The sequence below is a fragment of the Corylus avellana genome, chromosome 4 (assembly GCF_965113065.1).
Source record: "Corylus avellana chromosome 4, dhCorAvel1.hap1.2, whole genome shotgun sequence".
In the NCBI taxonomy this organism is placed as follows: Eukaryota; Viridiplantae; Streptophyta; class Magnoliopsida; order Fagales; family Betulaceae; genus Corylus; species Corylus avellana.
In genome coordinates this window covers 16,542,166-16,668,595 of record NC_142493.1, presented here as the reverse complement: position 1 = coordinate 16,668,595, position 126,430 = coordinate 16,542,166, and the positions used below count along the sequence as shown (strand labels likewise).

The window sequence follows — 126,430 nt, the reverse complement described above, 5'->3', positions numbered from 1 at the left end:
AACAAAGTCAAAGTGGGCAAGTGGCAAGTCACTCACCAATCACCATTCACCAACAAAAGGCAACAATTAGCAAAAAAGACAAACTTCTTGAAACTTCCTATAATCCTATTCAGTATTCAAATAAAAAAACTGCACTGACCTCGTGCTGGCGACAATGGTGAGGCAGACTTTTTTCTCTCTTGCAGTTTCACTTTTGCTTATGCTTTAAAGTTTAAGCCTTTTCAAATGCTTGAGACCGCGAGAGAAAATGAGAGTTTTGCAGAAGCTAGAAGGTCACGCACACGCACTCACGCCGCTCACCAGACTCCAGTCGGCAGTCAGCCAGTCATCACACACCGACACACGAGTCACACGACTTTGGCCTTTGGGCTTCACCTCTTCACAGCCTTCACGCCTTCACCAGTTCACCGCTTCAGTTTACCAAAAAATCAGAATCTGATTTTTTGAGTAGAGATAAAGAGTTGCTGAGTTGCAGTCTTGCAGAATGCAGATATACATTGGCAGAAAAATAAACAAGCTTACAACTTACAAGCATCTTCAATCTTCCAACTTCCAACTTCCAAGCTTTAATTTTTTGTCAAATGGATGATGGATCTAAGATTGTAAGAGAGATCCGCGGCTCAGTCACAAACTCACAGACTCACACGGTGCACACTTCCATTCTAGAGACAGTAGAGTGGTTTTGAAAGGTGAAGAGAGATGAGAGAACTGAGAAGGCTTCTCTGAGAAGCTTTTGTTTTCAAGACGGAAAGGTCGATTTTGTGCTTTTTGTTCTAATGCCAGGCTGCCAGCAGAGGTAAGTTTGACGTGATGCAACAAAAAAGCTTAAAACTCCAAATTAATTTTAGTTCTGCAAGTTAGAAACGAACCAAAGAAAGACTATCTATCGTTTAAGGCAAATAGAAAGATTTAATTTTAGTTGGGGTGAAATTAAAAAAAAAAAATTAAAGAGGATAAAAATATTATTTTGGGGGGACGAATTTATAAATTTGGGGGGACAAATTTTTTAATTTAAGAGACAAATTTATAAAATATATATATATTTAAAGAAAAATTTTAAAAAATGAATGTCCCCCCACTTCAACACGTCGTTCCGCCCCTGAATCTGTGCGAGTGCTTCAATGCCTACATTTTGAAGGCGCGTGACCTTCCAATAATATCCATGCTGGAAATGATACGGAAGAAGTTGATGAAGAGATATCAGACAAAAAGGGATGGTATCAGAACCATGACTGGTAGGCTTTATCTAAGAGTGGTTGGAAAATTGGATGAAATTGGACAGAGATTGATGGGCATTGCTACAACACATATGCTGGGGCTGGGTTGTATGAAGTCACACACAATAACAAGCAGTATGTTATGAATTTGGTGAGAAGAACTTGTACACAATGGGACTTAACAAGAATCACATGTGCACATGCAATGTCTCCAATTTGTTTTTGTTTTTTTTTGTTTTTTAATGTAGACCCTGAAGATTATGTAAATGAATGATATACTGTTAAGATGTACAAAAAAATGTACGATGAGATTGTTTATCCAATGCCCGGAGAGAACCAATGTGTGAATACAAACTACGATCATGTGGACCCTTTGCTACAAAGGAATACAATCAGGCAGACCCCGAAAAGTAAGGATAAGGGGTTTAGAAGAGCCTGTTAATCCATACTGTATGAGGAAGGGTGGGGTTAGGTTGAGATGCTCCAAATGCAGAGGGATTGGACACAATGTCAAAACATGTCCACAAAGAAGAAGAGAGGCAGTGAATTACAGGGGCAAAATAAGGAGTGCAAGCCAACATGAGGTGAGTTACTACTAGTAATGTTTATACAAGTTTTTATTTTATGTTTTTTGTCTATATATATATAATGTTTGAGTTCGATTTGTTTGTTATCATAGGTAGAAGATGGTGGTGGTCCAAGTTTACATGGTCAAACCCCAACTCCCCAGTCAATCATTGATGCTGAAACATTAAGTTCCAAATTGTTAATATGTCATTACTCATTGCCCTATCTTCATTAAATTTGATTTACAAAATATGCATCATCTCTACAAATTCTGCAAGCTACTGATGCTTCTTCTAGAGGTAGAAGGAGTAATAGGGGTAGAGGTAGGGGTCAACACAAGGGTTTGCTGGACTGCATAGAGGGGGTCCAAGAACTAGGGACGGAGGTCAAGGTCAATTTTAGGGTACAGTTCACACAGTCCGATTGTATGGACCTTCGCGTACTCGAGCGCACTACTGATGCTGGGCTCGAACACTGGCGTGATAGGGCTCCTAGCAACTGCGGACTTGAACAAAAAAAAAAAAAAAAAAACTAAACAAAAAACTAAGATTAGAAAATAAATAAAAGCAAGAAATAACTAAGCTAAATTTGATCTTTGAAACTGAATAACACAACCGTTTAGCAGTCCCCGGCAACAGCGCCAAAAATTGATATGGTCATTTTGTGTCCAAATATATCAATAATAAAAATAATGACACGCAATAGTATGAATCCTCGTAGGAGAGGGCTATAGTGAGGGTGTCGAACTTCAAGGATTGCGTAGGAATTGTTATCAAGTTTTGCAAGATTAAAAGTAACTTAAGAAAAGATTCGTGCTTTTGTTTTTAAACTAAATGTATAAAAGTAAAAGTAACGATAAATAGTATGAGAGATAGAATAGGGAGTTTATTTCACTACTAACCGCATAATAATGGTCAATCATAAATTAATAAGGAAAATTTATATTATGCATGATATAGGGCTTGTCTCACTCGAGTAGTCAAAAAATTACCATCATTAAGAAATAAATATAATCTATCTTCGGTTGGCATGGACCGTCCACCTAACCACTAAGATGCGGTACGATCTGTCTTCCATAGGTATGGATTATCTAATTTCTTAATAGGCTACACACAATCAATGAATAAGCATAACTCATCTTCAGTTGGCACGAACTGTCTACCTAAATTACACTAAAGTAGGGTATAATACCCCGGTCCCATATTGGAAAGATGAGAAGAGGCCAACATGGAGTGGGTGGTTTATAAAGATAGTCATGGGTGCTAAGTTCCACATTGCCTAGTTACTAGGTGAAACTGAGCTTTATAATAAATTCTAGGAAAGCTTTAAATTGACTAGTCCTTTTGGGGTGATAGCGTAGATGTGGCTAGCACTTTTTCCTTGGTCGTTAAAAGTGGTATCAAAGCCACCTAGTTTCGTCAGGTCATGTGGTATTGGAGCACTACATGACGTGGCCCTGACGATGACGTCAAGAATTTAAGAGGGGGAGTTTGTAACATCCCGGTCCCATATTGGGAAGATGAGAAGAGGCCCATATAGAGTGGGTGGTTTATAAAGATAGTCATGGGGTGCTAAGTCCCACATTGCCTAGTTACTGGGTGAAACTAGGCTTTATAATGAATTTTAGGGAAGCTCCAAATTGACTAGTCACTTTAGAATGATAACGCAGATGTGGTTAGCGCTTTTCCCTGTGTCGTTACATAGGGTATAGTACAATTCGTCTTCTTTAGGCATGGACTATTAAATCCTATTGATCACGTGTCAATTAAGACCGTTGTATAATAATCATTCATATAATCACAAAAAATATGAAGGATTGAGTTCAATCAATATAAAAGACTTTCTGAGACAAGAAAAGAAATTTATAATGATTGAATTTAAACATTAAGATCAATTCTCACAGTTATACAACCATCATGCATATAGAAAAATCCAAATTAAAATACAATTAAACTATTGTTACTTGGAAAGGGATACATAAACGCCCTATTACAAATTAGTTGCTTATCCTGGTGCTAGGATGGCCTCCTGCCATGTTCCTCTTCTCTTCAACTCTCCAAGCCTCTAAGAAGATAATTTTCTCTCTAAAATTAATTACTCCTCTCTTCAAGGCACAAAGGAATATTTATAGGGTGTAAAACAAACCCTAGAAGTCTTAGGAATCCCAGAAAAATCGTAATTCAGTCTCCCAGTTGGATTGGGAGACCTAAAAAAGCTTTACATATCAATTTAGCATTTTTTTGACTTTTCAGCACGAGTGCGCTCGAGCCCACCTACACACGTGGGCTAAGGTGCGCTCGAGCGCACTTACGCACATAGGCTGATTTGTGCTCTTATCTTGCGGGATGACTTTGATGTAGCAAACGTCTGAATTAGGACATTTGTACTTCACAATAAATTGTAATATTTTGGTTGCACCTCAATTTGATACTCGAGCTAAAAGTTATGGTCAAAATACTGAGATATATGCTAGGTTCTCAAAGTGTGTTTTAAGCCCAAAATGAATGGTATTTCTTGTATTTTATTAAACACCTGAAAACACTAAAATAAAATAAAATCAAATAGATAATAATGCTAAGGAATTAATATATGCGAGTTAAGGGGCTTGAATGTGCAACATTCAACGCATATCATTATGTGCCTATATTCTATTATTTTATTAGGTATTTATGTTATTACTTAAGATTCTGTTCTTGATTGTAGTTAGTCTCTGTCTTTTTTTTTTTTTTTTTTTTTTTTTTTTTTCGAATTTGCAAGCTACAAATCCTATTGCAACATTATCAATTGTCTGAGTGTCTGAGTTTTTTCTGAATGTTTATTCTAATTTATGCTTTGATTAATGAATAGGAAACCCTATATAAAAATACCCTTTTCTCTCTGATTAATTAATCTATGTTTTGATTAAAATACATTGCTATGAGCCTATGTTCTATTGAGCTATTATGTTATTACTTAAGATTCTGTTATTGATTGTTTAAAATCTGTCATACTCTTTGTTAGATAACAATTAATAGAATAGAATTTTCCATGTTAATTAAGTTGTGTTTAGTCTCTGCCTCCTTAGTCCTTGGCCTTACTATAAAATCTATTTAGACAAGTCTTATAAAATTTTCTTAGTTAAAATTCTGGATTTATTCTAGTTAAAAATCTATCATGTTAGAATGATAGAATTTATTTATCAAGTTTTAAATTTTACAACTTATTAATAGTTATGGAGAATACAAGATAACCTAATGCAGTCAATGAAGTTGATTTAGGTGATGATGCACTTATTGCCAACATTACCCCTAGATTTGGCAGGGCTGGTAGCTCAAAAAATACACCAGATGAACTTGTTAAAATGGTTCCTCCTGCTGTTGTTGAATTTGGGCCTGGGACTGGGGTTGGGGCTGAGGCTAGGGATGAAAGTGGGAATATTGCCTATCAAAAGAAGGAAAGGAAAAAGTCTTTGAAAGTCTTGAATGACTTTGTTTCAATTGATGTTTGTGAAGTAAAAAAATCCATTGTAATTGGTGTAAAAGGTTGTTTTCTGTTGGCAAATCAAGTACTACCTCAACACTTAGTAGGCATTTGGCTTTGTGTGTCAAATTTGTGGAGTTCAATAGTAACAAAAAGCAATAGACTTTATCATTTGACCCTAGTAGTGACACTGATGATGTAGGCACCTTAACAAATTTTACTTTTAATGAGATGAAGGTTATAAAACTTACTTCTCACACGGTACTACTTCACGAATATTCTTTTAATCTTATGGAGCATGAACTTTTTAACAAGTTCATGAGGGCATGCACACCCTACTAAAAAAAAATACCCGTGCAACTGTAAAGAATGACCGCATCACCACTTATAACATTGAAAAAAAGAAGTTAAAAAAAACAGTTCTAAGTGGGGTTTAAAAGGTAAACATTACCATTGATATGTGGACCTCCTCCCAAAGAGTGTCATATATGGTGGTCACTTGTCACTTTGTAATTCTAATTGGTTCGTCCATACAAGAATTTTGAACTTTTGTAATGTATCTCCTCCACATTATGGTGTTGTTATTGCTGATGCACTAAGAGATTTTCTTGTTGGTTGGGGCATTGAGGATAAGGTACTTACAATAATTGTTGATAATGTAAGAGCAAAAGATTTTGCCATTAGAATCATTAAATATGATTTTGAGTTAAGGGATACATTCTTTAATGGGGGTCAGTTGTTTCAAGGTATTGTGCACATGTTACTAATTGTTGGTGCAAGTAGAACTTGCAGAAATTGGGGCAGTTGAATGTATTTAGTGATATAGGTAAACAATTGCATTTGTCTTGCAAGAAACTGATTTTAGTTGTTCCCATATGTTGGAACAACACTTACGTGATGATGGAAATTGCAATTAGGTTCAAAGAAGTGTTTCCTAAGTAACATAGAGTTGATATGACTTTTCAATGGGTGGTAAGTTCAGAATAGTGGAATAAGATAGAGAATATGAACCAGGTTTTTTAACAGTTTTCAATAATGTCACCAATGCTTTTTCTACCTGGGGTTTGGAAAATGAAATAAATATTGAGTATTAAGTGTGCGGATATGAATGATTACATAAGATCAATGGCAACTAAGGTGACTAACAATTTGATAAGTGCTGGGGTGAATGCAATTTGTTGATGCCCTTAGCTGATGTGTTGGATCCGAGACATAAGATGAAGTTCATCAATTTCTGTTTTCCTATAATTTATCCATGGCCTAAAGTTGGTACTCACATTAAAAATGTGTTGATTGTTTTGCTAGAGTTGAATGAGGTATATGTCTTTGCTCATAATTCATCTATCTTGCAAGTAAATGCTAATTCTTCAAGTGCATCTGTTAGAGATGTAGTTCCCAAAGTTTCCATTGGTTGATCAAGGTATATAGAACATATTAGAAGCGAGACATGATCCGGCCCATAAAAACTGATTTGGATGTTTATCTTGAAGAGGATGTCTACATTTGTGGAGAAGATATTGAAACAGATTTTGAGGCTTTAGCATGGTAAAAATTAAATGCCTTGAAATACCACATCTTGCTTAAAATGGCGCTAGATATTTTAGTTGTTCCTATTAATACAGTTGCTTTAGAATCTTACTTCAGTAGTGGTGGTATAATTATTGAACCCCATAAAGCATCATTATCAACTGAAACTGTTCAAATGCTCTTATGTGGTTCAAATTGGGTGAGAGTACTTCATGGCATCCAAGAAAATATCTGTTATAGCTGTAAGTGACATTATAATTCATGAATTTAGTGATTCACTAACTCTTATTTTGGTATAAATTCATATTATTAACTTTGTGTTGTTTTTGTAGAAAATGGTTGAAATGGGCTTGCCTACATTGCCGTGAATGTTATTCAGTCATGGATGCATTGTATTTTGAACTAATTCAGTCTCATTTTCTTTATTATGTAATTTGAATGTCACATTTTATTTTGAAGTGATGTATTATTTGGAAACTTGGACAACCTATTTTAAGCTAGTTATTAATGCATTAAGCTACTTATTAACTCTTATTTTCTTTAATTATTTCTTCTCTGTCAGTGCCATCCAATATGGTGCCTTCGATAAAGGACTAGTACCCAAAATACATTCTGTTCCAAATTTGACCTCCCTATGAGACTACAATACAACATAGTTTGTTGAGAAGACATCTGAAAAGTCTCACACTACACGAATATCTTGCATGTCCTTCTCTTCCTTCTTCGCGGATATGACGATAAGTGCCAAAAACGCCTGACCACTGCCCAAGATGAGCTTCTTGGCTTGAACAGCTGATATAGTAGAAGGTAAAGATCTCACTTATGATTCAACAAACGTGACTCCTTCTCCCCAAGGCCTAAGCGTCACTTGCTTTCAAGCGCAATTGATGACAACAAAATGCCTTGCCAACCAATTCATCCCAAGGATGAAGTCGTAACTATTCATAGCAATAGCTACTAAGTTTGCGGGAAGAACCCTTCCACAGATGCTCACGAGGCATCCACAAACTACATGCTTACACACTATAGTTTTTCTTACTAGATTGGCTAATGTTAAGCCGACTTCTAGGGATCTTACTTCTAGTCTAGACAGTCTTACAAATATGCCAGATACAAAATAATGGGTAGCACTTGAATCGAACAAAATTGAAGCTTCAAATCGAAGAATAGGGATGGTACATGTTACCACCTTGGATCCTCCTTCCAGTTCTTTGGGAATAAGCGAATAGACTCGTGCTGGTGACAAAGGCTTCTGAACATTTCCTAACTAAGGTGCATTGCCTTCCCCGTGCAATCATTGCTGAAGTGACAAAACTGGTCACATCGATAACACGTTCCGGCACCCATCCTACAGAGTCCTTAGTGAACAATGTTGCACTTCTGGCATAACTCTAGTACTTGATCTCTCTGGTACTCCTGCGGATGAGGCTAAGGCTGAGGGCAATTGGAGCATGTCCTTGTGGTCATTAAGGCGGATAAGTCCCCACGACCATTCTCTTAACTAGTCCAGTTCCTTCGGATGATGCTCCAGGCTCAAAAGTCCTATTCTAATCCGCAAATGTTGTTGTATTCTCCTTCAAGCTCTCCTTATAGATCTAGGTAGGGGTGACAAAACGGGTAATCAGGTAGACCCGATTAAGACCCGCAACCCGATTACCCAAGACACGAACACGATCCGTTTAGCTAATCGGGTTAACGGGTCTGACATGATTATGACAGGGAAAATACCCGAGTAACTCGACACGATCCGTTTAACATTACCGGGTAAGATCTGGTAGACATGACCTGACATGACTCATGTGCTAAATAGGTAACCCGACCCGACCCGATTAAAAATACTAATCTGAATTGGAAGTTAGTTGCCATCACAGAGATAAATTGAGAAGAAGAAAAAAGTAAGCATAAGAAGAAAAAAGTGAGACAATGGACAACTGATTGCCATGGTCATTGACCCAAAAAAACACAATTGGCTGAAAGATATAACTTAAAGAAAATAAATTGAGAGAGGCATCAAGTTTTAAAAGTAAGCATAAATGAGATTAGGAACTTATAGTTATAGATGTCAAGTGAAGAATGGAGCTAGGAACTAAAAGGAAAAAAGAAACCAATATTGACCACCAATATAAAATTCAACCTGATGCAGCCAATATTCAATTTGGAACACCAAGCTCAACCCAAATCCATTCAAAACAACATAACCAACTACCAACAAATTGTTTCAATAACAGAGGTATCACCCAACAATAGTTACAATACAACACTCATTGAAAAAACAAAAACACAGTGTCAAAAAACCCAATAATTTAAAATGAATTTCACAAGTTAACTCCCCAAAAATTCAAGACACAAAACACATCAAGACCAAATAAGCTCCAAAATCCAAACAAATGCGCAAATAATTTCAGAACTTTAAGCATCCTTAACAAACATCAGTAATGAAGATTAAAAGTGCTGCTCCCACTGGGAATCCTAACAAAACCCATTACAGTTCCATCAAACTACTATACTACTGAACTTTTACAAATTACAAGTTCCTTTGCATATAGACAACAGTTAACATAGTCCATTATCATTAGATTCTAAACAAAATAACTAAATAAGGTTTCCATGAACCATCATCATTAGAGTCATTACAAAATATGAACTAAATAAGGTCAATATTTTAAGAAATATTAGCAGATTGTGCTCCAAATGAATTTTGAATGTCACAAGAATTAACATCAGTTATCAAAATTTCCTCTTCTATGCTATTCAACTTCATTTGTGTTATATCAAAAAAAAAAAAAAAAAAAAAGAGGAATAAGTATTATTATAGTGTAGTTAAAAAAATAATACAAGTAAATGAAGAAATTAAATATGCAAATAAATAATATTACCTTAATCTCCATACAACCAATCTGTAGTGCAAATTAATGCCTCAACAATATCAGGCTTAAGTGAGCTCCTATATTGATCAATCATATGTCCACCAATACTAAAAGTAGATTCTGAAGCAACCGTAGAAACAGGAATACTCAAAACATCACGAGCCATTGCAGCTACTTCAAGATATCGAAATTCATTTCCTTTCCAAAATGAAAGGATGTCAAATGAATCATTCACAGCCACAGACCTAGGTTCCTCCAAATAAATTTCCAATTGACTCTTTTGTGAATTAACATCGATTCCACCAAATGCCAAATATTCCTACATGAAAAAGAGAGAATATAAACATAAATAATTAAGAGTATTAAAAAGATTATATACTAAGTTACTAAAAAGATAAGAAATCAATGATATTATAATATTATTCACCTGTTTCCAAGGTAGTGTTGCTCGAGTTACTTGGGGCTGTTGAACAGTTATGGAGCTTGAACTTGAAGGTATAAAATAATCACTATACTCCATAAAAAGGCTCTTTAATTTATCACTAACATTCACATACTGTCTAGAATTCATAACTCCATAGATCTTCGGATAATAATAATTTACAAGATGAAGCTTGTAACAAGGATCTAAGATAACTGCAACAGCCAACACTTCACTGAATTCCAACAAATATTTCTCAAATTTAGAGAGCATTTGAGTTGCCTTTAAACTCTTATGCTCATCTTCACTCACAACGTCTTCCTTCAAGCTCACATAAATCATGGCAATCACGGAAAAGTATAAGTTGCCAGTGGAATACTTAGTACCAGAAAATGCACATGTAGCTTGGTAAAAACAAGCTAAGAAACTTTTGATATTATCCACCTTTTCCCACTCAACTGCAGTAGGACAATGCTTATAGTTTTTATCAGTCATCTCCAAATAACTAAAAGCACGCCTATAGTGAACTGCACTTTCAAGCATCAGATATGTAGAATTCCATCTGGTTGGCACATCTTGTTTTAACCCTTTATAACTGTCTAATGACATTTGATTCACTGCTTGAAGAAAACTTTGCTTTCGCACTTGTGATCCCCTAACATACTTCATGCTATCTCGAACCTTTTGGATAGCATCATTGATCTCTTTCAATCCATCTTGCACTATCAAATTAAGAATGTGAGCACAACAACGCATATGAAAGAAATCACCATCACAAGGAAGGACTTTTTTCATGTTCAATTTATCTTTTAAGAACCCAACACAACTATCATTGGAAGAAGCATTATCCAATGTTATACTGAAAATCTTGTTCTCAATCCCCCACTCTTGTAGCAAGTTATATATAACATCAAACAAAGATATACCATTGTGTGGTGGGGGCATAAATGAAAAGTTTAACACCCTCTTGGTTAAGACCTAATCTTTGTTAATAAAATGTGCAGTAAGGCAGATATACCCATCAGTTGCCAAAGAAGTCCACAAATCAGATGTTAAACAAATCCTCCCAGGACAAGCATTCAACATAGATTTAACCCTTTGTTTCTCCCTCAAATACATCTTAACCTAATCAGCCTTACCAGTATTTCTAGAGATAAATGGTACATCAGCACACAAGTATTAATGTACTGCTCTTACACCATCATATTCAACATATGAAAAGGGCAAATCATGCTTAATAACCGCCGCAACCAACAATTCTCTATATTTTTTAGGATCAAATTTAGAGTCACTTACCCCCAGAGATCCTGCTTTTCTAGTTAAAAGCATTTGCCCAACATCACGACTGTTTCTCCCATCGCAATTTTTACTATGCTTTATTAAATTTCCAGTTCCATATGAACTTCGAGCCCTATATTTATTACCACACCTCTTGGATTTTGCCCATACGTCTGGGTCATTTGGATCAGCATTAGGAACGATGTCATAATATTGCCAAACATCTGAGGTCTTCCTACGCTTCTTTCCCTTTTTCTTATTCCCCATAGAAACAGAATTATCTCCTAGTGAATTTACTTCAACAACATTGTCATCAATTTCAAATGACTCGAATGCGTCTTGAACAATTTATTCATTAGTCCTCTACACATATAATAATTAGTTAAAAGTCTATGCTATCAAGTAGTTTAATAAGATTCAATGACTATATAACAATTACTTGTCAAAAATTTGGTGCATATTAAATGGAAAGCCTTATTTTGCCATTGATGCACTTTACATCATTCAAACACTTCCTCCATAGATCATCTTCTTTTAATTTGTATGTACTATATTTTAAAGACAACATCCAAAATTCCAAATGGATAAATACTAATTTTAAAAAATTAATTATAAAATGTTAGACCATTCACTCTGTCTCTCTATTATTCCAAATTTCCAAGGCTTTCAAGTTTCAACTTTAGCAATATTTCACTTTGATTATCTACACAAAATGTTTATCAAATTCTAGCCACATCTAAGCATGTTCTGAGCACTATATAATCAACAAAGTAGAGGCAGATTAATAATTTAATACTTACTAGTCTACTAGTCTAAAAACAAGCATACCCAATCAATGAAATCATGCATATAACTCTCTAGTCTCTACCCAGCCAACAAACAGTCTAAAGACAACCAAAAAATGATTATACATTATACAAATCATAAATTATCAGTATTTATAGTGTACACACAAAAAATGTAAAAAAAAAAAGACAACCAATAAAATCTAAAAAAATAGTAATAATAATAAAAATCAAAGCAAGAGATAGAGAGAATTAGAGACATACCACCATACCGAAGAGTCGGAGACAGAGTGGAGTCGAAGAGAGAGAGGCGTGGCTAAGTCGGGCTAACGGAGAAAGAGTGTGATCGTGTGAGTGAAATTTTTAGATGAGAGAGGGAGATAGAGCCAAGAGGGAGAGGGACAGAGGAGAGACAGTCCGGTGAGTGGTGACTTCGGTCGCCGGTTCGGGTTGGGGGGGGAGCTGGTAGCTGCAGGGGGTGTGAAAACCACACTTTTTAGATGAGAGAGCGTCCGAGGGAGATACAACTGAGAGGGAGTGCCGGAGAGGGAGGGAGGAGAGAGAGTCCGGTCAGTGTCGCCGGTTTTGGTGGGCCGGTGGAGGGGGGGTTTGCGGCTGTTGATTGCTGGGGTAGTAGGGTGAGACGGTGAGTCGTGACCTTGGAGGGTGAGAGTCTGTCGTGTTTAGGCTATTTAGGAATTAGGGCATTTAGATTTTAGGGTTATTCTTACCAGGTTGGGACTTACTTACACGCTTGGGGGGTTTTTTTTTTTTAATTTAAATAAGTTAACGGGTCTGGTGGGTCACCCGAGACCTGGCTGACCCGCTAGACCCATTAACTTAAACGTGTCTAGCGGGTCGACCCGTGGACCCACCAGACATGAATTTAGCTGGGTCTTAATCGGGTAGAACCCGAACCCGATAAGCCCAAACCCAATAACTACTAACTTCGTGTCGTGTTCGTGTCGGGTTCGCGGGTCGCGTCAAAATTGCCAGCCCTAGATCTAGGCACAATCCACCAATTGGGAAAAGTTACGGGTGTTGAAATAAGACTGCAGGGTCCTGATATGCGAGTTCAAACCCCTTTCAAACTTCTTCGCCTTCTTCTCTTCATCCAAAATGAGATATATAGCAAACCTCGATAACTGAATGAACCTTACGACATACTTAGTTATCAGCATCCTTCCATGGACCAAGTCCATGAATTCCCTTGCCTTTACTTCTTACACCACTCTAGGAAAGAAGTATCGATTGACCTCATCCTTGAAGATAATCCAAGTGATGGCTTGCTCTGAACCTAATTCCATGATGAGTAGTGCTTTCTTAGCTTGCTGCCATCGCTTAGCCTCTCCCAACAGATTAAAGGCGATATGGGTCACATTTTGCTCATTGATACATCTAGTAGTTTGTAGCAGTTTGATAAGCGCCGAATGTTGCACATTCAAGCCTCTTAACTAGCATATGTTAATTCCTTAGCATTGTTATTTGTTTGATTTTTGTTTTGCTTTAGTGTTTATGGTCTGTATTGGTCAAATGCAAGAATTCCATTGAAAATCAGGCTTAAAAGGCAAAAGATGGAGGCATTCTGGTACCTGGTGTAACACCCCTGCTCCAAGTGGTATGATATTATCCGTTTCGGGCCAAGTCCGCACGGTTTTATTATTGGATTTACACCCTAAAAGGGCTTATACGATTTAGAGAAAGTATATTCCATATAAACACATCGTCTTTTCCATGCCCAGGCAATGTAGGATGTCACAATCACCCCCTCTTAGGACCCAGCATCCTCGCTGGCGACCCTCATGGGTTTATGCACGCTCCCCCCATTTCAGGCTGGGCTATGGCTCCGATACCATATGTAACACCCCTGCTCCAAGTGGTATGATATTGTCCGCTTTGGGCCAAGCCCGCACGGTTTTACTATTGGATTTACCCCCCAAAAGGCCTCATACCATTTAGAGAGAGTATATTCCATATAAACACATCGTCTTTTCCATGCCCAGGCAATGTGGGACGTCACACCTGAGATCGAGCGCTCCTTCGCTCGAGCGCATGCAGCCCAGGATCAAGCACACACCTACGCTCACACGAACATCAGCTAAGCTCGAGCGCACTGGCACTCAAGCGCACATCAGTAGGATCGAGCGCACATGGCCCCAGAATGCGCAGATGTGCGTTTTGGTAGCTTGAAATTAGGTTTCCAATTCCCCATAGACTGACCTACGATTTTCTAGGGTTTCTAGGCCTCTAGGGTTCTCCTAATCCCTATAAATATGTCTATTAACTTGTAAAAAAGACACACCACTTTCTAGAGTTAGAAATCAGAAATTTGTCTTTGGAGCTTAAAAGATCATGAGCGGCTAAAACACTTGTGGGGTATTGATGTAACCCTTTCCAAGTACAATGGTTTGATTGTATTTAATTTCTAGTTTTTCAATTTACGCATGTTGACTGTATAACTCTGAGAGTTACTACAATTGATTTATGTTCTTAATATTAAACGCAATTGTTCTTAATTTTCAAATCAATACTAGTAAATTTCTTATCTTGTCTTAGAAAGTATTTTACTGTTATTGAACTCAAATCCTTCTTATTTTCTGTGATCATAAGAATGATGGTTATGCAATGGTTTTTTAATTGACATGTACTCAATAGGGTTAGATAGACCATACGTAGGAAAGACGGATCGTACTACACCCTAGTTTACTGTAATTTAGGTAAACGATCTGTGGCAACCAAAGATGCGTTATGCTATTCCATTGATTGTATGCAACTTATTAAAGAATTAAATAATTTATACTTAGGGAAAATGGGTCGTACCACATCTTAGTGGTTAGGTGGACGATCCGTGCCAACCAAAGATGAATTATTTTTATTCTTCAATAATGTGTTTTCTTGTTTGAATTATAACATGCATAGAATGAATTTCTAGAATTAGATATGGCTAATCATTGATGTGCAGATAGCGGTGAATTCTACCCTACACTCTCTCTCCCATATATTTACTTTCTTTCTTTTCGTTTATTTCATGCACTTTGAATTGACACAAACAAATCAAATTTCTTTTTAATTAAGTTAATTTTAATCTTTCGAATTTTGATAACAAAACCCCTACAATCCTTGAGATTCGACACCCTCAATATAGCCCTATCCTACGGGATTCGTCCTATTGCAAGTGATAATTTTATAATTGATATTTTGGTCACAAAAATACCACATCACAATTCCTCCATATCATTGAGCCAGTTTTCCGCACTAACATGATCACCCATCCTGTTAAAGTTGCCTTGCCTCCCAATCGCATGCCATAGCTACAACTAGCTGGGCAATCACACCCATGAGTTAAAACATCTTAGGTTGACAACCTCATGAACAAGGATATCCACTAGCTCAGGGTGGACGTTCTCCCTGAAATCTCCCAACTCGAGCGCGTTAGGTCCAATTGCCGAGTTCCTTTGGGGCGACATTTTTTTGCAATAAGTAGCCTAACCTATGGTATGATCATTACCTAAGCTATCTCTTCTAAATCCAATAGTCTTTAGAGCAAAGGGCTTTTATACAAACTATAATGCCTTAGTGAAATGTTTTAACTAGTAATTGACTCTATGATTTGTCTCTCAGTCTTCTTGCACGATGAATAAAACTCAGGGTACTATGATGTACTATCCACAAACATTTAAAGTACTATTACCCAATGCTTTTAGGGTTGTAGGTGAATGTTTGGTGGTTCATGCTCGAACGGTCTTCACTAGGGTTTGTATTGAAAGTTCGGGGTATAAGCTTCGAACGTTCGGTCAACAGTCAAAAGTCAACCTCTTATTCCCAGTAAACCCTAATGAACATGGTAAACCCGTTATCCCCCTCTTCATAAACAACTTCAACCTAGTAATTACTTGGGGTACTACAATTTAGATATGTTATCTTAATTTAAGTTGAAAATTCTTCTGTTGTGATTATTATTTAGATTCCTTAGGACTTATTTGCTCTGCAAGTAAGTCTTGGGAGGAGCTCTAAGTTAACTACATGTTGGTTAATTCTCAGGGACGTTTCAAGAAACTATAATGTGTATGATATAGAAGCGTTTAACAATGACTAGGCAAACTTTAGCATTCAAACACACTTTTTGCTTACCATTTGATTCATGGAATAGTACTTTCTTGTGTAATTGTACCATAAAAATGCTTGGATATTACAACTTTTACTAGAAAATTATTTACAAATTGACGTAGCAACTCATGATTGGTGAACAATTAAGAAAAACTGATAAGCCATTTTTTTGCTTAATTATTTCATCAATTATGGATTGCTACATTAGTTTATAAATAACTTTGTATATTGCTTTGAAAAAAAAAAAAAAAAAAAAACCCCAACAAACTTTGTATATTGTCCCTAGCACCACTCAATGTGTCAACTTAAAAGTCATGATCATGGATTGTAAGAGCATTATCAATGAACTCTTTATTTGTTTAGCTAACAAACTTTCTTTTTCTAGTTCAAGTAGCAACTATGCAAAAGTACTAAATAATAAGCTCTCTAAATTTTATTCTATTCTATTTAAATTTAATTTTTATTCTATCTTCATTCATTTTTTATTCTCAAAAGTACTCCATAAAGTTACAAACCCATAAAGGTAAGGGATAGAGAAAGTGAGAGAGAAAATATAAAATATAAAAAATAGAGTAGGGAAATAATTTTGTTCTCCAAATGTGAGGAGAGGTTTGACAAGCCCTAAAATAAAGAGGAGAATAAAAAGCTTGATGGAGCTTACTTTTTGTAAAATTTAACTAAATTTTGGTTAAAATTGGATTTTAGAGTACTCATTAAGGATGCTTTAAGCCACTTATTTCTAAATATTCATACGTGAGGTACGAGAATTAAACAAATGAAAGTTAATGGCTGATTTTTGTTATCACATCATCTTAGTTGTATGACATTTATATAACAGTCTACTTTACTCTTTTAAATTAATCAATATGAGAAAATATACTTTTGTCCCCTGAATTATTACCAATTTTGTAATTACGCCTCTAACTTTAAAAGTAACAGAGGCTCCACATATTACCATTGTGTGTCAAATTAAACACTTTTTGCATTTTTCTCCCCAAAATACTATTGATGTTGTTAATAGATAAAATTTAAAAAATATATAAAAATAACTATTTGAAAAAGAAAAAAAAATTAAGGGGCTAATATGAAAAGGGCCACCATTTTTTGCTGTTTTTATTTTTGATTTTTTGTTTAATTTTTTAATAATTTTAATTTTTTCAAATGGTTAATTTTTTAAAATAAAAGGTTATTTTGGGGAGAAAATTACAAAAAAGTGTCTAATTTGACACGTAGTAGTAGTATAAGAGACCCTAATGTCACTTTTTAAAGTTTGGATGTGTAAGTGTAAAATAAGCGATAATTAGGAGGATAAAGTGTATTTTCCTCGTTAATAAATCTTTTACACAAAATTAGAAGATATGAAGTGAAGACCATCAATCTAAATTATAAATTACTAGAATATGAAAATGAGGTGAAACTATTTGTGGAGTAGTTTGAAAATAAGGGAAAACCACTGCTATGTCTATGGTCATTCCTCGATAATGTTTTTCACCTTTCACGTTCATATTATTGGAAAAAATTACAGCATATATATTTTAGTTTTTTAAACAGTACAAATTTAAATTTTTAAGTCTTTTATGAGAAAGAGAAAGGGAATTAAATTAAATTTGGACAGTTGAAAAAATTATAGCACATATTCGGTAGGTTTTTTTTTGGGGGAAAAAAATACATTTTATCTTCTTGAACTATCCACTCATTTGCACTTTGACCTCCAATGTTTAAAAAGTGACACTTGACCCTCCCAAACTTTCAAATTGTTGCAATTTGACTATTCTCACTTTTTTTTTCCCCCAAAATGCCCCCATCTCAAGTTAAAAATAATAATAATAATAATAATTTTAAATTTTTTTAAAAAAATTTAAAAATTAAGGGGTGACAGGCCACCCCAGTTGTGGCTAGACCGTACACCTCTTAATTTTTAATTTTTATTTTTTTTAACTTGGGATGGGGGCATTTTGAAAAAAAAAAAAAAAAAAATTCAAAATGGTCGAATTGCAATAATTTGGAAGTTTGGGGGGGGGGGGGGTCAAGTGTCACTTTTTAAACATTGGAGGTCAAAGTGCAAACTGGTAGATAGTTCAGGAGTAAAATGTATATTTTTTTTTAATTATTATTATTATTTTTTTTTAAGTTTTATCACCTAAACCAAATCCCTTATCATTATATCATTATTTTAAAAGGTAAAACAGAAAAGCTAGGCGCATAAAACTATTTGAAAAATGAAACTCCAAATTATAAACATTAGGGAAATAGTTTTTTTTTTTTTTTTGGTAATAATATTAGGGAAATAGTTAATACCCATATAAGCAAGCATGGTCTTCTTATTTACCTCAATAACCAGGGATTGAAATTTGACCTTTTTCTTTAGATGAGGAGGTAAGTAGCATTTACGCCAAAGGATGCTGGCGTAAACAATTAGTTGAAGTAATAATTAATAATATATATATTTATATTTATTTATATATATTTTTATATTTATATAATTTGGAAGAAGCAAGGGCTGTCTTGTTTTATTAACCAAAGAAAATTTAAATATCTATTAACTTCGCTTCATGTTTGAATCAAGATTGGGTTTAATTGTAGAGAATTAGACAAAATTGATGGACTGTATATTAGCAAAAAATTTATTGAGCTAATTTTCCATCATATTAAACTTAGGGCAGAACAATTAAAAATACAAGAAAAATATTTTGAGTAATATTGGAAATTATATTTTTATTTATAATTATTTTTCAATGCTAATATGACAGCCTTAACTAACCATTATATATATATATATATATATATATATATAATAATAATAATAATAATAATAACTTATTCAAAGATTGTGAGATAAATCATAATGAAATAATTTAGTGGGGGTCACATTTGAAAAAAGTTAAACATTATTACTCTGGTAAAACTTTGGGTAAATATTAAAAATTGATTTTCTTTTTATAAAATAAATAATAAAAAGAAAAGAAAAAAAAAATAGAGCTACCACCACAGTAGCGGTGACACCGCCGTGGTGTCATCTGACGACAGCTCTAGCCGCAAGACAAATTAGCCTCTGCTATCGAGAATTGACAACACCACAATTTTCCTTATCTTTTTTTTTTTTTTTTTTTTTTTTTTTTTTTTTTTTAACATTATTAAGTTATTTTTTAAAAGAATATGTTGTGTTTTATTTTGTCTAGAAGTATTTTGAGTTTTGAAAAGAAGTAAATTGTTTTGAAAAATGTGTTAGTGATGCGCCACATTTGAATATCCATTTGGTTAATCAATTTCGATAAGGATTTTTAGCGTTTGAAAAATGAAAATAATTTTGTAGAGGTTTATCAACAAAGCTTTAAAATTTGTGTGATAGAATTGAAGAAAAAAAGAAAAAGAAAGGAAAAAGTAAACATATACTTTCTTCAAATTAACGCTCCATTATCCATGTTCCTCAAATTATTCATTGTATCCCTTGTAACCTTTTCCCGCATTTGATTAAAAAAAAAAAAAAAATTATTCATTGTGCTCACGTTCTTTCAAAATTACCAAACAATGTTAATATCCCCAATGCCAAAAAAAAAAAAAAAAAAAAAAACTTAAAATTTTAATAAAACAAACAAGACATAGTTTTCTTCCAAACTTCCTCCAACTCAGTTTATAAAAATGACATGTATCATTTTAATATATGAGATGCACATATATTTTTTTTTTTATAACAGGAATAAAGTTGGAATAAATAATATTAAAAACTTTTGTGTATCTCACATGTTATTATAAAAAGGGACACATGTCATTTTTATAGATCAAGTTGAAGAAAGTTCCTCCAATTCAGTTTTGAGGAAAATTCTGTCCAAACAAAAATATTCTTATAATTTTTTTTTAAAGAAATGGCAGAGCCACCCGAAAACTGCTTAGAGGTATTTTTATTGAGGTTTTTGTCATTACGTAAACATTGATAATTATGGATAGTATTTGTAAGACATTAATAATGGAAATGAAAGTATAAAGGGAAAATATGTAGTTATTATTATTATTATTATTTTTTCTTAAAAAAGTAGAAAATTATGTTACAAAATAAGAATGTTTGAGTAAAGGAAAGTCAGTTAAATGGTCCCCGTAATTTGATGGAAACAATAACATATCCGAAAGAAACAAATCAGAAGACACAGAAGTTTAACAAGATCAAAAGTTAAAAGAGCTCAAAACTATGTTCTTGGAAGCCGTGGCGAGATTACCAAAACCACCCTACATTCACGAATATGCTCTCCTGGTCCGATCCACACTCTCTCAGCTCTCGACACTAGACCCAGTGACCAACAAAAACAGCAAACACAGAGAGAGAGAGAGAGAGAGAGAGAGGAGGCTCTTGTAGTTCTTACTTCTCAGCCACCATTTAAGACCGTTTACACATGCGTGCTGAATAAGCCATTTCACATTCACTCCTCACACACAAAGTCACCACTCACCGCCACCCTCACAAACCCTAGATCTTGTACCTTCACGCGTACACAAAATACTCCCCGCATCTTCACGCTACTCTCTCTAACTGCACGCACGCATAAACTCTCCGGAATTCCGCAAACCCCATTTTCTCTCGTACCCTTTTGCTTCGATTGCCCAATTCAACGAACCCCATTTTCAGATCTGGGCTTTTTTTTCTCTCCCCCACAAAAGCCCCACATCCAGTCCCACAATCCTCCATTGATGCAATTTGGGATTTTTCGATATTTGGGTTCCTTTGCTTCCACTTCCGCAATCTTATCCGATCCGTTAGATAGGAAATCGAAAACCCAGTTCGGGTCTTGCACTGTTTCGGAATTTTCTTAAGACTGAATCTTGCTGCTACTTGTTTCGAAATTTTGTTAAATTTGATCAATTCAATAGGGTCTATGTCTTGTAAATTTTTCTAGATTTTATGGAATTTGCTTAAATTGATTTGGATTCCAGATTATCCCGTGCTTTATATGCTTAGATCCGAGTACTACTGAGCATGCTTTATATGTGGTAGTAGTGAACTTTAGGTAGTGGGTTCTCATGGCAATGCCATCGGGAAATGTGGTTTTATCGGACAAAATGCAGTATCCAAGCGGTGGCGGCGGGGGTGCCGGTGGCGGTGGAGGCGGGGGTGAGATCCACCAGCACTACCAGCGACAATGGTTCCCGGATGAGCGGGACGGGTTTATCTCCTGGCTGCGTGGTGAATTTGCCGCTGCCAATGCTATAATCGACTCTCTGTGTCACCATTTGCGCTCGGTGGGTGAGCCGGGCGAGTATGATATGGTTATAGGGTGTATTCAGCAGAGGCGGTGTAATTGGAACCCGGTGCTACATATGCAGCAGTACTTTTCAGTGGCTGAAGTGGTATTTGCGCTGCAGCAGGTGGCGTGGAGGAGGCAGCAGCAGCGATATTATGAGCCTGCGAAGACGGGAGGCAAGGAGTTTAAGAGATCTGGTTCAGGGTTTAGGCAAGGGCAGAGGGTTGAGGAGGTGAAGGAAGGACATAATTCTAGTGTAGAGTCTAATAGTCATGATGGAAATTCATCGATTGGTGTTGTGGGTTCGGAGAAAGTGGAGAGAGGGAGGGAGAAAGGTGAGGAAGTTAAGTTGGGGGGTGAGGAGGTGGGGAAGTTGGATGATAAGTGTTCCGGAGAGGAGAAGAAAGGTAATCCATTGGGTTTGCCTGGGGCTTGTTTAGATAAATGTGCTGTTATTGAAGTTATGGTGAATGCTAGATTACTTGTTGAATTGATTCTCGTAAGATGATTGCTGGAGATGAATGTACATCGTTATTTTGAATGATTTGATGTTAGTGATATTAATTACGAGATTAACTTCTTTTGAAGCATGTTTTGGATGGACCTATGTTACGTGAGTATTTTGAATATGAAATTATTTTCCTTTTGGATCAATTTTTAGTTTAATTTGTGAGTCGATCACATCTTTAGATTTCTGGCTATCTTCCCAATTCTGAAATCATGTTATTTTCGCTGCTTGTCTCCCTATCTAATTCTTGAATTTATAGTTATCACCAAAAAATTATTTATCAATGGCACTATTTCTCCTGTACAGCAAATTTTCAATGTTTAATCTGCCTATATGTTTGTTTTAGTCCCCTTTCCCTTCTTGGGTTATGGAAAAATGTTGGTTTTTTCTTTCCTTTTTATCAGGAAATGGTGACTCTTTTAACCAACAGTTTTTACTCCTAATGAAAAATAAATCTTCTATCGTGCCTTATCTCGACCACAACAATCAATTATTAGAGCTACAGAAATTATGAAAGATGTGATTATTTTGAAAGATGCCTTGTACTTGATACTTGAGAGCGTCTACATGGCGACACTGACTTTTATTTCTCTGGTTGCTGAAGCAGATACAGGCACAAAGTCTCTTGCAAATAGCAATTCAAAGAGTTCAGGGAATTCTGACCCAATGGTTTATGGCAACTCACAATCTGAAGCCAAGGTGGTAGAAGAAGGATTCACTTCAAATTCCAAAGGTATACCCTTTCTTGGATTTATTTTCTGTGTTTGCTGGGTGTTAAGGACAAAAAAGAGGGGGGGGGTTCAAAACTTCTTGGGACGTGTAATGATACTGGTTGAGGTGTCCCCACCAAAAAAAAATGGGGGAAGCTATCCTGAGTGTGAATGTGACTTGAAAGCTAATTTGGGTCCCTCTTTAGCATAGAGGGTTGGGTGATTATAATATCGATGGAAAATTTTGACTAATGTGGAAATAAACTAGCTCTTTCTCGCATGTATTTGATTAATTGAAACAGAAAGCAAAGTCTCTCTCTTGCATGGATTTAGGACTAACCTTATCAAGATGGTTTCTGTATTAAGTTATATTCCATTATTAATTATTTTTGTTCTATTTTGAATTGGGTTCTGTAATGTTCCTCCAGAGAATCATTTGCATCTGGAAAAAAATCAGAATGACAAGCAGCATCTTGCTACTGTCCCAAAGACATTTGCTGGCACTGAGATGTTCGAAGGGAAGGCGGTAGTATTCTGCTAAATACTTTCATGGATACCTTTCCTTGAATGAACAGTTTTTAATTTTTGTTTACTTTCAAACGTTTACCTCATTTTGGTTCAGGTTAATGTAGTTGACGGATTGAAAGAGTATGAAAAATTATTTGATGATTTGGAAGTTCAAAAACTCGTTTCATTGGTAAATGATTTGAAGGCTGCAGGAAAAAGAGGACAATTTCAAGGCAAGTTTACTAATGCATTCTCTTTCTTTGGAATTTCAGAAGGTAGCCCTTCTTTTTGCTTCTCATTTCTCTATGAGAGTATTAAGATATTCACATAATTTTCCTGTTGCAATTGAAAATTTGGGATTTTGTTTCACTATCTAGAAAATTTGAGATTTGTTTCTGGACATGTTGCTTTCGACATGGAGGCCATTATTTGTGTTAGGTGACACCTGAGTTACAAAATGTTGGAAATGGAGGCTACTTTCTGTGATATCAGTGCAAGTGATCCATGGAAAAGAGAATATTTTTATATGGAGTTATGCGCTTCCTCTAACGCATGAAATAATTCACGATTCTCTGCAAAAGTTTCTGAGGTTTTGCTAATGGTTTTGCTAAAATGTTTTGAATAATTCTTCAATTCTGAACTAAATGTTGCGCTATGTGCATCTTTCTCTCTCTCTCTCTCTCTCTTGCGCTGAGAGACTGCAAATATCAATTCTACCATTCACACTTTTAAAAGCAAACAACAAAACTCTTTTCAAAAAAAAAAAAAAAAAAACACAAAATACTTCTAAAAAAATTAAAAACTGTACCTTTTTTTTTTCAGATGTGGAGATTGTCTGTATACGATTTTTTCTAGGTGTGGAGGCTGCTGGTTACATGAAAAAATAAAAATAAAAAAGCTGGCTTGGTGGCCATTGGTGGTTGCTTGACCCATGACAGTTGTGGCCACCTTGGTGGCCACTGGTCTGTTTGGTGGCCACCATCTGGCAGCCCTGCGGTGGTGGCCATGGAGCAGCAGTTTTTTCTGTTCTTTTATTTTATAAAAATATTTTAATCTTTTTTGCTTTTCATAAAACTTTTCAAAACTTTACTGAATTATCTTGTGGAATTCGCATACAACACTTTTTTCAAATGTGGCCCCCACCATATTAATTCTCAAATTTTACCTTTTCCAAAATTCTTTTTAATACCCAAAACTTTACCAAACCAATCCTTAAAAATTCATCTCTGTGGTTTTTTATTTTATTTTTATTTTTTAAAGTATTGTGGTTTTGCTAAAATGTACTGAATAATTCTTCAGTTTTGAACTAAATGTTGCGTTATGTGCATCCTTTTTTCTTAATGCTGCATTTTAGACGGTCAGCATTAAGCGAGTAAGAAGTCCTAACTTTCTTTTTTCTTTCCAAGCGTTTCCTTAACACTGCTTTGTGTTACTGTACCCATCTAGGGTTTATTTGTAGATTCACCAGATGTGGCCCTAATCTTCTTTTTATCACTGTTGATTATACTTTTCCTTTCGTTGATGGAAGAATTATTATAGTTTGTACCTAGGGTTCCGAGGGTGTTTCTGATGCATTTGACCATACTTTTCTTACTTTTATGTCTTGAAGTTATTTGAATCCCATGTGTTTATTTTCTCCTAAGTTTTGAAATTTGTCTAACTGATTTGATGTGCGTAATTGTCTATATATGCATGTAGAGTGGACCAATGATGATTGATTGTTTCAACCTATTCTATTTATCATATCCTGAACATTATGACCAATATTGTTTGGTTAATAATAATCTTCAACAGATTTAGAGTCAGTCAAACTGAAAAAAATGAAGGACCAAATGAATCATAATTGAACTAACAAATGTTGAAATGAATGATTTGATGAATTTTGTCCCCTTCAAAGCTTTCTATTCTAGATCAGTTTAATACAGAAATTTTGAATTAGAGCCTGTAAAAATCTTCTTTTTCGAATTATTATTAGAATTTTGTGATCACCTACCCATCCTTTTTCTTTAAAATCTGCTAGGGCAATAACATTGCAATTTCGTTCGTTGTAAATTATTTCTAAGCTACTTCTTTTGGCCATAATTGTACAGCTAGTTGTGACAGGATTCTGTACACTTGATTGTGTTGAGAACTATATTAGAACAAATATAATCCACCAATGTTGATACATATAATGCTCACTCCATGCAGTGCCTCAACATCTCATGGTATTACTAGGTTGCTTTAGTACTATTTGTAAGGACCGAGAAAAGGCTCGAGCCAAATCTGTGCTACCACTCCAAACACTAGTTACAATTAGAGCTCTCTAAAATCACTTATAAAACTCAGTCTTATGTAGTAAGGAACCAATGTGAGGCCCATTGTACCTTTATAATTCACCCACTCTATGTGAGAAATTTATTCTCTCAATGTGGGGAGTATTACACAGTCCTTCTACCCAACTTCTTATGTATTTGGAAAGGGGGGGGGGAGGAGGTGGGGAGGTTAAATCAAACCTGGAATTAACAGATATGGGTTGCCAAATTCCGGAGCCATAACAGATATGGGATCTCTGAAATGCCTTCACGAACTGGTTTGATGCCACTAGTCTCAAGTCTTAACATATATCAGCTATATAGACCTGCATAATGAAACTTCTGTGAATCATACTGTATATTCTATATTGTTTGGTTATGCAGGGGCACTCTATTGTTTTCTGGGACCTTTTTGGCCTAACTTCTTTTATCCTAGGTAAGTAGAGATAAGTTGTCTTCAAAATTGCTTGTTTTTTTTTTTTTTTTTTTTTTTAATCTTCAAAGAACCTGTTGACTGTTGTCCCCACTTTTTGAGGAGAGGACTTCTTTTGGTTCGGCTGTGGGAAGAAGTGTTGGGAGGGGGATATTATGCATTGCAAGGGAGTTGTTTTCTGCATATTGTGCAGCTTTTTGGTTATATGCTCTCCTGAGAAACCTTCTTAGTGAAGCTCAATGACGCAACTATTATTATAACTGCTGCCATTACTGATATTGTTATTACTTATTTTTCATAAGTAAACATGGTCTGTGACTCTGGTCCCCTTGCTGGCAAGAGAGGGAGGGAGGGCATGTCCCCACTGTGTATGCATTGTTACGGAAATTTTTCCAATGATCTATTTTATTGTTTCATTACCTCTTGTTGTGAAATTACTTTTAGCTTGAGCATTCTGATTTATAATGAAGAATTCCCTTTCGAGGTAAATAAAAAATAAAAACTGCTAACATTTTGCTTCCCAAGAAGCAGGTCAGACGTATGTGGTCTCAAAGAGGCCTACGAAGGGACATGGAAGAGAGATGATTCAGTTGGGTCTCCCTATTGCAGATGCACCTCCAGAAGATGACAATGGTGTAGGAACCTCTAAAGGCATGTTCTATTTTACGTAGTTTTTCTTTTGATAATAAATCTTGAGAGTTCTTTTAGTAGTTTGGATATTACGACTGTCATCTATTTCGGTAAATTCTACTTCAAAAAAAAAAAAATCTTTTTTCGTTAAATTCTCTTTTAATAAATTTTGCAGAGCGGAAAACAGAATCCATCCCTGCCCTGCTACAAGATGTTATTGAGCGCTTAGTAGGCATGCAAATTGTGACTGTGAAGCCAGACTCTTGCATCATTGATTTCTATAATGAGGTTGTTAATAATGGTATTTTCTTTTGTATTAAAGTGTGTGATTTGCCAAGCTGGCCTAATTTTATGGTGATTGTCTGTAGGGTGATCACTCGCAGCCGTGCACGTTTCCATCCTCGTTTGGGAGGCCTGTTTGCGTCCTTTTCTTGACAGACTGTGACATGACTTTTGGAAGAGTAATAGGGATCGAACATCCTGGGGATTTTAGAGGCTCTCTCAAGCTTTCTCTTGCACCTGGGTAATCATTTTGAACCATGTCTTTCTTTGCTGCTTGCTGTTTTAGTTGTCTTTTGTCATCTTTGTAGAAGAAAATTCATACCTTCATAGCGTAATGTGCTTGTAACTTTCAGCATGTCAAAAAGAAGTTTGTGGAAGAGAAATTACTAAAATTCCAGTTTAGTGACATCAACTAATTATTAAATTTTAGGGATAACTTCACTTAAGACCCCTGAACTACCACACGTTTTGAGAAGACCCTGTCAAATTTTAAAAACTCTCAATTTCACCCCTTAACTTTCAATTTGATGCAATGTACCCTCCTCTTCCGTCAGTTGCCGGACGTTAAAAGTGATAAAATGACTTTTATACCCCTGACATTTTTATAAAATTTTCAATTTACCCTTAATTAAAAAAAAAAAACCAAAAAGTGGGGTAATTTGGTCTTTTTCAGGGTTTCCATTAGGATTTAATGTAAAAAATTGACGGGGGGAGGTAGATTGCATCAAATTGAAAGTTTGAGGAGTGAAATTGAGAGTTTTTGAAATGTGGGGGGGTCTTCTCAAAACGCATGGTAGTTCAAGGGTCCTTTGTGAAGTTTCCCCTATTTTTTAAGTCAAAACTGAAAGGATCACCTCAGGAAAGACATGGATAACTATTATAGTAGTCAATAGATGGCATTTCCATTGACATTGCTTCCACATGCCGTAAGACCCTACAACTTTAGTTCAACCAAGTCCACATCACGATATAGATACATTTTCAAACAACTGCTACCTTGTTATTCGTATCTGCAGAAACTATTTATAGCCGTTAGAAGGAGCCTCTTTTGTTAATACATGATGCAAACTAGGGCTTAAAATAAGTTTGTATCCCTTAGAAGTGATGGAAACATGTTATGGTCAATTAGTGTCATATCTCACTATATCTGTATTATTTATTCTCCCGCGACTTCTTGACTTGCAATTTAAATTTTATTTGAGGTTCAACTGAAGTATTTTGATCTCCTGTTTCCTGATAAATGTTTACCACCTTGACACACACAGATCTCTCTTAGTAATGCAAGGGAAATCCTCAGATTTTGCACGACATGCGATTCCCTCCCTCCGCAAACAAAGAATACTTGTTACCTTCACAAAGTCTCAACCAAAGAAATCCACACCTGGTGATGGTCAGCGTCTTCCTTCACCTGCAGCCCAATCATCCCACTGGGCTCCACCCCCCAGTAGATCTCCCAATCATATTCGCCATTCTGGGGCTCAAAAGCATTATGCTGCTGTTCCAAGTACTGGTGTATTGCCAGCCCCACCAATTCGTCCTCAAATTCCTCCTCCAAACGGCATCCAACCAGTTTTTGTAACAACACCAGTTCCAACAGCCATTCCTTTTCCTGCACCAGTTCCCCTTCCTGCACCAGTTGCCCTCCCACCTGGTACGACCGGATGGCCAGCTGCTCCACCGAGGCATCCTCCACCTCGCTTTCCTGTCCCTGGCACTGGAGTTTTCCTTCCTCCACCAGGTTCTGGTAATTCATCTTCTCCTCAACAGTTACCAGGTACTGCCACTGAAGTGAACATTTCTGCTGAGACGGCTTCCCTACCTGAAAAAGAAAATGGTTCAGGGAAATCTAGTCATAATGCAAGTGCTTTGCCAAAAGGAAAATCAGAAGGGAAAACACAAAGGCAAGACTGTAATGGAAGCGTAGATGGAACTGGCAGTGGATGGGCAGTGGTGAAGGAAGAACAAGAGCAGAGTGTTGACAATGTTATGGCAAGCCAGCCAGCAGGAGCAGTTTAGAGAGAGTGAGAGAGAAAGAAAGAAACAGAGAGAGAGGGAGAGGGTATTTTTTTCAAAGGGTAGGCTGCGAACTTCAATGAGTTTGAAGCAAATGTAAAGAGCGGCAACAATCGAGACATGACACTTCATACTACGAAAGGGTGAACACGAAGGGAGGAGGAAGAACTTTTCAGTTCTCTTTGAAGTCTCCTGTGTCCTCTATTCTTTTTTTGCTGTCTTATTATATGAAACTCTTACACTACGTCGAAAACTCAGATTCTTAATTTAACTGTGCCTCTTTAATGCCTTGCTCAAAAGTTTTGGTATGCAACCTTTGTTTGTCTGCTCTATATCAATGCGTTCCTCTAAAGCTCTAAACCTGAACCTCATATTGGGTCCACAATATCTTCATTGAAAGAAACAAAAGTTTGGGTCATGGGGGATATGAGCTGTTTCCACAAATAAAAATGACCATAGCTGTATAAAGATAAAAGAAATTTTATATAGTAGACTTTTATAATTGTTATATAATTAGATGATGTAACAGTAAAAATTAGTTTTTATACAAGTAATTTTTTAATTTTTTAATTTTTATTTGCAAGTGTTAATCTAAAGGCTAATTTTTATTGTTACGTAATCTAATTATATGACAGTTGTAGAGGAGAGACTACTAAATGAGCCTTCATGGCTTAGGAACAATTGGCTTGATAACTACTTTTTGTTGCCTCAAGCTGTTTTACAGCTGAGACTTTTAAGTTGTTTAGATTGATTGGTTTAAGGCTGTATTGGGTGATCTCTCCATAAAATTTATTCAATCACTAGAAAGAAGAAAAAAATGTCCGGTACGTAATTGTAGTTTTGGACGGCCTATTGCAACCAATGGTCAGTTATCTCACGGCAAACAAATTTGACGCTTAAATATGAAAGAAGAAAAATAGTAAATTGAAAAAAAAAAGAAAGAAAAAAAAAGAAAGAAAAGGGGATAAGAAAAGAAAAAGGGTCTGCTTGGGAATGCAACTGGGGGATAAGCTGCAGCCCTAGCCGCACCTCACTACTAAAATGTGGCATGGGCTGGGATTTTAATCCCAACCTATGTACCTCTTCCTTTGGTCTTGGGGTTGACTTTTATCCTCAACCCTAGACATTTCCTTATGCATCTCTATACATTTATTATCTCTAACACAATAAATCAAAGCATGAACTTGGTTAATTTAGATTAGCTTAGAGAGGGCACCACCAAAAAAAAAAAAAAAAGAAGCTTAAATAGGCTTTTAACCTTGTCATCTCTATAACCGTCATCATGTTACTATTTAATTACATTTAACTCCACTAAATAAATGTAATTCTACTATAGTATTTATTTTTTATTAATACAATTAATCCCTTAGACAATTCTTAATATTGACTTTTGATTCCTCCATGAAATATTCTATAGAGAATTAAGTCAATAAGTCTATCAGATTAATTTTCTACCTCTTTATTATTGAGTACCCAATTTAGTTACATAACTATTCTCGGACATGTGAAACTCTTTTCACTATTTATAAATATTTAGTAACTGTTTACCAAAAAGCTTTGACTAGAGACTGAGAATAATTACACTATTAAATCTATCTCAACTTTTTAAATAAATGACTATAGATTCCTTATTGGGAAAAGTGTTCCCATAAGACTACTTGTAATCACCCAACGCACCGAGAATGTTGACCGCAATAAAGGCCCCATTCCTAAATGCATCAAAGTGACTTGCAGTATAACATTTGAGTTCATAGTCCTCTTAGGATTTAGAATCAATATTATAAGAAGGCTTTGAGTTATAATCATTCCTTTTTTTTTACAATGTTTATATAAGGAATGGCAACTCAAGTGGTCCGTTTAGCGCCTTGCATCCCTATGCTTCCACAACAACACCTAAAGTTTTTGCTTCTCTTGATCAAGATAAATCATTATGGTTGATGTGTTCTCCTCTTTGTGTTCAGAGTCTGTATCATCTTTGCTAGATAACTCTTTTTCATCATTGGCGTTTGTATCATGCTCCTCATTATTTAAGCTATCGTCAATGAACATGTTTCCATCAAGTTGCACATATACTTCATCAACAGCTATTAACGCATCCAACTATATAGGTTCCGTATCATCTCTAGGTAATGTAGTTAAGTCTTCATCATCTGCTTCTTCAACAAAGGCAATACCCCCCAACCCAACACATTCTTGATATACCTCATCACTGACGCCATTGTCATCTTCTTCATTATTTTCCTTTAGTACTATTGGAACTTCATATATGTTTATAGGAATCAGCTTCTGCACCACTTTCCAACTACCACCAAATTTTGTATCATTTAAGTAAAATACTTGTGAAGCTTCGCATGATAAGATAAATGGGTCATTTTTATACCATGTATTTGAAGTATTCACAATTGTAAAGTATTTGTCCATTTGTATTCCTGTTCTACTCACAATGTTCCACCAATCGCACTCAAATAAATACACATGATTTGGGCCCGGGTAACATAACTCCAAAATGTTCCTCTAAACGACATAGGCAAAATTTAAAAACTTAGGAGTAAAATTTTAATTTTTAAAATTTTTTAAGGACTTTTTTTTAAAAAAATTGTAGTGCCCCCACCACCACCCCCCCCCCCCCCCTAAGGGGCCATGTAGTTTTGCCCCTGCTTGCATTACACCCACATATATGATTTTGAAACCAATGTTGAAATTCGACTTCATATTTCTTCTCAATGTCAAGGCTGCCCTCTCCACTAACCTTTTGATAATGCGCATAAAAAAATACATACAAGTATTCATCTCCATTATCAAGTAAACTACACATAAATGAAAAAGACAATCAATGCTACACTTACCCAAAGTACGAATGTAATGCCCCAAAAATTGACCTTGGCCAACTTGACAAGATTACTGGCAATTGCCCTAGTTTAACCAATTGGTGACTACATGGGGAACCGCCCCTCTAAGCATTATTAGAGTTAATGCATAGAAAAGTGAAATAAATCTAAAAAATCTATAAATCATTATAGGTGCAAGTATAATCCTCAATTTAAAGACATGGAGCAACTAATAATATAAGGCAAATCTGATAACAACATGAAGATTTTAAAGCAAAGTCTATAGTGGCAACCATACTGTTGGTACAGTTTTCGGTATGGTGGACCCAAGGGATGGGATCGTAACTCTAGATGTCGCTCCTTCTTCAATCTGCAAGATAGAAGCAGGGTTTAGAGAATACGCCGGGGGTGTTCCGGCGAATCGTCCTCCGATACTAAAGTTAGCTCCTTTCTGAGTTCTGTATAGTGTGTTAGTGAGAATGAATCATGTACCTGTCTTCTTGTTATCCGTATCTTTTATAGGTAGGCTCTATTGATGTAGTCATGATGACCGAGCGGAGGATCTGGGATTCAGACGTAACGGACGGAGGAGTTAATATTTTTGCTCCCTGGCCGTTATGGTGAATGTGAAACAACTTCTGTAGTTAATGCGAATCTCAAGAGTGGTGATTGTGGTATTTTTGTGACCAAAAATATCAATTATAAAAATAACCACTCGCAATAGGACGAATCCCATATGATAGGGCTATATTGAGGGTGTCGAACCTCAAGGACTGAAGTGGTTTAATTATCAAAATTTGAAAGATTAAAATTAACTTAATTTAAAAGGAGAATGATTTGTTTGTGTAAATTCAAAGTGCATGAAAATAAATAAAGTAAATATATAAGAGAAAGAGGGTAGGGTATTGACTTCACCATTATCCGCACATCAATAGTTAACCATATTTAATTATAGCAATTCATTCTATGCATGCTATAATTTAAACAAGAAAACACATGAAAATAATTTCATACAATCAATGGAATAGCATAACTCATCTTCAGTTGATACGGATCGTCTACCTAAATTACACTAAACTAGGGTGTAGTACGATCCGTCTTTTCTAGGTATGGTCTATCTAACCCTATTGATTGCATGCCAATTAAGAACCATTGTATAACCATCATTCTTATAAGGGGAAACTTCATAAAGCCCCCCTGAACTTCTAACCGTTTTGACATACCCCCCCTGAATTTCCAAAACTCTCACTTAGGCCCCCTAAACTTTGGTTTTCTCTCACTTTGGACCCTTTTAACTTTTTATACCCATTTTACCCTCAACCAAAACTACACCGTTTTGGGTTTCAAAACTACATCACCACCCAACCCAAAACGACGTCGTTTTGAGCATAATATTAAAATAAAATGAAAAAAAAATTTAAAAAAGAGAGGAAATCGGAAGCCACCCCCTTGGCCAAAATGGGGTGGTCCGGCCACCCCCAAAAGGCCAAAAAAAAAAAAAAAAAAAAAAAACGGGGGGGGGGGGGGGGGGGGGGGGGCGGGGGATTGGGTGTATTTGGGGGTGGCTGGACCACCCCCTTGGCCATGGGGGTGGTCGAACCACCCCCAGATCAGCCAGGAGCCACCCCCGATTCCCCTTCTTTTTTTTTTTTTGTTTAATTTATTTATTAATTTTGCTTTTCTTTTTTTTATTATTTTTTTAAATAATGCATAAAACGACGTCGTTTTGGGCTGGGTAGGTGTTGTAGTTTTAGGACACAAAACGACGTAGTTTTGGGAGAGGGTAAAATGGGTATAAAAAGTCAAATTGTTTGACTTTAACGTAAAAAGGGTCCAAAGTGAGAGAAAACCAAAGTTCAGGGGGTCTAAGTGAGAGTTTTGGAAATTCAAGGGGGGTATGTCAAAATGACTGAAAGTTCAGGGGGGCTTTCTTAAGTTTCCCCTTCTTATAATCACAGAAAATAAGAATGATTTGAGTTCAATTATAGTAAAATAATTTATAAGACAAGATAAAAATTTTACTAATATTGAATTGGAATTAAAGAACAATTGCATTTAATATGAAGAACAAAAATCAATTGTAGCAATCCTTAGGGTTATACAATCAACATGCATAAATTGAAAACTAAAAATTAAATACAATCAAACCATTGTGCTTGGAAAGGGTTACATCAATACCCCACAATTGGTTTAGCCGCTCATGATCTTCTAAGCTCCATAGACAATTTACTGAATTTTTACTCTAAAAAACGGTGTGTCTGTTTACAATGTTTTGAGCCCTATTTATAGGGATTAGGAGGACCTTAAAAATCCTAGAAACCTTGAGAAAATCGGAGGTCAGTCTCCTAGTCCAATTGGGAGACTGAAAACCAAATCCACGCTGGAAAAGGATTGCTACCCTGCAATACATGCCCGTGTGCGCTCGATCCGAAGTTTTGTGCACTTGAGCTTAGCTATTATACGCACGAGCGCAGGCATGCGCTCAATCCCTGGCCGCAGGCACTCGAGCGTAGGTGCGCTCAAGCTCAAGAATGGCTACGCTCAATCCTAGATCTAGAATGCCTAGCTTTTTGCCCTTTAAAGCCCAATTTTCAACGGTTTATCAAATAAGACCTGAAACACAAAAACAAAACAAAATCAAACAAATAACAATGCTAAGGAATTAACATATGTAAATTAAGGGGCTTGAATGTGCAACATTTAGCGCTTATCGCACCCCCTAACTTACATATTGCTAGTCCCTTAGCAATATAAAACATAAAATAAAGTAAAAGTAAAATAATAAATAAATAAATAAAATAAATAAAAAGATAAATCCATCTTTCGTGGGATGTACGGTTGCATTTAGCGTATGCGACAAGCCTTTTAAACCCTTAGGAGTTTCCCAGAGGACTAGTGAAGTCATATGAGGGTTTTCCAGGAATGATACCCACAAACATTTTTCAACCATGTAGTTCCCAAGAATGCAATATCATGACCATCATGGTTCTCATTCATTAACAGGCTTAATAAAACAAACATCATCTTCACAATTTTAGGAAACTACAAATTAGCTCCAATCATGGCAATTATGAGATATTACAGGATTCAACTAGTGTATGTGGACTCAACACATAGTCATGGGATTTCAAAACTAATCTCAATCATGCATGGATCAATACTCAAAATTCATTAAACTCCCCATCGGATAAAACAACCAAGGCAAAAATTCCCTTTTTTTTTTTTTTTTTTAGCACTTAGCTCCCTTAAGCTTTCTGATTGACCCATGTATCGAGCGTTAGGCCAATGACTCCCAAACCAGACGGTTTTATGGCATTAGGTGTAAAGACAACCCTAAGGACTTACTAACTCAGGTCAAAAAGGCTACGAAGCTAAGCTAGTTTTTTTTTATTATTATTTTTTTTTTATACAACCAAACTTTTCACTTTTTGATGCGAACACTCACTGCTTCATGAGGCAAGAGGTCCGATTACTCGGTGGAAAGATTAAAATGATCATCATTTTTTTTTTTTTTAAAGAATTTATGCCAAGGTCATTTTTCCGATAAGTTACCCAACTACATTTCAAATATTAAAACTAGACATCACTGATTCTAGATTTTATGCACCACAGACTACATGCTAGTGTGCTTGTGAAAATCAAATTGAAACAAGTAATATCTCATGCTGCCAATGAAAGTAACACAATTTGAATTCCTTAATCAAGTGGTCATGTGTTTGTCATATTAAGCCTATCAATGAATTTCAAATCACAATAGAAAAATTAATTGCATGCTCAGAACTAACATGTATGCCCACACCCCCAACTTATAATGCACAATGTCCTCAGTGTGTGGAAAAAAAAAAAAAAAGTAAAGCAATGCAAGAGATAGGAGTACCTGACCTATCACTGTGGCGCAGAAGAAGATGCCCCCGAATCAGGTGGCAGCCGTGCTAAAATGGCGAGCAACAGTGCTTGCTATGCTTCAAATCTTTCATCTGCCAGGCGCTTGTCCTCCGCCCTCTGGGTAGCAAGTTCAGATCCAAGCTCCATCAGCTCGTTATAGAGGGACTCATATTGTGACATGCTCATAGTGACGGTCTCCACCACTCCCTCTCTCTCTGCTGGCTCAGCTGCGGGTGGATCATTGTGCATAGGGCCATCAGCCTCCCTAACGACCTCAGCTGCTGCGGGCTCCTGACGTCATCTCGGCATGTGGGAACAACTCTGGTTCCACTGGATCAGTCCAAACTGAGGGTGAGCAGAAATAGGTCCATCCGTGGGTGTACCCTCAATGCCTCGAGACTGAAGGATATGGGTGAGGAGAAAAGGGAAAGGAAGTCCCCATGAAGACGACCCCTGAGTGCAGCGTACAATCGCCTTGTCCAAAAACTTGTGTATCTAATTCCAAATGAGTTGAGGGATGGAAATCCAAAATCCTCTCTGAAAAGCATACAGGGCCGCTAGGAAGGGACCGCGCCGCTGAGTTTTGTGTCCAAATGGACACATATTCTGCTGCAAAATGAAGTCCACGAACCAAAGTCGGGAAGGCAGGAGGACCTTGCTTGTACAGTTGCAGAGATCATCGGTATAACGGCCGTGGCAGATGTCGTCCACAATATGCTGCAGTGTAAGCTCAGACGGTAGGTTTGAGTATCGAGGGGAGCCATCTCGAGCCAAAATATCTGACGGGCACTCATGAGAACATTGCAAAGCAGTAGCAATGTCGTCGATGGTCAGCTCAATGTCCATGCCCGCCACAGATGAGGATAGGATGCCCAGCCAAGTACAATCAAATGTGAGATGGTGGTAAAATTCTCGGACCAGGCCTTTGTAAGCAACGGGGCTGACTGGCTAGAAAAGTATTGTGAGGCCACAGCGTTTGCATTCTTTGACCGCCCACTTGGTTGCTTGGAGGCTTTTGAAAACTGTGTCAATGGCAAATGACGTCTCCAAGATGAGCTTTTGTTGCTTCCCACGGCGTGGTGAAGGCGGGGCAGGGGCCTTAAAGGTGGTGTCCCGAGCGGGGGAAGACCGGGAGGTGGAGACGGGAGCCTAAAGCATGCTGCCACTTGGTTGGGGCTTTTCTTCGAACACCTGGTGGGCACCCCAAAAATGCAATGGCGTAGAACCCCTTTATTTGCTGCCAAACCCCCTGCAAAATGAAAGAAACCAACACAGAAGCAGTCCGTGTATGGAGAGGCACCCACAGACTGCTGTTTTCAAGCAAAAAAATATGGGGAATGTGGGTACGGGGAAGGTTGGGAAAAAATGTAATGGGAAGAAAAAAAATGACCTGGAAGGGAGAAAGAAGATTGGGGGAGTGATATGGGGGTGGTGCGGTGGCCGTGGGGTGGTGATCTATAGGTGGAGTGCGGTGGAAGTGTGACAGAGTTGTGTTCGGATCTGGGGGAGAAATGAGGGAAAGAAGAGGGAAACAGTGACCTAAAAAGGTCACGTGAGACCTCTGAACGAGTGTGCTTGAGCGGGCACTAGCGTGCACTCGATCGCACTTGTACAGAGAGGTGAATGGATGGGCGGGGGTATGCTTGAGCATTCTTGATGGTGCGCTCGAGCGCATTCATGCAAGTGTGTGTCAGTGTTGAGTGGCTGCGCTCAATCCCACTCGGGGTGGGCTCGAGCGCAGGCCTGTGTTATGGGATCGAGCGCACAGTGGGTGCGCTCGAGCTCAGGGTCTAGTGTCTTAATAAAAAAAAAAAATAGACGGGGATCCGTCAAATTGACGGATTCCACGTCTGTACCTGGCTCAAAGTTCTGGATGCAGGGCTTCAACCTTTGACCGTTGACCTTGAATAGAGTGCCATCCTTTGGGTCCCGCAATTCGATGGCTCCATGGGGTGACACTGAGGTGACTATGAATGGATCGTCCCATCTGGAGAGGAGCTTCCCAGGGAAAAACTGGAGTTTGGAATTGAAGAGCCATACTTTCTGGTCCCAAACAAATGTCTTGGGCAGGATATGTTTGTCATGAAAAGCCCTAGTCCGCTCCTTATAAAGGCAAGCACTATCATATTCATCTTGTCACAGCTCTACCAACTCTGTCAACTAAAGTTTTCGGTGGGGGCCGGTGGCTTGCATGTCAAAATTGAACTGCTTAATTGCCCACAGAGCCTTGTGTTCTAATTCCACAGGGAGGTGACACGCCTTGCCATATACCAGTCTATAGGGAGACATTCCAATTGGCATTTTGTAAGCTGTGCGGTAGTAATGCATCATTGAGACGCAAGGACCAATCCTTGCGATCTGGCCGGACCGTCTTCTCCAGAATATGCTTAATCTCCCGGTTAGAAACTTCCACTTGGTCACTTGTTTGAGGATGGTAAGGAGTGGCTACCTTATGTGTAACGGAGTACTTGAGAAGCAAGGCTTTGAAAAACCAGTTGAAAAAGTGTCTACCTCCATCACTGATGATGGCCCGAGGAGTACCAAATCTGCTGAAAATGTTGGCTTGGAGGAACTTCACCACAACCTTGTGATCATTGGTCTTGGTGGCAATGGCTTCCACCCACTTAGAGACATAATCACTCCTACCAAAATGTACTCATATCCACAAGACGATGGGAAGGGTCCCATGAAGTTGATACCTCAGACATCAAAAATCTCGACAATGAGGATGGGGCTCAATGACATCATGTCCCTTCGAGACATAGCTCCTAGGCATTGACATCTCTCACAAGCTCGACAAAATTCATAGGCATCCTTGAACAGGGTGGGCCATGTGAATCCGCATTGTAGAACCTTGGCTGTTGTCTACTTGGCACTGAAATGTCCTCCACAAGCTAGAGAATGACAAATGTGAGAATATTGGAAAATTCACTCTCAGAGACACAGCGTCGAATGATCTGATAAGCACAATACTTGAACAACTCCGGATCTTCCTAAAAATAGAATCGAACTTGCTTGAAAAAGCGGTCCTTATCTTGCTTAGACCAATGAGAAGGAATCCGACCTGTAGCTAGATAATTAACAATATCGGCATACCATGGCGGATTTCTCAGAGTAATTTCAAATAGTTGCTCATCTAGGAAAGAGTCATGAACAGGAACCGGCTGGGGTGTCTCAAACAAAATTCGTGACGGATGGTCGGCAACAACATTCTCAGTGCCCTTCTTGTCCCGAATTTCAATATCAAATTCTTACAGAAGTAGTATCCAGCAGATCAACCGTGGCTTTGTTTCTTTCTTGGCCAGCAAATGTTGCAGAGCAGCATGATCAGAATAAATAATGACCTTTGATCCTAGAAGATATGAGCGGAATTTATCCAGGGTTTGGACCACAGCTAGCAATTCTTTCTCGGTGGTTGTGTAATTGACTTGAGCATCCATGAGAGTTTTGCTAGCATAATAGATGACATGAGAGAGCTTACCTTCCCGCTGTCCCAATACTACACCCACAGCGTAGTCAGATGCATCACACATGATTTCAGAGGGCAAAGACCAGTCAGGAGGCTGCATGATGGGGGCATAAGATAACAGAGACCGAAGCTTCTGGAATGCCTCTTGACATGTTTCATCAAAGTGAAAAGGGGCATCTTTGGCAAGCAAGTTACATAAGGGCCTTGAAATTTTACTGAAGTCCTTGATGAAGCGGCGATAGAAGCCGGCATGCCCTAGGAAACAACGGATCTACTTCACTGAAGTGGGCAGCGGTAAATTTTCAATTAGCTCAACTTTTGCCCGGTCCACCTCAATACCTCTATTGGACACTATATGGCCCAAAACTATACCTTCCTGCACCATGAAGTAGCTCTTCTCCCAACTTAAAATCAGGTTAGTTTCTTTGCAACATTGAAGCACAAGTGAAAGAATATGGAGACATTTATCAAAAGAAGATCCAAACACGGAAAATTCATCCATAAATACCTCCAAAAATTTCTCCGCCATGTTGGAGAAGATAGACATCATACATCTCTGGAATGTGGTAGGTGCATTGCATAATCCGAAGGGCATCCGTCGGTAAGCAAAGGTGCCGAATGGACATGTGAATGTCGCCTTCTCTTGGTCTTGGGGATCAACTGCTATGTGATTATGCCCGGAATAGCTGTCTAGGAAGCAATAGTAGCTTTGGCCAACAAGACGCTCCAAAATTTGATCAATGAATGGGAGCGGGAAGTGATCCTTCTGGGTATGGGAATTGAGCTTTCGGTAGTCAATGCAAACACGCCATCCCGTGGTTGTACGCTGTGGGACCAACTCTCTAGCTGAGTTCTCAACGACGATGACGCCGGATTTCTTTGGAACCACTTGAGTGGGGCTCACCCATTTGCTATCAGAGATAGGGTAGATGATGCCTGCATCAAGTAACTTGACTACCTCTTTCATCACTACCTCTTTCATGTTAGGATTCAACTAAACCTGTGCCTCGTGGGAAGGTTGAGCATCTTCTTCCAAGTGGATTCAGTGCATACAGATAGAGGGGTCGATGCCTTTCAAATCTGCCACGGTCCATCCAATGGCCTCTTTATGCTCATTTAACACTGATAGCAGACTGTCCTCTTGGTCCTTTTGAAGGTCGAAGGCAATGATGACTGGCAGAGTGTTGTTAGATCTAAGAAATGCATACTTGAGCTTTGCTGGCAGGGGTTTCAACTCAAGCTTCGGTGGAGACACTACAGAAGGAACAGGAGGAGTGCTTGATGTCACAGGTAGGGGCTCCTTTACTACTCTCCATGGATGGAAGTCTGCACTTACGACTGTTTCTAGCAAATCGTGGACCTCTTTGATGTACTGGTCGGTGTTGAACTCTTCAAAGTCGAAGTAATTCAAGCAGGCTTCCACTGGATCCTTGGTCAGGAGACTAGGTAGTGAATCTTCTACATATTCTTCAATGCTGTCCAAAATGAAACACTCATTTTGATCAGGAGCATGCTAAAATGTAGTAAAGATATTCAACCTAACCTTCATATTGCCAAATGAGATCTCCATGACTCCAGTTCGACAATTGATGCATGCATTAGCTGTGGCTAAGAAAGGACGCCCAAGGATGCTGGGAACCAGCTTATCAGGATTGGGCATAGGCTCGGTGTCAAGCACTATAAAGTCGACTGGGAAGAAAAATTTATCCACTTGGATGATCACATCTTCTACAATCCTTATAGGCTTCTTAATAGACCGATCAGCTAGTTGCAGAATCACTGTGGTGGGCTTCAACTCCCCTAGGCCGAGCTGCTGATATACTGAATATAGAAGTAAATTCACACCAGCTCCCAGATCTAGGAGTGCCTTATTAATTTCCCTTTGTTCGATGATGCATGAAATTGTAGGAGCCCCGAGGTCCTTGAACTTCGGAGGAGTGTTGTGCTTAATCAGGGAACTCACTTGCTCAGTCAGAAGGACTTTCTTGGGGATGTTATTTCTGGTCTTCCTCTTTTGAGTACACAAGTCTTTAAGGAACTTGGCATAGGTAGGCACTTGTGCGATGGCATTAAGAAAGGGAAGATTGATTTTTACCTGTTTGAACACCTCCATCATTCCTTGTATTTTCTCTCCTTGTTTCCCAAAATGGGAAGGTGCCTTGAAACATTCTGGGAAGGGGGCCCGTGGCTTATATGGAATCTCTAAAGTGGGAGCTGCTGATGATGAAGCCTCATTGCTTACTTGCTTGCATTTATCATTCTGTAGATTCTGTGCAACCTCCATGTGCTCATCTTTCTTCTCCTCCACATGATTGTCAATTATTCTTCCGCTTCCCAAGGTGTTGATGGCTTGAACTTGCTGATGGTATGAAATGCCCTCATCTACCATGTAGTGCCCCTTAGGATTTACCACTACCTGACTTGGAAGCTTTCCTTCGTCCCTTCTGTTGAGGGTGTTGGCAAGTTGTCCGAGTTGAGCTTCCAACTTGGCAATGGATTGGGAATGTGAGTTCACTATCTCCTGTTGAGATTTCACTGTCTGCTTTATCTCGCCCACCTGGCCGGTCAACTCACTCATCATTTTTAGAATCTGATCCTCAAAATTTGAATCTGAGTGAGGTGGTGCGGCCTGGTATTGCTGCTATCGAGGCCGGTAAGTGGAATGAGGTTGGTAGGGCTGCCTGTTGGATTGAGCTTGATAGTGTGGCCCTGGGGCTGGGTTGCCTGAATTTGAGTTCTTCCATGAGAAATTTGGATGATTTCTCCACCTGGGGTTGTAGGTATTGGAATATGGATCATTACCCAGTCTGGAGAAAGCATTAACGTTCTCATTAGCAACATTAGTAAAATTTTCAGCAAGAGGGCATTTATTTACATGATGCATAGGACTTGGTTGGCCAAATAAAGCTAGATTCGTGTGGTGTGTGCTTGTGGGCAGTATTAGGGGCAAAACCAGCAGTCATCAAAAATTGATCTAGCTTCTTGGAGATAGCCTTAACCACATGGTTGGCCATGTTTGGGGAAGAGCCTGCTTCATACAAACTCTCTGTCTTGAGTGCTTTTGGAGCTGGTGCCCTTCGTCTGGTGGAAACCTGCTGAAGAGAATTGTTACTCAAATTTTCAAACATAGACCATGCTTCATCTTCGCTTTTTAACATGAATGTTCCCCCACAAGATGCATCTACCTTTTTTCTATTGGACTCGGTCAGGCCATCATAGAAACACTGCACTAGCTGCCATTTCGAGACAACGTGGTGTGGGCATGATCTAAGTAAGCCCTACAGCCTATCCCAAGTCTCATGGAAATCTTCTCCCTCATATTGGGAGAAGCTAGTGATAGCTCTCCTAGTGTCATTGGTCATTCCTATGGGAAAATACTTCTTAAGAAATTCTTGCTGCAATTGAGCCCAAGAAGTGATAGAGTTGGGTGTTAAGGACTGGAACCAATGTTTGGCTTTTTCATTGAGGGAGAAAGGAAAAAGACGCATCCTTAGGGCATCCTCAGTGAATCCATTCATTTTAATGGTAGAACAAATTGCTTCGAAATCACTGAGGAAGTCATAAGGGTTTTCAGTGCTAAGCCCTAGGATAGAAGGTAAACTTTGTATAATGCTGGGCTTAATTTCATAATGGACTGCCGTAACCTCTGGCAGCCGGAGACATGTGGGAGTAGTGTAAGTGGTAGGAAGATAATGATCTTGCAAAGCCACGTGGTTACCGTCTCCTATGGTCTCAGTGGAACGCTCTTCTAGAAAATTAGGGGTCTTTTGGGATCTAATTTGTCTAAGAGTGCGTTCAATTTCAAGGTCGCAAGAAATTAATGGAAAAGACAAAGAATGGCGATCGAGCATAAACAAAATAGAAAGAAAAGAAAAACTAAGCTAAAACAGAAAAGTAAAGCTCACAAACGGCCCTTAGATGCATTTAGGGTTTGGATGCAGGTTGCTGCAAGTGCGCTTGATTGCACAACAAGGTGCGCTCGAGCGTACTGCCGCATAGGGGTGTGAGCGCAGGAGGGGAGGGCTCGAGCACTGCTGACTTGGTTCCTGTTAGAGTACGTCCGTGCGCTCGATCACACGCGAACTGCTCTTGATCGCAGTCACAGAGAAGGTAGCTACGGACCTGTTTGCAAATTCTAAAATAAAATAAAAAAACAAAACACAAAACAGAATTAAAGTTAGCAACTCAAAGCAGAAAAATAAATTATTAAGCTAAAATTGATCCTTAAATTTAGATAATGAAACCGTTAAGCAGTCCCCGAAAACGGCGCCAAAAATTGATTGTGGTATTTTTGTGACCAAAAATATCAATTAGAAAAATAACCACTCATAATAGGACGAATCCCGTAGGATAGGGCTATATTGAGGGTGTCGAACCTCAAAGACTGCAGTGGTTTAGTTATCAAAATTTGAAAGATTAAAATTAACTTAATTCAAAAGAGAATGATTTGTTTGTGTAAATTCAAAGTGCATGAAAATAAATAGAGTAAATATATAAGAGAAAGAGAGTAGGGTATTGACTTCACCACTATCTGTACATCAATGGTTAACCATATTTAATTCTAGCAATTCATTCTATGCATGTTATAATTTAAACAAGAAAACACATGAAAATAATTTCATACAATCAATGGAATAGTATAACCTATCTTCGGTTGGCACGGATCGTCTACCTAAATTATACTAAACTAGGGTGTAGTACGATCCGTCTTTCCTAGGTATGGTCTATCTAACCCTATTGATTGCATGTCAATTAAGAACCATTGTATAACCATCATTCTTATAATCACGGAAAATAAGAATGAATTGAGTTCAATAATAGTAAAATAATTTTTAAGACAAGATAAGAATTTTACTAATATTGAATTGAAATTAAAGAACAATTACATTTAATATGAAGAACAAAAATCAATTGTAGCAATCCTCAGGGTTATACAATCAACATGCATAAATTGAAAAATAAAAATTAAATACAATCAAACCATTGTGCTTGGAAAGGGTTACATCAATACCCCACAATTGGTTTAGCCGCTCATGATCTTCTAAGCTCCACGGACAATTTACTAAATTTTTAGTCTAGAAAGCGGTGCGTCTGTTTACAATGTTTTGAGCCCTATTTATAGGGATTAGGAGGACCCTAAAAACCCTAGAAACCCTGAGAAAACTGAAGGTTAGTCTCCCAGTCCAGTTGGGAGACTGAAAACCAAATCCACGCTGGAAAATGATTGCTGCCGTGCAATACACACCCGTGTGCGCTCGATCCGAAGTTTTGTGCGCTCGAGCTTAGCTGTTATGCGCACGAGCGTAGGCATGTGCTCGATCCCTGGCCGTAGACGCTTGAGCGCAGGTGCGCTCGAGCTCAAGAATGGCTACGCTCGATCCTAGATCCAGAATGCCCAGCTTTTTGCCCTTTTAAGCCCAATTTTTAATGGTTTATCAAATAGGACCTGAAACACAAAAACAAAACAAAATCAAACAAATAACAATGCTAAGGAATAAACATATGCAAATTAAGGGGCTTGAATGTGCAACATTCGGCACTTATCAAGTGGCGCATAACTGTCATAGCAATAAATATCAATTCGAGAATGCTTGTAATCAATATCAATCCCGAGAATGGCGCGTAACGGTTGCTGTTATGAATATCGATCCGAGAGCGATTTGTAACTATTCTTATAATTGATGAGTATTCGAGGGTATGTATAACCATTAATGTGATCAATGCATTTTGCTCCTGCGATTGCTGCATATGTTTGACCTTGAAATTATAGGCTCGATAGTCACTGCAAACGTGGCGTTTGTGCCATTCTAGGGGGTAAGCTATCCTGGGCTGTCATAGAATGGCGATGACAATGAGCTTATGTCTCCAGTACTGGACTAGGCTTGTCACATCATTTTGGGTCTTTACCTCCTACTATTGGGCCTTGGGCCCATAGACTTTGGTACGATTTTATGTGTAACAGTTACCCCCGTAATTCCTTCTGTCAAGGCATCGAGAGAAGAGAATTCTAATGCTCGATTTCCTCATTTTCTTCATAATGGCGAGTTCTTCAGATATTTTGACTGGTCCGACTCATTGAAGCCATTATTTTTGGCGTTTTATCCATTTATGGAACCCAACAACCGTGTATCGAAGATATCTGGCGATTAGGTGCGATCTTTGATCTTTCAAATCTTTTGTACGCATCCTCATAAATGCGCCGATGCCTCTTCCACATGTTTCTCTCCTAGTGGGTTGTGTCTAAGCGCGTGGTTCTTGAGCCGGGTGTTGGCTATTAAATGGCGTCCTTCATTGCGTCTTTTGAGAGAAAGGATGTCACGAACTCCCTCAGTTTAGGTGTGGCTGCAAGCTTATGATGGTTTTGCATTAAATGCTCTATTGCTAGGTTCGAGGTTTTATCTCTTTATAAACGTTTTCCCTTCTTTTACACACTTCACCACTTCAGTCTTTCCGAATCTTTGTTTACAAAACTTCTTGAGAGCTCTCTTTTTGGCAATCATGTCTTCTTCTAGTCATCCTCAATCTTCCGACGGCAAGACCTCTAGTGACCATTCTCCGGAGGTTAGGGCTGGGCACGGGTCGGTTCGGGGCGGGTTTGGATTTGTTTGCCACCCGACCCGTGCCCATCGGGTTTGGTAAATTCCTACCCGTTACCCGGATTAAATGCACTAAAACTGCCGGGTTTTGGGTAGTTTGGGGCGGGTTGCACGTGGCGGGTTGGTCGAGCGGGTCGGGTATTTTTAATGGGCATCAATTTCAAATTTAAGTCCTGGTTTTTTTGTAATTTTTTTTTAAAACTGGATTTGGACTAAAACCCAATAGGAATTCATTGTTTTGTATTGTTTACAATTTTCATAAAATATATGGTTGGATTTTTTTGTGCGAATCAAATATGATCAAAATGCAAAAAATCTAACTACAAAATAACTCTACCTGGGGTCCTGGACAGTAGGGCACTTAAAAAAAAAAAAGACTCATTTAATAAGAACATTAAGGGGAATTCCCCATAGGAAACATAGAGAAGCCTATTTTAAAAATTCTGCAGTTCCTTTGTAATCAAATATGGTACACTATGGAATCTATTAAGAGCTCATAGCAGGGTAAAACATGGTAAATAACTACCAAAAAAAAGAAGCAAATAAATCGTTTGTTTAACAGGTACATGTTTAAGTGTTTAACAGTTGCACACATTACATAAATAAAATTTAAAGGCCAAGCACACATAAAAATTTGTTACATCAAAAATAAAAGTTACAAAATTCAAGCTATTGGCCAACAAATCACTAGACCACCAGGCCTAGGCTCCTAGCAACAAAATCCAGCAGCCACCACACCAAGCAGAATGCAACTTTAATTCACTAATCATCCTCAAGGAGAAAGCTGATGTTCTTCAAAGCTATTTCTACAAAGAATGAATCCAAAAAACAAAAAAATATTACAATCTCAATTGAAACCGTTAATTGAAATTTGTAAATAGGAAAATAAATTAAGAAGTAAACTAAAATGATCAAAAAGCTTACCTGATTCAAGCTTATAACTTTCAGCATCATCAACCATATCTGAGTCAAAACTTAGGGGTTTTGATCTTAACCAGTTTTGTGCACATATCAATGCTTCAACCTTTTCTGGGGCCAATGAACTTCGAAAAGGATCCAACACACGTCCTCCAGTGCTAAAGCCGACTCTGAAGCAACTGTCGTAATAGGAATGGCCAACACATCTCATGCTATTTTGGCAAGAATTGGGAATTTGGTTGAGTTCACCTTCCACCAATTTAAAATGTCGAAATTTGCATTTCTTTTTCAACATCCTCCATCAAATATCGATCGATCTCCAATTTGCTTTCAATATCACTTTTAGAAGTTAGGTATTTATGAAACCTATTCATGAAGTAAAAGTTGGCACTCTCAGTTTCTTCTATTTTCATTGAGGAACCTTGAGACAATTCACTACCATGTTGAACTTGAGATGAACTCTGTCCAACGTTGTAGTGATCATATAATTTGTTAAGGCATGACCTCAATTTTTTCATCATCTCCTCACATTTCTTGTCACCAAGCACATCTTTGAACCAATATTCCAATGACCCCAATTTGGTTCGTGGATCAAGTACAACCGCAACAAACATCATCAAGTTAACCTTATCATTGTTTTCAAGATCCCCCCAATATTTATTGTACTACATCATCATCCTCTCCACCATAGAACTCAATACAAAATCATCACTATCAATATACTCTTGTAAATGCATTTGAATGCCACAAATTTCTTGGAAGTACATATTAGATGTACAACATATAAAGACCCCGAAAGTCGCATTATGGCATCATAAAAAAGTTCCAGAAACTTGAGAAAAATCCTAATACGATTCCAATCAACACATGTAGGAGGTCTTAAACCTTCTTTCTCGTTCTTTTCCTCGTTCAATGCACTCTTAAAGTTTTTATCAAACTCTTCCATAAGTTGGAAAGCAGATTGACATTTTTCAGCACCTTCCAACATAAAAAATGTGAAGTTCCAACTAGTTGAAACATCGAGACACAACAAACCCTTGAAAGTAAGTTGTTCTCTTTCAATACAACCCTTAAACTTCTCAAATCTTGCAGGTGAAGACTTGACATACTTCACCGCACTTCTAACCCTCACAATGGAGTTATCAACTTCTTTCAAACCATCAGTCACAATAAGATTTAGTATGTGTGCACAACACCTGATATGCATAAACTGACTCTCTAATATGGCGCCCTCCTTATTACCAGTTCTCCTCTTCACAAAATCCAAAGCAGCATCATTAGCAATAGCATTGTCAACTGTGATAGTGAAAATGTTACGAATACCCCACTCAAGCATACATGACAAAATCTTCTCCCCAATGATATCAGCTTTGTGATTAGGAATTAAACAAAAGTTTAAAATTCTTTTGTGTAAGTTCCAATCACTATCAATAAAATGGGAGGTGATTACCATGTAATTAAGGTTTTGAACTGAAGTCCATGTATCAGTGGTAAGACAAACCCGAACCCCAGTTGTCATAAACATTGCCCTCAATTTTTCCTTCTCAGACAAGTAAAGCTTAACACAATCCTTCATCATAGTATAACGAGAATGAATTGAAAACCTAGGCTCAACTATATTCATGAAATCCTGAAACCCTTCACCTTCCACAAACCTAATTATCATCTTTGCAACTCATCCTTAATTATCATCTTTGCAATTGCATCCCTTATTTTCCCAGCATTGTATTTAGTAATCACCAAATTACCAACAGATCCTTCTCCACTGCCATTTGGCCTTCCCTCTTAACCTCAAAACTTAACTTTGATTGTGACTTATCAAACTTACCGGGATATTTTTTTGCAGGTATTCTTCAAATGTGTCAGCATTGATGAAGTACCTAGCCTTTTATTGTGACAACTAAACAATTTCTTGCAATAATTGCATTGTGATTTAGGATCCTCGAGATCACCCCCTCTACCTTGGTAAATTGTTCCCAAACCATTGATGTTTGCTCAGATTTTTTAGGTTTTGGTGGGAGAGCTGAACTAGGGTTTTGAGTGCCAACACCAACACATCCAACAATATCATTATCAATGGAAGGCATGGTACTATCACTACGAGTAGGAGTAGATGAAGCAAAACTAGAACCAATACCACTAGTTAAATGACCAGCCATGAGTCTACAATAAGTGAAAAAAAAAAAAAAAAAATCAACAATTTATAAAATAGGGAACAAATAATTAATTGACATTTACATCAATTAAAAGTTGGGCCCTTTTACTGCCCTAATTAGCAAAATCAACTAATTAACAAAATCATTAAGAGTTGGCCCTTTTACTAATCAGCAAAATCAACTAATTAGCAAAATCAACCCAAGTTAAATAATCAGCAAACCAGCAAAATCAAACCCAAAACAGACCACAAACCAGAAACGTAATCAGTACTGCATAATCAGCAAACCAGAAAAATCATTAAGAGTTGGCCCTTTTACTAATCAGCAAAATTAACTAATTAGCAAAATCAACCCAAGTTAAATAATCAGCAAACCAGCAAAATCAGACCCAAAACAGACCACAAACCAGAAACTTAACCAGTACTGCATAATCAAAATCAGACCAAAAACCTAATCAGTAGTTAGTACAACATAATCAATCTTTTCCCTACTCACAGACCAAAAACCCAACACAACAAATCATACCAAAAATCTAATCATACCAATCTACGGTATCTACCAAAGTTGATATTTTTTTACCTGATGCCGAGGGGTGAGACAGTGAGAGTCGTGAGACTTAGACGCAGCTAAGGCAACTTGACGAAGGTCACTGTGAGTCTGTGAGAGCCAAGAGGGATAGAGAGAGCACGTTAGTTCACTTTCGAGAGAGAGAGAGAGGTGAGAGAGAAACCTTGAGATCGGCACGACTGTGAGAGAGAGAGAGAGAGAGGAGCAGTATGGTTCAACACTTTAACCATTCAAGAGATCCTCCGGCGGCGAGAGTGAGAGAGGAGCGGCGCTTGGTCTGGAGAGGGGAGAGTCACGGGCCACGGCGTCAGCTTGTGTGAAAGAAGGAGAGAAAAGCTGAAAAGGTGAGGACTGAGGAAGGATATTAGGGTTTTAACTTTTAAGTTACATATGGGCGGGGCGGGTCAGGTACCCGCCTCTTCAATAAAATTACACCCGTTGGCCGACCCGACCCGCACGGGTTGGACATTTTCCAATCCGTATTCACAAAAAAAATGCTAAAAACCGGCGGGTTTGGGTGGATCGGGGTGGGGCGGGTTGGGCAGGTTTTTGCCCAGCCCTACCGGAGGTGCCTCTGGTTTAAGAGAAGGGAGATTCATTTGCTAGGTTTCACCAGTTTGGCGGGGCGTCTTCTTCCGACGTGGGGACGTCTCTATGCTTGGACTATCCTCGTAAACAAAGGTCTTGTTTTTCGCCATCTGATGAAAAGGTACTCAGACATAACTATGAGATTCCTTTTTCAGTTTCTCTATATTTTTCTGATGATTCCATCGGAATGATTGGTGGTCCTGGAGACATATGCATTTACAAACGCCAAAACTTGTTGTGAAATTTTATTGTACTTGCAAGTGCACGAATCATTTGTAGAAAAAAAGGGTTTGCAAGTGCGAGGTGTATCCCACAGGGAATTGTGTTCTTGAAAGCAAATTTAAATGTAAATCAATTGAACCCTAACCTAGTTCCAAATTTTGAGAGATTGTTGAGTGAATGAAAAATCAAAAGCATAAGCTAATTAAAGTGAAAGTAATCTAATGACCAAGCACTAGGATTTCGGAATCCGCACTCACAAATTCATAGCAACATAGTTCCATGATCTATAATATTTTCCAAAGTTCTCACATATAAATCTTAGGTTTGTTTTACTATTGCTTCAAAGAATTAATCAAAACATCCCAGGTATCCATTCAGTACCCAAATCACAAAAGAAATCCAATATTAATTAAATCATCAACTGTATCCGTAAATCACAAGAAGATATCTAATATTTATCAAAACGTCAATTTTATCCAGAAAATAAATCACAAGGGAAATCCAATTTTTAACAAAGAAAACCAAGCAATCAATTGTATTGAATTATCTAAATTCATCAAGTGTATCCTTGAATCACAAAAGATATCCAAGAATCATTCAATCCAATTGATTTGAAGTAAAACAATAGGGCAATTAAATCATTAAATTGAGAAACACTACATACATGAAACAAAGTTGCTAATCATAAGTGATGCTTCATCCTCATCCTTAGTTAAGGGTTTGGCCTCTCATGGTATTGAAAGACAAAAACAAATTGATGGAATTCATAATGAAAATTGAGTACTTACAAGTATGAAATCACAAAGTTGAGATCAAAAAGCTAGGTAGCCTTAAAACTCTCTTTTTTCTCTTCTGAAATTTCGTAATTCATGGTCTCTCTAAACTAATATGAGATATGTTCTATTTATAGGCTAAAACTAGGGTTTACAAGTTGTATTAGAATTAAAATCACAGCTAGGTCGGACAACTGCGCTCAATCGCACACTTGCTACGCTCGAGCGTACTTGAGCATATAGAATCCTCATACCTCGCAAGCGTGATTGTGCACAGGGCTTTGAACTGGCCATGTCTATGCTCGATTGTTACTATGCTGAGCTCGAGCACATCTAAGCATATAGACTTGCGCTCGATCGTAGGTCCGTTGGCAGCATTTCTCCAAAGTGTGCAACTTTCACATAAATCCCGCAGTTTTCCCATAGTAACCTACAAAAAAAATGAAAGACACAGAACTAACCCAGAACATCAGATTATAAGATAGCTAAAGGATTAACAAATGTAAATTAAGGGGTCTAAATATGCAATATTTGGTACACATCACATGTTTCTGGCCAAAGTCCGTTTTCTCGTTTCTCCCATTATTAGGGAGATGTTGTCTTTTCTGAGGGTAGCCCCAGGGCAACTGATGCCCAACGGTAGGTGGTATTTCTTGGCTACGTTGTTGTTGTGGCCATCTGTGTTTCTGGGAAAAACCCTGTTGGTTCTGAAATTCTTAAATATATATGGTCCTCATATATATCCAAACACCGTGACGGTGAGTTTCATGGTTCGCAGGAAGAACCAATTCATCAAGCTTGGTAAGACGTATTCTAACAACAAGCACTAGGCGGAACAATTCTTTTACGTTTCTGGAGCTTGGGAGGCATCCCCGTTAGAGGCCTTGAAGTTGGAGTACGCTGTTCCCCGAGGATAGGGTGCTTTCCGAGAAAGTTGTGAGTATCTCATATCCCTTTTTTCTCCTTTTTTTTATTATTTTTTTTTCGTCAATGCTGACTCCATTTCATTTTGGTAGGGAAGGGATGTCCCAAATTGAGCCCGGAACAGCAAAGCCGGGTCAATCACATCTTAACTTTCTCACAGCTACCAGAGAATGAGACTCGGATGACTTTCGGTGACATCGTTACTGATTCTCCTCTCCGAGAGCATTTGGGATATCAAATCTCTATTGACAAAAGTTTTCTTGGACTGTCAAGGAAATCCCAAGAAATCGATTCTCCCTTTTGACAAGGCGGTCCAAAAATCTCCGGCTCACCCTCAAGCTAAAAAGACCCGAGCATAGAAAATTATTCAAGCTTCGGACAAGTCGGGTGGGGTTAAGACTTCTGCCTCGAGAGATTCCGGTTCTACTTCTAAATCTTCCACGCATCCCCAGGTTTGGGACATTACTTCATCTGTTCTAGCTGCAGAGTCCGACCCCCTTGCTTCGAAGAGGAAGGCGGATAAAGGTAAGGTTCTGTTGGGGGAGCCTTCAAAGAAAGCGAGAGTCGACAAATCTTTAGAGCTTTTGAGCTTGGCGTCGTCTATCTGGTCCGGTTCTACTGCTGTGATTTTCAAGGAGCCCTGTACGTCTGATGGTGTTCCCGAGGATGTTGTTTTCAACTTGCCCCCTTCGAAGGAGACCGAAACTTTGCAGGTTACTCCTCTGTGCATTCAATCTCGGAAGCGAGGGGATCCAATTGCCATTCAGAATGAAACTTATGATTTCCACCCTTTCGAGACCGATCCTCCAAGATTTCCTACCGAGCCTTCGAACCAGGGCCATATGTACAGAGGACAGCCGCTCAGAGGTCATTCCGGGAGGAACTCGCCATTGATCAGATCGCTATCCTAGGGTTTGGTGGGACACCTTATATTCGCAATTACCAAGATGCTGCCTATGGATCATACCCGAGGAGAAGGCCTACTTACTCCCGAGAAGTTTGTGGACAAGCTTATCCATTGCCATTACTCGGTATGTTGTGTATGTCTACTATTTGGATATCTTTTTATACTTCTCACATGATCTTCTCCTCGGTTCTCATTGCCAGTTGGTATAAAGAATTTCAAGAAGGTATGCGGGAGTATGCCAATGAGAGGGTTGATCTTCGAGAATTGGTCCGAAAATTGAGCAATCGGTAGGAGGCCTCGAGTTCTCAGGTGATTCAAGGTTCAATTTCTAACTCTGAAGTGGAGAATCTTCGTTTATTACTGGCGAGAGCTCCTAGAAGTTGCGAACCGAAAGAACCAGGAACTTGTGGAGCATGCCAAAGAGGTGGATGCTAATGTTCATCAGGTGACTACAGAACATTTCAAAGTTGTGGAGGACCTTCTGAGGAAGGTTATTGAAAGCTTTCCGAGACTCTTGAGGTTCAGCTATCTCAGTTTGAGGAAGCCTGTGAAAAGTTTAAGGCGGATCTGAAGGATTCTCGGGAGAGGTGCAGCTTATTCCGCCGAGGATATCGCTATTGGAAAGCTAAAGTAGCTCATTACTTCATAGAGTTGTCTTTCATTCCTTGGCTCCGAGATTTGCTTTGGGCTCGTGGCTTTCATTGGGGTTTCAAGAATTGCCGATACCTGACTATAAATTGAGAGTGATTCAATATCGACCCGGCCACTGTGAACTCTGATTTCCTGTCGATTCCAGCTTATGCTATTGATGAATTGGTCGACACGAGTAGAGAGCTAATTCCAGATGCTTCGGAGGTTAATGTGTATAGGTTCTGACCAGAGGTTAACTTACCCCCCGAGCCACTTGGTCCCGAGATTGACATTGATGACCACGGTGGTGATGCAGATGATGATGCCAAACCTGCTCCCGAGACTTAGCCGGTTTTTCTTTTGTTATATCTTTTTTCTTTTTTACAAACTTGAGTTGTCTGTATAAAGAACATCTCCTGATTTAGTTTTCTTTTCTTTTCTGAGAACCCAGTCACCTATGTTGAACTCTCTGGGGTTGAGTCTTTTGTTGAAATATTTGGCTATTCTTTGTTGGTAGGTAGCCATCATTGCATGTGCGTCATCCCTCCTTTCTTGTAGTAGGTCCAAACTCAGTTTGATGCCCTCTTCATTCAGTCCCAGGTTATAGTGCTTTACTCAGAAGCTTACGGAACCAACTTCAACTGGAATAACCGCCTTGGATCCAAAGGCTAGAGAGAATGGTGTTTCTCCTGTTGGTGTGCGAACAGTTGTTCGATAAGACCAGAGTACCTTCGAGAGAAACTCCACCCATACTCCTTTCTTATCCTCAAGTTTCTTCTTCAATGTCTTCATCAAGGTCTTGTTTATGGGTTCTACTTGGCCATTCGCTTGAGGGTCCCCTAAGGATGAGAAATAGTTCCTTATGTGTACCTTGGTGCCCCAGCTCCGAAATGGTTCGCAATCGAACTGCTTGCCATTGTCGGTTACGAATGAGTAAGGAATTTTGTATCTACACACTACTGATTTCTAAAGGAAATTTCTTATGTTCCCGGTGGTTATGGTTGCTAGATCTTCGGCTTCTGCCCACTTCGTGAAGTAGTCGATGACAACCATTACAAATTTGCAACCCCCTTTTCCTATCGATAGAGGTCCTACGAGGTCAACACTCTATTGTGCGAAAGGCCATGGTGCCGGCATTTGTCGCAATGCTTCACCACTTCACTCGAGTCTTTACTCATCCCGGGCCAGTAATATCCTGCTCAAACAGCTTTATGGGTTAACATCCTTCCTCCGGAGTGACTACCGCAAATGCCTTCATGAATCTCCCTTAGCACGTAAGAGGCCTCGGCTTTGGATAGACATTTAAGTAGAGGCAGAGTATATTCTCTTCTGTATAGAGTCCTATTGATTAGTGTATACCGGGCAGCTTGGATATGTATCTTCCGAGCCAACTGATAAGTGTCAAATATTCCATATTTGGACCCCTTTATTTACATTAGTTAATCCTTTAGATGTGTCGTTATTTAATGTCTTGTGTTAGTTTTGTGTTTTTAGTATTTTGTAGGTCGAAGAAAAACTACAGCTTTAAAGGAAAAAATGCAAAGTTTGGAAGAAAGCATATTTTGGGAAGACCTAGATGATGTGGTTAAGTTTAAACAAATCCAAGAAAATGTTAAATCGGATTAAAGATCAGATTGAATAAAATTTCGGATTAGATTCAAATTTAGATTCTGCACATGTCTCAGTATTTTGACCATAACTTTCTGCTAAAATATCAGATTGAAGTGATTCAAGAGGCATTGGAAATATTACTCAAAATACTACAGTTCATTGTGAAATAGGATTTTCCTAATTCGGACGGTTACTATGCCAAAATCGCCCCTCAATAAAAGGACACAAATTTGGACGAATCTTATTCCGATTTTAGACTTTTATTTTGACTGGGAGACAGACCTCCGAATTATCTAGGTTTAATAGGGCTTCTAGGACTTTTCTAAGCCTATAAATAGACTTCTTTGCATTTAAGAAAAGATATAGAGAATTCCAGAGACGAGTTTTGGGATACAATCTTGGAGACAGAATGTAATCCACAACTTTTTTTTTTAGTTTAGTTTTTCTTTAGGTTTAGGTTTAGGTTTTAGTTTCATAGTCATGTGGAGCTAAATTCTCAACTAAGGTTGGGGATGAAGCCTCACCGATGAAAAACAACATTGCTTTATTGTAAGTTTTTATTATTCCAATTTTATTGGTTTATTATTTCAATTGTTTTACTTTTTTTTTCAATATGTGGCATGATTCTTTGATATCTTGTTGTGATTCAAGGATACACTTGATGATTTAGGATAATTTCACATAATTGATTGCTTGGTTTTTAACTCATAAAAATTGGATATCCCTTGTGATTTGTTCTACGGATACATCTGGTGTTTCAATTAAATTTGGATTCCTTTTGTGATTTGGTCAATGAATTGATACATGAGATGATTTTGATTAAATTCTTTGAAGCATAGTAAAACATACATAAGATTTAAATTGTGAGAACTTCGGATTAATATTGATTAATATAAAATATGTTATGATTTGGTGAGTGTAGATTCCACATCCTTAGTGCCTTTATCTATTGATTTATTTAGTTTATGTTTAGTCTTTTAATTTTTAAAACCAAAATCAAAACCCTTTTGGAACTAGATTAGGATTTAATTAGTTTAGATATAAATTGATCTTTCAAAAATATAATTCTCTGTGGGTTCGACCTCGCACTTGCAATCCATTAAACTACAATTGATTCATGCACTTGCGAGTTAAATAAATTTGCACAACACCAACTTATTGGCAGAGGGCAATTTCCCCTCTATTAGGAATTGCACTATATCACCGCTCCACTCCGTGTCTCCTTGTTCCTCTTCAATATGCACCACTTAGGCTATCCAAGTGATTGAAGGTTCTGCTAGTTCTTGGACTGAACACCCTGCTACTATGATTTCTTCATCAGTAGAGGAGCCAATATGCGCTAAGGCATCTGCCAATTCGTTCTCTTCTCGTGGCACCTTTGTGAATTATATTTTGTCGAAAAATTCAGTAGCTTCCCTCACTTTTGCCAGGTACCGCTTCATTTTTTCTCCTCGGGTTTCGTATTCTCCCCTGATGTGTCCGACCAGTACTTAAGAATCGCTTTTAACTTCCAAGCTCTTAACTCCCATTTATTGAGCCATATTTATTCCATCAATTATAGCTTCATACTTAGCTTCTGAAAAGGTGCGAGTGCTCGCATACTTGTTGTGAGTTTTAATGTTACTCGCAAGTGCATGAGTCGTTTGCAATATAGATTATGCAAGTGCAAGGTCAAATCCGCAGGGAATTGTGTCGTGCAAGTTAATTTCTATCTAAACCAATTATATTTTTAATGTAGTTCCAAATTTTGTGTGATTTTTCTTGCAAAAAGGTAAACTAAATGAAAGATGATATTAAATCAAATGATAAACGACTAAGGTTTTAGAATTCACCTCACCAAATTAAAACATCACACTCTCATGTTTTGTTCATACATCCGAATAAAGATAAAACCTATGCATATTCTATGTTTTATAAAAATATTCTACTGAACCATTCAACGAATCCATCCGTTGTAAAAATCACAACGAATGCCCAATTTAAATCAAATCATCTAATGTATCCGTTTCATTTATGGATCACGATGGATATCCAATTTAAATCGAATGATTTGATGTATCCGACGGATGAAGCACATCGAATATCCAATTTGCACAATTAGTAAACAAAACAATCAATCACAAGAATTTACTCAAATCATTGAATTGAAATAAAACATCAAACTTTATTAAATAACGGAATTGTATGAACAACTACATGAAAGTATGAATGTAAATCAGTGGTGAGGCTCATCTTCAACCTTAGTTGAAGGTTTTAGCCTCTCATGATTACAAAAAGCATGATAAAGTGAATTGAAATCATGAAAACTAAAAACTTACAAAGGGAAATTAAATTCAGAGCTACAAAACACGTAAAACTCAAAAATACAATCTGAACGGCGCCCCTTTGATGCGTTTACAAAGAAAAGAATGATATTTATAATGTTAATTTAGGGTTTTAGCGCTGCCAGGTTGGACGAGTGCGCTCGATTGCACTCATGCATGTATCAGCTCTCCTACGGCGCAGTGCTTGGGCACTGCTTGCTTGGGCATATGCAGGGGTGCGCTCGAGCATGCCCTTGGTGGGGTCGAGCGCAGATGCGCTCAAGCGTAGTGACATACGCTCGATTCCAACTTCCATAATTTCACTTTTTCCAGTGTCTTTGCAACTTTCACATTAAGACCGATGTTTTCTCTTAACAACCTATAAAACATTAAGACACCAAAGCTAACACAAACATCAGAACATAATAAAGCTAAAGGCTTAACAAATGTAAATTAAGGGGCCCAAATATGCAATATTTGGCATTCATCAAATACCCCCAAACTTACATTTTGCTAGTCCCTTAGCAAAACAACATGACAGCATGAATCATAAATCCACTGTTGTGGGAGAGACGATTGCATTTAGCATATGCAACAAGTGTTTTAAACTCCTAGGCATCCCTAGTGGACGAGTGAAGTCTCGTGAGTGTTTAACAACAATGATACCCACAAGCATTTTCAGTACTCTGTGATATACAAGCATGAATTTCTACACAAACACATGGTTCTTACTCATAAGCATGCTTAACAAGATAAACACCACAATCACAACATGAGGACATCCAAAATCAATTCACTCATAAGTGGGCAATTAAGATAACACATGCTTCAATAAGTGCAAAGTGAGATTAACACACAATCATGAGGCTTCAATTTACTCAAAGTTTGTGTACCTTAAACTTCGTAGGAATTCTATTAGATGAAAACAACCAAGGCTTTAAGTAAAGATATGCAATTTTTTATTTTATTTTTTATTATGTAAGTTGTGCAATGCTCGGCTTCCTTAAGCTTGCTAATTAACTTATGTAACGAGTGTTGGACTAGTGACTCCCAAACCATATGGTTTTAGGGTACTAGATGTAAAAACATCCCTAAGGGCTTAATGACTTAAGTCAATAAGGCTATAAAGCCAAACTAGCAATACAATTAACCAACTTGAATTTCACATCTTTTTACGCAAACACTCAATACTTAATGAGGCAAGAGGTCCAGTTACTCAATGAGAAACTCAAAATGACTTTATTTATTTATTTATTTTTTTTCAAGCCAAAGTTAGTCATTAACAATTCATCTTACAAATCTCAAGATGCACACTATTCAATTCAAATCTCATTCCTCACAGACTCTATACTAATGTGCTTGTGATGATCAACTCAAAATATGTGAAGTCTCTCTAGCGAAAAATGAGTCAATGGACTCAGATTTCTAATGACATGATGTGTTCAAGATGTTAAACAAACGAATGAACACCAGACCACAGTTACAATGTAACTCATGCTTAATCAACAACATAACAATTTTTTTTTTTTTTTTTGAAATAAAATAAACACAAACAACAGAAAAGAAAGAAATAGACAGTCATGTCTTTCTAACCCTCAAACTTAAATGACACATTGTCCCCAATGTGGCCCGACATACAATACCGAATGGGGAGAACACTTTGGGCATAACGTTGGAAAACGTCCCCCAAACTTGAATGTAAGACACCTATCCTGAAAAACATAACAAAACAAAACCGAAAACAAGCAAAACAAAATCAAATGACAACAAAAAACTCAAAGTAACAAGAGGTTGCCTCCCACAAGCGCTAAGTTTACCGACTTCAGCCAGACTCTCCACAGCAAGTGCGCTACATGACCCACATAACATGCAACAGTAGGCAAACGCACCAAAAGGACAGGTGAAAGTGGTTTTCTCTTGATTTTCGTGGTCTAAAGGAACTTGGTTGTAGTTGGAATAACCATCAAGGACACAGTAGTGGGGATGTCCAGCTAACCATTCCACCATCTGATCAATGAACGGGGGAGGGAAATGATCTTTCCTTGTTGTGGTATTCAGCTTGCAGTAATCAATGCACCCCTGCCATCCTGTCTACATGCGAGCTGGAACCAACTCGTTGTCCTTATTCTTCCCCACGGCCACACCTGATTGCTTAGGTACCACATGAATGGGACTAACCCACTTACTATCAGAAATCAGATATATAATACTTGCCTCCAAAATGTCAGTGCGGCCTAGAAAATTATACTTCAGGATGTCAAGTAAAGGCTTTACATCCAACATAAGAGGCTCAGCTGCTGATGAAGATGGGTTGGGGAATGATGTCTTAGTGGTTACCCCATTTTCAGTTTGCATCTCATGAGTGGGATCCAATACGGCATTAGCTTGCTCAAATAATTTGTCAAAATTCAGATCACATCCAAATTGAGCAGCACTCTATCATATGGTCCTCAATACTAGACTCACTAATAGTCTAAGCTAGTTCATGTAACCTATCAAGGTCCAAATCACCTCCAGATTAAGCAAAACACTCTATCTCAAGGTCCTCAATGCTTGGCTCATACAAAGTCTCAGCTTGCTCAAGTAACTTGTCAAGGTCCAGATCACCTCCAGATTGAGCAAAACACTCTACCTCAGGATCCTCAATACTTGGCTCATACAAAGTCCCAGCTTACTCAAGTAACCTGTCTAGGTCCAGATCATCTCCAAACAGAGTAAAACACTCTTCCAAAGGGGCCTCAATGCTTAACTCACTCACAGCCTCATCATTTATTTCTTCAATTAGACACACATTTCTGACTTCATCATATTCAAGTGGCTACTTGCTAATGTCAAAGATGTTCAGTGATGTACAAATTTAATTGTACTCGCAAGCACACGAGTCGTGTGCAATGTAGCATGTGTGCAAGTGCGAGGTCGATCCACAGGGATTTGTGTTGTGTAAGCCAATTTTTATTTAAACCAACTCTATTTTAACCTAGCTCCGAATTTTGTAATTCTTGTCGTGCAAAAAATAAAACATAAACTAAAGAACATGATGAAACAAAATGGTAAAGAACACTAAGATTTAAGAATTCACTTCGCCAAATCTTAACTCTATATTATCGTATTTGTTCCTACAATCGACAAACTATTACGCTCAAATTGTTGTTCGATGTTTTACAAATATCTAGTTTAAATCATTCAATGAATCCACCCATTTTTACAAATCACAACAAATATCCGATTTGAAATTAAATCATCCTATGTATCCGTTTGGTTAACGAATCACAACGGATATCCGATTTCAATCGAATGATTTGATGTATCCGAAGGGTGAAACACATCAAATATCCAACTCCAACACATAACAGTTCATCACATTCAATTAAAAGATATAAATCAACCAATTGAATGAAAATCTACAACATCCTTATTCAAAATCAAAATTTTATAAACAAAATACGAGAATACATGAGTTTGTCAATGACGAAGCTTCACCTTCAACCTTAGTTGAAAGATTTAGCCTCTCATGATAACAAAAACAATCCACAATTCAATTGACATCATGAGAAAATAAAACTTACAATGGAAAAATGAAACAAACGCTCCAAAAACCCAGAAAACACCAATTTTGACAAAGTACGGCGCCCCTGGCTTGTCTTCCCTTGTTACAATAAAAAAGAATGGTATTTATAAGTTAATTTTAGGGTTTTAGCGCTGCCAGGTCGGCCGAGTGCGCTCGATCGCACTCTAAGTGGCCTCGATCGCACTCGTGCAACGTGTCTCCTATGGCGTAGGGCGCGAGTGCGATCGATTGCAATTCAAGTAGGAATTAGTCTACTCTTGTGAAATATGACTTTGTATATCTTTGAGTTAGCTTTCCAATTAGGGCCGGCAATTTTGACACGACCCGCAAATCCGACACGAACACGACACGAAAAAATAGGTATTGGGTTTGGGCTAATCGGGTTCGGGTCGTAATCGGGTCTACCCGATTAAGACCCGGAAATTTCGTGTCTGGCGGGGGGTCGACCCGCCAGACACGATTACTGTGCGGGTCTGGCGGGTCGACCCGTCAGACCCGCATAGTATCCGGGTCTGGCGGGTCGACCCGTCAGACTCGGTTTTTTTTTTTTCTTTTTCCTGGACCCGTCACCCGCCAACCCAGTTTTTTTTTTTCTTGGTTTTTTTCTGGACCCGGCAGCAGCTCACATCTCCCAGCTTCTCAGCCCGGTCTGATCTTTGTTCCTCTATTTTCTGCAATACCCAGATCAGGATTCGGGCTCCTTTTTCATGGGTCGGTGCCTATTTGTCGAATCTACGTGATTTGAGTTTGGGTTTTATGTTATGTTAATGGGGTTTCTGTATGTTTATGTAATGTTTGGATGCCGAGAAAATCTAGGGAATAGGAAATAAGAAGAAGTCAGTTTTGAATATTGAATCGTTATTTTAATGCATTTTGATATTGCCTTACTATCTGAGTCTAAATTCTAATTCTTGATTATGTTTATAATTTATGTGATAAAATAACCTAATATGATTAAAATTTTGTTTTGTTGCTTTTTTTCTTTTACTTTCTGTGGTTGGAGTCGTTTTTGTCCAGTACGGTCTGATATTTCAACCATAGCCTGATTGAGGGGTTTGTGATGATGCTTTCGGCGATAATCGATATTTATTTGAATTCTGTTTTTTTCTTGGTTCTTTTTGTATTTATTATTTTGTTTTTGTTAGCTTTTTTTTTTATTATTATCTTTTTCTTTATTGCTATGATGGAAATGTTGACACATTTTAGTTTATGGACACAATTTAAGTTATTTAACCCATTAATACTTGCTTTTGGGTTGAACTAATTTGTTTAAATTTTATGTCTTTGACTTTTTTGTTGGTTAAAACTAAATGCCATTTTTCATTCCAAAAAAAAAAAAAAAAAATGAAGAAGAAATAGGTCGAGTGCCCATGTAGCAAGTATTTGTTATGTTGCTTGTATTTGCTGTGCTATGGTGAGAAATTAGATTTTCTTCCGGCTTGTTAGCTTCCGAATTGGCCCCCTCTTTTGTAGTTTTAGAATATTTTTCTATGTCTTGTTTTGTTCCATTGATGAATTATTCTTATGATTATTTATAATTGTAGTTAGAATCCTGTGTCGATCCACTTGAGCCTCACCTTCATGGTAATATGGTATGAGGTCATACCCTTATGTGTTTGTTCATCTTGTGTTATGAATCTTTAATATAATATATGGTTATGGTCCTTATGGAGTTCCCACACTCTCAAATTGTTTTTGTGTATCATCTTGTGGACTGAGGCTTGATCTCTTAGATGAGTTTCTTGTAATTTGCATCCTTATGGATGTTTGGCAGTGTTTCTTGTTGAATTAGTATATGATGTTGCTTCCATGGCTTCCCCATGCATGTAAAACACTACAGATGAAATTCTAATGTCTACTAATGAAGAACTCTCTAAGCATTGATGCCATTATTTGTTTTGGATAGCAAATTTGTGATCTTTAGAAAAACTTTACTGTACTTTACCTTGTCGTTGCTAAAATGAAAATCACTTAAATTATAACTATTCTATTATATTACACATTTTGATAAATGTATTTGCACAATTAAATAAGGATCTTGGTCTTCTATGGCTCTCATGGTCATGGAATTCAAAAATATTGAGTCTTGGCCCAGGGTTGGATGCTAAAAAAAATGTCTGAGAATTTGTATCTTTGTTCAAATTAATTTTTTAACACTTTTGTTACATGTGGGACTAAATTATAAGTGGACTATTTTAATAAATGAACTTACTTGTTTTAACTTTTAACTTTTAAATTTAGGTGAAATTATGAGTTTAGTAATTTATTTTGGAGTACAATTTGTCAATTAAGGTCACTTTCCAATTTTTTTTTTTTTCTTATCCTTTATTAAAACCTTTAATCTCTTAGAACTCAATTTTTTGCATTGACTATATTGATGTATTAGTATTATTATTACAATTTTGAATTTTAATTTTTTTTTTTAAAAAAAAATTATAGTTTAGGGTAATCGGGTCGTGTCGGGTCGTGTCTACCCATTTATACCCGGTTATTTTAAACGGGTAAAACGGGTCGTGTCGGATTACCCGATTATTTTCGTGTCATAATCATGTCAAACCCGATTACCCGTTTAGCTAAACGGGTCGTGTCTGGGTATAAGCTAATCGTGTAACGGGTACCCGCGGGTCTAATCGGGTCGTGTATGGGTACCCATTTTGCCACCCCTATTTCCAATGACACCTAGATCGCATCAATCCGAGCTATACAACTCTAGATATGGCCTTTTTAGTGGGACTCGTCGAGTGCGAATCATCGATTGATTCCAATTTGCTACCAATGCTCCATGAAGTGTCTTAAGCCCCAGAATGAGTTGCAAATATCACCTTAAAGCCGCATTTTCCTCTTAAAGACTTGCAAATCACTAAAACACCAAAACTAACCAAAACATCTGAAAATACTAAAGCTAAAGGCTTAGCAAATGCAAATTAAGGGGTCCAAATATGCAATATTTAGCACTCATCAAATACCCCCAAACTTACATCTTGCTAGTCCCTTAGCAAAACAAAATGAAAAACAAATTGAAAGCAAGAAACATAAGTCCACTGTCGTGGGAGAGACGATTGTATTTAGCATATGCAACAAGCCTTTTAAACCCCTAGGCATCCCTAGTGAGGGTTTAACAGGAATGATACCCACAAACATTTATGCACTATGTTACTTGACAAACAAGGACTTCCACACAAACACATGGTTTTTAATATCATGAGCAGGTTTATCACAGTGCACACCACAATCACATCATCAAGACAACCACAAATCATTCAACTCAAAGATGGAAATTTGAGACAACAAATGTTCCAATAAGTGCAATGTGAGACTAACATATAATCATGAGGCTTCAATTTATTCTCAAACTTGGGTGTACCTTAGAAGTGATAGGAATTCGCTCAGATGAAACAACCAAGGCTTATTTTTTTTATTTTATTTTTTTATTTTTTGTGTAGGCTGTGCAATGCTTAGCTTCCTTAAGCTTTCTAATTGACCTATGTAACGAGTGTTGGGCCAAAGACTCCCAAACCAAATGGTTTTAGGGCACTAGATGTAGAAACATCCCTAAGGGCTTAATTACTCAAGTAAACTAGGCTACGAAGCCAAACTAGCCATACAACCAACCATGTTAGGTTTCTCATCTTTTTACACGAACACTCAATGCTTTGTGAGGCATGAGGTCCGGTTACTCAATGAGAAGCTCAAACTGATTTTTTTATTTTTTATTTTTATTTTTTATTTTTTTATTTTCAAGCCAAGGTTTCATAACACTTCATCCTACCAATCTCGAAATACACCCTAATCAAATCAAATCTTATACCTCACCGATTCTATGCTAGTGTGCTCGTGGTGATAAATTCAAACATGTGAAATCTCTCTAATCCAACAATGAGTCAAAAGACTCAGATTCCTAATGATATGCTGTGTTCAAAATGCTAAACAGACCAATGACATGCAAACCACAGAATAGATGTTACCCTTGCTTAATCAATAACATAGCAATTTTTTTTTTTTTTTTTTTTTAACAAAACAACACGAATAATCAAAGAAAAAGACAGAAAAATGTCTACCCCACCCCCAAACTAAAATGACACATTGTCCCCAATGGGTCCAGAGATACAATACCAGATGAGCGGCGCAAGTCGGGTGTAACATAGGAGAACGCTCCCCCAAACTTGAATGGCAGACACTTGCCTTGAAAAACACAACAGAAACAAACAAACAAGATAAGTAAGGGAAAGAAGTAGGGTTGCCTCCCACAAGCGCTAAGTTTTAAGTCTTCAGCCAGACTCTCCACAAAAGACGACAATCACTCAGAATAACTCGGATCCTCCAACAATGTCATCTCGATCTCCTTACTCCTCAACTCTAAGAATGGTTTTACTCTCTGTCCATTCACCTTGAAGGTGTTACCATTCTTAGGATCCTCAGTCTCGATGGCCCCATGAGAAAAAACTGACCGAATGATAAATGGGCCTGTCCACCGAGATTTCAACTTGCCCGGGAAAAGATGTAGCCGTGAATTGTAAAGAAGGACTTTCTCACCAGGCTCAAAAGATCGCCTCAAAATGCTCTGGTCATTAGCCTTCTACATCTGTGCCTTGTACAACCGCGCAGAATCATAAGCATCATTCCTCAACTCTTCCAATTCATTGAGTTGGAGCTTCCTTTGTGAGCCAGCCTTCAAAAGATTGAAGTTCAGCTGCTTCATGGCCCCAATATGCTCTATGCTCCAACACCACGGGAAGATGGCATGCTTTCCCGTACACAAGCCGATAGGGTGACATCCCAATCGGAGTCTTGAAAGCTGTCCTATATGCCCACAATGCGCCACTCAATCGCATAGACCAATCTTTTCTATTGGGGTTTACCGTCTTTTCCAAAATATGCTTGATCTCGCAATTGGAAACTTCAACCTGTCCACTCGTCTGTGGGTGATACAGGGTGGCAACCTTATGTGTGATGAAATACTTCTTCATCAACTGCTCAAAAATCCGATTGCAAAAATGCTTACCTCCATCACTTATAATTCCTCGAGGCGTACCAAAACGAGCAAAGATAGTGTCTCTCAAAAACTGGACCACAACTCTGTGGTCATTGGTCTTGCATGCAACCGCTTCCACCCATTTGGACACATAGTCCATAGCAACCAAGATGTACAGATAGCCAAAGGAGTTCGGGAAAGGTCCCATGAAATCGATGCCCCATACGTCAAAAATCTCAACAATCAAAATGGGACTGAGGGGCATCATATTCCTCCTAGAGATACTCCCTAGCTTCTGACAACGCTCACAAGATATACAATAAGCGTGGGCATCTCTGAAAAGGGTAGGCCAATAGAATCCACACTGCAAAATCTTGGCAGCGGTCTTCTTAGCAGTGAAATGGCCTCCACAAGCATGATCATGACAAAAGGAGATGACATTGGATTGGTCATGCTCAGGGATACACCTCCTAATGATATGATCGGGACAATACTTGAACAAGTAAGGATCGTCCTATAAAAAATGTTTCACCATGGACAAAAATCTGGACCTATCTTGTCGCCTCCATTGCTAAGGCAGTTGGCCGGTGACGAGATAGTTCACTATGTCAGCAAACCATGGTGCGGGCTCATGAGCAATGTGCATCAATTGCTCATCAGGGAAAGTCTCCGAAATGGGGCTGGTGTCCTCAGTGTAATCCACAGTCAATCTAGACAAATGATCCGCCACCACATTTTCGGAACCCTTCTTGTCCCGAATTTCTATGTCGAACTCCTGAAGTAGCAAAATCCATCGGATCAGACGAGATTTAGCATTTTTTTTGGAAAAAAAGATACTTCAATGCTGCGTGATCCGAGAAGATGATGACTTTAGATCCTAGTAAATAGGGTCTAAACTTATCTAGCGCAAAAACGACTACCAACAACTCCTTCTCCGTGGTGGAGTAATTGAGTTGTGCGTCGTTTAGAGTCCTGCTTGCATAGTAAATGACGTGGGGGAGTCTATCAACACGCTGCCCCAAAATAGCTCCAACTGCATAATCCGATGCGTCACACATGATCTCAAATGGCACACCCCAGTTGGGCGGCTGAATAATAGGTGTGGACGTCAGAATTCTCTTCAGATCCCCAAATGCTATCTTGCAGTCCTCATCAAATACAAATGGGGCATCCTTCACCAACAATTTGCACAAGGGCCTGGCGATCTTGCGAAAGTCTTGGATGAATCGCCTATAAAATCCTGCATGGCCTAGAAAAGAACAAACCTCCTTCACCGTACGTGGGGGTGGAAGGTTGGAAATCAAATCTACCTTAGCTTTGTCAACCTCTATCCCCCGATGAGATATGACGTGCCCCAGTACAATGCCTTGCTTCACCATGAAATGGCACTTCTCCCAATTGAGCACCAAGTTCTTCTCCTTGCACCGCACTAAAACCAAGGTGAGGCGGTGCAAACACTCCTCAAATGATAAACCGAAGATAGAGAAGTCATCCAAGAAAACCTCAAGGAAACGTTCTACCATGTCAGAAAAAATACTGATCATGCACCGCTGAAAAGTAGCAGGTGCATTGCATAACCCAAAGGGCATGCGACGGTAGGCGAACGTCCCAAAAGGGCAAGTAAACGTCATCTTCTCTTGATCTTCGGGGTCCACAGGGACTTGGTTATATCCAGAATAACCATCCAAGAAGCAATAGTATGCATGCCCAGCCAAACGTTCCACCATCTGATCAATGAATGGGAGTGGAAAATGATCCTTCCTTGTGGCGGCATTTAGCTTACAGTAGTCTATGCAAACTCTCCATCTTGACTGAATACGAGTTGGGACCAACTAGTCATCCTTGTTCTTTACTACCGTCAATCCAGCCCGCTTTGGCACAACATGAATTGGGCTTACCCACTTGCTATCCGAGATTGGATAAATGATCCCTGCATCCAACAACTTAATCACTTCAGCCCTCACAACCTCTTGCATAGCTGGGTTTAACCTTCTCTGTGGCTCCCTCGATGGCTTGGTGTTCTCCTCTAAATGTATCTTGTGCATCACCATCGAGGGACTGATCCCCTTGATATCCTCAATGGTCCAACCGATAGCTTCCTTGTGCTCTCTTAACACCTCTAGCAATTTTTCCTCTTGAGCATTAACCAAATCCGAAGCTATAATCACAGGCAAAGAATCTGCTGGACCTAGGAACTTATACTTAAGGTTATCTGGTAGATGCTTAAGTTCTTTCTTGGGGGGATCAGATACTGCTATCTCCTCCTTCTCACTGCTCGCCAAAGGAGCAGTTTCCAAAATTGCATCTGCTTGCTCAAGCAACTTGTCCAAATCCAAATCCTCTCCGAACTGAGCAAAGCGTGCCTCCAAAGGGTCTTATATGCTTGATTCATTCATTGTCTCCTCCATAATCTCCTCTATCAAGCATACACTTGTCACTTCATCATACTCCAATGGTTGTTTGCTGATATCAAAGATATTCAACTCCACTGTCATATTTTCGAAGGAAATCTTCATCACCCCTGTCCTACAATTAATCAGGGCATTAGCCGTAGCTAAGAATGGTCACCCTAGAATTACTGGTATTTGAATTCCAACATTCTGAACCGGCTCTGTGTCTAGCACAATGAAGTCCACGGGGAAGTAAAACTTACCCACCTTGATTAAAACATCCTCAATGATTCCCCGTGGTATCTTAACGGATCTGTCAGCCAATTAAAGAGTCATGGACGTGGGCTTTAGTTCTCCTAACCCTAATTGTAGGTAAACTATATAGGGTAGGAGATTCACACTCACCTCGAGATCTAAAAGAGCCTTCTCAATTCGACTGACTCCTATTGTGCAAGAGATGGTAGGACACCCAGGGTCCTTATTGCACTGAAGGATAGAGCTAACTTGCTCGGTCAGAAATGCTTTCTTCGGGACATTTGTTCTTCTCTTAACTGTGATCAAATCCTTCAAGAATTTCGCATATGACGGCACTTGTTGGATGGCGTCCAAAAATGGAATATTGATTTGGACCTGCTTGAACACTTCCAGAATGTCCTCAAACTTCCCTCCTTTCTTGGGTACTTGCAACCTTTCAGGGTAAGGTGCTTTCGGCACAAATGACCTAGGAGGGTCCTCAATAATGGGCGTGGCTGTAGATGGCTCAGCATCTCTCTTCTCTTTGTTGCCACTATGTTCCCTTTCTTGCCCCACAGGGTCTTCTTCTTGCTCAACCACCTGATTGTCCACTTGTCTCCCTGACCTCAGTGTGACAATCGCTTGCACATGTTCTTGCCCGTGTGCAGGATTTGAGGAATTCCCAACCATATATTGACCTTTTGGGTTGGGCACAGGCTGACTGGGTAACTTCCCCTTTTCTCTCTCACCCAAGTGATTGGCTATCTGTCCAATCTGACTCTCCATCTTTGCAATTGCTTGGGTGTTAACCATTGTGGTATTCTTCACTTCATCTATCGCTTGGGTGTTTGCCATGGTAGAATTCTTGAGCTATTGTATAGTCTGGCTATTTAATTGTATGAATGCCTTCATTGTTTCTTCCAGCGATGATTGTGACGATGATGCAGAAGGTTGCACTGGTTGAGTCGAACAACCATGATTCTGAGCATGTGGGGGAAATCCTTGGTTCATTGGTTGGCTCTGCTTCTAGGAGAAGTTAGGGTGGTTTCGCCACCCTGGATTGTATGTCTCCGAATATGGTCCGCTTGCTTGCTTCCTGAAGTCGTTGAAAGGGTTCACTTGTTCCATGGAGTACTCGGCAAAAGCCGATGAAAATGGACAATTATGTGCTAAATGCAAAGGATTAGTACAGATTGAACAACTATCAACATTGAATGTGTTGGCATCATTTACGGATTGACCCACTACGAGCTTCAACCTTCTTGGTCAGGGCATCTATCTTTATCCTCAAATCAGTGTCCTCCTTAACTTCATAGATGCCACATTTCTTGGGGATACGGGCAGATTTATCCTGACAACTCGAAAAATCCCATTGCTGTGAGCTGTCGGACAACTTGTCTAATGCCTTATATGCTGCATCCCCTGTCAAACTTAAGAATGCTCCCCCATTCATTGACTCGATCATACTACGGTTGGATTGGGTCAATCCTTGGTAGAAAAATTGAACGAGTCTCCACTTCTCATATCCATGTGGGGGGCATCTTATCAACAACTCCTTAAATCTTTCCCAACACTCTGAAAATTTCTCATCCTCCTCCTGAGTGAATGAACTTATTTCCTTCCTGCATTCATTGACCTTTGACATTGGGAAATACTTGTTATAGAACTTGCTTAACAAGCTTTCCCAAGATGTAATGGATCCGGGCGTGTTGGAGTCCAACCATGCCCTGGCTTTGTCTTGCAGAGAGAAAGGAAATAGTCTGAGATGGACAGACTCTTCGGAGAAATTTTGAAATTTGAAAGTGGCGCATATGTCCTTGAATTTCTTTACATGACTGTAAGGATTTTCAAGTTCAAGACCATGGAACGATGGTAGGAGTTGGATGACATGAGGTTTCAAATCAAAATGAGCATTGGTTGGTGGCAACACTATACACGAATGGGATGTAGTGAAGTCCACAGGTGCGAACAACTCCCTAAGTGACGTAGTGAAGTCCACATTCCAAGCTCTAGCTTGCTCGGGATTTCCAGCTCTAGCATCCTCATGCTCAACCCTAGGTTCCTCTATGTTATCTTGTTGGTCTCCCATTTCACTCTCAACAGGTGCTCTCTGAGTTCTCCTAAGAGTTCTATCAATGTCGGGATCTAAAGGTGTCAAATCCAAGTTTAGGATCTCCGACCAAGCATACACCAATCTCGAGTGTTCAAACAAACTGATTAAACAACAATGAATAATCACGGAAAGAACACAAACAACCAAACAAAAAAATAGAACTAACTATTCAACAACAATATACAAAAGAAATTTCAAAACAACAACAAAAAATTGTGCTTAGCTGCTTCTGGTGCTGCGCTCTAGCGCAGAAACAATGCGCTCGATCGCAGATGTGCGTTCGCTATGCGCTCGTGCGTACTTCCAGAATGGATCGGGCGTAGGCACGCGGGCTGCTCGCTGAAAAGGCTCGAGTGCGCTCGATTGCAAATGGAGTGCGATCGAGCGTACTGACAGAAACTAAAATTCTCTGAAACTGCAGCAAGAAAAACAGAAACAACAAACCCTTTTTTTTTTTTTTTTTTTTGTAGATTAGAATGGCAGAAACAACAACAAATACAATAAAATAAAATTTGCAAAAATAAAATAACTAGTAGAAAAATAAAATCAATTCAAATAAAAATCAATTTCACAAACAAACAAATCCCCAGCAACAGCGCCAAAATTTGATGTACAAATTTAATTGTACTCGCAAGCGCACGAGTCGTGTGCAATGTAGCGTGTGTGCAAGTGCGAGGTCGATCCACAGGGATTTGTGTTGTATAAACCAATTTCTATTTAAACCAACTCTATTTTAACCTAGCTCCGAATTTTGTGATTTTTGTCGTGCAAAAAATAAAACATAAACTAAAGAAAATTATGAAATAAAATGGTAAAGAACACTAAGGTTTAAGAATTCACTTCGCCAAATCTTAACTCTATATTCTCGTATTTGTTCCTACAATCGACAAACTATTACGCTCAAACTGTTGTTCGATGTTTTACAAATATCTAGTTTAAATCATTCAATGAATCCACCCATTTTTACAAATCACAACAAATATCCGATTTGAAATTAAATCATCCTATGTATCCGTTTAGTTAACGAATCACAACGGATATCCGATTTCAATCGAATGATTTGATGTATCCGAAGGGTGAAACACATCAAATATCGAACTCCAACACATAATAGTTCATCACATTCAATTAAAAGATATAAATCAACCAATTGAATGAAAATCTACAACATCCTTATTCAAAGTCAAAATTTTATAAACAAAATACGAGAATACATGAGTTTGTCAATGACGAAGCTTCATCTTCAACCTTAGTTGAAAGATTTAGCTTCTCATGATAACAAAAACAAACCACAATTCAATTGACATCATGAGAAAATAAAACTTACAATGGAAAAATGAAACAAACGCTCCAAAAACCCAGAAAATAGCAATTTTAACAAAGTACGGTGCCCCTGGCTCGTCTTCCCTCGTTACAATAAAAAAGAATGGTATTTATAAGCTAATTTTAGGGTTTTAGCGCTGCCAAGTCGGCCGAGTGCGCTCGATCGCAATCTAGGTGCGCTCGATCGCACTCGTGCAACGTGTCTCCTATGGCACAGGGCGCGAGTGCGATCGATCTCAATTCCAGTAGGAATTGGCCTACTCTTGTGAAATATGACTTTGTAGATCTTTGAGTTAGCTTTCCAATGACACCAAGATCGCTTCAATCCGAGCTATACAACTCAAGATATGGCCTTTTTAGTGGGACTCGTCGAGTGCGAATCATCGCTTGATTCCAATTTACTACCAATGCTCCATGAAGTGTCTTAAGCCCCAGAATGAGTTGCAAATATCACCTTAAAGCCGCATTTTCCTCTTAAAGACTTGCAAATCACTAAAACACCAAAACTAACCAAACATCAGAAAATACTAAAGCTAAAGGCTTAGCAAATGCAAATTAAGGGGTCCAAATATGCAATATTTGGCACTCATCATTCAGCTCCACTGTCATGTTCCCAAAGAAATCTTCATTACCCCAATCCTAGAGTTCATTAGGGCATTAGCCGTAGCTAAGAAGGGTCTCCCTAAAATCACTGGAATTTGGCTCCCAACGTTCTGAACCGATTCCGTGTCTATCACTATGAAGTCCACAGGGAAGTAAAAATTTATCCACCTTAATCAACACATCCTCAATGATTCCCCTTGGGATCTTTATAGACCTGTCTGCCAACTGGAGTGTCATAGATGTGGGCTTCAATTCTCCTTACCCCAATTGTAAGTAGACTGAATAAGGCAGGAGGTTTACACTTGCTCCCAAATCCAACAGATCCCTTTCAATCCAGCTAACTCCTATCATGCAAGAGATCGTAGGACACCTAGGGTCCTTATATTTGATGGGGAGCTTGCATTGGAGGATGGAGCTGACTTGCTCGGTCAGAAATGCTTTCTTTGGGACATTTGTTCTTCTCTTGACAGTGACTAAATCCTTCAAGAACTTAGCATATGACAGCACTTGCTAGATGGCATCCAAAAAGGGATGTTTATTTGAACTTGCTTGAATACCACCAAAATTTCAGCAAACTGTGCACTTTTCTTTGTGGCTTTCACTCTTTCTGGATATGGAGCTTTTGGGACAAAATTCTTAGGGGGATCATCAACAATGACTATGGTAGGCTCAGCATCTCTCTCTGCATTGTTGTGGCTTTCATGCCCTTGTGGCACAACAGGGTTCTCTTTTGGCAGAACCACTTGATTGTCCATTTGTCTCCATGACCAAAGTGTGACAATAGATTGCACTTGTTCCTGCCCGTGCACAGGATTTGAAGAATTTTCAATCGCAAATTGTCCCTTAGGATTGGGCAAGGGCTGACTTGGGAACTTTCCTTTCACTCTTTCACCCAAGTGGTTTGCTATCTGTCCAATCTGACTCTCCAGCTTAGCAATTGCTTGGGTGTTTACCATGGCCGCATTCTTCACTTCACTTATGGATTGGCCTATGAGCTGCATGAATTCCTTGAGAGTGTCTTCCAAAGACGACTGTGAAGAAGACACTAGCACTTGATTTGGAGCTTGGAATGCAGGAGGTGGCGCTTGATTCTGAACCGGTGGAAGAAATCCGGGATGGTATTGATTCTGAGCATGATGAGGGGCTTCTTCCTAATTCATCGATTGGTTCTACTTCCATGAGAAATTGGGGTGGTTCCTCCACCCTGGATTATAGGTCTCTCAGTATGGTCCACTTGATTGCTTCCTATAATCATTGAAAGTGCTCACTTGTTCCATCTGGCACTCGGCAAAAGTCGGTAAAGATGGATAGTTCTGTGCTAAGTGCAAAGGACTAGCACAGATGGAACAACTATCAGCATTGAATGCATTGGCTGGATTAATGGACCAGCTCACTGTGAGAGCATCGACCTTTCTGGTGCGGGCATCTATCTTCATCCTTAAATTTGTGTCTTCTTTCACTTCATAAATGCCTCTTTTCTTGGGAATACGAGCAGACTTGTCTCGACAACTTGAAAAATCCCACTACGGTGAGTTGTTGGAAAACTTATCCAAAGATTTGTAAGCTTCATCTCTTGTCAAATTTAAAAATGCTCCTCCATTCATAGACTCTATCATACTACGGTTGGATTGAGTCAATCCTTGGTAGAAGAATTGAACGAGCCTCCATCTCTCATATCTATCCGGAGGGCATTTAATCAATAACTCCTTGAACCGCTCCCAACTCTTAGAAAAATTCTCGTCCTCCTCCTGAGTGAAAGAAGTAATTTCCTTTCGGTACTCATTGACTTTAGACATCTGGAAAAACTTATTGTAGAACTTACTCAACAGAATTTCCCAAGAGATGATGGAGCCGGGCATGTTAGAGTCCAACCATGCCTTGGCTCTATCATGTAGAGAGAAGGGGAATAGTCTCAAATGAACAGACTCCTTAGAAAAATTTCTGAAATTTGAACGTGGCGCACATGTCCTTGAACTTCTTCATATGACTGTAGGGGTTTTCCATCTCTAGACCATGGAATGAAGGTAATAGTTGGATTACAAGAGGTTTAAGATCAAAGTGCATAGCATTGGTTGGAGGCAACACTATGCGCGAGGGAAGTTTGTCACAACGGGTGCGAACAATTCCCTAAGAGATCTTGTTAGGTCAGGGTTCTCAACTTTAGCTTGCTCTACATTCTCGGGTATATTATCACCCATTTCAACAGTAATCTCTAATTCAACAGGTGTTCTCAGGGTTTTGCTTTTCATATGTACGATTGGGTAAAAACCATCGATAAATAAAAAGTTAACGAGCGCTTGTGTGGTCCTCCATGCGAGTGTTCATAAACTGTAGCTCGAAAAATCCAAAATTTTGAAAATGCCCCCCAGCTGTCCCTAGTGACCCAAAGTTCAATTAACCCACTAACTAAGCTGTCTGTTGTGACAATTACCTACCTAAATTAATATGCGAATAATTGCTATGTTTTACTCGCAAGTGTACAAGATCAAAACGATAGTATAATAGGCAAATATGAGATCATTCCCATGAGGATTGTGTAAGCTTCATTTTTAAGCTTTTGCCAAAGTGCGTTTTAACAAATTTTTTTGGTTTTTTGGACTCTTAAAAGGGCTTTCAGTTGTTTTTACCAAATGTGTACTTTTTTTTTTTTTTTTTTTTTTTTTTTTTTTTTCCCTTTAAACTGACATTTTGAGTGTTAAACGCACTTTTAAGCTCTTCAAACGCACACCCAAACAAGTTCTAAGTTGATTAGCTATATTGCCAATCAAAAAGAAGATGCTAAAAAAACTTGAAAATAAAAATTTAATTAATAATTTTGTATCTTAAAAACCAATAATTTCTAATAAAAAATATAATATAAAACTTAAAATAATATTTTTAAATATAAGAAAAGTCTTTTAGGCACCGCCAAAATACCAGAGTGGACGGACCGGACCCAAAATTTCAAAAAATTCATCTCAAAATCAATCTCAACATTCTTACTTTTTATAATACATCAATCATTTTTTATTACTATTCAAATAAAAAAATCACTACAAAACAAAATTTTTCACTTTTTTATACAAAATATTTTTACTTTTTTTTTTTTTCTCGAATGAATAAAATTTGATAGAGTTTGGGTCCACTTCCTCAAACATAGCCTTAAATTTGTTCTATGGAGCCGGCCCTGTAGCGAAAGGAGAGGAAAATGGCGGAGGCGAAGCAGGAGCACCCACGTCTCCTCCTCCACAACTTCCTTACCCTTCATCAATGCAAGGTTCGTCTATATTTTTCGCTTCACTTTTCTTTTATATCATGTTTACGTATATGTATATCAGTATATGTATATATAGCTGATGATTATTGATTGCGAATGTGTGGGGTGGGGTTCACCGTCCACGAACAAACAGGAGCTGGAGTTCATACACAAAAGCAACAGCACGGTGGGTTACAGAGCGAACGTGTTCTCCACCACTCTCTCCCATCTCATCGCCACCAACTCCCCCCACCTTCTCATGCCTTTCGTTCCCATCCGAGGTAACAACAACCCAATAAAAGAAAAGAATAAAAAACTCAAAACTGGTGACCCCATTTCGGTCATTCATTCAAATGTGTTCGTTTTGGGGAGATTTATGATCATGTCATTCGAACAAGGTTCAAAACCCTCTGTTTGGTTTATGAGAAGCTGAGAACTTATTGTAATAGCAAGGGGAGAGGACACTTTTGACTTTACGTTTTGCCCTTGTTTCTTTTCTTATAATTATGGAAATTGGTGTCAACATAAGGCCGTTGAGAAGTGGTGCTAATCTCAGCTATGTGCGTTTTTTTGTTTGATTCTCTTATGTCCCAAGTGAAGTAACCATCCAACTGTTTGATGCGAAGTTGGGGAAAACAAAACATTGAAATTTTGAATCTTATATTTTAGTCTTTTAATGTTGTTTAAATTCATGTATCCAAATATATGTACAAAAGTGTAATTTGTATTTCTTATGTTTTCCTGCGATTTCTGGCAACCAAGTAGTCTTTTGCCTTGTTGTGTATTACTCATGTATTTGCTACAGTCTGATGTTGTTCTTGCTTGGTTTTCGCCTTCAATGACAGAGAGGTTGAAAGAGAAGGTAGAGGAGTTCTTTGGGTGTGAGTATGAGCTCTGTGTTGAATTTACCGGTTTAATCAGGTTAGTTGTCTCACTTTTTGACAGTTTCCTTCTTTTTAGTTTCTAAATGAATTTCTTTGATTCCATAAGTTTTCAGAATAAAGCTATGGAAACTTCAAAATGTTAGGGCAAGAAAGAGTATCCACAACAACAATAAATTTATTCTATAAAACTGTGCAATAGAAATTTTAATTTCATCAAAATGATAGCTGTCTTTGCAATTTACATGTTTGCTATCTGCGAATATCTGTTCAATAAATAGAGATATGTAACACCCCAAACTTAGAAATGCTTGTTTCATGATTTGTTAAGTTGATGAAAAGTATCTAGAAATGAAGTTCGGAATGAAAAAGGGCTAGTTTAGGAACGTAGTCTGCTGTACGAAAGTATCCCGATTAAGAAAGTTAATATTTTAGGAAAAAATGTTTTATTTGGAAAGAGTATGGTTTAGGAAAGTTTCGTTTTTGAAAGAACTAGATTAGGAAAGTGGTCAAAATTGGAAAGTCTTAAGAAAGAATTTTACTAGATGTGTCTTAAAAAGACATGGATTAAGAAAGAAACTAGACAAAGAATGTCTTAAAAATGAGTAATGTTATAAGGAGGAGTAAAAGTCCTCCTAAATGTGATGTAGCTTTTAAAATCACCATTAAAGTTGAGATGATCATTATTAAATTTTGATCTATTGGTGATTTTAAAAGCCACATCGCATTTGGGAGGATTCTAGGAAGACTAGTCTTCCATAGATCATTACATCTTAAAAATACAAGGTTTCAAGAAACCTTATCTTTCTACTTGTTGTCTTTTAAGAAGGAGAGAAGTTGGAGGAAAGAGGAGTCTTTGAAATTTGAAAGGAGGATTATTTATTGAATCTTTTTGTTAAAAAAAATTTCACCTTAAAGTCTTTCAAGAAGAGGAAGAGATTGAAGGAGAAAAAGGAGTTCTAGGAGCCTTTGAAAGGTCCCTAGGGCTGGCCATTTAGGAGATTGATAGAGGGTGGGAGTTTGGAAGGAGAACGGAGTCTTGGAGTCTTTGAATGACCTAGGGCCGGCCACCAAAAAAAGTTGAGGGAAATTGTTGTTCCAAGCAACCCTAGCGTGATGCCCCTAAATTATTGTACCTTTAAAACAACCTTGGAGCGCCACTACTAGACCTCGAGATCATACACACAATGGAGTTTGCTATAAATTTCTTTTTGTAAACTTTAATTATCTACACAATGCACCACCAAAGCTCTATGCCATAAACATCATTGTGTTCGTATATACTTTATACATCCAAGAGTTCAAATTATACCACTTACATATCAAATTAACATCATTCATAATTACTTAATATGATATGGACATCAAATAGAAAAATAATTACGTTACATTATTAAACTCATTGTTTCTTATCAAAATAGACAAATAATCTTGAATTTTCATATTTAATAGTACATGTTTTTGTTTATGATTTCTTAGTTATACACACACCTGGTGGTTTTTAAACCAATGGCCTCACCCTTCCATCCTGTACATACATACAGGGGAAAGAGGTTCCTCGAACTAGAGCTCATTGACAAATTCAACAGAAAAGTTTAATCAATATAAGTTTTGGCCACTGGCTATTGTACAGTGGTAAATGATTCATGTAATGCTACCTGTGGAAATAATAGGTGGACCATACCTTCATTTGCCTGCACATTAGTTTTCCTAATGTCAGTGCTTACCTTGCCCTCTTATGGAGTATCCTTTTTTTTTTGTCTCAGTTGATATTGCTTGAGGCAGCACGCCGTTACCATTTTGAGTTACATTTGACGACTGTTGCATCCTTCTTCATTTCACTTCCCATATCATTATGGTTAACTACAATCTGAAAAGCCTTGTTTTCAGAAAAAGTCAACCAACAATGATTTTCTCGCTTCCATTCTGTGGACCTGGACAGAGTGGGAACATTAAGAGAGGTTCTCATGGTATTCTACAAGTATTTACTTATGTCTGTTTAGCATTGTTCTGGTGCTTTTTGTGGCCAAACAAAATGGTTTTTTTTTTTGGTATCATTCACTCTACTAGTGGAGTGGCATTCTAGAAAAAAGAGATCCACACCACAAATAAGAATTATGCATTCTTGTATCGAGAGAACATGGAAACAACATTTAGGGTTCCATTCCTAGAAAAACACATTAAATAAGAAAATGGACCCAAATCAGAAGCATGAAAACCTTCTAAATATATTATTTTTTAGGGGTAAATATGCTTAAGTCCCTTGAACTACCACCCATTTTCGAGTTAGCTCCACGAACTGACAAGTGTGACATTTGGATATACTAAATTACGATTGTGTCAAAAATACCACTCCGCTAGTGTTAGACGTTAGAATGGATGACAAAGTGGTCACGTGCCTTGCACCTAACCAATTTGACCAAAATCTTCCTATAATATTCTCACTTTGACTGTTGAAAAAACCAGATTTGCCCTTTATAATTATTAAACACGAAAAAAAACCTTAAAAAAGACAAAAAGAAAAGAAAAACGAAAGCCCTGAGGTTCGGCCACCCCATTTTGCTTTTGGGGGATGGCCAAGCCACCCCCACAGTGAATTGGCCACCTCCCGTTAAGTTTTTTGGGGATGGCCAATACACCCCCACAGTGTGTGAATTTTGGTTTTTGGTTTTTTTTTTTTTTAGAAAAGAGGGGTATTTTAGGAAGTTTCTGTTCAAAAAGGTCATGTGCAAGCACTTTTCCATCCATTATAACGGATGATATTGACAGTGGGTTTTTTTTAAACACAAAATGGTAATATGGTGTAGCCAAATGTTACATTTATTGATTTGTTGCACAGTTGGGACAATTTGATTGGGTGCGGTGTAGTTAAGGAAGTATGGAGGCTAGCTCCGTTGTGTTTAATGTGGTGTCTTTGGCGCGAGAGGAATGCTTGGCACTTTGAAGGCATAGAGACATCGGTGATAGAGTTGCGGAAGATTATGCTGAATACATGATGTATATGGATCGCGGCACATCATAGCTTGGTTGTTTCTACTGTTGCAGATTTTTTGACTTTATGCAACTTCTTCCTATTAGGGGTTCTCTTATATACTCTCTATTATTAGGCTTGTGCCCCTTTGCGTTTTATTAATGATACGAAATTACTCATAAAAAAAAAAAATATCACACTTATCTATTCGTGGGGTTAACTTGAAAACGGGTGGTAGTATATTGCAAAAATTAAGAATTTCTACCCATGATTTTATTTGATGTCTTTAATCATGTTATTATCTTGTAATTTTTCCTTTTTCATACATCTTTGTCATTTATATATCTGATGACATTGTACATTACAAATTAGCTGGTGTCGAGGAGCAAGCATTGGATGGCATAGTGATGATAACAGGCCCTATCTTAAACAACGTGCCTTTGCGGTGTGTATGCAGTTTTTTTGGCATATTCTCACTTCACTCATGTTTATTTCTTTATCAACCATTTATCATGAGAACATTTTCTTTGGTTGGTCATTTGCCATCTGTAATGAAGTTTCAGTTAACCCATTTTCACAGTTTTTCTCTCTTTCTTAAAAAAAAAAAAAAAAAAAAAGAGAGTTGAAATAGGTTCATCTTGGCTATAAATGAGAGAGTTATGTTATAATTGAGAAGAAGATGGGATACTTGAGATTGTTTGAGCACTGTGAGCTTGTCTTTAACCTCTACGTGAAATGTGAACCAAGAAAGAAGTTGACTTATTTGTCTTTGTGAAAGCTCTCTTCTATCTCTTCTTTTCCTTCATGGAGGAGGTGTGTGAGGAGTGGTTTTTAGTCTCAGGTGGGCTGCCGGTGGTGGTGAGATGGGTTTATCAAGAACCTGGTTGGTGGAATCCAAGGATTTTGAGATGCTGGTGAAGGATGGTGATACTGGATTACTGATTTAGAAGAGAAGCAAAGGTTTGTTGAGGTCTGTAAGGTTGGGAAGCAGTGAAGCAGTCTGGCTATTACACATTTTTGAGGAGTTGGTTGCAGTGAAGGATTCAAGGGTGTTTCGAGATCAGTCTAAGCCTGGTTATCCTTGAGTGTTAGCTCAGAAGTGTTTTTTAATAGGTATGATAGTTTTTTGGTGATCGAAGAGTGTGATGGGAGAGAGAGGCGCAGGTCAGTTATGGTGCCAGAAACTAGAAAGATTGGAGTAAACTTAAGTCCGAACTCCAGGTTGTCATCAGATTTTTTCAACCTTTTTTGTTGGCTCCAGGGAACGCTGCTGTGAAGAAGAAGATGAGCTTTACTGAGGTGCTTCAATCCACGGTGCGACCGATAGAGGATTTATTTTGGCCGTCGACAGAACTGATTGCTAGGGTGCCCAAGTAGTTGTCGGGGGGCAACGCAGGTAACGTCGAGTCACAGAAGATGCTACCCAGTAAAGTTCCAGCTCCAGGTTGTTCAGGTCTGGTGGCTCTCCTTAAGCCTCCGATGGGTCGTTCTATTCTGGCGAAAGTTCTGGGCAAGGGAAAGGCTAAGGGGGTCTTGCTAGAGGACGTAGAGAGGCAGAGCTACATCACTGAGACCTTTCCGGCGATTCTTCCGTCGGTGAAGAGTGTCCCTCTGGAGAAGAATCGCTTTCTGGCGAATTTTGTGTTGTTGGGTGGTGGCCCCTTGTCTCATGCAAAGGCGGCTGTGCAGGGACGTGATGTACCTGGTGGGAAGGATCTCTCTGATAGTGGCTACGTGGAGTTTGGAGTCATCGAATATGTTAGTTTAAGGAAAACTTTGGAAAAGCTACAACTGGAGATTGGAGCGTGCCTGGAACGTATGGCCTTGGGCAAGTGTGGCTACTGCGCAACTGGGCTTCCGGGCTTTGGGCCTGTGCAAGCCAGCCCTAGCGTCTTGGAGGGAGCTCATAAAGTTCAGTCCAGTTAGATTTTGGGCAAGACTCATGTGGTGGGTGTTGGGCCCACAAGATTTTTTTTTAAAAAAAAAATAATAGGAGAGGTGCTGGGATGCCTGTGAGGGTAAAGAAACTTAAAGTGGGCTGGGCGGCGAACAAGGCCGGTGATCCAAGAGCTTCTTCATCAGCCACCGGGCCTCAAGCCATTCTGGGTCAGCCGCCAGTAGGTTCTTCAGCAAGGTCTGAGCCTATCTCAAGGGGCGTCAAGGTTGGGTTTGCTGGGAAAGGCACCGTCTAGCGCAGGTCTAGGGCTGGCCGGTATGGCGGATGCTGTTCTACACTTGGGTTCGCGGCAGAAGGCGCTGATGAGGATGGATAAGGCCTCAGATGGAGTTTTGGGCGGTGGTAGAGCCTCCGATTCACTAGGGGTGCCGCCGGTAGATCTTCTTGTAGTCCCTGTGCATTCGCTGCATAAGGCGCCAATGAGGATGGATAAGGCCTTGGATGGGGTTTTGGGCGGCGGTGGAGCCTTCAATTCACTAGGGGTGCCGCCGGTAGATCTTCCGGCAGTCCCTGTGCATCGGGATTTGTCGGTAGGGGTTACCTCTGGGGATATTTCCGGCAGTGAGGTGGGTGTGCCCGGGGGTTTTGAGGCGCCTAGGCTTGGGGTTTATTCAAATTCCAATCCCTTGGGAATTTGCGAGCAAGAGGCAGTGGTTGTGGAGTCCGCTTCTTCTGGGGCAGGTTTGGATGTTGGGTTGATAGAAGGGATGGAAGGGATGGAGGAGGACTGTTTGGAAGTTTCTTTGGGACTCCGGAATGCTATGGACAATGGGCTTTCTCAGACCTGCATGTAGGTGTAACTCTCCACGTTCTATGGAGAAATCTGCTCCACTTACGGAGATCACTTTGGCAGGTTTGGAACTGGAAGTGTATGAGGTTGAGGACCACACCCCGCTTATAAGGGTAAGAGGCCTTTCAAATTTGAGAATATGTGGTTGAAAGCTAATGGATTTGTGGATAGGGCGTGGGCTTGGTGGTCGTCTTATAATTTCTTTGGCACTTTGAGTTTCATTCTGGCCCGGAAGCTTAAGGCGTTAAAGGCAGACATCAAAAGATGGAATAGGCATGAATTTGGTAATGTGAGTGCTCTTTGCAAAGAGAAAGCTGAAGAATTGAAGGCTATGGATAGATTGGAGGAAGAGAGAGGCTTAGGTGAAGAAGAGAAGGAAAGAAAAAGGGTGATTATTAGTGAGTTGGAGATTGCTCTTTTACAAGAGAAAATCAGTTGGAGATAAAAATCTAGGATCCGATGGCTCAAGGAGGGGGATAAGTGCACTAAGTTCTTCCATCGGATTGCCAATTCGAATAGAAGATGCAATTTCTTTGAGTCCCTATCTATCAATGGCTCTCCTTCTTCCAATCAAAACATCATTAGGGACCATGTTGTGCAATTCTATGAGTCTTTGTTCTCTGAACATTGCAATTGGAGGCCTAGGCTGGATAATCTTGCTTTTGATTTCTTGGAAGTGGGTGAGGCTGATTGGCTAGAAGTTCCTTTCGAGGAAAAGGAGGTTTTGGAGGTGGTGAAAGGCATGGATAGAGATAAGGCTCTAGGTCCGGATGGCTTCTCTATGGCTTTCTTCCAAGATTGTTGGGAAGTGATCAAGGAAGACATTATGACGGTTTTTTTTTCAGACTTTTATGCTCGTGGTAAGTTTGAAAAAAAGCCTTAATACTACTTTTATTTCTCTTATTCCGAAGGTGCCTGGGGCTTCTGAGCTTAAGGAGTTTCGTCCTATTAGTCTTATAAGTGGAATCTACAAGATCATTGCTAAAGTTCTTGCCAATAAGATGAGGAGGGTGTTGGATAGGGTGATCTCAAATCCTCAGAATGCGTTCGTTAAAGGTTTATAGCGAGTGAGTGCTTGGATAGTTGTATTAGATTTGGGGAATCGGGGTTGCTTTGTAAACTAGATATGGAGAAGGCTTATGATCATATTGATTGGAAGTTTCTTTTGTATTTACTTGGGAGGTGTGGTTTTGGTGAGAAATGATGTTGTTAGATAGATTGTTGTATTTTGACTGCTTGCTTTTCTGTGTTGATCAATGGTACTCCTTTCGGTTTAGAAGCTCTTGAGGGGTGAGGCAGGGGGAGCCTTTGTCTTCGTTTTTGTTTGTCATTGTTATGGAGGTGTTTAGTAGGATGATTGTTGCTGCTATCGATAGTAGTTTTATCTTGGGCTTTTCATTGGGAGCTAGTTTGTTTGAGAGGGTTAACATTTCTCATCTCTTATTTGCAGATGATACGTTGGTATTTTGTGGGGCGAATCTTGATCAAATTTGTTCCATTAAAGCCTTGTTTGTTTTGAAGCTGTTTCTGGATTGAAGGTGAATATGGCTAAATCAGCCTTGGTCTCTGTAGGTGATGTGGATAATGTGGGAGAGTTGGCTGGTGTTTTGGGTTGTGGAACGGCCTCTTTGCCTTTGAAATATCTGAGGCTCCCTTTGGGCGCTTGCTTTAAGGCCAAGTCCATTTGGGATGAGATTTTGGAAAAGGTTGATCGCAGGTTGGCTAGTTGGAAAATGCTGTATCTTTCTAAGGGAGGTAGGGTTACTCTTATAAAGAGCACTCTCTCTAATCTTCCTACTTATTTCTTGCCCCTATTCCCTATACCTGCTTCTGTGGCCAAGCGTATAGAGAAGCTCCAACATGATTTTCTGTGGGGTGGATTAAACGAAGAGTTCAAGTATCACTTGGTCAATTGGGACAAGGTTTGCTCTCCCATCTCTGAAGGTGGTTTAGGGATGAGGAAGTTGAGAGTGTTCAACCAAGCTCTGTTAGGGAAGTGGCTGTTGCGTTATGCACATGAGAGAGAGGCATGGTGGAGAATTGTCGTGGACGCCAAGTATGGTTCTAAGTGGGGTGGTTGGCATTCTGTTGATACTCCTGGGCCTCACGGGGTGGGACTCTAGAGGTATATTAGTAGGGGGTGGCAGCTGTTTTCTAGCCACACCAGATTCGATCTAGGTGATGGGTCCAAAATCAGATTTTGGGATGATGTTTGGTGCGGAGAAGCAATTCTCAATGAAGCTTTTCTAGGCCTTTACAACATAACAAGTGCAAAAAATGCGTCTATTGCTGATAATATGGATTTCACGGGTGGAACTCTTCAATGGAATGGTAGCTTCTTACGGTTGGGAATTGGAAGTGCTAGCCTTGTTCTATACTTTGTTGTATTCACATAGAATGAGTAGGGAAGGGAAGGACAAAATTTGGTGGGTTTCGTCTAGCAAAGGAAAGTTTGATGTTAGATCCTTCTATAATATTCTGGCAAGTAAAGAGGCTAGTCCTTTTCCTTGGAAGAGTATTTGGCGCACCAAGGGACCTTCGAGAGTGGCTTTCTTCACCTGGATGGCGGTGTTAGGGAAGATCCTCACCATTGATAATCTTAGAAAAATGAATCTTATTGTGATCAATAGATGTTGCTTGTGCAAATCGGATGGGTAGATTATCAATCATCTTCTTCTGCACTATGAGATTGCTTGTTCTTTATGGTATGCTATATTCAGTCGGTTTGGTTTGTCGTGGCTCATGCCTAGCAATGTGGCGGGTTTGTTTGCTTGTTGGTGGTTGGGAGGTCGTTCTCGGAGTGTTGTTGTATGGAAAATGGTTTCTCTATGCCTCTTGTGGTGTTTATAGTTAGAAAGGAATGCGAAATGTTTCGAAGATTCTGAGAGATCCTTGGAACACGCTTTTCACTTGGACAACAGCTTGGTTCGCTCCTTTAGTGATTAGCTATCTTGATTTCCTTGTTTTTTTCTCTTCTCCTAGTTAGGCGGTACTCTTGTATATTCCTTGTGTACTAGGGTTGCGCTCCCCTGCGTTTTTGATATATAAACATTACTTATAAAAAAAAAACAAATTATTTGGCTCTCATACCAAATAATAATAATTCATGTTTGCTCCATATATGCGTCTACTCCTCTTTTGTTTCCATCTCTTTGATAATTAATTATTGTTCCGATTAGATCTATTTTTTTTTTTCCTAAGTATATTACTTGGGTCTCCTGCTGACAGTTTTCTTATTTCTGTTTGTGAAAGGCAGTCTGCTATTTGAACGGTTATGGGAAGGATTTCAAAGGTGGACTTTTTCACTTCCAGGATGGGGAACCAACAACTATTGAGCCCTTGGCTGGAGTAAGTGAACCTCTTTATGCTTTTTATGGTATCTATTTGCAGTACTTGCATTAATGAAGACCTGAGAGTGTTAGAGTGCCAAAATATGCAATGTCAGAAAGGAAGAAACAATGAAAATTGAAGACATTGCAGTAGTGCTTGAAATGGTTATTTCTCAAGGCTAGTGGTGTATTATATGTCTTATAGTGTACTTTCAGTTAATACCCGTTAAATAAGCATTAAGTTATTTTTGTCAGGATGTTGTGATTTACACAGCTGACAGCCGCAACATTCATTCTGTAGATGAGGTACCCTTCATTTCTCTCTTGGGGTAGTGAAGTATTTCTTCCATTGTAATATGCTATTAAGTTAATGCTCTTCTCTAAGCTCTTCCACTGTGTTAGATGACAAATGGGATGTGGATTTTGGTAGCTTGGTTAGTGAATCATTTTTTGTAATAATGCCATCAGATTCGTGTTACTTAATTTACTTGGTCCAAATCCAGTTACCAAGTTAAGTTTAATAAGACTCGTGTTCATGTCCATTAGTGTGAAGTAGGTTATTGAGCCTTGGGGCCACTTGGGCTTTGGCTCAAGTGGCAAGGGTTTAGGATACGTCATACGTTCAAATCTTCATGAGTAAAAAGTAAAAAACAAAAAAAAGAAAAGGTTGTTGATCTTGGTTTATCACTGAAGATGTAAACTCAACTAATAAAGCCTTCATCTGAACTGCATAAGGTCCAGTCACTGAGGGTAGTAACAAGTATGACGTTGACTGCAAAAGTATTTTTAATTTGTTAGTAGCAGAAGATTGTTGAGAAGCTAATATTTAAGATTGTAATAAGTTTCATTTTCTGTAAAACAATGAAAGTGGCTTCCTTATATGTATTTCTTCTGAATGCTGCTTTTCAAGAAATAAGTTGGATATAGCATCATTTATCTCTAGGTTATCAATTTAAAATAACATTGACTACCAATACGTTGGTCTGCATAATCAGTCCCATTCAACAACAAAGACCATATTCCTAGTTCTGTGTCCATCTTACTTACACCCCCACAAAAAAAGGTGTAAAGTGTCCATCTTAATTAGGGTTCAAAAGAGTTTTGCCTCTCGTTTGGCCTAGCCGTTGGTGCTGGTCGTAGTGTGGAACTTGTGTAAGTCTTAGGTTAAAATCTTGCCTAGCAATTTTTTTTTTTTTTTTTTTCTTATTAAATTTATAAGCACCTTTTTGTAACTTCCATTTCTCCTTGGCACAAGTCCTGCATCTGCTTGACCAGACGTTTTAACTAGGATTAATGACCGGGCAACAGTTACATTATGCTTTTTTTTTTGCATAAATCATGTTGTAGTCCTTGCAGATTCAGAATCCTTCATTTTATGAGGTTATGATAGCAGTGATGTGCATAGCTTGAAGCACCTAAATGTAGCGATTCCTTTTATCCTCTTGAGTTTCCCTTGAAGTTATGGAAGACTTTTGATGCGGGACAAATCCGCAAAAAATTAACAAACCAAGAAATTGAAGAAATTGGGCTGAGGAATATATGAAATTAAGCTGAAGAAGAGACGAAATAAGAGAGGAACACAAGGGGGATAATTGACACACTGTCACACCATTTTTTTATTCATCATAAACTACTGATTACAATTGAAAAAGACGCTTAAATAGACTAAGACTTAAACCCTAACCATAGAGCGACCCTCATTTAATGCTTACCTAATTTAAGTCAACCGTAATAACATAAAACATAAAAATTAAAAGGGACTGAATTACAGCTAATTAAAACCAAATAAAATCAAGATCCTAAAAAATCTTGGCTAAAACAAAATTGAAACGATCCACTAATTTATTGCTCTTCCTATTCCGCATCAACTTCATTGTTCTTGGAGTTGGGTACTTATCTACTTATCTATGAGTATTATTCCTCTATTGCCTGAAACTTAGGATACATTTACTTGGCCCAAACTTTATGGTTATGTGAACATGCCCATACACACGTAGTACATGTGTGGTAGATAATCAAATCAAATGAAACTATGAAGTTGAAAATTCAAACAAGACAACAATGTTGTCACAACTATGCTAACATACACTACCACCTCCTCTGACCCATAAACCACAGTTTGATTCATGTCCAGGCGTCTGAAATCCTAACAAATAAAGTGTGAATTTCCAGCAATCAATATGTAGCAAAGAGTTTGGAAATATATATATCTGTTTCTAAGGAGAATTTATTTCAGCCAAAGGTTGGACACATATCACATACCAACACCTGCATAGTGTAGTATTGACACAGATTTGAGAGTAAAATTTGGTCCGAGCAACATAGGAAATCTGACTAAATTTTTGAACTTCACACTGTGATTAACTTAAATCAAGAGGACATGGATATGAATCTTGAAGAATCTTTGTTAAAGGTCACTGATAATACAATTAGGTACTAAGCAAGCCCATGGACATTGATTATTCTGACAATATGCTTTTATGAGTGTGAAATAGAAGCAGTTATCTGTTTTATTCTTTGTGATTGCTCCAAATTGCTCCAAACTATAGTCCTGGTTGCTAATTTCTGAGTCTGAGTTTTGTGATGCTCAGTTATCCTTTGTCAGATTACCGATGGGGAAAGACTTACACTTACGTTATGGTTCAGCCGTGATGCGTCCCATGATGAAGATGCCAAGCTTGTTTCCCTTCTCTCACAAAGCCTATTACACAATAACATGCCTGGTGAATGCCTACCCTTACCGGCATCCAGTAATATGTACTGGTTTTCACCCAACCAAACTTCTCATAAGCACTTGGGCTTTGATATATGCTGGGCAAGACTACACATTCTTGGATTTGATGTTTATTCTTATGAGGACAGAAGTAGTGATTCAGATTTCTCAGAGTTACCAATGAAGCCTCTGCAATTAGCAAGGGAAAATGAGTTGCTCGATCATGACTTTGTCAACATTTTGCATGCGCTTCAGGTATTCCAATTAATTCTCCTTCATTCATATTTTCTTGATGTGTATGGGGATAGCAAATGGATATGCTCATATGTTGACTTCTAAAAGGGTCCCATGAGTTTCACGTGATCCTCCCTTTGCAACTTGTTTACTAATACTGATAAGAACTTTCTTTATTGGTTCGTTTTCTCTCCTCAATGGTTCCTTCTTTTTCGTACCATCCATAGAAATAATTTTTTTACTTCTTCCTTAACCTTTTCGTCCCCTTAAATGAAACAGATTAAGTGGCTCCAATTGAATACATATAATCCTTGGCAACAGCGTGGCTAGGACAATGGTTAATGTTTGTTAATCTGGCAGGTTGCCCTACATGGAAAGGGTTTGGGTTTGTGTAAAAGTTGCTATTTCATGTGTTAGGAATCAATGACCCAGCCAAAGCAATCTAGATAAGACTGCTGAATTTAATTAATTATATGTTTTATAATAGATAAAGTTTAGGATTGAATAGTTTGATTAATGAGGCTGCTGAATGGAGGATTGTATCTGAAGACTATAATTATGGGAAATTTTAATGCTATATGTGAAAGAAATTTCATTACGATTGCACTTTTAGTTCAACTTTTTACAATTGAACAAAGATTGGGAAGTTAAATAATCAGCACAATTTTCTTGATGTTCCTACATCTCTCTCTCTCTCTCTCTTCAGCACATGAAGACGTGTTCTGACGTCCTCCCTAGTCTGTGTTGTGTTCTGACATTGGTTTTTTCTCAGTTTTCTTTTGTTGGCTGTCTGTGATGGGTTTTGTGTGTTGTTTTTATGTGAAAACAAAAACTTACGAGCTTTCGATAGAAAATGGGACCTTAGGCTTAAGTTTTGTTGAAAGGAGTAGAGGAGTATCCTGAGTGGTGTTTTTTGGCAAGCCTAGCGTGGTGTGGTTGCTGGCCACAGTGGAAGAGATGCTTAAAGGGGAGAATTTGAGTGAGTTTTATAGGGCTTTGAGTGTTGGTAGCAGAACATATATTGCACAAAGGTGAACAAACAGTCATGGGCGATACTTGGCGTTGGTGGAATATGGCAGAGGGGGGTAAAGAGGCTTTATTGTTGTTGCGGAGGGTCGAGATGGTATAGGGTGGAGCAACTGTGTTGTCCAGTTGAAAAATTTGGTAGCTTTTTTTGAGCAACAATGGATGCAGTATTTGTTTTCTCGAAGGTCGTATGACGGTTCTTAGTTGAATAGTTTGTGTGGCACTTTGCAGGATGAATTGGTTGGGCTAATTAGTTGGTGGGAGATGCCATGGTGTATTGGAGGCGATTTGAATGCCATGGTGTATTGAGAGATCAAGTGACACCTGGCAGTCCCCATGGACATCCCTCTTGTAGGAGGGAATTTCATGTGGTCCAATAATCGAGATTCTCTGTCCTGGTCCAGAATTGATAGGTTTCCTCTCTTTCCTGATTGGGAAGCTCAGTTTCCTTATGCCTCTAAGAGGAAAATTTCTAGAATCTTATCGGATCATTTCCCTTTGTTGCTTGTTTGTGATGTTGTGGTCAAGAGTAGTCTGTATTTTAAGTTTGAGAATATGTAGTTGAAGGTTGAGGGCTTTGTGGAATAGGTGACATAGTGGTGGATGTCCTACAATTTTTAGGCTTGCCCTAGTTTTATTCTGGCTGGCAAATTGAGTGCCTTGAAAACGAATATGAAAAAACGGACTGAAGAGGTTTTTAGCAACATTGGGAAGCAGAAAAAAGGATCTTTTGGATGGAATTTGTGACCTTGAAATTATTGCAGATTAACTTTTGGATAGGGATTAACTTCCATCATATTAGTCGTGTGCAAGGTGTTTATAAAATAATCTCTAAAGTCCTAGCAAACAGGTTGAAAACAGTACTGGAGAAGATTATTTCCAAGTCTCAAAATGCATTTATCAGGGGAAGACATTTGTATTTCGTTATGGTAGCTAATAAATGTCTTGATCACCGAATTAGACCGAGGGAACTTGGTGTGCTCTGTAAATTGGACTTAGAAAAGCCTATGATCATGTGAACTGGGAATTCTTGTTGTATTTGTTGAGGAGATGTGGCTTTGGGGAGAAATGGAGAGTTTGGATAGCTCGGTGTTTCTACTGTGCGTTTCTCCATTCTTATTAATGGATCTTCCTCTAGATTCTTTTGTAGTTCTCGTAGACTAAAAGGTAAAGGAATCCTTTATCTCCTCTTCTGTTTGTGGTTGTCATGGAGGTTTTGAGTAGGATGATGTTTGCCACAATGGATAGAGGGCTCTTATCAAGATTTTCGGTGGGGTTGAGTAATAATGATGGGCTTCTAGTGTCTCATCTTTTGTTGGCGGATGATACCATAATCTTTTGTGAGGCAAACCGTGGACATCTCTATCATCTGTGTTGTCTCTTCTTATGTTCTAAAGCGGTTTCAGGGTTGAAGATTAACCTTTCTAAATCAGAGTTAATCCCTATTGGCGATGTGGATAATGTGGGAGGTTTGGCTCGTATCCTTGGTTGTAGGGTGGCCTCTTTGCCAATAAAGTATTTGGGTCTTTCTTTGGGACCTTCGTATAAAGCTAAATCAAATATGGGAATGGTGTTGAAAAAATGGAATGTCGTTTGGCTGGTTGAAGAGGCTTTTACTTGTCAAAGGGTGGGTGGTAGGTTCACACTGATTAAAAGCACTGTTTCCAATTTGCTTACTTATTATTTGTTCATTTTCTCCATTCCAGTAAGTGTTGCTAATTAGATTGAAAAACTTCAAAGGGACTTTTTGTGGGGTGGGATTGGTGACGAGTTTAAGTTCTATTTAGTTAGTCAAAGATTTCTTATCTGGTGTGCTTTGGTGGTTTGGGGGTTAGAAATCTGATTCAGTTTAACCGAGCTCTCTTGGGGAAATGATTATGGTATTACGCTATGAAAGGAAGCATGAGGGGAAGCTGGTGTTTCAATGAGGTAGTGGAGCCCTTTGGAGTGGGAGTGTGGAAATACATTAGGAGCTAATGGGTAGCTTTTTCTAGATTTGTCATATATGATGTGGGAGACGGGTCTAAGATCAGGTTTTGGCATCATTTGTGGAGTCCAGGCCTTGAAAGAAACTTTTTTGGAATTGTTTAGTATTACTAGCTATAAGGAGGTTTGGATGGCAGATCATGCGCAGTTTTGTAACGACAATCTTCAGTGGAATATATCATTTACTAGGCTAGTGCATGATTGGAAGGTGGACTTGGTCACTTTGTTCTTTGATCTTTTGTACTTTCTTAGATTGAGACAAGGTGGTGAGGATGAAATTTATTGGATCCCCTCCAAAAGGCAAACGTTTTGAAGTAAGATCCTTTTCTCATGCAATGTGCACTCCCATTGGCTCTCCATTTTCTTGGAAGAGCATTTAGACATAAGGCTCCTTCGAGAACGGTGTTCTTTGAGTAGATAGTGACGCTAAGGAAGATTTAAACTTTGGATAACCTACAGAAGAGGAACGTCATAGTGGTGGACTGGTTCTGCACACGTAAGAGGAATGAGGAGCCTATAGATCATAGAGAATTATGGGTTTTGGCCATCTGTCTTTTTGGTGTATGTGGGTCATGTGTAGAATTGTTGGCTAATTTGTGAGGTCAGTTGGGAAATCATAACATTTTAGAAGCTTGAAGGTTGGCCCCTTTGTGTTTAAGGTGGTGCATTTGGAGAGAGCAGAACACCAGGAATCTTAAAGATTGCGAGATTTTGGCGATAGAGCTAAAGACTATTATATTGAAATCCCTTTATGCATGTGGATGTCGGCATACAATAGTCATCTTTTTTCTAATTTTAGTGAATTTTTGGACTTGTGATGTTCTTTTTCTCTTTAATAGGAGTTCTCTCTTATATAGTTAATGTGTACTCGGGTTATGTCCCTCTACGCTTACTAATGAGAATAAATTACTTATTAAAAAAAAAAAATGTTTAGAAGTGTTCTCAGTTGGGCAGGATACAAGGACTGGAACTTCTGTGCAATTCTTATGATCGGACTCTTAATTTTTCTTGATGTCTTATAGAATACTGGATGACAAGAATTTTCTGTAATGAGATTTCTTTAGAACTTTCAATCACTTAATGCTGCTTGGTAGATGTAATTTTACTAAGCATTGTATATATTATGTCCCTTCCCCACCATCTGTATTCACTGAATTTTATTTATTTATTTTTTCAGTTTCCGGTTTGATGGTACACTACCTCTCTGAATCCCTTCATTTTGCTGAACAGGTTGTGCAGTTTTACTGTTGGAAAGCCTCTGGTTTGCAGACTTCCAAAGTTACAATAGACAGCGGAAAGGTGGTAGAACTCTCTCAATGGCAAAGGGAAAAAATTAATTGCTTGAAATCTGTATTCTTAAAGGATCATCAACTGGCTGAGATGGTGTTCAGCTGCATGACTAGCAATATGAGGGGATTACCTTTCTTTGATTGGGCAGTTTTTAATTCTGCAGTTGCTTTATGGGAAGATTATGCCTCAAAGTTACGTGAACAACTTGTTAGAAGCTTTCCATACTGGAGGACCCATCAATCTATATTTGATGTTCCATATGATGGGTGTTGAAATGCATATTGGATGTGCTCTATGATCTGTCTGTGTATAGTAGATAGTAGATGTCTCCTCCAGAGACCCTTGCCTCACCGGAACAGTGCTTCCTCCTCGCCCGTCGCCGTGGATTCCGCTTTGTGTACTGCTACTGATGGCTTGACCTAATTGCACTAGCAATAAACCCCTATGATTGTGCATGTGGAGTGTGGCTGCTAGGGTTTTCTAAGTCCTTTAATAAGAGAACCTAATACTATACCTCTACTAGGACACACTACCCTATTCAAAGGGAGCTCGTGTAGGCATTACCTCTTAATCCGAAGGTTTAAAGGTCTTAAAACCTTAGCCTACACATGTTTTGAAGTTTGGATCAAGAGGATTCAAAATCAGTCCCAAATTCGATGGTATCCCACATAGCATGATAGCAATGTGAGCTTCTTGTCTTGTAAATTTTTGTTTTACAAAATGTGATGCTATGCTTTCATAATGCTGTTGAGATTTTTCAACTTCCTAATCTTTCCACTTTCAAATCATGTGTGCCTAGTGACACTTGCAATGTTAAAATATTGCATTACATATTATATCAAAATCTTGTCATGCAATCAATCAAGCACATGTCTTGCACGTGCCGTCCAAACTAGTAAATTAAAATAAAGGAAACTAGAATAATATATTTACGGTTATAAATAAACAAAACTATTCGTAAACTCATTTAGGCTTGGCTTGATAAAGCTCGGCTTGTTTGCGACTCTATTATTAAATGAGCCGTTTCTGTATACAAAGCTATACTCGATTATTAAACGATATATACTCGCATAAAACTCGGTTCGCTTGTTTAAAGTTCGTGAACATACTCGTATAATTATACTTATATAATATGTAGCATAAATACTAAATATCTTGTAGTTAAATATCTTATATAAAGAATGTAATCATGTAGTGTATAATTATTTATAGTTAATTAGTGTATTGTGTGTATTAAAATTAGTTAACTAACTAGTTAATTGGTTTAGTTATATATATATATATACAGAGAGAGAGAGAGAGAGAGAGAGAGAGATAATTGGTTACTATATATATATATATATATATATATATATATATATATATATATATATATATAAAAGGTTAGATAATTAACTATGCATATATAGTATACGTTTCTTTTTTCTTTTTTCTTTTTTTATTTTTTATTTTTTTTTATATCAAAATCAATTTCATATATTACCAACGTATCTTAAACTTTTTTTTTTTTTTTTTTGCTACCGGCAAGAGAACTCTTTTTTTTATTTACCTTATATTTGCTTGCTTACAAATGTCCCACACAAATGAATAAAGAATGCAAGCCTCTCTTATTGAGCCAAGACTCCAGTTGTCCTACATGGAAAGCGCAAGTAGAATTCTTTGCCTAAGTAATCTATAAAATGGGATTCAAGCCTCTCCCTTTGAGCTAAGCCACGTGTGTCATCACATATGCCAACATAAGTAATTTTAAATTTTAATTACAAAACTACCCTTTAGTTTGTTGGTTGGAAAGTTAAACGTAGCGAGCTGAGCTGAGCTTAAATTTTGTAACTTGACATGAGCTTTACTCGAGCTCGAGCTCGTAAAAATTTTAGATGAGCCGAGCTTGGACAGGCATAGCTCGCCCGAGTGCTCGTTTACAACCCTAAATATATTGGTAACCGACACAAACCAATTGAATTTAGTGAAAAGCTTACAATATATATTTTTGACTTACAAATGTGCAGCGAACGTTGGCATGGAAAACACTCTTTTAAGAGTGGAAACCTATCACTCTTCAATGCCCCTCGCCCCAACCAAGCCTGTCACTCAACTTTTCCTTGGTTCTTTGTTACAAACTTCCCCAAATTCATAAGCATATATAACATATTGGCCTTGAAAATTTCCTCTTGGGCAGAGGATTTAAGCTTTGATCTTCCTCATAAAGCCTATTTTGTCAATTCTAGCATACATTTTGTCTCTATGCGGATGCATCAAGATCATGGTCTTTGGACATGCTCCATTTGTGCAAAACATTGCCAAAAACATCATAAAACACAATATCTGCATTGGTTTGAGTCATTTGCACTGTCATAAACCCCTGTCCATCATAATAAAGCTTCAATTCCTCTGGATTCCACTTCTCAATATCTCCTCTCCATGCCTTGGAGCCACCTCCGCTCGTTAGAAATTGGATTTGGCTGCCATAACAACCATATCAGTTTGCTGCTAAAGAGTAAAAAACCTATGTTTTGTGAAATTTTTGCACATACCTTTCTGTGCTACTAATGTGCTCCAAGCAATGGTCATGCCCATTTATGTACATGTCCACATTATTTGCCTGAAAATCCAATGATTACTTAGAATTAGAGTTGATAATTTTTAACATGAGACACAAATCCGATACGAAATTAGACCCGTTTAATATATCCATGTCATGACACGTCCACGTAAACAAGAATTGCAACATTTACTTAAAATATTTAGAATCACCTCAAGGATTGGGAGAAGATGGTCTTCAAGCTCTTTGGTGACACCATGATGTCCAGCACTTTTGATTGTATGATGACCCACCACAATCTTCCATTTTGCTGTGGAATCCCTTAATGCTGTATCCACGTCCTATAATGCAATACAAAAATGGAAATATAGATTTTCAGATTTTGAGGATTTTGAATACTTATTACCATATGAAAATTGTGATTTACGAAAAAAAATAATAATAATATATATATATTTTTTTTGACATTTCCACACAAGGGAAGGGGGAGAGGAAATTTGAACTAGTGACTTCCGTTTCACGAGGCGTGGTCGACAGTCGATTGAGCTACTCATTGGGAACAAAAAATAAAAAATAAAAAAATAATAATAATAATAATTTACCTTGAGGAGATTGGAAAGATATTCCTCCCGCGGGAGCACACCTTTCCAGTCGTACGTGTGGTTCTCTGGGTCTGTAAAATACTCATCCACGAATGGAGTTGTGTCCACGAAGAAAAATTCTGTAAACTCTGCCCCAACAACACCCAAAAAAAAAAAACCTTGCTCTTATAAGTCTACTTACAAAACAAAAATAATAAATAAATAAATATTTGCTCAATTTTATGAGTCTAGTTTTGTATAATTTAAAGCAATATATTATATAAGGTCGCCAACAAAATGTCCCAACTAGGTCCTAGTGGTGACCTGCTTGGGTCCCACGAGTCCCGACTAAGTCACCACGGTGTCCTAACCAAGTCCTGGCAATGTTCCGGTCAAGTCTCAATGATGTCCTAACCGAGTCCCGTGGGGTCACACTTTTAAAAAAAATATAAAAATACAAAAATATATATTTGGAAAAAATTCACTTTATCCCCTAAAGTTTTAAGAGTTTTTTAATTCAAACCTCAATGTTTAAAAATTGGCAATGTACTCCCTAATGTTTCAAAAATTTTCAATTCAGACCATCCGTTACTAATTTCCGTCTAATTGAACGAAATCATCCCATGTGCGATCTCAAGTGGGATTTCGACGCCATCTACTCCAATTTTACCCTTATTAAAAAAAAAAAAATTACGTAATTACCTTATTAAAACCTATAAAATTAAAAATAATTACATAATTACTCTCATTAAAACCTAACCTGTGTCCACAATAAAAGATCTTCGGCAAAGCCATCTGCTGTCCATTTTTGTGAGGATCGGACTCAACTGTGCCTCTACGTCTCCCCTGTAGTCGTGGTTTCCCAAAACTGCCACAAAAATAAACACATTATTAAAAAAAAAAAAAAAAAAAAATTATGAAAAAGAAATGTAAAATCCTGAGTGAAAATTACCGTTGTACCATTGTTTGTGCAAGCTTGGGGGTGTGTAGATATTGATGAAGGACTCATTAAACGCGGGATCATGCACACCTGTCAATCCGTCTTCATAAAAGTTATCCCCCGTGGAGATCACAAACCCTATCTCCACTTTCTCACCAACCACTCCCATCTACAAAATTAGATATTAAACATTAAAAAATTACAAAAATTAACAAACCATTTTCTCCTTATATCTTAGTGAACAATAAATAAATAGGATTATTTTAATGAGTTTCTGAGAATTCTTAATTAAATTGTTTAATTAATTCTTAACCAAAGTATAATGCGTGTACGTTACATCAATGAAAACATTCGCTTTATTAGTACAAATTTAAAGTTGTTTAACTTATTTTGTCACGCAGTGTCCTGGATTTCTATGGGGCTTAAAACGGGACCATATGTTATTGATTTAATTTAGAGACCTGATTGGTTTTCTTTTTTAGTGATTGATGATGATGTATTTCAATTTCAACTGGCCCCCCATACTTATGTGGACTACGTGAGTTATCATAAATTAATTGGTACGTCTAATCTTCCCTCATTTCTCACAGACAAAATTCACAATTTTTTTCTTTTTTTAATAATAAAGGAATGGGTAATTTATAAATTTTGATAATATTTAACGAAAAATTCTAACGAGACAGAATAATTAAAAGAAATTGAAAGTTTATTATTAAGAGTTTTTAAACTTTGAAAAAAAATATTTTCAAAATGCGTGAAAATATATGCTGCTGACACCATGATTGAAAACTAATGTAAATAGAGTGTTAGTACGGATGGATATGGAAAAGGAGAGCATTATGTGACCTGAAGAGCAACTTGAGATTGGTTGTAGAGTCCTCTTCTTCCCCAGTCTCCGACGACCAAAAAGCTTAGAGAACCGTCGGCTTTCACCGGGTGTTTGAACCTCTGAAGTGCCGCCGTGGAAGGAATGAAGCAGAGACAGAGATTAAAAGCAAAGAGAAGAAAGAAAAGCCTGCAATGGTGCAAGAGAAACGCCATGGTTTCAATTTGAAGAAGGCAGGAAAGGAGAGGAAATGGTAGGGGGACTTTTATAGGAAATGATAGTTACGAAAACATTACGTACTCAGGAACTTTCATAATTCAAATATTCTCCAATTTGCCCTTGAAAACGAAATATTGCTAACCGTCAACGGTCAACGGTTTGTTTTTTTTCATTACATGAATAAAGTCAAGGCATGATAATTTATGTACCGCCATTTTCTGTTGTGAGAGTTGGGCACACTTGGTGATGACGTGTGAACACATGGTAAAACACCTTTCATGATATGACGATGGATTCACACGTGAGGAGAGATTCTTGTGTATACACGTGCTATAAAAAGAAAGGAATAGTTGAGGGTAGAAGGGAAGCATGGAATCAAAGAAGGATAAGACGGTATCCGAAGGAACAGTTGGACAAAATATATGGCTTCAATGATTCTAACCAAAAGGTTGCGCATGAAAAGATGCTTGGCGAGTTGGCTGGGTTGTAGATAGTTTTGGAAGAGGAAACCAAAGAAAGAAAGAAAGAAAGAAAGAAAGAAAAAAAAACATTAGGGAAATTTTGCTTATTTTCTTGATGTTTCGGTTTTTTGTTATCATACTAAAAAGTTATAATGTCGTGTTCTATGTTTAAAAATTTTGCAATCTTATTTATTCATAAGATTTTTTTGTTAAATTTCAACGGATGATGCCATGCCAAAATACTCCAAAACACCCCTTTTCTTTTTTCTTCTTCTTCTTTCTTTATTTTATTTTATTTTATTTTATTTTATTTTATTTATTTTTAAAAAATTGCTCCACGGTGGACCAAGGCCTGGTTGTGGGGTCAAATTGTTCCTTTTTTTTTAATGTTTTAATTATTTAATTAAGGTAATTTTGTATTTTTATAAGTTTTATAAGGTTTATCTTACCTTTTAGCTATTTTATTTAACCATATGGTAGGGACTAGGGTGACATTGCAAATTTAAAAAATGTGAGAATCCGATATTCAACTTTTTAATCTGGTATGATTGTAAAAGTACTAAAATATAAAAGGGGTAAGTTAAGTTTTCAAAAAAAAAAAGGGCTAGAAGTAGAATACTTTCTTCGAAAGAAGAAAAATGATGGAAAAAAGAAGAAGAAGAAGAAAGACTTCAAATTCAAGAGGATGCGTGTGCCCCAAGGAGATCAAAATATCTCATAGTTTTTTTAATTTTCTAAGTAATTGGCTTCAAAGAAAAGAAAGATTCAAACTCTGAAAATATACCATGATTACTTGGTTGAATCCAAGGGAAAAGGTTAGATTGAAAGGCGGTTTAGGGAAAAGCGTTAGCCACATCTATGCTATCATCCTCAAAAGGACCAGATAATTTGAAACTTTCCTAAAATTTATTATAAAGTTCAGTTTCACCTAGTAACTAAATAATGTGGGACTTAGCACTCATGACTATCTTTATAAATCGCCCATTCTATGTGGGCTTTTTATCATCTTCCCAATATGAGACCATAGTGTTACGGGACCATGGTGTTACCAATTATAGTTATTTCATATGGGTGTTACTATAATAACACCTGTCCACTAGAAGCTGCATAGGAGGAATCAAAAGGACCAGATAATTTGAAACTTTCCTAAAATTTATTATAAAGTTCAGTTTCACCTAGTAACTAAATAATGTGAGACTTAGCACTCATGACTATCTTTATAAATCGCCCACTCTATGTGGGCTTTTTCTCATCTTCCCAATATGAGACCATAGTGTTACAGGACCATGGTGTTACCAATTATAGTTATTTCATATGGGTGTTACTATAATAACACCTGTCCACTAGAAGCTGCATAGGAGGAACCTAGATAATAGGAACCTCAGATGTTTCCTCAAATCTAATTGAGTCATAACTTGACCTAACCTCTCCAAAACATTAGTGGGACTCAAGGTAATTAATACTAATGGGATTGAGAATTCGCATTTCAAAAGTTGAGCTCTCATTCTAATACATACGGTGTATCCAACCACTTTAGAATTTTCTTTACGCCACTAAATCACCCATGATGATATTACTAAACCACCCATGATGATATTGATCAATTAGATCTATTGAAAAGAAATGGAGTTATGAGAAAGTTCTCCTTTCGATACGCATATGGGTCCTTCAAATATATTTGATTGTGGAAGTACGGAACTCAAGCATAAAGTGTAATATACCTACGTGGCCAAGACTGCTTGAGCATATACAAGTAAACCACTTACGTCCAAATTGGTAATTAACGCCTAAACTGGTACCAACTAGGGGGGGGGGGGGTGTAAATACGCCTTTTTCTTTTTTTTTGGAAACTTCAGAAAATCCCCCTGAACTTCCAGCCAATTTGGAAAATTCTCCTTGAGTTTCCAAAACTCTTATTTAGGCTCCCTGAACTTTGGTTTTCTCTCACTTTGAACCCTTTTAACATTAAACTACGTCGTTTTGAATGTTTTATACCCATTTTACCCTTCCCCAAAACTACATCGTTTTGTGTCCTAAAATTACAACACCTACCCCCAAAACGACGTCGTTTTGGGCATTAATTTTTATTTTTTTTATTTTTTTTAAAAAAGCAAAAAAAAAAAAAAAAAAAAAAAACCGGGGTGGCTGGGGGTGGTCCGGTCACCCCCAAAAGGCCAAAAAAAAAAAAAAAAAAAAACTGGGGGGAATGTGCATTTGGGGTGGCCGGACCACCCCCAAGGGGCTGGGGGTGGTTTCGGCCACCCCATACGACTGGTATGGGGTGGCCGAAACCACCCCAGCCCCTTGGGTGTAGTCCGGCCACCCTCAAATGCACCCCATTCCCTTTTTTTTTTCTTTTTTTTTTTTGGCCAAGGGGGTGGCCACCCCCTTTGCCATGGGGGTGGTTCGACCACCCCCAGATCGGTCAGGGGGTTGCTCCAGCCACCCCCGATTTCCCCCCTTTTTTTATTTATTTTTTATTTTTTTTATTTTTTTTATTTTTCTTTAAAAAAAAAAAAAAAAAATTATTAATGCCTAAAACGACGTTGTTTTGGGCTGGGTAGGTGTTGTAGTTTTAGGACACAAAACGACGTAGTTTTAAGGAAGGGCAAAATGGGTATAAAAAGTCAGATTGTTTGACTTTAATGTTAAAAGGGTCCAAAGTGAGAGAAAACCAAAGTTCAAGGGGCCTAAGTGAGAGTTTTAGAAATTCAGGATGAATTTTTCAAAACGGCTGAAAGTTCAGGGGGGGCTTTCTGAAGTTTCCCTTTTTTTTTTTAACAAACAATCACATCAATTTACAATTTTGCAACAACAATCCAACCAACTGACCAACCATAAATAAAAATTGATACGCAGAATTTGATGACGAAGTAAAACAACTCAGGGTTTAGTATGGGCAGATCAATGGCCAATAAATTAATTGTGTTATTAAGGGGCCGATATGCGAAAAAAGAAAAAAAAAATCTACCTTATAAATTTTTTTTTTTTCTTATTAGTTGGGGGTGGCCATGGCCTATATGGGCCACCCCCTTCCTCCATCCCGGCTTATACTTACAAATTTGTTAAAGTAAAAAACCTAACTTGTACATGACAACAAAAGGCCCATTTGTATTCTACCGCAATAACTTTAAAACTATTGCCTTTCTTCTATAGGATTTTCCTACAACCCGAAAATTCCATGGCCGAAGGTCATTATGTGGTTTAATGAGAAATATGAAAGATACATGTTTTGGTTTAGGCTTAGGAAGGTAACTCAGAGCCTAAAAATCGTGGCTTCTAAGGGTTCTATAGGTGGGGAGAAAATGGAGACTTTTAAGCTAAGTTGGTTAAGAATTAATACACTACGTGGCTCCTTCGATTGAACAAGAGTCAACTTCGTTCGAACAAAAAATAAGTCTCATAAGATTGCTTCACTTAGGTGGAACGAGGTGTGATTGAGGCTCTTGGTTCTAATTTTGAAACACTAATCATCGATCGAACGAGGTGGGAACGAACTTCAGATCAAGGTTCTTGAGAGTTTGAATTTGAAATTGGTCACAATTTCAATCGAACGAAGTATGAATGGCCTTGCGATCGAAGGTCTCTAGAACTTGAATTATAACTCCTTTATAACTTCGATCGAAAAACGTACAATCGATCCTCTCGTGTTTCAGTTTTAGACCATGATGCATTAGTTGGATCAAACGAGGTAGGACAGTTTTCTGAGAATGAGTAATATGTCAAGTAGACTATACATGATAGTTATGATATATTAAAGCATTAATTTTCTGCATTAAAATTTATAGGTGATTGTCACTAGCATTACACATAATCTTCTCACAAACCAAAATCATATTTTTAGGGTATAATATTAGAGGCAACACCTCTTTTGTTTACAATAAATATATGTTTATTTCTACATATAAATAAGAGCTCATTTTGTATTCGACTATGAAGTTTACTTACTAAGCTTTAGACTTACGCAATATTTGTGGCTAGTTTGCCTTAAAAAAATAAAACTTAAGGGGTAATTACCTTTTCCCCCCATCAACTATAACCCATTGTCACTTTGCCCTCATGAACGGACAACCTTACTGCCCAACCCTATCAAACTACCATTTTGTGCCCAAAACCCCCCTTTCTATCCGTCAAAGGTGTTAACTTAGACGGTCAACCGGTCATGTGGAGCACACGTACCATCTTGATATTTTTTCTTCCACTTTTGCCCTCATTTTTTATTGTAAAAAGACGCTTATACCCTCCATTCACGGCTACCAACACAAGAAATATCTTTATGTGTAAGACGACGAGAATGCCATTATATTTTAGGGTTTTACTGTAAATGCTCATAATAATGTACTCTGTTGGACGGAAATATTAGGGTTTAGTAAAGTAATTCCCCCCGTGTCCCTTAGTAAAAGTGAAAACCTACCTTACTGCCCCACTGACAGTTCCCATGCACGCCGTTGTCAACTTTACTCCCTCCATGTACCCTGCAAGTGAAACCCTAGAGAAGAGCATCGAAGCTTCGTCTGCCATCGCCGTCCATCGACCATTGCATGCACGCCCTTTTTTTTTAGTGACGTGTCAATATTTAACACGTCAGAAATTTCTGACGTGCTGTTTCAGTGCATTAGAATTTCAGCGCATCAGAATTTTCTGACGCGCTAAAGTAACACGTCAGGAATTAAAAAAATAAAAAAAGAAGAAGATAGAAGCGTGCAGAGAAAAAATATATATATATATTAAAAAAAAATTGTAGAGTGCGCACACTACGGTGTGTTGGAACTTGGGGGAGAAAAAGAAAAGGAAAAAAAAAATAGAAGAATAAAGAATAGAAGCGTTCAGAGAAATAAAAAAATAAATTAAAAAAAAAAAAAACTGTTTTCTAACGTGCTAAAACTAGCATGTCAGGAACCTGTTAAAAAAAAAAAAGATGAAGTATATATAATATAAATAAACCTGATATAAAAAATATACATATAATTTTTTTTTTTTTTTTGACGTGCTATTCTGACGTGCTAAAAAATAGCACGTCAGGAACCTGTAAAAATAAAAATAAAAATGATGAAGTATATATATATAATATAAATAAACATGATATAAAAAATATGTATATAATTTTTTTTTTTTCTGACGTGATAAAAATAGCACGTCAACAATTGCTGACATGCTATTTTTAGCACGCCAGGAACATGTGTAAAAACAAAAAAGATGAAATATATATATATAATATAAATAAACCTGATATATATATATATATATATATATATATATATATATATATATATTTATTTATTTCTGACGTGCTATTTTTAGCACATCAGAAACCTGATATATAAAAAAAAATTAAATTGAATTTAAATTTCCTGACGTGTTGAATGTAACACATCAATAAATATTAACGTGGCATATTTAACACGTCAAAAAAAATTTTGTTGATGTGCCACTTTTGGCACGTCAGTAATTACTGACGTGGCAAAATTTGATTACTATTTGCCACGTCAGAAACCATTCGATTTTTTGTAGTGGAAATTTTTTAATGTTTTCCATATTATGGCTACATGTTCTTTTTTTTCTTTAAAGAGGACAATCATTTGAACTTTTGCGTATTAGGATACAATAATAGTGGCCATTGCCATTATTGATTAGATGGACAACAGAATTGTAATTTGTAGGCTCCAACAAAACTGAGGGGAACAATTGGGAGAAACATCTCCAAATCTTTTCCCAAAAAATCAAAGGATGTCCTTGTTTGCAGCGGCATTTTATCAAACAAATAGTAGGCAAAATGGCATAAAGTTGAAAATGATGCCAATACAACGCAACTGTCTATCAAATTTTGGTTGATCCATGCTTTTAAAAAACCTAAATTACCTTTTTCCGAAAATGTTTTGGTTCCATCCAAAAGAACAAGAACGTACAAGCTAGAACAAGAATAAGAGAAAATACTCCATAATTTATCAGGTTATTTAACAGAGAAAATACACCCACTGTTCTGAATGTGTTGTAACTCATAAAAAAATAAAAAAAATAAAATTATGGGTTACCCATCTACAATTCATCAGGTTATTTAACAAAAAAAAAATGTTACCAACTATGAATCAGAACAAAAAATAAGAGAAAAGCAGAGAAATTTCAAAATCTTACATCGTAATTTTTGCACTCGTAAAACTTCCGTCCGTAATTTTCCTTCTTAGTGCAAGTCTTCAAACGTGCAGATACTCCACAACGGCACATGGGCTCCCCAGATGTTGCTTCACTCTTCAGTGAACATGACATTTCTGCTTGACAAGAGAAAAAAAATAAAAAATAAAATTATGCTTGAAGGAGGAGGATGACGACAGTTTATGTGGTCCAAGTTTTTTTCTCTCCCACTTAAGGACGTGGTCCAGCTTGGTCCCTCAATTCATTGTGAGGGCAAAGTGGAAGAAAAAAATATCAAGATGGCACGTGCGCCTCACATGACAGATTGACCGTCTAAGTTAACACTATTGACTGATGGAATGGGAAAAAGGTAATTACTCCCGAACTTAATTATCCCAATTAATTTTCTTGTTCATATTGTGTCTGCTTATAATTTGAAAAGTTTTGTTTGAAAGAATGCGTGTCAGGATAATCTTAAAGGCATTGGTTGAAGAACATATAAGATATATGGGCCCGAGATTTTTCTAGACTCCGTTAATTTGTTTGAAGTTTATATTGTCACTATTATCAGTTTTTCATGGAACTATCTATTCATTTTTCTTTTGAAAGAAACAATATTAGATAAGATCGTTTATACTCGATTAGAAAACTTGAGATGTTGTATTGTTTATTAAAATAGGAAATTATCATGACACCATGTCATGTTACTCAAACCAACAGGATGAAATGCAATTGTAAATTGTTAATTGAAATATAGTGTAATACCTTTTATTTGGGACGTCAAATTATAAAATGAACAACTCATACAATAACATAAAAATTGAGTTAAAAATTGAGGCAAATGGTGTGACAATTGGGTTAGTGGAACAACCTTCTTGGATGAGAGTTGGGGTAGTTCAGCTATCCCTAATGACCGCTTTGAGTATTCTTTTTAGCCATGAAGGTGGTTCCGGCACACCAATACAAATAGTCGGTTTGGGGGTGGCCAAACAACCCATTAGGGGGGTGTTTGTTAAACACTCCAGCACTGTTCATTTTACAGGACACTGTTCATGGATAAAAAAAAATAATAATAATAATAATAATAATAATTGGTATGGAAAAATGAAAAAGTGGTATTGGGAAGTAAAAAATTTTGTTTTGTAGTGATTTTTTTATTTGAATAGTAATAAAAAGTAAATGATTAGATATAAAAAGTGAGTGATTTGATATAAAAGTAATAATATTTTTTTGGGAAAAAAATGAAGTGAATAGTGTGGTGGATGTGGGGGAATGTGAGGGAGTTTAACAAACACCCCCTAAAGAGATTGATGTCTCGTTAAGGTTGTCAATTTTTGACACAATCCGTGAACCCAACATAAACCCAATATGAAATTAAAGAGTTAGAATTAAAGAGTCTAACCCGTTTAATTAAATGGATCGAGTTAGGGTTGACTTATATACTCTTATATTCATGCATTGACAGGACCCAAATCCGACAAGCGACATAATGGCTGACATAAACCTAATACAAAATTAAAGGGTTAAGGTTGAGAAATTTGACTCATTTAATTAAATAGGTCGAATTAGGGCTGACATATATAATCTTATACCAATGTTTTAACAAGTCTCGAGCCCGACAGGTAATCACAAATTGCCAACCCAAATGCAAAGAAACTGAGTAAATTTGTTAAGATTAAATATCCCAGTTTTTTTAGTGCTGCTTTAAGCGCTTATGACGTGGAATACAAATAATTGTCATATGCAGTAAGAAATGATTACAAATTGTTGTTAAAATTTAAAAAATAAATAAATAAAAAGAAAAAATAAATAAATAAATAAAGGATTAAAAATAGTTAAGAAGTACTCTTTAATTTATACCCAGACAAATTATTTAAAGCATTAATAGAGATTACAGGCTTCCCAAGAAGTAAGGAGAAAAAGAAGGAAGTTCATTATATTACATTACATCTCTCTCTTTTTTAATTAATTTTAATACATAATATTAATTCCTTTTTTCTTTTAGATCCCCAGCAGAGGGCTAAGCTTCATAATATATGATATCTTCATCATCTAATTGCCCTCTCTCTTCTTTCATTGAAACTACCCTACGCGGCAGCGTAGAGCTGCTTGGATGTGTCCCACGTGTGCAAAACATTGCCAAAAACATCATAGAATGCAAAGTCAACTCTGGTTCGAGTAATTTGCACCGACATGAATCCTTGCCCGTCGTAGAAAAACTTCATTTCCTCTGGATTCCGCCAATCAACGTCACCCCTCCACGCCTTTGACCCGCCTCCGCTTGTCAAAAATTGAATTCGACTGCACAAGAAAATGATTAAATGTTTAAATTTACCTATTTTGAGTTCAAATTCTAATTTCGTCAATTCAATCCCTACCCAAATAAGAAAGCAAACTACCTGAAACGTGCTTGGGTAGATGGATACCATAACAATTTTTCTCACATTATTTGCCATATAATTTGTTAGTAATTCGGACAACAAAATTATTAAAACATCTGTGTACAAAGTTGGATGAGTTGAATTTACCTGTGAGGGCTACTTATGTGTTCCAAGCAATGGTCATGCCCATTTATGTAAAGATCAACATTGTTTTCCTGAAGAATTAGTTAAAACAATTTTGATTAAGATTCCTTTAATTACTTACTTGAAACATAATCTATATGGGATAAATATTTCTTAAATTACCTCAAGGATTGGAAGAAGCTGGAGCACAAGCTCATCGGTGTTACCATGCTTTCCAGCACTTCTGATGGTATGGTGACCGACCACGATCTTCCACTTTGCACTCGATTCTTTTAATGCCAAATCCAAATCCTAATAATCAAAGGAGTCATTATAATTTAATAATTCTTGCCATCTATTCCAATTTATTTATACACGAAATGTTTCACACACTTCTAACACTTTCAAGTGCACACCTTTTAAAGTGACCGTGAAAATTACCATTGAATACAGATGTTCATATTCCTATAGTGAAAATCATCAATTTTTGAACCAAAATCTAATAATGATTAATCGCTATTGAATTTTGAATGAATCTTTATTAGATTTTGAATCAAATTAAGGGTGTACAAACAGGGCGGTTATAACCGCCTTGCAACCACTAACTACTAACCGCATAACCGCTTTGGTAGGCGGTCTAGGGGTAGGAAATATAGTAATATAAATATATATATTTTATATTTTATATTAAAAATATAATATTAAAATGGCGCTGTTTTATTAGGAATATGGTTTCATTATATTCATTATTTTTGAAAATAATTTGACCAAAAAATATTTAAAATAAGCCCAAAAAATAGATACAATGAGGCCCGAAACACCTCACAAAGCCCACAATCCCATTAAAAAAAGAAAAAAAAAAAAAAAAAAAAAGTGGTTATAAAACCGTTGGTTGTTGGTTTGAATAACCGCTAACCGCTGGTTATAAAATAACCGCAAATCGCCTAAGCGGAGCGGTTGTGGTTATTAAAATTCAATAACCGCCCAAAATCAAATGATAATTTTCTGTCAAATAGTGTAATCTTAAAGTGTATGAAATGAGAGTGAGCCTATAATTGAATAAATTAAACAACCTTTAGGATATTTGAAAGGTATTGCTTTCGAGGTAATACGCCTCTCCAGTCATAGACATCGTCCTTTGGGTCCTTGAAGTATTTATCGACAAAAGGAGTTGTGTCCACGAAGAAAAATTCCACAATTTCTGCCAAAAAAAAAAAAAACTTTTTAGATTGAAAATTGTTTTTCAAATGGAAAAAGCTGAAAAGGGGTGTTCCATTATTACCAGCATTGAGAATAAAAGACCTCAAGCAAAGCCATCTGCTATCCAGTTTCGTAAGGATGGGACTCAGCTGTGCCATAACATCTCCCCTGTAGTCATGATTTCCCAACACTGCAACACAATAAAGAAAAAGGAAAGATGTCACTTTTTCTCTTCTTTTTTTTCTTTCTTTTTACTGTTGTTTAATGGTTTTGGGAGGTGTGATTTTACCATTGTACCACTGCTTTTGCAAGCTAGGCGCTGTGTAGATATTGGTAAATGACTCATCGAATGCCGGATCATCTACGCCTTTCAATCCACCATCGTAAAAATTATCGCCGGTTGAAATCACAAAATCAATGTCCAGCTTCTCTCCAATTATTCCCATCTGGGTAGTAAATAAATATATTCAACAAAAATTTTTTTTTAAAAAAAAAAAACAAAAACAAAAAGCATTTGGCCTTTCCCATCATTTCAATGACAGCTGACGTGTCCAACTCTCTCACTCATAAATAGTTTAAAAATAAATAAATAATTATAATAAAAAATATTTGCTTTACTGCAGACAAAATCATAGTGATTGGTGGGTATACACCATACATTGATGGGTATACACCATACATTATTGGCCTTTTCAAATGAAGCTTTCGCTAATCGAGCCGATCTAAATGGGTTTGTCTTATAGCAATTATGGAGGCATGGTGCAATAAAGTATAAAGAATATGTCTTTTAGATTGGGAGTATAAAGAATCTATGTGGAATTATACTCACAGAGCAAACAAAAAAATAAAAGAAAAGAAAAAAAGAAATGATAAAAATAAGATTCTGATGCTGGCATGATGAGCTGTCATGCTGCCATTGGGTAAGAAAACCAGTTACAGCATAGGTGGTAAGAATTTTTTTAAGGCTTTCGTATTACGCAATTGATCGATGAGGTGAGAATTAAAGGAATTTGAGTATTTTATTTTGGATATTAATTTGATATGTTCTGTTTATTGGAACAAGTATATATGAGACATCTTTTGTTTAAATTCTGTAGATATAAATAAACAAAAAATAAAATGAAACAACAGTTGATATATATATATGTATGTATATGAATGATATGCCATGCATGATATGGTATGGAAAGAAGAAAAATATAATAAGAAGGTAGAAATGCTTGAGACCTGCACAGCAACTTCAGATTGGTTGAAACCTCCTCTTCTTCCCCAGTCTCCGACCACCAAAAAGCTAAGAGAGCCGTCGGCTTTTGGGTCTTGCTCAAACTGCTGGAACTCTGCTGTTGAAAGAACCGAACACAAGCTTAGGATAGCAGACAATGTAAGACATAAGAGCACTGGTTTGTTCCAAAAGGCAGCCATGGTTTTGGGATAGAAACCGAGAGAAAAGGAGAAATGGAAAAAGGAGGAAGCTTTTTAGTTACTTTGCCTACTATGGGGGCTTGAAGGCTTAGGCAGGGCAACCTTTTTATATATGGCTTAGCAAGTGGGGGTGCAATAGGAACCAAGGATGAATTATCTAGGGGTGACATTTACGAATTGGTGTTTGATAAGTCGTTTTAGGAGGGGGAGGGGGTTTGTGTGTGATGTGACATAAAGGTGAAATTGGTTTTTAGGCTTTTTGTGAGTGTGTTTTAGGAGGATCAACTTTTTAGGTAAAAGGAAAAATGATAGGAAAAAAGGATTAACAAACAAACCTTGTTTGATAAAGCTTTTTAAATTAATAAAGTTTTTTTGCTTTTTAATTGTTATGCAAGAAAAATTGAAAAGAGAATTGTTATTTTATTCCTATTATGTGGTGCATCTTCCATCCATCTCAATTCATATTTTTTTTGTTTTTTCAAATCAATCATGTATTTCATATAGATCCTATTGTTGATTTAAACAACAAATACATGGGAGATATGTTATGAAATCTATCATATTTTCTAGAACCAATGAGATGTGAAAAATAAGAAGAAAGCAAAAACAAAAATATTGAGATTTACGTGATTTACTGCTAAAGGCCACATAGTTTTAGTGAGTTCTCACTATTTCTTGAGAAACAATACAAGAGGCGTCAATTACATCTGTACAAGGCCATAAAGTCAAAACTCAGAAACGACTATAAATATGACCCTAACTTGGGTCCAAACACTGAAAAGGGTAAAAGACAATCAAGGCCCGGATCTCGCCATTAAAAAAAAAAATTATAGTACTTGTATGTATTTTTTTTTAAATAAAAACCATATTTGACTTTTATCTTTTCTCTCTTTCTTTCTCATTAAAAAAAAAAAGGAATTAAATTTGGACAGTTGCATGTGCTATAGTTTCTTCACAACACCTAAGTGTAGGGCCCTGAGTAATTACTAGACTACGTTTTAGCTTAGTTGGAGGGTTAGTAAGTTTGCCCGATTCATTGGGGTTCATTGGAAGTAAGATTTTTTCATTTTTAGTTCTAACCAAACGTTCAACAAGGGGACCACCGAAGGTTCGTTGGCCAAATTTTAAATCACTGAGTAATGACCAAACGTTCGACCTGCAACCCTAGAACCATTATGTCATAATACACTGAACGTTCAACCAGAGACCATCGAAAGTTCGATAACCTATATGACTATCACAACATTGCCCTCAGCTTTTCCAACCCTATAAATACTCTCTCCCACACCCTTCTAAACCCCATTCTGCCCTCTAAGCTATAGAGAAACCCTGCTTGTAAGTTTTTGGAGAATGATGAGAGTTTTCTTTGAGGCCTTGCTTCTAGGAGAGGAGTATTTGGAGAAACAATATGACCTGGGTGAGTACAAACTCAAATGAATACTTGTAGTTATTTTTTTCGTATTGCATGACCATTTTATGTGTACCAAACATTCATTTTTACAACTCTCATTAGACACTTTTTTGATCGACTATGAACTATATTTTGTGAAATCGTGTATTAATTAAGCAAGATAATGAACATGGTGAGATTTGTAAGAGTATGCATGTAAAAGATAGACAAAATTAATTGCATCATACGATATGGTACACTGGTACGTGCAAGATAACGGCCATAGGCATTATATAAGTTAACTCTATGGTCAAATATGTGTATGTTATATGGGCATTAGATCCAAATATTCACTGCAAAAATATTGGATTTTAATGACTCCCATATAATGATCTTCTTTTCCCAAAAAATGTCATTATTAAGTTAGTGACATTCAAATAGTGACTTTTTCAAAATCGAAAAAAGTGTAAAGACTAGAAAATGGGCTAGTATCATCTAAAAAGTGAAAACAACATTATTTGATGCCATTTTCAGCAAAACGTGAAAATTGAGAAGTGAAAATTTTTGTAGTGATTATTTCGTGACCGGCACAGCCATGTTTGATAAGTGGGTCACTACATAATGTACATTATTAGTAGCGTGAACCACCTAAGGTCGAGTTCGGTCGGGCTGCTAGTGTGATGAACGGTAGCGTACAATAGTTGGGTCACCGATATTGTATTACAGGTCCCTCGGAACAGCGTCAACCCTATTGAGAATAGGTAATATCTCGGGTAGACTATGCATGATAGTTATGACCTATCAACGCATTAATTTTCTGTCTTAAAACTTATAAGCGATTGTCGCTAAGATTACACCTATACTTCTCAGAAACCAAACCTATATTTTGTGGTGTAATAACATATGTAACACCTCATTTGCTTGCTACAACAAAATATATGTTTACTTATGCCTATAACAAGAGCTCATATCATACCCAACTGTGAAATTTACTTACTGAGTCTTAGACTTACATAGTGTATATGGCTTGTCAAGTTATATGTTTTAAGAGGACTTTTAAAGAAAAAAAGCTTGGAGACTATTGTACTTATACTAGGGTTGATTAGAATAATTGTATTTCGATTCATAGCTCCTAGTTTGTGATTGATGATGGTATAAGCATGCTTGGTGACTTAATTTAGATATCTCAGATATGTCATTTTCACATTCTGTTATAGTTAATCTGAGTATGCTTGATGGGTGATCCCTTCAGTCAATTACAATTTTGAAAAATTAATTTTTTAGTTTAATTTTATTATTTTTTAAAAGAATAAGGGTATTATAGGAATATAAAAAAGATGTGACTATTTTGATACACTTTGGTAGTTTGATGGGCTACTTTAGCACCTCTTGGATAAACGACTATTAGTTTGGGGGGTTTTTTTTTATATTTTTCCCTAAATACTAAATAATTCAAGTAATTGTGCTGTCTATGAAAGCTACAAGCAACGCTCGGTCAGAATACCAGAATACATGCAAAGCTCCTATATTCATATCATCACGTAAACAAATTTCATCTTAGGCTCTTAATGGATTCATAAAAATATAGTAAACGATAATAACATGCAAGCCTAAGAAAATAAGAAGTGTTTTAAAACGTTTGAAAACTGTTTTGATTTTTAAGGAGAATAATATAACAAACTCATCATGGCACTCTAAAACTTTGCAAAAAACATGAAAACCATAAGAACAATGTGAAAACCAACTTAATACAGAGGGGTTTATCACTTTATCTTGAAGACGGCAAATAATTTCCAAATCTTCTCATTTTCTCTCTAAAATCTCTTTCTCAATCTAAGATTAGGGTTGCTAGTGTAAGGGATGAAGTTTGGGGCGAGGAGGGGTGGTATTTATAAGGGGCATGCATAAAGCTGAAAATGTAGATAATGGGTTAAAATTGCTTTTCAGATTGTCATCGAATGTTTTGTACTATGCTCGAACATTCAGTGTATTATTACCTCATGGTTCTAGGTTGTGTGCTTCCTAGTCAAATGTTTGTGCTAGGGGTTAAAGTCGAACGTTCTGTGATCCCCCATCAACGTTCAACTAGAAGCTAGTTTTGGATTTTTGGGCTGTTTTTCAAATGAAAGTTTTAAAACACTTTGCAATTAATGGAACGTTATGAAATTGTTAAATAAAAATGGTTGTTTTTAAACAGTGGTATTTCCTTTTTTAGGGTTTTAAAGTTTTGGGGCATCACAATACCCACATCTCACATCTATCTCTTTGTATTGATTTGGCCATGTCTATAAGCCCATGTTTAAAAATAAATAAATCAATGGCTAATTTACACTATGATTTTAATAGTCTAATAGAATAAGTATATAGCATTACTCAAAAAAATGTTTTACGTTAAAACAAACATAGTCTAAAAAAATAAGACGGATATAAATGAACCTAATTAAGATATGTGGGCAACAAGTAATGGGAGAAACTTGGCAATGGATACATTCATCACGAGATCTACAGTGCGATGCAGACATCTATGAAGCATCAATTTCATCTTTTATCCACCATATCCACATCGAATGTGCCAACGAGACTAGAGTTTTCTTGCCTTTCATAGCAGCGTGGAAACATGCATTTGGCTGAATATATACAACCAGCCAAAAATAATGTGTTTGTCTTGGATTTTTTATTGAATATGTGCTGAAATATTACAACAATTTTTTTTTTTTTTTTGGATTTTTTCATCATTATCATTATTATTATAAGCAGTAGCTTTTGACAGCCACTGCATTGTAAGGACTCCTATTAATGATTATAAGACAATTTTGATCTATTTACATACGTAATTGCATGATCGACCATGTGAAGGGTTATACATCTCTACTTTTATTTGAACAGAAAATAGAGTTTATTTTTTCCTTGGATGAGTGATTTATATCATGAGCATATATATTACGTTAAAATTTGTTTTTGAGAGAAGAACACATCATAAATGTTTTTCATGGCACGAAACATATATATGTATAGCTAGATGTTGTCAACAAGTTTAAAGTTTTTAGGGGAAAGTCCACATAACCCCCTCAAACTACCACTCAATTGATAATGTCCCCCCAAACTTTCAATTATAACATTGTTCCCCCCCCCCCCCCTCCCCCAAACTACCAAAAATTGTCAATATTCCCTCCAATGACGAAATTACCCTTAGTAATTTTTTTTTAAAAAAAAACTAAAACTTCTAGAAAAAACCTAAAACTAACAAAAAAAAAAAAAAAATCCAAACGTTGAACAATTTTTTTTTTTTAATCAATTTTATAAGAAAAAAATTTAAAAATTTCGATTTTTTTTATATAAAAATTGAAAATTTTCGTTTTTTTTTTTTTAAATTTTTAAAATTTTTGTTTTATAATTTTATTTAAATAAAAATTTACGTTTAAAAAAAAATAAAATTTTCGTTTAATAAAATGAATTTTTTAAAAAAAAACTAAATAAAAAAAAAGTTTTTTTTTTTTTTAAATAAAAATTTCCGTTTTAAAAAAAAAATTTAAAAATTTTTGTTTAAAAAAAATTATTTTTAAATTATAATTTTTTGTTTTTTGAAAAAATCAATTTTTTTTTTGAATTTATAGGGGTATTTTTGTCTTATCAAGAAATTTATAAGGGCATTTTTGTCTTATTGCTAGTCTTGGGGGGGACATTGACAATGTTTTGGTAGTTTTGAGGGGACATTGTCACAATTGAAAGTTTGAGGGAGACATTGTCAATTGGGTGGTAGTTTGAGGAGGGTATGTAGACTTTACCCAAATTTTTAATTGTCATACCAATCATCATTTTACATGAAACATTATTATCACAAATGATATTGGACCACCGTATCACAGATTCTCTCTATCCGAACAGCTATGATGATAATAAATATATTTGTCTGATAATAATAAAAAGTTTTACATTAACAGCTGAATAACAATAAAAAAAAAAATAAAAAAAAAAGGTTAAACAGCTGGGTTCATTGCATAGGATATATATATATATATATATATATATATATATATATATTAAAACTCTTTAATTTGAGGGTGGGGATGAGGGAAACAAAGAGGAACATGATTCTCTCCAATTCATTTTGGACTAAAAAATATCCAGTTAATGGTCAGGATCTCTCTAAAGAGATCTTGAGGCTATAAATGGGACATTTGTCCCATTAATAATAAAATAATAATGATATATATTTTTAAAAAATTGAAAAACAAAATAAAATAAATAAAATGAAAAAAAAAAAAAAAAACTAAGGGGGTGGCAAAAAAATTAAAAAATTAATTTGACCCTGGGGCTGTGGCCCTATTGGGGGTGGCTTCGGCCACTCCAGACTAGCGGTATGGGGCCATGGGGGTGGCCAAAGCCACCTCCAGCCCCAACTGGGATGGCCGGCCACCCCTTATTTTTTTTTAATTATTTTTAAAAATATATATATTATTTTATTATTTTTTTTATTTATTAATAGGACAAATATTTCATTTATAGCCTTAGGATTTCTTTAGAAAAATCTTGACTATTAATAGATATTCTTAAATCCATTATAGATCGAAGAGGATTCTGTTTTTTTTTTATAAAAAAAAAATAGAACTGTAAAGCAACTTTCATGAACTCGAGAAAAGGAGAAGGTCCTCGTGGTCCTTGCATACTATAATAATGGCAGTCAAATCATGGAGTTCCTTATCTGTAAGGGATTTGAGAAAAGAGAATGAAGCTCAAGCACCCTCAAATTTTATCAAACTGAAAAATACTTGTATTAACTAATGTCTATCTTTCGTGGCATGTGCTTGTTTGTTTACGATTGTCATGGGACACTAGAACACGTAAATGTTTTTCTATTCTAGGCCACTACAACACGCAAGTTTGACGAAGACAGGCCAATGTTTTTTTTACATTATTTTCTCCAAATCTCCACCCCCAGTTATTCTCTGTATCAGTGGGCACCTAGTCCTACCAAAGTGATAAGAAAAAAACATTATAAAATTAGAATAGTGAAAGTGTTAGAAAAAGATATAAAGATAGTAAATAGCTAAAATAAAAAATAATAATAATAATTTTTTTTTGTTATTTTGGTGGTAAATTTTGATTTGAGAATGGTAGGTTTCTCTGCCCATTGTTGGTATGTTGGACTGTTAAGGATATAAATTCTTAGTGATAAATATTGATTTGTATTCCCTTAATCAAGGAATTAAAATAATATTTATTAACCCTGATTTAAAGGATATGATTATATTTGAAATATTTCAAATCATATGTAAAGTTTTATAAATAGAGCAGCTTTAGTGTGTGGATATATACTATAGCCGAACCACCTTAATCTTTGTGTTTTTCTCTATTTCCTTCATTTCATATTATTCCGTTTTATATTTATCTTATTAAATATTTCTATATGGCAAAGGATTTTGGTCCAAAGATTTCTTTTTTCCTTCTAGGAGAGGCTGGAGAGCCCTCCAACGGCTACTTTCCTTCGGTGAGGGAATTCTACATAAATGTACTGACATTCTTCGTAGTAGGTCCAAGGCTGTAGGCATGGGAGATAAGGGATTCATGCACTTCACCCGCAGGCCGTCTGGTGAGCCGGAGCTTTTGTGGGCCGGGGGCCCTCCTACATTCCGATACTCCATTCGTGACTCTCATTTGGCCTTCATATCGTGGAAAAGGCTAGGGGAACAAGTTACAAGGGCTCTTTTTCGAATATAATGGTTATTGGAAAAATAATGACACAAACATCGTCATGAGTCGAGGTATTTTAGGATTAAAATACCTTAGGGATAATAAGTTATTTTTATTGATAACTTTATAATTAGGTTTTGAATTTAAATATTAGAGATAATTTGTTATCATTACAAATAAAATGTTATTGTTAGAAGTAATTTATTTCTATTAGTCTTTTATCTCTTTTTTTTTTTTTTTTTTTTTTTTTGAAATTTTTAACATATCCGCACAAGAAAAGAGAGAGGAAGATTCAAACTAATGACCTCTGCTTCATGAAGTGTGATTCATAGCCGACTGAATTACTCCTTGAAGACTATTAGTCATTTATCTCTACTCTCCATTGTAAGTTTCTAGTTAAAGAGACTAAGTTCATTAATGAAATTAAGCAAAGATTAATATAATTCAACTCTTAAGTTGATTCGGGAAGTATATATTAAGATTCCTCGCAATCAAAATCTTAGCGAGGGGCATATATATTAATAGACAACTTTATGTGATAAAAGAAAACAATTTGCAATATCAAATTAACAACAATGTATGCCGCCTTCCTGCTGCATTGTCAAACTCCTCTACTTATTGCCTATTATACTTGAGTGGCAGAAGAATTTCTAGCTTATTTCTCCCATACAATTCACAATGATTGACATAATTCCTATAATTAGATCTTATTGCTCAATCTTTATCATGTCTACAAGCACATGCACTTGAGCACATTAACATGCATAGATGAAGCCATATGAACCTCACCTTAATCTACACCACCAGTTTTGAACACGTGGAGCCAAATGAAACGCTTGATCTGATTTCCTACACCAGCTGAAGGTAAATGCTGAGCTCATTTACTTCAATCTTTCAACTATGACTTAACTAACAAAACCAGTAATAAAAGTACTGAAAATAGCACACAAAACCAGATCCTCTCTCTCAAAGTTGGAGAGTGCTATATAACATAATAATGTACCTTACTTGTTAAACAATAAACCCCTCTTCTTTCCTTCCCTCCTCACAGCAGACTGCAAAACACAACTACAGTAAGAGAAATTTGACAAGGATTTCAAGTAAAAATTCACAACTGGAACAACCTCTTGAAAGAAGAGATCTTTGCATATAACCCAAAATCTGACCATTTGGGGGGGTGTTTCAGGAGCTCACTCGGAAAATAATCACCAAATTAATTATGACTTGACTAACAAATTATTTTCCGAGCGAGCTCCGAAACGCCCACCCATGATCACTTAATTTGAAGATGATGGAGACTTCAATCTTCAGAATATAACCAATGAATTGTGATGAAGGGTTGGATGGTTGGTAGATTGGCATTTAGTATAAATAAATGCCTATGGAGATATACAGGCTATAATAGCTTGCTGTAGCCTGTAGCTGGGCGACCCACGTGGTTCAGTGAGTGGTGATGATGTAAGAATCACGACGTACATATTTTCACGTACGTCTCCCAAACTAAACCCTAAACCCGTGAAAGATTATCAGATTCCAAGAGAAAGAGAAGACAAGCTGTTTACAAATCTGTTTGTGAAAGACAAACCTCATTATGAACATTATTTGCATAATCATCGAGCCAAAAATTTATGATGGGCAAAATTTTTATTTTTTTTACATGACCACACGTTAGGGAGAAAGTGACATCCGCTTTATTAGGTATGGTCTTAGTCGATTGAGTTACTTTTTGAAAACTCCTAATTTTTTTTTTAAAAAATTAATTAAATATAATTTTTTTAATTTTTTTTAAAAAATTATTATTTTTAATTAATTAATTATATTGACACATGTCAAACTGTAATTGGTGCTGACGTGACGTTTTGTCAAATTTTGGACAGAATTTTGAAGGAGGAACTATCTCCGTATTTAAGCAAACCAAAGAGACCTTTTATAAAAGTAAACCCTAAGAGCTAAAAAATAAAGAAGTTAAAGTGAATAAAGTATTTAACCCAAACAAATAATTAATCATAAATAATAAATAATATTCATTAATAGAGAAGTGTATAATAATGAGATTAAAAATGTTAAATTTAAATTTTAGGTTATTGATTAAATTAATAAGCTGAGTGACTAAATTTGTTTGGTTTTAGTTTGCTTTGAGTTAAAGAATAATACTTTTTGGGTATATTCATAGTGCCTTACATAAATAATTAGGATTTAAAGCACTATTCCCAACATGTGCATATTATTTTATATGCACATGTAGTTGTTAAGTTATATTGAATACGGTTTAGGCATGTTAATGAAATTACCACATAGAATATTAAATCATAAACCTTGTAAGTTATGAATTATATTTTATAGCTAGTAATGAATTTGGGCATTACATTTGATAAAACTATAACATATCAATCATGATTATCTATTTTGATCATTAGAAGTTGAGAATTCTCATTAATATATATATATATATATTTTTTTTGATATGTCCACACAAGAGGGGAAGGGGGGATTTGAATTAGTGGCATTCGCTTTATAAGGCATGGTCCTCAGCCGATTGAACTACCCATTAGGGACACTTCCCATTAATATGTTGGTATGGTAACAATGCACTGAACTAGACAAGTGAGTTGTTATTCTATGAACTATGGTCAATATGAAGAACTTGAACTCGCAACTACTTATAAACTCTGTTGATGCACAGTTTTTTTTATGATGACGTGGCACGCCTGACAAGCTTGATTCAACCAACAAATAATTTGAACTGCACAACAAAAAATAAAGAAGGATCGAAGTGACCGGGGTGAGCCGGCGTGAGCACTCCGATTCCTAAGTTCGAATGGGAGAGAGAAAGGATACTATCAACAACTACAGAGCTCAAATAACGGGAGTTGTGATTACCTTTGCTTTGATAGCATGACTTGTATTTATAGGCAGGGAGTGGATTTGATTTCCCACATGTTTTTGAATCTTCCCCTTGATATTAGCTGAACAAACATTTAAATAAAAGATCATGTTTGTTAGTTGTTCCGTGATTCTAGTGGCTTGAGATCAAGGGACCGAGTGAGACTTGGTCGCCTTTGTGACCTTAGATGCTAACTGGCATATCTTCAATGATATGTAGAGGATTTGGATTATAAATAGATATGGTACCTTAATAAATAACAAGATTACTTATTTTCTAACAGCAATATCTTTTAGGATATCGGAGTTATTTCCTTTACCGAGACCTGTATGTCCTGAGTTAGTCTCGGACTTCATGGTCTCGGATTTAGTAGTCTCGGATTTGAGAGGCTCGGCTCACCAGGTCTCGGACGTGAGTCTTGGACTCATGAGTTTTGGGTCCAAGTCTTGGGCTTTCTCAGATTGGGCCTAAAGACGGCTGAAAATTTAAATGGGCTGATCCATGACCCAACAAACTCAATTATGAAGTAGATGTCACTTTGATACATTTAAGAGTGATATATTTCATGGTCAAAATTTTGGTGTTAAATGATTACATGTAGCATTGTGCAAACACTATTTCTCAAGATGAAATCTATAATCACTTTGATTTTAATAAAAAAGATATGAAATATCCCTCGAGATAAATTTAAAAAGAATTAATTATTCTAAATTCATGGCTGGAGTGTTTTAGTGAGTTACTAAAATTAAATATACTAAAAATATGATTTTAAGAGTACATGAATAATTAAGAGATTAAATCAGGAACTCAATGACTAAGAGATAGTAAATTAAAATGAAGTAAAATCTAACTTTAATTCCATTATTGATATTTCACGGAGGGAAAATCGCAATTATAAGATGTCAATTGGAGTTCTGATTAATCAAAATGAATACTAGAATGCAATTACAAATTTTTCATCAAATAAATTGCAATTAATCAGCCTACAAAAAGACATAAGAATGCAAGTATCTTAGGCCTATTAGCGCTAGTTTTATGTTTTCTTTAGGTTCATTCTCAAGCTAATTATTATCCTTTAAAGGGCTTGACCAAATTGCACAATGAACCCTCTCAAGCGGTCGTGTATACTGTGATAAGGTTTAGTCATGCTTATGCAAAGAAACTTAGTCCTACCCTCACTTGGAAACATAAGCATATTTAATGGGGTCATATGTAGGCATTAGAGCCCACACTCTTGGTCTCATAATAAGAATTGAAAACATGGTTTAGTGGTCTCAAAACCCTAGCCTACACATGAAAATTGAGGAGCAAGAGGATTCGATTCAACCCCAAAACACCAAGTAACCTACTTTGTGAGGAAATATCTCTAGTCCTACAATTTTTTGTTTTGCACTTGATAATTTTTCTTCTGTGTATATATATATATATATATACACACATTTAATTGTATGGACAAAAAATGAAAACCGAACATTTCATTTCAATATATTTGCGCGGACGGAAGCAGAAATTGCTATATGCCAACATCTACAGCAGTGTCTATTTATAAACTGCACAAAACTGAGAAACATCCAAATGAATGAAAACTCAAAAAGAGAACCTTATTTTGAAAACATTGGAATGTTTTAGTTTGGAACTGTGCATTCAAACACCAACGCCACAAATGATCTTCACACATGGTTTCTGTCCTGAAAATATACATTTTACCCACTGTATTTACCGACAATATTTACACAACCATAAACAGACCTTGGCAGCTAAACAAATGGTGAAAACGACTGTAGACTTCCAGGTTCTCAAACAGCCCAAAGGAATTTGAAGTACAACTTCACATGATTCCAGGAGTTAGTGTATGTAGCCTAACGAGTAGGGCCTAAAAGAGAGAGAAGAAAGGCCCTGTAATGGCCTGATGTCTCTGAGTTCACAGCATCATTCAAAAATTTTCCATGTTTCCTCTGGTACTCTGCCTTTATATACTGCATATCAATCTCAGCCCTCGTAACAACTATCCTTATAAGTGTTGTGTCGTCTGTTCCCAAACCCTTCATTGCCTTGTGCAAAACCTGCAAATTCTTTTATTGTTTAGTTTCCATTGCAGAAGAAATAAAATGGAACTCAACATATTGATTTTTCAATAATTTGCAAAAGTTGAACATATCCTTATAAGGTTGCCATGGCATGCCTGTTGCCCCCGGAGCACCAACTCAGGAGCCTTGTTATGCACATTCATGCCTCTCATGTCCATGTGTGTTGATGGTGCAAAGATCAGCATGCTGGTGATGGTGCTGCTTTTGGCCACACTCTGAGCATCAACTCAGAACCTTGTTCAATCCATGGCATGTCTTCACATGCCCATCGGTGATATGGCGGAATGGGTGAAAGGTATCACCACATGCCACCACACAACCAGCATGTTAGGCCTATGACAAACCACCTACACCCGAATAAGCCAACATCCTCGCAGGTAGGGTTACACCAGCACATTCCTCTCAGGTTTCCACAACTTGGATAGCCATCACAAATAATGGAGGTATTCTGGGTTTGCCCCACAACAAATTAAAGTGTTATCCGCAAACAGAAGATGGGAGATGATAAGCCCACCAACATTCCTAGACCTCACAGGAAAGCTTGATAAAAAATAAAAATAAAAACACCCAATTCACTGTAGAATAGATCAATTTACTTAAAGCCTTCATAACAATGACAAACAACATAGAAGACACAGAGTCTTCGTATCTTAGGCCACAAGAACTATTAATCCCGCCGTAGTGCTTTTCACCAAGACCGAAAAATGCAACTAAAAATTACAATGAGTTATCAAATTACACAATTTCTCCCCAAAACCGCAGCTCCTCAGCATATGCAACAAAAAGCTCCAATTCACATGATCCTAAGCCTTTTCAATATCCAAATTCAGAGCACACCTAGCTCCCCGGATTTGATCATGCTATCAAGGCATTCATTACTACTAATAACAAAATCTAGATTTTTCCTTCCTCCATTGAGTGCATTCTAAGAGTTGCAATTAATTTTCTCTAGAACCATTTTCAACCTGTTGGCAAGTACTTTGGCAACAATTTTGTAAACTCTACCAACTAGACTAATAGGGCAAAAAATTTTAATATCAATATCCCCTGATTTTTTTCGAAATGAGTGGTGGAGATAGTTGCATTAGACTTCTTTCAAACTTGCCTCCAGCATGGAAGTCATGGAAAATCTTCATTGTATCATATTTTAAAACATCCCGACAAGCTTGGAAGAACACCATAGAAAAACCCTCGGTGCTCAGGGCCATATTACTGTTGAAGGCTTTTACCACCTCAAAAACCTCACCTTTCTCAAACACTCTCCAACCAATTAGCCTCAACGTCACTAATGGATTCAAAAAAAGGTCATCCAACGTAGACCACCAACTAAATTGTTTAGTACACAAACTATTATTTACTACACAATGTGTTCTCTAATCTCAGAATGATTTGTAGAAATTGTACATTTAACCATCAAAGATTCAATGGAATTATTTTTTCTGTTTGATTTGGTACTCAATGGAAAAACTCCGTGCACTTGTCAGTCTCTCTTAACCATAACGCCCTTGATTTCTACTTACAACCCACCTCCTCCATTAGAGTTTTTTTTTGATAACTCTCCAAATCACTTATAACTCTAGCCTTCCTCAATTTCTCCTCATCACATAAAGCTCTTTCTTCATACAGAAGATCAAGATCTCATAACTTATCCAAAAGCTTTTTTTTTTTTTCGTCTCTACATTCCCAAACACCTCCTCATTTCAGATTTTAAATTAGCTTTCAAAGCCTTAAGTTTACGAACGAAAATGAAACTCGAAGAACCTTGAAAGTGGTAAGAAGTCCACCACTGGTTCACCCTTTCCACAAATTGCTATGATTTTAACCACATATTCTCAAGCGTAAAATGCCTTTTACCTTCGTGAAATTCTCCGCAATCAAGAAAAATGGGGAAATGATTTGAGCAAAGACTTTGCAACCACTTCTGGGACACTTCGGAAACTGGGCTTCCCAATAAGGAGAGACTAGAAACCTGCCTATTCTAGACCTAGAGGGAGGATCCCAGTTGTTCGACCATATAAAAGTTCTGCCTATAAGAGGAATATCCATCAGACTCAGATCAAAAATGAAGTCTGAGAACTCCATATCTGAACAAAATCATACTTCACCCGATCTCTCACTAGAAAAATGAGTGACGTTGAAGTCTCTCCCAATGCACCACCACAAGTTCCACCAACTGAGCAAACCAGCAAATTCATCCCACAAAAACCTTCTATCACAATCAAAGTTAGGACCATAGGCACCAGCAAAAGCCCAAGTAAATTGATCTTTGACATTTCTAAAAGAACAAGCAACAGTAAACTCCCCTGCACTCCTATAATTTTTCCTCCACCCTCCTATCCCACAAGCAAAATCACATGAAGCCTCTCTTGAGTCTAAACAACACCAATGTTGGCAGCCCCGTATCTTTCTTTGCACCATCTTAATCTTCCTTGAGTGCCTTGAATTTGGAAACCGGATATTTATAGCAAGGGGAAAATACACTTTACCACACTGAACTATCCACCCATTTGCACTTTGACATCCAATGTTTAAAAAGTGAGACTTGACCCCCTCAAAGTTTAACACAGTAACAAAAAAACCCATCCGTTTATTTTGGCCATCACTTTGACAGAAACCTAGTCACGTGCATGGCACGTGACACTTTTCAACAAAAAAGTTCAAAAATGCCCTCGGGGGTTAAGGTGTAAACAAAAATTACCTTAGTACTAAAAAGATAATTAACCCGAGTTTTTTGTTTTAGTTTAGTTTTATATATATATCCTTTTTTTTTTTCTTTTTTTTTTCTTCTTTTATTTATGTGTACACTTTACCCCCAGATGGCATTTTCGAACTTTTTGGTTGAAAAGTGTCACGTGCCACTCACGTGACTAGGTTTCCGTTCAAAGTGACGGCCAAAATAAAGAGATGGGTTTTTTTGTCACTGTGTTAAACTTTGAGGGGGTCAAGTGTCACTTTTTAAACATTGGACGTCAAAGTACAAATGGGAGGATAGTTCAAGGGGGTAAAGTGTATTTTTCCCTTATAGTAATTATGCCAATAAGAAGAAAATCTAAGATTCCATAATATGATTTGTCCTAATACCAAATCAATATAGTAGAGAATAGGAAAATCTGTCTGCAAGTGGAGCTCATGTACAACATGATATTAAGATGCATCTTACGAGATTTTGATGGTCAACTAATTAAGTCTTGGGTTAAAATAGTCTTAAATTTAGTAATTGCTTTGGTTATGAATATTTTTATATGCTGCAGCAGATAATGAAACTTTATAAAATTCTTGTCTATAATTTTATTTTTGAGGGTTAGTTTTTCAATTATGTGTCTAGATTATTTTAAAAATTTTAATAGTATTAGGAGTCTTTGATTGAGTTTTATTAATAATTTGTTAAGTGGTCAAATTAGAAGTCCTAGTTCTAGTATGTTAAGTAAAAGTCAATATATTTATATACGGTTCATTCTAATAAGAAATATCATACTTTTAAAATGGAACTAGTTTTGAGTGTTGCGACAAAGTTTCCTAGCATGTTCTCTATTTTTCTTCCTTTTTCCTTCTTCACTGTACCATCAAAGGTGCTGTTCATGGGTACTTATCACAGGTACTGAATAATCACAAACTGTTCTCTTTTCTTCTCTCTTTTGCAACTCCAATCAAGTCTTTATCCTTGCACATCAAAACCCAAAAACCCCACTTATTTTCCCTTCTAACTAGCCATCAAATAACCTATCAAACCAGCCATAAACTCCTATATGCAGCCACTATCCAGATTTTTCCAGCAACCTGTTTGCTTCAAGAAATAGCACTCTTGCCCTTATTCCCCATTGTTTCAAAACCCTCATCAATCTTTAAACATTAACCTTTTTTCTCCTAAATTCTAAACCCTAGATCCAAAGATTCTCTTCTAAGTATATTATGAGTATACAATTTTTATATCCATCCAATAAAACCTTAGAGCAAAGATATGTAAAAAATAGAAGGAAAGGAAATTCATCCATCAAATTTCAGAATTTACTTGTTAGATGACATCATGAGAAAACATCAGGAAATTGTTGGACAAAAATGTGTGGAAAAATGCAAAATTAATACCTTTGCAAAATACTTTCCCGGATTGTGAGCACATTGTAAGATAGTCAAAAGGGCATACTCAAAGTGTCCAGATGTTTCTTTTTTCACTGCCTGCAATAAGTCAAGTTTTCTTGAGAAATGGATCAAAGGATGTTGAAGGGAAAGATGGCTAAACAGTGCACTATAGGCATACCTTTTTCAATGCGTTTCCATAAATATCATAGTAAGCAGAATCAACTGCAGCCAAATGTGCCCTGCTTCTTTCACTGAAAATGTGTATGAAAGTCTTCTCATCAGTTCCCAGTCTCTTCTCCCCGGCTTTAAAGAGAGCTTTTGCATCCTTCTCTACCATCACTCTATCAACTTCCAGGCCTTCATAGCGTGGTGTAGTTGCATACGCAAGCAGTAACTATAGAAAGATTATTTAAATCATGACACTGCTTATTTAAATACTGAAAATCCAAACAAGAACATCAATACAGATTGGTTTTTGCCCGTCCGTGGTGGGCCGAGGGGGTTAAGGTTCTGATGCTGCTAAACTATATTCCTTTTAAAAATCGACAAAACCCCCTATTGTTCGCAACAGAACAGCTATGTATAGAGAACAGACTAAGTAAAAGGCATTGATGAGGCATTAAAGAATGATGACTTTATTTCTGATTTATTC

The 126,430-nt window shown here is 37.3% G+C and overlaps 5 protein-coding genes, 1 long non-coding RNA gene and 2 pseudogenes across 10 annotated transcripts in view; 3 read left to right on the top strand and 5 right to left on the bottom strand.

Moving 5' to 3' along the window:
- The first annotated feature begins 20,390 nt into the window (after positions 1-20,390).
- Positions 20,391-29,140, top strand: LOC132179668 (hydroxyproline-rich glycoprotein family protein). 2 transcript variants are annotated; one of them, XM_059592423.2, is made up of 8 exons: positions 20,391-21,866; positions 22,575-22,700; positions 23,106-23,203; positions 23,300-23,417; positions 26,443-26,562; positions 26,717-26,829; positions 26,910-27,064; positions 28,089-29,140. In XM_059592423.2, the coding sequence occupies exons 1-8, from the start codon at positions 21,239-21,241 to the stop codon at positions 28,837-28,839; spliced, it is 2,109 nt and encodes a 702-aa protein (XP_059448406.1). In that variant the 5' UTR covers positions 20,391-21,238; the 3' UTR covers positions 28,840-29,140. The 2 variants fall into 2 exon arrangements, with proteins under 2 accessions (XP_059448406.1, XP_059448405.1); XM_059592422.2 differs by having other exon boundaries at positions 22,572-22,700.
- A 17,145-nt stretch (positions 29,141-46,285) lies between these two features.
- LOC132177070 (zinc finger BED domain-containing protein RICESLEEPER 2-like) lies at positions 46,286-47,985 on the bottom strand (annotated as a pseudogene). Its single transcript, XR_015911869.1, has 2 exons — positions 46,539-47,985; positions 46,286-46,420 (listed from the first exon to the last, which is right to left on the bottom strand). The product of XR_015911869.1 is annotated as a zinc finger BED domain-containing protein RICESLEEPER 2-like (transcript).
- A 26,109-nt stretch (positions 47,986-74,094) lies between these two features.
- On the top strand, positions 74,095-74,194 carry LOC132180156 (small nucleolar RNA R71; annotated as a pseudogene).
- A 1,377-nt stretch (positions 74,195-75,571) lies between these two features.
- On the top strand, positions 75,572-93,589 carry LOC132176879 (2-oxoglutarate (2OG) and Fe(II)-dependent oxygenase superfamily protein). The gene is made up of 8 exons (XM_059589033.2): positions 75,572-75,672; positions 75,806-75,932; positions 76,497-76,572; positions 79,876-79,948; positions 85,503-85,598; positions 85,835-85,885; positions 88,185-88,547; positions 92,769-93,589. The coding sequence occupies exons 1-8, from the start codon at positions 75,604-75,606 to the stop codon at positions 93,099-93,101; spliced, it is 1,188 nt and encodes a 395-aa protein (XP_059445016.2). The 5' UTR covers positions 75,572-75,603; the 3' UTR covers positions 93,102-93,589.
- Positions 93,590-94,782: 1,193 nt separating this feature from the next.
- On the bottom strand, positions 94,783-97,959 carry LOC132178820 (purple acid phosphatase 3). Its single transcript, XM_059591376.2, has 7 exons — positions 97,735-97,959; positions 96,901-97,057; positions 96,709-96,816; positions 95,970-96,097; positions 95,580-95,708; positions 95,360-95,427; positions 94,783-95,287 (listed from the first exon to the last, which is right to left on the bottom strand). Exons 1-7 carry the CDS (start codon positions 97,927-97,929, stop codon positions 95,068-95,070), a joined length of 1,005 nt encoding a protein of 334 aa, XP_059447359.1. The 5' UTR covers positions 97,930-97,959; the 3' UTR covers positions 94,783-95,067.
- An 8,396-nt stretch (positions 97,960-106,355) lies between these two features.
- On the bottom strand, positions 106,356-109,739 carry LOC132178747 (purple acid phosphatase 3). The gene is made up of 7 exons (XM_059591272.2): positions 109,455-109,739; positions 108,517-108,673; positions 108,310-108,417; positions 108,101-108,228; positions 107,211-107,339; positions 107,052-107,119; positions 106,356-106,824 (listed from the first exon to the last, which is right to left on the bottom strand). The coding sequence occupies exons 1-7, from the start codon at positions 109,647-109,649 to the stop codon at positions 106,611-106,613; spliced, it is 999 nt and encodes a 332-aa protein (XP_059447255.2). The 5' UTR covers positions 109,650-109,739; the 3' UTR covers positions 106,356-106,610.
- Positions 109,740-115,931: 6,192 nt separating this feature from the next.
- Positions 115,932-117,977, bottom strand: LOC148586374 (uncharacterized). The gene is made up of 3 exons (XR_015911866.1): positions 117,734-117,977; positions 117,520-117,588; positions 115,932-116,007 (listed from the first exon to the last, which is right to left on the bottom strand). It is a non-coding gene; the product is annotated as an uncharacterized LOC148586374 (long non-coding RNA).
- Positions 117,978-121,190: 3,213 nt separating this feature from the next.
- The window catches only part of ANN5 (annexin 5), a 7,815-nt gene continuing 2,575 nt past the window's right edge, over positions 121,191-126,430 (bottom strand). Inside the window, exons 4-7 of one of the 3 annotated variants that reach the window (XR_015911924.1) lie at positions 125,957-126,172; positions 125,785-125,874; positions 121,797-122,149; positions 121,589-121,677 (exon numbers count right to left, since the gene is read on the bottom strand). Coding sequence is in view for 2 of the 3 variants with exons in the window: in XM_059590255.2 (XP_059446238.1) it covers positions 121,474-121,677; positions 125,785-125,874; positions 125,957-126,172 (510 nt within the window). In the remaining variant the exon portion in view is untranslated. Of the gene's footprint in view, positions 122,150-125,784; positions 125,875-125,956; positions 126,173-126,430 lie in introns of all 3 variants that reach the window. The other 2 variants (XM_059590255.2, XM_059590257.2) reach the window with 2 other exon arrangements.

What these genes read in the sequence shown, in the direction of transcription:
- LOC132179668 (XM_059592422.2), top strand. Translation starts at nt 21,239, where the DNA reads ATGGCAATGCCATCGGGAAATGTGGTTTTATCGGACAAAATGCAGTAT. An exon ending in TTCCGGAGAGGAGAAGAAAG is followed by an intron (nt 21,867 to 22,571) that starts GTAATCCATTGG and finishes TGGTTGCTGAAG; the next exon opens with CAGATACAGGCACAAAGTCT. An exon ending in TGGTGTAGGAACCTCTAAAG is followed by an intron (nt 26,563 to 26,716) that starts GCATGTTCTATT and finishes TAAATTTTGCAG; the next exon opens with AGCGGAAAACAGAATCCATC.
- LOC132176879 (XM_059589033.2), top strand. Translation starts at nt 75,604, where the DNA reads ATGGCGGAGGCGAAGCAGGAGCACCCACGTCTCCTCCTCCACAACTTC. An exon ending in TTACCCTTCATCAATGCAAG is followed by an intron (nt 75,673 to 75,805) that starts GTTCGTCTATAT and finishes ACGAACAAACAG; the next exon opens with GAGCTGGAGTTCATACACAA. An exon ending in CTATTGAGCCCTTGGCTGGA is followed by an intron (nt 85,599 to 85,834) that starts GTAAGTGAACCT and finishes TATTTTTGTCAG; the next exon opens with GATGTTGTGATTTACACAGC.
- LOC132178820 (XM_059591376.2), bottom strand. Translation starts at nt 97,929, where the DNA reads ATGGCGTTTCTCTTGCACCATTGCAGGCTTTTCTTTCTTCTCTTTGCT. An exon ending in ATCTTTTATTGTGGACACAG is followed by an intron (nt 96,098 to 96,708) that starts GTTAGGTTTTAA and finishes TTGTTGGGGCAG; the next exon opens with AGTTTACAGAATTTTTCTTC. An exon ending in CACATTAGTAGCACAGAAAG is followed by an intron (nt 95,288 to 95,359) that starts GTATGTGCAAAA and finishes TTGTTATGGCAG; the next exon opens with CCAAATCCAATTTCTAACGA.
- LOC132178747 (XM_059591272.2), bottom strand. Translation starts at nt 109,649, where the DNA reads ATGGCTGCCTTTTGGAACAAACCAGTGCTCTTATGTCTTACATTGTCT. An exon ending in ACCTTTCAAATATCCTAAAG is followed by an intron (nt 107,340 to 108,100) that starts GTTGTTTAATTT and finishes TTTGATTATTAG; the next exon opens with GATTTGGATTTGGCATTAAA. An exon ending in CACATAAGTAGCCCTCACAG is followed by an intron (nt 106,825 to 107,051) that starts GTAAATTCAACT and finishes TTTCTTGTGCAG; the next exon opens with TCGAATTCAATTTTTGACAA.